General features: G+C 42.0%; 1 protein-coding gene and 1 pseudogene across 5 annotated transcripts; one reads left to right on the top strand and one right to left on the bottom strand.

The window, feature by feature from the left end:
* The first annotated feature begins 25,554 nt into the window (after positions 1-25,554).
* On the top strand, positions 25,555-29,373 carry LOC110503071 (splicing factor 3B subunit 5-like; annotated as a pseudogene). Its single transcript, XR_016491149.1, has 2 exons — positions 25,555-25,691; positions 28,944-29,373. The product of XR_016491149.1 is annotated as a splicing factor 3B subunit 5-like (transcript).
* Positions 29,374-45,595: 16,222 nt separating this feature from the next.
* Positions 45,596-119,906, bottom strand: LOC110503037 (phosphatase and actin regulator 2). Of its 4 annotated transcripts, none has more exons than XM_036960796.2 (12): positions 119,676-119,906; positions 72,271-72,438; positions 71,167-71,241; positions 70,480-70,626; positions 59,772-60,309; positions 57,934-58,118; positions 56,911-57,067; positions 55,194-55,249; positions 53,652-53,713; positions 52,133-52,270; positions 51,226-51,302; positions 45,596-51,077 (listed from the first exon to the last, which is right to left on the bottom strand). In XM_036960796.2, exons 1-12 carry the CDS (start codon positions 119,806-119,808, stop codon positions 51,062-51,064), a joined length of 1,752 nt encoding a protein of 583 aa, XP_036816691.1. In that variant the 5' UTR covers positions 119,809-119,906; the 3' UTR covers positions 45,596-51,061. The 4 variants fall into 4 exon arrangements, with proteins under 4 accessions (XP_036816691.1, XP_036816694.1, XP_036816693.1 ...); XM_036960799.2 differs by lacking the exon at positions 119,676-119,906 and adding an exon at positions 102,238-102,304; XM_036960798.2 differs by lacking the exon at positions 119,676-119,906 and adding an exon at positions 91,632-91,956.
* Positions 119,907-120,372: the final 466 nt, after the last annotated feature.

Raw genomic sequence — 120,372 nt, 5'->3', positions numbered from 1 at the left:
GTTAGAGTGAGCATAGGGTTCTTTTCTCCCCCGATTGCTAAGTTTGTCCGGGCAGCCAGCTCTAGGAAGAGTCTTGGTGGTTCCAAACTTCGTCCATTTAAAAAAAGGCGGCAGGGTCGTATCCGTGGGGAGCGTGCTTAGACGCCTCCCCTTTATTTTTTTATACATCAGTCTGTCTTTTCCTCCCTTCCCACTTATCCTTTATGAGGAGTGGTTAGAGCGTTGGACTAGTAACCGAAAGGTTGCAAGTTCGAATCCCCGAGCTGACAAGGTACAAATCTGTTGTTCTGCCCCTGAACAGGCAGTTAACCCACTGCTCCTAGGCCGACAAAAAAAATGATGGATGCCACTATGTTCTTGGGGACATTCAATGCTGCAGGATTTTTTTGGTACCCTTCCCCAGATCTGTGCCTCAACACAATCCAGTCTCGAAGCTCTATGGACAATTCCTTCGACCTCATGGCTTGGTTTTTGCTCTGACATGCACTGTCAACCTTATATAGACTGGTGTTTGCCTTTCCAAATCATTCAAAATTCAATCAATTGAATTTACCACAGGTGGACTCCAATCAAGTTGTAGAAACATCTCAAGGATGATCAATGGAAACAGGAGGCACCTGAGCTCAATTTCTAGTCTCATGTCAAAGGGTCTGAATACTTACTGTATGTAAATAAGGTATTTCTGTTTTTATTTTTTTAAACAAATTTGCTAACATTTCTAAAAACCTGTTTTCTTTTTGTCATTACGGGTTATTGTGTGTAGATTGATGAGAGAAAACATGTATTTAATCCATTTCAGAATAAATCTGTAATGTAACATAATGTGGAAAAAGTCAAGGGGTCTGAATACTTTCCAAATGCACTGTATATGCACCTATAGTTAGTTAGTAAAGTGACTAGGCAACAGGATAGATAATAAACATGTCAAAGAGTTTGTGCAAAAAGGGTCTATGCAGATAGCCCAGGTAGCTATTTCAGAGAGTATTCACACCCCTTTACTTTTTTCCCAGAAAAAATTTGTTAAAGCCTGAATGTAAAATACATCAAATTTAGATTTTTGTCACTGGCCCCATAATGTTAAAGTGGAATTATGTTTTTTTAAACTTTTACAAATGAATTAAAAATGAAAAGCTGAAATGTCTTGAGTCAATGAGTTTTCAACTCCTTTGTTATGGCATATAAGTTCAGGAGTAAAATGTGCTTAACAAGTCACATAATAAGTTGGTGCGTGGTATATCAATACACCCAGTCACTACAAAGATACTCATGTCCTTCCTAACTCAATTGTCGGAAAGGTGGAGGCCAATGGGTCAATGGTGTATTTAAAACAGTTGAAAACAAGGATGGATCAACAACATTGTAGCTACTCCAAAATATTAAACTAATCGACAGAGTGAAAATAAGGAAGCTTGTACAGAATAAATATATTCCAAAACATGCATCCTGTTTGCACCAAGGCACTAAAGTAATACTGCACAAACATGTGCAAAGCAATTCACTTTTTGTCCTGAATAGAAAGTGTTATGTTTGGGGGTAATCCAATCTAATACATTACTGAGTAGCACCCTTCATATCTTCAAGCATGGTGGTGGCTGCATCATGTTATGTATCCCGTTTCAGGTAAGACACAGATGCAGACAGTCTTGAAGCTAGAGCTACAGCTGTCATACTTTTGATTGCTGCATTGCTGACGCCATTTCTGGTCACTTGCAGACTTGTTTATGTGTTGCTGTGCGTTTTGTGCGTTTTGTTGCCAACCTTACTTTGCTACCTGACAACGTTACGGTTTTTGCTTTTTAATTACGGTTTATATTTTTGGTTTTTCCCTCACTCAACTTTTTTTCATTCAACTTTTTCACTCCGGACACTTTATCTGGACGTGGTTCGTCAGGACCTCCAACAGCCGAAGCTAAGTAGTAACATTAACATGATGCTTTATCTGGACATGGTTCGTCAGGACCTCCAACAGCCGAAGCTAAGTAGTAACATTAACATGATGCCTTCTAATTGCAGTCGCTGTACTCATAATATACAGGAGAACGATCGCCTTACGGCGAGGATAGCTGTGCTGCAAGCCCAGCTTCAGACGCATTTGTTAGGCAAGGGTAATTTCAGTGTAGGAAAGGATGAAACAGCATCTGTGCACAACAGTATCTCTACCTGTACATGACCATCTGATCATTTATCACTCCAGTGTTAATCTGCAAAATTGTAATTATTCGCCTACCTCCTCATGCCTTTTGCACACAATGTATATAGACTCTCTTTTTTCTTCTTTTTTCTACTGTGTTATTGACTTGTTAATTGTTTACTCCATGTGTAACTCTGTGTTGTCTGTTCACACTGCTATGCTTTATCTTGGCCAGGTCGCAGTTGTAAATGAGAACTTGTTCTCAACTAGCCTACCTGGTTAAATAAAGGTGAAATAACAAATAAATAAAAAAACAGCATCTGTGCCACCAGTAAGTACAGATAGTAACGTTAGTATAAATCCCCTCGCACGGTCCCCACAGCCGGGCAACTTTCTCATTGTTTCTGGAGGGATATGCTGTAGGAATGATCAACCGGTGTCACTCATTCAGCCGACAGAAACTTTAAACCGGCTTTCCACATTAAGCAGCCAGTGGCAGTCTGAGGCCGAGCCTTCTCTTGTCTCTACTCCTCCCATTACGGGGTCTGAGACGCCGAAGCTTCCCACCATTAGCTGTGACAAATTGAAAACCCTAGTCATTGGCGACTCCATTACCCGCAGTATTAGACTTAATCATCCAGCGATCATACACTGTTTACCAGGGGGCAGGGCTACCGACGTTAAGGCTAATCTGAAGATGGTGCTGGCTAAAGCTAAAACTGGCGAGTGTAGAGAGTATAGAGATATTGTTATCCACGTCGGCACCAACAATGTTAGGATGGAACAGTCAGAGGTCACCAAGTGCAACATAGCTTCAGGGTGTACATCAGCTAGAAAGATGTGTTGGCATCAAGTAATTGTCTCTGGCCCCCTCCCAGTTAGGGGGAGTGATGAGCTCTACAGCTGAGCTCTATGAGCTGGTTGAAAACTGTTTTCTGCCCCTCTCAAAAGATAGAATTTGTAGATAATTGGCCCTCTTTCTGGGATTCACCCACAAACAGGACCAAGCCCGGCCTGCTGAGGAGTGACGGACTCCATCCTAGCTGGAGGGGAGCTCTCATCTTATCTACCAACATAGACAGGGATCTAACTCCTCTAGCTCCACAATGAAATAGGGTGCAGGCCAGGCAGCAGGCTGCTAGCCAGCCTGCCAGCTTAGTGGTGTCTGCCACTAGCACAGTGTAGTCAGCTCAGCTATCCCCATTGAGACGGTGTCTGTGCCTCGACCTGGGTTGGGCAAAACTAAACATGGCGGTGTTCACCTTAGCAATCTCACTAGGATAAAGACCTCCTACATTCCTGTCATTATTGAAAGAGATCGTGATACCTCACATCTCAAAATAGGGCTACTTATTGTTAGATCCCTTACTTCAAAGGCAATTATAGTCAATGAACTAATCACTGATCATAATCTTGATGTGATTGGCCTGACTGAAACTTGGCTTAAGCCTGATGAATTTACTGTGTTAAATGAGGCCTCACCTCCTGGTTACACTAGTGATCATATCCCCCATGCATCCCACAAAGGCGGAGGTGTTGCTAACATTTACGATAGCAAATTTAAATTTACAAAAAATATATATATGTTTTCGTCTTTTGAGCTTCTAATCATGAAATCTATGCAGCCTACTCAATCACTTTTTATAGCTACTGTTTACAGGCCTCCTGGGCCATATACAGCGTTCCCTGAATTCCTATCGGACCTTGTAGTCATAGCAGATAATATTCACATTTTTGGTGACTTTAATATTCACATGGAAAAGTCCACAGACCCAGTCCAAAAGGCTTTTGGATCCATCATCGACTCAGTGGGTTTTGTCCAACATGTCTCTGGACCTACTCACTGTCACAGTCATACTCTGGACCTAGTTTTGTCCCATGGAATAAATGTTGTGGATCTTATTGTTTCTCCTCATAATCCTGGACTATCGGACCACCATTTTATTACGTTTGCAATGGTTTGTTACTAGTACAGGGGCAGGCAAAAAGACAAGTCAAGAGGAGGCAGAGGTCAGTATTCCAGATAGGGTGCAAAAGGTTCAGAACAGAAACCAGAGACAAAGGGCTGTGAGACATGGGTTTAATTCTGGAAACATGAAAAGTGGGATGTATACAGAGGGTACGGGGCAACAAAAGATGAACAGCAGAGAGGCTAATGACCTTGGAGATGGGAAAGGGCCGATAAACCGGGAGGAGAGTTTGAGTGATTCCACCCGGAGGGGCAGATACCATTTGGACAGCCATACCTTCTCCCCGAGACGATACCGGCTAGCTGGGGTCCGGTGGCGATGCGCTTGTCGTCGAAACCTGGATGTGGTCTTGAGAAGGGCCGACTGGGCTCTCTTCCAGGTACCATGACAGCAGTGGACAAACATCTGGGCTGAAGGTATGCCGACCTCTTCCTCCTGCTCAGTGAAGAGCAGGGGCTGATACCCCAGGGAATACTCAAAGGGCGATAGACCCGTGGCAGAGCAAGGAAGGGTGTTGCGGGTGTATTCAACCCACACTAGTTGCTGGTTCCAGCTGGTGGGGTTGACGGAGACCAGGCAACGCAGAGTCGTCTCCAGGTCTTGGTTGACTCGCTCCGACTGGCCGTTGGACTGGGGGTGGAACCCGGAGGACAGGCTGGCCGACAATCCATTGAGTGTGCAGGTTGCCTTCCAGAAAATTTGATTTGATTTGATTAGAACCAGGATGAGAACTGAGGACCCTGGTTGGAGACCATGTCCTCTGGCAGTCCATGGATCCGAAGACGTGCTGCACCGTGAGCTGGGTTGTCTCTTTGGCAGAGGGTAGCCTGGGGAGAGGAATCAAGTGGGCGGCTTTGGAAAACTGATCCACTATGGTCAGGGTGGTGGTGTTGCCATCAGATGGGGGAGACCCGTGACAAAGTCCAGGGATATGTGAGACCAGGGATAGTGAGGGATAGGAGATGTTGAAGGAGACCAGTGAAGCTTGCCAAAGAGTCTTGTTCTGCTCACAAATCGTGCATGCGGTGACGAACTGAAACGTCAGAAACCATGGTAGGCCACCAAAAGCATTGTCGCACAAAGGCCAGGGTCCGCCGGAAGCCCAGGTGGCAGGCAAATCTGAAGGAGTGGGCCCACTCCAGGACCGAGGAGCAGACCGCATCAGAAACGAACATCCGGTTATCTGGTGTTTGAGATTCCGGAAGGCCCGGTCAGCAGCTCGGGACCACATGAACGGAACCTTGGGAGTGGTGTGTGCAGACAGGGGGCAAGCCAGGGTGCTGTAACCCCAGATAAAGCGACGACAAAAGCTGGAGAATCCCAGGAAACATTGCAGCTGCACCCTGGACATAGGCTGGGGACTATCCACCACTGCTCTCACCTTTCCGGGATCCATCTGTATGATGTAACCCAGAAAGGGGATGGTGGAGTGATGAAATTCGCACATTTCTGCTTTTACAGAAAGCTGGTTCTCCAGGAGGAGTTGGAGAACCTTTCGGACGTGTGTGTTCTTGGACGGAGTGGGAAAAGACGAGGATGTCATCGAGGTAGACAAAGATGAACTGGTTCAATATGTCGCAGGGAATATAATTAACCAGAGCTTGGAACACAGCAGGTGCGTTGGTAAGGTCAAACGACATGGCAAGATACTCGTAGTGACTGCTGGACATGTTGAAGGCAGTTTCCCACTCGTCCCCTCTCGTATCCGCATAGGTGGTAGGAGTTCCGTAGGTCCAGCTTGGAGAACACGGTGGCCCCCTTGAGCGGCTCGAAGGCCGAGGAGATGAGGGGTAGCGGGTGGCGGTTCTTCCTGTGATGTTGTTGAGACCACGGTAGTTGATGCACGGGCGCAGGATTCTTCTTGTGGAGAAGAAGGGCAAAACCCTCAATGTAGGTCTCCATAGCCTTGGTCTCCGGACCCGACAGACTACAGTCGTCCCTGGGGCGGAGTGGTGCCTGGATCCCGCAGACATATGGTCGGTGCGGCGGAAGCGAAGTGGCCCGGGCCTTACTGAACACTTCCCGGAGGTCCTGGTACTCCGCAGGAATGGTAGAGAGGCCCGGGGCAACTTCTGAGCCCCCAGGAAGACGTCCCAGGGCAGACTACAGGCAATGTGCGTGGCAGAACGGACTCCAGCCCATGATGGCATCAGCAGATTGTGTAGCTGGAGCCAAGAGAATCCCAATACCACGGGAACCTGAGGAGACATAATGAGCAGGAATTGGTTAGTCTCGCTGTGGTTCCCTGACACAAGTAGGTTGATGGGGGTGGTATTGTGGGTGACCCGTCCTATAGAGCGCCCATCCAGTGCTCTCACATCCATGGGAATGGAGATGGGCTGAGTGGGGATGTTGAGCTCGGAAGCCAGGGTAGCGTTTCTAAAGCTCTCATCGGCCCCAGAGTCGATGAGTTCTCGCAGAGATTTCGACTGGTTCCCCCACAGCAAAATGGCATGATAACTGGTGTGAGTAAGGGGAGAGGAAAAGTTCCCCGTATGGCCCACAAGAGTACTCGCTCTTACCGGTGAGCCTGGTCTTTTAGTTGACAGGTGGAGACAATTACCAGTAGTCCCGCAATACAGGCAACTTTTAGTGTGAAGACATTCAGCTGGGGACAGCCTAGCTCTGCCTAGTTTCATAGGCTCTAGAAGAGGTGAATCAGCAGTCTTCTGAGACTCTCAGGGGAACTTAGGTAGCCTTGGGTTCTCTCGGCAATGGAGCTGTCGGGGACGTCCGGGATGCCGCGGAGGCGAGGTGGAATCCTTGGACGGGCGAGTGAAATCGAATCTCCTCTCCTTCCTTCGCTCCCGCAGTCGCCTATCAATTCGAATGTTCAAGGCGATGAGCGAGTCGAGATCCGTAGGTTGTTCCCGGGCTGCAAGCTCGTCCTTTACTTCCTCTGATACTCCGTACAGGAACATGTCGAACAGTGGTTTCGGGTTCCAGGCGCTCAGCTGCCAACGTGTAGAAACCACCGCATAGTCTGCCACACTGCAGTAGTCTTGTCAAAGCTGGAGTAACTTCCGGGCAGGCTCTCTCCTGGACAATGGAGCATCGAATACTTTCTTTACCAATGCCACGAACTCCTCCAGACTGACGCATCCGGCCGACTGTTGTTCCAGTACTGCCGTAGCCCAGGCGAGAGCCTTTCTGGACATCAGCGTGATGAGGTGTACTACCTTAGAGTGGTCCGAGGGGAAGGAGGAGTGCTGCAGCTCAATGATGAGGGAACACTGAGCGAGAAACGCCCGACAGATGCCTGACTCTCCATCGAAGTGTTCCGGGTGAGTTAAGCGGGATTCCCGGGAAACCGGGGCGACCGGGGAGGCAGTGCTGCTAACAGCCAGGTTACTGTGGGGCTGGGAGGTTACTGTCGTGGTAGGCTGTCTAACAGACAACCCGCTGAATTTCTCCAGCAATGTGTTCAATGCTTGGTCATGGCGTTCGTCCAAGGTCTGGAACCCTTCTATAAGACCAGGAAGCAACTCCTCATGCCTTCCAATGGTGGCTCCTTGGGAGGATATGGCATTGTGGAGCAGGTCCGAGTCTGCTGGTTCAGTCATGGCCAGTTCGTACTATCACGTTTGAGGTAAGACCCAGATGCAGACAGTGTCGAAGTAACAAAAGTTTATTACTAGTACAAGGGCAGGCAAAACGACAAGTCAAGGGCAGGCAGAGGTCAGCAATCCAGATAGGATGCAAAAGGTCCAGAACGGCAAGCAGTCTCAGGGTGAGAGCAGGCCAATAATCCAGTGTGGTGTTGCAAGGTACAGAACGGCAGGCAGGCTCAGGGTTAGGGTAGGCAGAATGGTCAAAACCGGGAAAAACTAGAAAACAGGAACTAGAACAGAGAGAAGCAAGGGGAAAACCGCTGGTAGGAAACAAAACGAACTGGCAACAGACAAACAGAGATCACAGGTATAAATACACTGGGGATAATGGGGAAGATTGGCGACACCTGGAGGGGGGTGGAGACAAGCACAAAGACAGGTGAAACAGATCAGTGTGTGACAGTTATGGGTATGCTTGTAATCGTTAAGGACATGAGAAGCATTGCCTTTAGGAGTGCATTTTGTTGTTTGCTTATGGCCCTATACAGCTCGTTGAGTGTGCTCTTAGTGCCAGCATCGGTTTGTGGTGGTGAATCGACAGCTATGAAAAATATAGGTGAAAAGTATCTTGGTAAAAACTATGGTCTACAGCTATTGGTCTACAGCTAACTCAGGCGAGCAAAAACTTGAGACCTCCTTAACATTAGAGATTGCGTACCGGCTGTTGTTAACCCGAAGCTGCCGACCGGTCTTGACGATGCATGGGAAAACCAGCAAAATGTGTATTATCCATGTCCTTGTTCAGCCACAACTCAGAGAAACATAGAACATAGAATATTACAGTTCTTCAGGTCCCATTGGTAAGATAGTCTCGAACAGCTTGTCCAGTTTGTTTTCTAGTGATTTTATGTTCGCCAATAGAACGGAGGGTAGAAGCGGTTTATTTGCTAGCCAGCGTAGTGTCGTCAGGATGCTGGCTCGTGTACTTTTCTTGCACTGTCGCTTCCTCTTTCGAGGTCCTAGGATTAGAGCCTGGTCCGGAGTAAGCAGAATGACTCGTTGAAGTAGAAATTGTCATCGAAATCGCGGTTAGTGATCACTGTGGTGATGTCCAGAAGCTGTTTTCGGTCATAGGAAATTATGCCAGAGACATTATGTACAAAAAAAATTAAGATCAGTGTAAAAACACTCACAAAATAGCAGAATTGGTCAGGATCCTATAAAACAGCTACTATCCACTGCAGCGCCATCTTTACACACTGCTTTGCAGCATTAGGGAAATTAAATAGGAGTCAGGTTCAATGCATTTCTTTACGGTCAGTTACCGTGCTAATTGATTCCGACTTTTAATTTCTCTTTATATCCATAAAAGTTAACTTATCAGAATAGCACATGACTATTTCACAAGTTCCCATTTCTAAATCCACCATCATGGCAGTTTACCAATACATCAGTACACAGAAAGTATGTAATGCCATCGGACTAGAAGAAGTGACTAAATTAGGCCTAAATAGATTTTCAGCTTGGGTAGAGCTTGAAGATTCAAGCCCCTTGGGTGCTGCCATAGAGTCACATTAGAAGTGTCCATCCAAGAAGGCTTAAGGTCATTGGTCACAGATAAAATTACGGCAAATTACGTTATATCTACTGTAACTTTGATTGGACTGATCATGTCAACATCATACTTTCAACATCTTAGCTAGGAAACAACCAGTCATCATCATGAATCAAGTCGATAATCTACTGGCAAATTATTTTCAATCCTTGTCATATGAAGAGAAACTATAGATAAAATGTATCGGTGCTCATCGGCCATTGGACATAAACACTACACAATAAGTTGGAAATCGCAAATTCAACAATGAGTGGTTTGGAAGGAATCGGTGGCTAACTGCAAGCATTGTAAAGTAATCACTAGCCTGCTATTCAGTGGAGTGGGTGAGTGGTCTAAATCTGTGTGATAGGGGGCAGCATTTTCATGTTCGGATGAAATGCATGACCAGTGTAAACTTCCTGCTACTCAGGCCCAGAAGCTAATATATGCATATTATTAGTAGTATTGGATAGAAAATAATCTGAAGTTTCAAAACTGTTTGAATGATGTATGCGAGTATAACAGAACTCATATGGCCGACGAAAACCTGAGAAATATACAACCAGGAAGTGGGAAATCTGAGGTTTGTAGTTTTTCAACTCATTGCCTATCGAATATACAGTGTCTATGGGGTCATATTGCACTTCCTAAGGCTTCCACTAGATGTCAACAGTCTTTAGAAAGTTGTTTGAGGCTTCTACTGTGAAGTGGGGCGAATGAGAGCTGTTTCAACCAGAGGTCTGCCAGAGTGGCATGAACTGATCACGCGCGCACCCGTGAGAGCGACCTGCGTTCCATTGCATTTCTAAAGACAAGGGCATTCTCAGGTTGGAACATTATTGAAGATTTATGTTAAAAACATCCTAAAGATTGATTCTATACATCGCTTGACATGTTTCTACGAACTGTAATATAACCTTTTGAACTTTTCGTCTGAACTTTCGCCTGGACTTGCCCGCGCCTCGTGAGTTTGGATTTGTTTACTAAACGCGCTAACAAAAGGAGGTATTTGGACATAGATGATGGACTTTATCGAACAAAACAAACATTTATTGTGGAACTGGGATTCCTGGGGGTGCATTCTGATGAAGATCATCAAAGGTAAGTGAATATTTATAACGCTATTTCTGACTTTTATTGACTCCATAACATGGCGGGTATCTGCATGGCTTGTTTTTGTGTCTGAGCGCCGTACTCAGTTTATTGCATGATTTGCTTTTTCCGTAAAGCTTTTTTGAAATCTGACACAGCTGTTGCATTAAGGAGAAGAATATCTATAATTCTGTGCATAATACTTGTATCTTTTATCAAAGTTTATTATGAGTATTTCTGTAAATTGATGTGGCTCTCTGGAAATTCGGCAGATGTTTTCGAGGCACAACATTACTGACCATAAAGCGCCAATGTAAACTGAGATTTTTGGATATAAATATGAACTTTAATGAACAGAACATACATGTATTGTGTAACAGGAAGTCCTATGAGTGTCATCTGATGAAGATCATCAAAGGTTAGTGATTAATTCTATCTCTATTTCTGCTTTTTGAGACTCCTCTCTTTGGCTGGAAAATGGCTGTATGTGTTTTTGTGACTAGGCTCTGACCTAACATAATCATATGGTGTGCTTTCGCTGTAAAACCTTTTTGAAATAGGACACGATGGGTAGATTAACAAGAAGTTAAGCTTTAATTTGGTGTATGTTGTGAATGTATGGAAGTTCAATATTTTTGAATTTCGCGCTCTGCCTTTTCAGCTGATGTTGTCCGCTAGCGGAACCCCTAGCCCTAACAAGTTTTAAGGGTATCTTTTCCAAGCTTAACCTCTCTAGGTTAACGCTAACGTCCCACCATGCCAACATCCGTTGAAACTGCAGAGAGCTAACATTCTAAATACACCATTTGTTATAGTAAACATTCTTGTAAATACATGTATCTTACATCATTTAAAAGATTAATGTCTTATTAATCCAGCCGCTGTGTCAGATTTCAAAAAGCCGTTACTACGAAAGCAAACATGCTATTTTCTAAGGACTGCACCACACACACAGTATTACTAGCATTTTCCAACCAAGCATTAGCGTCATGAAAGTCAGAAATAACAATAAAATAAATTGCTTACCATTGAAGATCCTCCTCTGGTTGCAATGCCAAGTGTCCTAACTACACAGTGAATGTTCGTTTTGTTTGATAAAATCCATTTTGTAAACCGCTTGCATCATGATTTCCGTCTCTTTCAACTTTGGACGATGCGTTCGTGGTAATTACACACACTAAACAAACGTTTATCCAGTCATGGTAGGTTTCATTGCAATCCTCTGGTTGTTACTAACACAACCATACTTGATGGTTCTTTTCCCGGGACGTATTGACCGAAACAAACCGTTTTGAAGACACCAATCAAGGACATCATTGCGCACTAATGGTAGGACCGGTCTATCGTTGATTGACTGTATTTTGGCCCAATGACCACTGATCATCTTGAAATCTAGCTTGGAAGAAGCCAATGAGCTGAGGTAAACAGCAATATGTAATGGTTATACGTTTGAAGACCAGCCTTTGTCGTAAACTCTGGCGTAAAAGAGGTTAATTCGCCATTGCAAATCCTACTTGATGGAGCCACGGGTGTTATGCATAGCAGTACGTATTCAATAGCATCTTCAAAAAGTTCATATATTTAAAATATGGCGAATAAATCAGGAAAAGCTAAAACAAAGTCTAGCTATACAGAGTTAACCCAAATTATAGAGGAAATAGATAGATAAAGCGAGACCAAGTTGCTTCAGGAATATGAATCTTTCAGCGAAGCTAGTTTTGACTCCCAGGCGGAGGACATGTTTCTGCATGGCGAGGATGCCATGCTGGATTGGTAAGTTCTAATGCTAATGTCATTGTTTGAAATTAATAATATCAAATATTATTCATTTTAGATTTTTTTTGTTGATTTTCTTATTTTATTTGCAATATATGAAAATATCATCTGTAATGAAATTACACATTGGCTATACTGTGTGTGTGTGTGTGTGCGTGTGATATATTTAAAAATGTTATTTTACATAAACATGGAATGGAACAGCCCTTCACCACTTCACCATAGTGATTATGTTCCCTGTACTCTATATATATCTGTTTATTTTACGTGTTGATACAGGGCTCATACGTGAAAGTATTGTTACTGATTTTTAAAAATCTTTCACAGTGGCAGTGATTCTGATTATGAGCCGCCAATGTCTAGGTGTCCATCTCCCTCTGAAGCTGGTTCATCCAGCCGGACCCCAGCTGTCTCCGGCTCCACACCTACCTGGCCATCTAGAGATGTGAAGTCAGTGACAAAGAAGCGGAGGTGGGGAAGAGAAAAACCTGCAGACAGAGGGCCAGAGGGTCGTTGGCACTCTGTGTTAGAAGATGACGTGGAACCAAATCCACCAGTTTTTAGACCCAAAAGGCAGCCAGGACCTCAACTAGACATGACTGCCAAGTATAGCCCCCTTCAACTTTTTCAACTGTTTTTCACCTCGTCAGTTGTTGATTCCCTGGTGTTGGATACCAATAAGTACGGGGCTAAAAAGCAGGCAGGAAAGAAAGAGGCATGGAAGACCATTTCCATGTCAGACCTTTTCTGCTACTTTTCAATTGTCATTTATATGGGGCTGGTGAAATTGAAAACTCCAAGGGACTACTGGAAAACGTCAGCTCTCTATCAACTGCCTTTCCCCATGACTGTCATGTCTTGTATAAGGTTTCTGACTATCTCACGGGCGCTTCACATCAGTGACCCAGAAGTTGATGAGGAGAATGACAAGAAGAGGCACACCAAGGTTTGATAGGCTGTGCAAAATCAAACCTCTCTACCCCAACATCGTTGAGGCCTGCAAGACCTATTTTCAGCTCGCTCAGAACCTCTCCATCGATGAGAGGATGGTAGCCTCAAAGGTCAGAATCAGCCTCAAACAATACATGAGAAACAAACTAACTAAGTGGGGTTACAAGCTGTTTGTTTCGGCTGATTCTGTGTGTGCCTACACTTGCATTTTTTTTGTTTATGAGGAGAAAAACAGTTTTGCTACCGGTAATGGACTGAGTTATGATTCCGTTATGGGAAGGGCTACAAACTGTTTGTGGACAACTTCTACACAAGCCCTACCCTGTTTACAGAGCTGAGGAAGCAGGATGTGTGGGCTTGTGGCACCATTCGGACCAACAGGGTGGGCTTTCCAAAAACAAAGGTGAACGACATGCCTAAGCGGGCTGAGCGGGGTACCTTGCGATGAATCTTTGAAGATGGCCTGCTCTGCGATGGATCTGTGAAGTGGATGGATACCAGAGAGGTGGTCTTGTGCTCCAGTATCCACAAGTCCTTCAGTGGAGATCACGTCGTCAGGTGTGTGAAGGACGGTGCCGGGGCATGGAACACAAAAAATGTCCCCATTCCAGCTGCTGTGAAGGACTACAACAAGAGCATGGGAGGTGTGGACCTGTCAGATGCTCTGATAGGATACTACAATGTTGTCCACAAGACCATGAAATGGTACAAGACATTTTTCTATCATTTCATTGACATTGCTGTGGTGAATGCCTTCATCCTCCTGAAGGAAATGGCTAAGAGCTGTGGACAGCCCCCCATCTCACAGCTAGCCTTCAGCGAGCTGCTCATCCAGGAGCTTGCTAGCTACAGCAAGTCCACTGTAACACCTTCTGTCCCCTCCACCTCTGTCCCATCTGCTCCAACCAGTGGTGTTCACCTGCCCAGATTCATCTCTGCAGGCATTATTGTGCCTCAGGGCAAAAAGGGCACAGTAGTGAGACGTCGTTGTGCCCTTTGTCACAGGAAATGCCCCATCACCTGCACCACCTGTTCAGTAAGCCTTTGTTTTACAGCAGAATGCGACTGCTATGGGGCATGGCACCAGCAGCACAATATTGTGTAGAGGACTGAGGGTCTTCACAATATTGTAAATAGAAAAAAAGGAAAAAATAGTTAGCCTTGTTAATTGTTTGTTTTATTATTATTATTATTATTATTATTATTATTATTATTATTACTATTTTTTTATATATGTATTTTTAATTAATCAAATTTTTTGGGTGTGTGTGTGTTAGAATAGCATTTATGTATTTTGTATACAGTTCTTTCCTTCAAAATGTATCACTGTACCAATTCGGCAATTTCCTGCCTGCTTTTTAGCCCCGTACTTATTGGTATCCAACACCAGGGAATCAACAACTGACGAGGTGAAAAACAGTTGAAAAAGTTGAAGGGGGCTATACTTGGCAGTCATGTCTAGTTGAGGTCCTGGCTGCCTTTTGGGTCTAAAAACTGGTGGATTTGGTTCCACGTCATCTTCTAACACAGAGTGCCAACGACCCTCTGGCCCTCTGTCTGCAGGTTTTTCTCTTCCCCACCTCCGCTTCTTTGTCACTGACTTCACATCTCTAGATGGCCAGGTAGGTGTGGAGCCGGAGACAGCTGGGGTCCGGCTGGATGAACCAGCTTCAGAGGGAGATGGACACCTAGACATTGGCGGCTCATAATTCGAGAAATAGCCAGCTCATCACCCAATCTCAGTGAGGGGAAAATTGCATTTCCCTACTGAATGAGGCTGCCTGAGGAGTATGTCAAAGGCAGTACAGTATGTCATAGTGGAGGAGACTGTAATAATCTCCCCCCTACAGGCTCCGTGCCTGCCGGCTGAAGAAAGCACCTTGTTTGAGGAACATCGCTCAACCACTGCAGCACTTTAGACACTACAGTACATCACACTCATAATTCATGGTAATTTGTTTTTATTGTTTTAACTATGAGTAACTGGAAATCACTACCATTTTTAGAAGGATCTGGACCAATACATCCAACTGAATGGTAAGATCAAGTCTCTTCTCTGTCTGATGAAGCAGGCTTGTTGGTGGTTTTGGGGCCCACCACTCAAGCAGACCGCCAAGCACAGGATCATTATCCAGTCCAGAGTGGCACACACACACACACACACACACACACACACACACACACACACACACACACACACACACACACACACACACACACACACACACACACACACACACACACACACACACACACACACACACACACACACACACACACACTTAGTCCAGCACTAAGCCATGTAGCCTGAACTCTCTGTTGACAGAGTGACTTGTGTTATGGGCAGCTTGTAAGAACCTGAAAGGAAGCCGTATGCCCACCAAACCCAGGGCCTTCTAGGCACTATATTAAGCACTCTATTCGTTGCCAAGGAATCTGTTCGCCTCTCATAAAAAGCACATGACTGTGTTTCTTTCCAATTGCCACAATTTATATCAATGAAGTATTCTTTATTTAGTTTATATTGCAAGTCTGAAGCATATTTACATAAAGCAAATCTATAAAACGGTGTAAAATGTTTGATGAATATAAAGCGCAGGCTATTGATCCAAATCTCTTTTCAAAAGTGTGTGAGCATATATGAAATATGAATGTATTACCTTTAAGAGTTCTGGCATTTCGCCAAAAAGCACTTACAGTACAATTAAACCACTTCTTTTCTCATTACAACTACAAGTCAGAGAGGCAATCAGTGTTCATTTAGAGTCAACACCTGCATCTCCTATACCTACACTCTCAGAATAAAAGGTGTTCATTTAGAGTCAACACCTGCATCTCCTGTACCTACACTCTCAGAATAAAAGGTATTCATTTAGAGTCAACACCTGCATCTCCTGTACCTACACTCTCAGAATAAAATGTGTTCATTTAGAGTCAACACCTGCATCTCCTGTACCTACACTCTCAGAATAAAAGGTGTTCATTTAGAGTCAACACCTGCATCTCCTGTACCTACACTCTCAGAATAAAAGGTGTTCATTTAGAGTCAACACCTGCATCTCCTGTACCTACACTCTCAGAATAAAAGGTGTTCATTTAGAGTCAACACCTGCATCTCCTGTACCTACACTCTCAGAATAAAAGGTGTTCATTTAGAGTCAACACCTGCATCTCCTGTACCTACACTCTCAGAATAAAAGGTGTTAATTTAGAACCTAAAAGGGTTATTCGGCTGTTAAGCCTTTGTATAACCTTTTTTGGTTCCATGTAGAAATCTTTTGGGTTTAATGTATAACCCTTTACACAGAGGGTTCTACCTGAAACCAAAAAAGGTTATCCTATGTGGACTGCCAAAGAACCCATTTGGAACCCTTTTTTCTAAAAGTGTACAGTATGTTCCCTTGGAGACAGAAGAAACTCTTATTTGGTGGTAAATACTACAGTGAGTGAAATGGGATTCTGAGAATTTGTATTTTATTTTATTGAACCTTTATTTAACTAGGCAAGTGAATTAACAACAAGTTCTTATTTGCAATGACGGCCTACCAAGAGGCAAAATGCCTCCTGTGGGAACGGGGGCTGGGATTAAAAATGTAAACGTAGGACAAAACATCCAAGAGAGACACTACAACACTATATAAAGAGAGACCTTAGACAACAACACAACATGGTAGCAACACAGTACGACAACAACACGGTAGCAACACAACATGGCAGAAGAACAACATGGTAGCAGCACAAACATGGTAAAAACATTGTAAGGCACAGAGGAAAGTTAGGTAATAGTTTTGGCATTATTCGTCTTGCTCTAAGAGCCCCGTATATTTCATTACTATGGCAACACAGTCCCCATCACAAAACTACACTCCAGTTTCAGTGACACTCCAGAAAACATGAGCACATTGAAAGAGCAACACAGGCCCCGCTCTCTCTCTCATTTTAATTGGATAGTCTATTTTCAGCAAAGTGAAAATGAAGGACTTTCATGGCCTTCAATAAATGTATGTGATGTTTATATAATTGTGATAAGGTTTTACAACCTGTGTGACAAGAGTAATTGATCATGAAACTGTGCTCTAAACAGATATATTTCTCATAGTTGAACCACAGCAGCCTTCTGTTACTGTGATTATGATTGAAGCAACAGTTCCCTCTGTCAGATGAGTTCTCCTCATAAATATCAATGTTGGCGTGTAATAAAAATGATGATAGCTTTATCCATCAATATTCTTTATATATAGGTGGTTATGGTGGCATACCTTTTTCTCATCAGGTTCACACAGTTTACAGTAGATTAGTGGCCAATACAGATCACTTCCTCTCTTGGCTTGTGATAGTTAGGCCTCAAGAGATGGACAATTAGATGGACCCAAAAATGGAGGCCTTTGCACTTGATGAAATATGAATTAGGATTAAATACAGACAAAAAAATCAACAACTACTTATACAGGATACTTCCCTGTTCATTGAAATAAGACCTTGGTTCACATTCACAAGGAAGTTTTTTTAATTGCTTTTGTCATATCTAGAATTATATGGGATTATATTACAACTGCAATGTTATTTCAATCTGTATGATTTTTATGCAATACACTCAGTTGGATTGATTGCAAACAATGTTCAATTTAACAAATTCATGCGTGCATCAAATCCGTCATGATTTTAGTACAAAAAGTAGTAATGAATTATAGGAATTATAGGTTCTCTATGTGGCTGGCTTTGTTTCCCACCCGACATCGTTCTATTTTACACATACGAGACATTCCGATATGATCCCAATTCCTCTGTGAATGACGCGCTGAACTGAAATTGTAGACGTCGTCGTACATATTTGAAAAAACGTCTTGAGTTTGAGTAAGTAGCTAGCTATGACAGAACATTATCAATGTGAATAACTAAATAGATTTTGTTATTTTCGAAAACACATGCTAGCTAACCCTTCGAGCTAAAGTTAGCTATTTAGACTAGCCAGAGTATAAACAATGCATGGGAAGTGTGTAAACTCAACTAGCTAATTAATTTGTTAGTTACCTACTTGTTACTCACAAATCAGTGTGATAAAAGTGTTTAAACAACACAACATGTGAAATCATATGGCAATAACGTGACAACAACAGTACACGTCCTATCGCAGGGTTCCTCAGCTGGCGGCCCTCTTGCCAAATTTGGCCTGCAAGAGGTTTTATTTGGCCCCCCAAGTTTTCGTAGCAATTTCTTTTCTTCTATTTTTTTGAAAGATAGCTAACGGGAATTATATAATTGATTCAACTAACGTTATCAAAAACACATTTAGGTTTAACTTTCATAATGAATCAGAAAATCAATAGCTAGCTAGATCGTTCTGGTTGTTCAGCAAAGTTAGCTGGCTAGCTAACTAATTAATATGGCTTTATAGTATACCCCTCAGGTCTGTAAACCTATTGCCAGGTTTGCTGGCTTCCTGACGTAGCTAATAGCAATAGCTAGCTTGCTGATTAGCTTGGCCTCATTGAAATGTTCATAGCTAACTTGCCTTGTATCGCCACAATGTTTAGGGTGGGGTGTTATGGGACTAAATAAAACATTGGTTCTGGTGTTATACTTTGTATTCCATGTTATAGAGAACACACAACATTTTATTTCATGGGGATAGGATTTACAATTGCTAAGATCTTATTTTCAAGTTACCAGAAAAGGTCAACAGTTGCAGACAGGTAAATGTTAATCCCTAGTCAATAATGGCACTACATTTTTGTGCAATATTTCAAGGTAGGGTGGTCATATTACTGTTCTGCAAAACGTAGTTTGAAACAATTTGAAACAATTCATGAAATTACAATACAGGTTTTCTGCATTATGTAAATTAGATATTTAATACGCACACCACACATCTCCACACACTCACACACAGCACCCCTACCAAAACACACACACAAACACACACAGCCTATCACAGACACACACTTCTCAGCATCCCAACACACTCACACAGCACCCCCACCAACACACACCACATCACACATAGACTAACAAGACACACACACAGCTTAACACAGACGCACACTAAAGCTAAATTCAAACGGCATCTACGGCATCATAGTGCATCAAGTCTATTTTTCTCGCATCTACACGGTGCAATGCTGGTAACATAAGCAAATAAATTGTGTGGGTCGTTTGTAGAAAAGTTATTATGATCTTCCCTATGCTAAGTAAACTAACGATGTAGTTTAAAATATATTGGTCTGTAAACTAAGGTTTATCAGTCAAAGAGGCTATCAGCCCAGGTACAGTGGCTCCTGTGGGACATCAAAAGTCAAAAGGAACTCACAGCAAGAACTCTCAGGGGATACGTACAGTAGCAAACAAATACAACTGTTCATTAAGGATTTTCATGACAATGATGTTGGCATATGCTACACAGTGTATGTGAATTGACGCTCGCTACTCTCGCACGCAACTATCATGCCATTGACGGGCGTCTCCATGTGATTTCATCTTAAGTCTGAAATGTAACATAGTCTAATAACATACACTGAACAAAAATATAAATGTAAGTCAATTGAAATAAATTCATTAGGCCCTAATCTATGGATTTCACATGACTGGGAATACAGATATGCATCTGTTGGTCACAGATACCTTTCAAAAAAGGTGGGCGCATGGATCAGAAAAGCTGTCAGTATCTGGTGTGACCACCACATGCTTTATGCAACGTGACACATCTCCTTCATATAGAGTTGATCAGGCTGTTGTCCCATTCCTCTTCAATGGCTGTGATGACTTGTTGGATATTGGCAGAAACTGAAACACGCTGTCGTACACGTTGATCCAGAGCATCCCAAACATGCTCAATGGGTGGCATGTTTGGTGAGTATGCAGGCCATGGAAGAACTGTGACATTTTCAGCTTCCAGGAATTGTGTACAGATGCTTGCGACATCATTATCATGCTGAAAGGTAAAGTGATGGTGGTGGATGAATGAAACGACAATGTGCCTCAGGATATTGTCATAGTCTCTGTACATTCAAATTGCCATCAATAAAATTGAATTGTGTTCGTTGTCTGTATCCTATGCCTCCAATACCATAATCCTACCCCCACCATGGGTCACTCTGTTCACAACGTTGACATCAGCAAACCACTCACCCACATGACGCCATACATGCTGTCTGCCATCTGCCTGGTACAGTTGAAACTGAGATTAATCTGTGAAGAGCACACTTCTTCAGTGTGCCAGTGGCCAACGAAGTTGAGCATTTGTCCATTGAAGTTGGTTGTGATGGCGAACTGAAGTTAGGTCATGACACTGGTGAGGACGATGAGCACGCAGATGAGCTTCCCCGAGATAGTGCAAGCATTTCTAATCACATTTATAGTAAAATAAATTATGCAGTAGCTGTTTTCATAGTTCTGACAGAACATATTTTGGTCACAAAAATGAAAAACAATATACCACTACTTCTTACTAGTAACACATTTGTTTTCTAAACTTTACAAAGCATTATAATCTGTTTCTCTGTGTTTTGTGTTGGTGTAATTTTGTCTGGTAAAAGGTCTGAGTGGCTGGTAGATTTTTTTGATCTACCTGCCATTGTGACTGGTGGACCAAAAAGTACATTTTATGCCCTGTCCCAAGCACAAGGTACACCTGTGTAACGATCATGCTGTTTAATCAGGTTCTTGATATGCCACACCTGTCAGGTGGATAGATGATCTTGGCAAATGAGAAATGCTCATGAACAGGGATGTAAACAAATTTGTGCACATTTTACTTGAGAAAAAAAAATGGTGCTTAAGGAAAATTTCTGGGATCTTGTATTTCAGCTCATGAAACAAACATCTGACCAACACTACTTGCTGCGTTTATATTTTTGTTCAGTACAGCTTACCTCCAGGTAGGCCTACATGTGAGTTTGGTTACATTGTAATGTTATCTTTGGTGTTGATGAGTTAAGCTAGTGATAAACTGCAGCAAATAATTAGCCTAGGCACAGAAGAGGCAGTGAGCTCTTAGCCAGCTGCACAAAAAGATAGATGGGAAACATTTTCAATTCACTGGTATTGTCAAATGACTGCCTCGCCTGGTTCACCAACTGCTTCTCAGATAGAGCTCAGTGTGTCAAATCGGAGGGCCTGTTGTCCGAACCTCTGGCAGTCTCTATGGGTGTGCCACAGGGTTCAATTCTCGGGCTGACTCTTTTCTCTGTATATATCAATGATGTCGCTCTTGCTGCTGGTGATTCTCTGATCAACCTTTACGCAGAGGACACCATTCTGTATACATCTGGCCCTTCTTTGGACACTGTGCTAACAAACCTCCAAACGAGCTTCAACGCCATACAACACTCCTTCCGTGGCATCCAACTGCTTTTAAATGCTAGTAAAACTAAGTGCATGCTCTTCAACCGATCGCTGCCCGCACCCTCCCGCCCGACTAGCATCACTACTCTGGATGGTTCTGACCTAGAATATGTGGACAACTACAAATACCTAGGTGTCTGGTTTTACTGTGAACTCTCCTTCCAGACTCACATTAAGCATCTCCAATCCAAAATTAAATCTAGAATCGGATTCCTTTTTCGCAACAAAGCCTCCTTCACTCACGCCGCCAAACATACCCTCGTAAAACTGACCATTCTTTTGGAGAGATTGGAAACCCAAATTGGTCTACACGGACAAGTTCTGGCCTGGTTTAGATCTTATCTGTCGGAAAGATATCAGTTTGTCTCTGTGAATGGTTTGTCCTCTGACAAATCAACTGTAAATTTCGGTGTTCCTCAAAGTTTACCTCTTGGGGATGTCATTCGAAAACATAATGTTAACTTTCACTGCTATGCGGACGACACTCACCTGTATATTTCAATGAAACATGGCGAAGCCCCAAAATTGCCCTCGCTAGAAGTCTGTGTTTCAGACATAAGGAAGTGGATGGCTGCAAACGTTTTACTTTTAAACTCGGACAAAACAGAGATGCTTGTTCTAGGTCCCAAGAAACAAAGAGATCTGCTGTTGAATCTGACAATTAATCTTAATGGTTGTACAGTCGTCTCAAATAAAACTGTGAAGGACCTCGGAGTTACTCTGGACCCTGATCTCTCTTTTGACGAACATGTCAAGACTGTTTCAAGGACAGCTTTTTTCCATCTACGTAACATTGCAAAAATCAGAAACTTTCTGTCCAAAAATGATGCCGAAAAATTAATCCATGCTTTTGTTACTTCTAGGTTAGACTTCTGCAATGCTCTACTTTCCGGCTACCCGGATAAAGCACTAAATGAACTTCAGTTAGTGCTAAATATGGCTGCTGACTAGAACCAAAACATTTGATCATATTACTCCAGTGCTAGCCTCCCTACACTGGCTTCCTGTTAAGGCAAGGGCTTATTTCAAGGTTTTACTGCTAACCTACAAAGCATTACATGGGCTTGCTCCTACCTATCTCTTTGATTTGGTCCTGCCATACATACCTACACGTACGCTACGGTCACAAGACGCAGAACTCCTAATTGTCCCTAGAATTTCTAAGCAAACAGCTGGAGGCAGGGCTTTCTCATATAGACCTCCATTTTTAAGGAATGGTCTGCCTACCCATGTGAGAGACGCAGACTCGGTCTCAACCTTTAAGTCTTTACTGAAGACTCATCTCTTCAGTGGGTCATATGATTGAGTGTAGTCTGGCCCAGTGTGAAGGTGAACGGAAAGGCTCTGGCGCAACGAACCGCCCTTGCTGTCTCTGCCTGGCCGGTTCCCCTTTTTCCACTGGGATTCTCTGCCTCTAACCCTATAACAGGGGCTGAGTCACTGGCTTACTGGTGCTCTTTCATGCTGTCCCTAGGAGGGGTGCGTCACTTGAGTGGGTTGAGTCACTGATGTGATCTTCCTGTCTGGGTTGGCGCGCCCCTTGGGTTGTGCCGTGGTGGAGATCTTTGTGGGCTATACTCGGCCTTGTCTCAGGATTTTAAGTTGGTGGTTGAAGATATCCCTCTAGTGGTGTGGGGGCTGTGCTTTGGCAAAGTGGGTGGGGTTATATCCTTCCTGTTTGTCCTTGTCAGGGGGTATCATCTGATGGGGCCACAGTGTCTCCTGACCCCTCCTGTCTCAGCCTCCAGTATTTATGCTGCAGTAGTTTATGTGTCGGGGGGCTAGGGTCAGTTTCTTATATCTGGAGTACTTCTCCTGTCTTATCCGGTGTCCTGTGTGAATTTATGTGTGCTCTCTCTAATTCTCTATTTCTTTCTCTCTCTCGGAGGACCTGAGCCCTAGGACCATGCCTCAGGACTACCTTGCATGAGGACTCCTTGCTGTCCCCAGTCCACCTGGTCGTGCTGCTGCTCCTGTTTCAACTGGTCTGCTTGCGGCTATGGAATCCTGACCTGTTCACCGGACATGCTACCTGTACCAGACATGCTGTTTTCAACTCTCCAGAGACAGCAGGAGTGGTAGAGATACTCTTAATGATCGGCTATGAAAAGCCAACTGACATTTACTCCTGAGGTGCTGACTTGCTGCACCCTCGACAACTTCTGTGATTATTATTATTTGACCATGCTGGTCATTTATGAACATTTGCTCCACTCGGCACAGCCAGAAGAGGACTGGCCACCCCTCATAGCCTGGTTCCTCTCTAGGTTTCTTCCTAGGTTTTGGCCTTTCTAGGAAGTTTTTCCTAGCCACCGTGCTTCTACACCTGCATTGCTTGCTGTTTGGGGTTTTAGGCTGGGTTTCTGTACAGCACTTTGAGATATCAGCTGATGTATGAAGGGCTATATAAATACATTTGATTTGATTTGACTATCCTACCGATCCATGACTTCGGCAATTTCATTTACAAAATAGCCCCCAACACTCTACTCAGAAAACTGGATGTAGTCTATCACAGTGCAAACTGTTTAATCACCAAATCACCAAATCCCCATATACTACCCACCACTGCGAGCTGTATGCTCTCGTTGTCTGGCCCTCACTACATATCCATCACCAAACCCACTGGCTCCAGGTCACCTGTAAGTCTTTGCTAGGTAAAGCCCCGCCTTATCTCAGCTCACTGGTCACCATAGCAACACCCACCCGTAGCACGCACTCCAGCAGGTATATTTCACTGGTCATCCTCCAAGCCAACACTTTCTTTGGCCATCTTTCCTTCCAGTTCTCTGGTGCCATTGACTGTAACCAATTGCAAATATATCTGAAGCTGCAGTCTTATATCTTTCTCTCTAACTTTAAGCATCAGCTGTCAGAGCAGCTTACCGATCACTGTACCTGTACACAGCCAATCTGTAAATAGCCCACCCAACTACCTCATCCCCATATTGTTACTTATCCTCTCGCTCTTTCGCACCCCAGTATCTCTACTTGCACATCATCATCTGCACATCTATCACTCCAGTATTAATGCTAAATTGTAATTATTTTCGTCTCTATGGCCTATTTATTGCCTTCCTCCCTACTCTCCTACATTTTCACACACTGTACATAGATCTTTCTATTTTTATTTTCTTTTGTGTTATTGACTGTACGTTTATTTATGTGTAACTTTGTTGTTGTGTTTGTCGCACTGCTTTGCTTTCTCTTGGCCAGGTCGCAGTTGTAAATGAGAACTTGTTCTTAACTGGCCTACATGGTTAAATAAAAGTCAAATAAATAAAAAATGCTATGTTTCTATCGATTGTAAGGCTGTAGCTACTGAATTCTTGTCGTTTTTGCTTGAAAGACAATTCTGAATCAATAGGTAGAGTATTTTCTTCAGATGTTCTTTTTTCATATCATCATACAGTCCTTCTCTCACCCTGGGATTTATGGTATTGCCGGTTTAGTACACAAATAATAGCGAATTTCCATGGAAGCTGCTAGCTAAATATGCTAACAAGCGCAAACGAAAATAAATGAATCGCAAAGACAGTCAATCCAGGTCATAAAGTTATACATACACAATCATTCAAAAGTTTGGGGTCATTTAGAAATGTCCTTGTTTTTGTCCATTAAAAAACATTAAATTGATCAGAAATACAGTGTAGACATTGTTAATATTGTAAATGACTATTGTAGCTGGAAACGGCTGATTTCTTGTGGAATATCTACATAGGCGTACAGAGGCCCATTATCAGCAACCATTACTCCTGTGTTCCAATGGCATGTTGTGTTAGCTAATCCAAGTTTATCATTTTAAAAGGCTAATTGATCATTAGAAAACCCTTTTGCAATTATGTTAGCACAGCTGAACTCTGTTGTCCTGATTAAAGAAGCAATAAAACTGGCCTTCTTTAGACGAGTTGAGTATCTGGAGCATAAGCATTTGTGTGTTCGATTGCAGGCTCAAAATGGCCAGAAACAAAGACCTTTCTTTTGAAACTCGTCAGTCTATTCTTGTTCTGAGAAATGAAGGCTATTCCATGGGAGAAATTGCCAAGAAACTGAAGAAAAAACTGAAGAATGTCATTTTTGGTGAGTTTGGACATTTACAAGCAAAATTGAACAAGAGACATTGTGCAAATGAAGAAAGTTTTGACACATGCAGTACTAGCTCTCTAACAACATGTCTACAGGCTGTGTCTGTGTGTAGTCTGGAGTTGCTAGGGCAACGGGCCTGACTGCTTGGAGAAGAGGGGGGAGGAGAAGACCATGGAGAACTGAGAGGAGAAAAACGCAAGGTAATCAAGATAGCAGTGGCAGCTGTACAAATAACTAATCGAAAGGGCTTTGACTTCTCAAACACGGCAGAAAGCTAACACAATATGATGCCTGTCACCGTATTAATTTAGCTACTTAAAACACATAAGTAATATCTTGCTGCATTTTGTAAACACAGATCTAAAATTCTTGTTATTGTAATTTCTGCTCGGCATCAGACTAATTTTACACTTCTAAACTCTGAGAATTCATGAACAGGCATTCTATCAGCAGACAGCACTCTGTATGATGTGTAGACTGCCTACAGGGAGGAGGTGAGGGCCCTCGGAGTGTGGTGTCAGGAAAATAACCTCACACTCAACGTCAACAAAACAAAGGAGATGATTGTGGAAACAGCAGAGGGAGCACCCCACTATCCACATCGACAGGACAATAGTGGAGAGGGCAGTAAGTTTTAAGTTCCTTGGCGTACACATCACGGACAAACTGAATTGGTCCACCCACACAGACAGCGTTGTGAAGAAGGCACAGCAGCGCCTCTCCAACCTCAGGAGGCTGAAGAAATTTGGCTTGTCACCAAAAGCACTCACAAACTTCTACAGATGCACAATTGAGAGCATCCTGTCGGGCTGTATCACCGCCTGGTATGGCAACTGCTCCGCCCACAACCGTAATGCTCTCCAGAGGGTAGTGAGGTCTGCACAACGCATCACCGGGGGCAAACTACCTGCCCTCTAGGACACCTACACCACCCAATGTCACAGGAAGGCCATAAAGATCATCAAGGACAACAACCACCCGAGCCACTGCCTGTTCACTCCACTATCATCCAGAAGGCGAGGTCAGTACAGGTGCATCAAAGCAGGGACCGAGAGACTGAAAAACAGCTTCTATCTCAAGGCCATCAGACTGTTATACAGCCACCACTAACATTGAGTGGCTGCTGCCAACATACTGACTCAACTCCAGCCACTTTAATAATGGAAATTGATGTAAAAATGTATCACTAGCCACTTTAAACAATGCCACTTTATGTTTATATACCCTACATTACTCATCTCATATGTATATACTCAACTCTATACCATCTATTGCATCTTGCCTATGCCGTTCTGTACCATCACTCATTCATTTATCTTTATGTACATATTCTTTATCCCTTTACACTTGTGTGTCTAAGGTAGTAGTTGTGGAATTGTTAGGTTAGATTACTCATTGGTTATTACTGCATTGTCGGAACTAGAAGCACAAGCATTTCGTTACACTCACATTAACATCTGCTAACCATGTGTATGTGACAAATAAAATTTGATTTGAGCTACTTTTCTCCCTGTATGTTTCTCTGTGTAGCCAGCCTTTATTTATATATATATATATTGATTGACTTTAAGCAAAACATTAGGAAATGTAACTGGCTAAATACTTTATTTGATAGGGCTAAACATTAGAAATATGATGGCCATGCATCGCTTCTGCATTGTAAGCCACATTTACTTGTGTGGCTGCCAGCCAAAATACTATTGTCATTTGATAAAAATGAAGCTATTTTGTTTCAAATATGTTGCACTAATGTATTTTCTGTGAAGGAAAACTATAGTTGCATGTCCCTGATCACTCTATTGAAGAGAAAACCCACTTAATTTTCAATATAAAACACAACCCCTGTCAATACACACCTGGGCTCACCTGCACCTGCTTTCTCCTGTTGTGCTATTAACAAACAAACACGTGACTGGCTCAACTGTTCTGGGGAACTAAGTCATCTTCACAATGTGAAATAATGTGACAGATGAAATTAAGAATGTGATCAGCATTATCTCCTAACGTATTGCACAAATTGACTGCAGGTATTCACTTAAAACAATAGACGCTAGGACGTAAGATGGACATAGATTTTGAGACATGACATGTTTTCATATTTTAGTATGCGCTTTCATATTAATTTGAATTTCCTGTTATTTTTCGAAGACTTCTCACAAAAACAAGCATCTCTGTAAAATGTCAAAGCCTTTTATATTTAATTCAGCTAGTGTCATGCTAATTTTGCAACCCACGAAAACAACTTTTAAGACGACGACCATAAAATGTAAAATCCTCAAGAGTTGTTACGAGAAACCTGCACTGCTATGTCAACAAAGCTCAGTAATTATTATTGGATGTACTGTATTAGGTTACGAAACAGGCTTGGGCGGTATACTTTATACCAGGGTATTTGGAAATAGCCAAGGGATGGTTTTTCAATACCATATATTTTTTAAGTACATTTTAATATTTGTTGCAATTTTTTTGTGTTCTGTGGATTCCAGAAGAAAGATTACGAGTTCAACGGGAGAGTGAGTCTGTCAGGTAGCCAGTAGAAAGATGACGAGTTCAATGGGAGAGTGAGTCTGTCAGGTAGCCAGTTGATTATTATTGGAGTCAGTTGTGTTAGCTGGGGGAAAAGTGTGACAACAATCAGGCCCCTGAGGACTGGAGTTGCCCATCTCTGATCTACCCATCTAACATATGCATTTTTGATTGGACACCCTATACACCCTTGGACACCCTTTCCTTGTTTTCCTTATTATGCTGTAGTTAATATCACACTTCAAAAGGCGGGTCAGTGTGTGGCTCTCAGGGTTTGTTGATCACCTGAGGCATGAGAATATAGCACATGGGGATGTGTGAAGCTCACTCCTCAGCCTGAAGTGTCTCCACTTGCGCCGCTGAATAGCTAGCTTTTCACGTGGATTGACTGGTAAGACCCCAGTAGGGTGGTCTCGTGTGCTAGCAAGGCAGAGTTCCTGGGTTCAGAGTTTGGTTTGAGCCGAATTCGGTGTGAGCTGAATCCGGTGGAAGCGATACTCGCTAAGCAAGCAGCGTGATGTCTGTTACACACTCACAATGTAAAATCTAAATACACGTGATGCATGTGCCAAGCTCATTCAGGTGTTTACATGGTTTTGCGTCTGTTGGGTGATATAAATCATAATGGCAGTAAAAGTATGTGTGATAAAACTCTCCTGTTTCTTTGGTTTAAATTTCCAACGGCATAAGGACCAAATAGGTGGACAACTGGCAAAGTTTAAAGGACAGTTTCTGGCTATACAAAGCAAATTACAAAAATGTCTAAGGTTGTTTGAAAATAAAAGACTCACTCTAGGAGCTCAGATGCAAAAATTTAATTACCAACGTTTCGACAGCCAAGCTGTCTTCATCAGGGTATTGCTAAGTTTGTAACATTGGCTAAATAACAGCTATATGCACTGAAATAATTTTCCTTCCTTGTCCAGACATCTGCCTGAAGATGACAGACAGCTACAACCTTCACAGCCAGTTGGAGCATCTTCAATCTAAATACATTGTAACAGGCTATGCGGACACCAGGAAGTGGGAGTGGTTGGTGAACCAACATCAGGACTCATACTGTTCATATATGGGTCACTTTGACCTGTTGAATTACTTCTCTGTTGCTGAGAACAAGAGCAAAGCCCGAGTGCGCTTCAATCTCATCCTGTGGCCCACCTTCGGACAAACCTGACAATTACTAGGCTAAGGACTTAAACTGAGAATATGTATAACTTTGTGTTTTTACTGTTCGGCTGTCCAAATGTATCCATTGTTGATAAGAAGCTTGAGGCTCGAGATGCATGACACGGAAGGAATGTTTATGAACAATGTATAAGTTTCCCATCAGTGTGATGTTTGCATAGAAAATAAACATTGGGGATAAAGTGGTTGTGGTCAGGTGTCCTTATTTGTCCCCCCAAAATTGTCATTTTCCCTTACCGCCATCATCTTGTGGTTACAACTGACAGTGAGGTTTGAGAATGATAATTGTAAAATGTTCTGTACATTGCACCCATATAAGAACTCATTATCAATGACTTCAACAGTTATCTAAACAGTTACTGTTTCTGAATACAGTTTCTGTCAATCTGAGAGTGTGTTCCTTTACCTGATATTGATCAAATTAGGCCTAATGCCCAGAAAACTGTCTAGAGAGTGATATGACCACAGACCTGGGTGGAATATGTCAATACTTGAGGTTCACATGATCTATCTTACCTGGCATGAGTTTGCACTTTTGGGATTATTTGATTGAGTTTATTTGCAGCAGGTATCCTAACTGCTAAAAGCATTGGGCTTATAACCAAAAAGTTTATGGTTCGAATCCCTTAGCCGGCTAAGTGAAAAATCTGTCTATGTGCCCTTGAGCAAGGTCCTTGTTAGTCGCTCTGGATAACAGCGTCTGCTAAATGACACATTTAAATGGAAAAATGTACAGACAGGACATACATTAAAAAGTAAATGACTTATTTCCATTGAAGACATCTTATAGTGCATGGTTCAATACATAATATAAATTACCTATACAGACATAAACAGACACACTACTGAGCTGCTATGAGCATTCAGTCATAAACCAGATTTGGACATTGTTTTAAAAATAATTTATTGTTATTGCTTTGAGTTGTTGTGGTTTTGTTCCACTGCACTGTGCTGGTATACAGAAAGGTGTTTGAAACAATCAATGTTAGAGTCTCTGGCATGTGCATTGAACTGATGAACATCTCTAATAAAATAATTGTCTAGGTAGTTGTGGGCTTAGTCAGTAATTATGTTGAATTTGTACAACCCTTTCCTCCAACTATAGCCAGCATAGTTGATTAAAATGCACAGAGTCATTGTTTCTATTGTGTCTGAGAAGCTTAATCAAGCAAAAATACTTAAAATGTCTGAAATACATATTTGACCCAGGTCAGCATGACTGGTTTCAGAAAAGGTTATGATTTAATTGCACAAAGGTGCAACATACGAGGTGCTTTTCAACCTATCCAGTGTTTCCCTGTCAACCAGTGAGATTATTATTGTGGGAGCGATAATAATCTACATTATTATTATTCTGGGGTGATAGCTTCATTCGCTGAAGATGTGGGACTGAAAATTCTCTCTTTTTACTTACAGTTTGAAGGGAACATGTGGAGGGCCAGAGTCATGCAGTTCTAGTTACATACAGGAAGTCAGTGGTTTAGCTTCAGTATTCCTGTTAGTTTCTTCATGTAGAAAGTTATTGCCCTGTCTATTCTTGGCCATTTCATCTATTGTCTATTAAACTGTAATGGTTATGTTGGTTCTGGTTGAAAATATTCACCTCATTATCTTGTCCACCCACACACTACATCTGACCATTCAAACGCCCACACAGAACCATTACTTTGCCATGTGTTGCCCTACTGTTGCCCTACTGAAAAAATGGCTGGTTGGTTTCATTAGCATTTCTTTGCCAAGGAAATGGGTACCTTGTTATTCAAGCTAACCTTGTCAGAGGAAAGTATGATTTAAAAAAGTAATTCAACAATCTAAGAGGTGTAAAAGTGTAATGCCTCCCCTCAGATATGTTTTTTGGGGAAAGTCGTGCAAATCAATATTTCATTTTCGCATTGGTTAATTAAAATTAGGTTGCCGTTACAGGGTTTAAGATGAGGGCCAGACTGTCAATGGGATGCTGGTCATCAAAGTCCGCTTGGTCGCTCTCATGTTTTGTCCAAACATCCCCAGGCGAGCGGAAGAGAGGACATTGATGATTCAACATTGAATGGAGAGAGAGGGAGAGATTACGTCTTGGTGCCCCCACTGCTGGGGAAGTCTCCTGTGAAGTGTATGAGTGCCAATTGGCAGGAACATCACCTAGCTGGGGTAAGTCCTCACCAGCTGTCCCCGCCAGCTGCCCCTACAGTTTGAATCATGGATGTGGCGATGCTATTTCTGCTGTGTCAGGGCTGAACACATTGGGATGCTGCAGCATTTTCTGTCCAACTGGGCTCCCTGAGGCCAGATTACGTTATTGTTAATGTTTTCTATTTTCCCAAGCTTAGAAATATGTATGCAATAAAGCCAAGTAAATAGTGGGAGCAAGATCATGAGGTTTCACTACAAAGTATTCTCCATAGTCATTATGTTGCCTGTAATATCTAGGTCTCTAAAGTACATACACTACCGTTCAAAAGTTTGGGGTCTCAGAAATGTCCTTGTTTTCCATGAAAATGAGTTGCAAAATGAATAGGAAATATAGTCAAGATGTTGACAAGGTTATAAATAATGATTTTTAATTTAAATAATAATTGTGTCCTTCAAAATGTGCTTTTGTCAAAGAATCCTCCATTTGCAGCAATTTGTAATCTGGTAATCTGAAGAGATTTCACCCCATGCTTCCTGAAGCACCTCCCACAAGTTGGATTGGCTTGATGGGCACTTCTTACATACCATACGGTCAAGCTGCTCCCACAACAGCTCAATAGGGTTGAGATCCGGTGACTGTGCTGGCCTCTCCATTATAGACAGAATACCAGCTGACTGCTTCTTCCCTAAATAGCTCTTGCAAAGTTTGGAGCTCTGCTTTGGGTCATTGTCCTGTTGTAGGAGGAAATTGGCTTCAATTAAGCACCATCCACAGGGTATGGCATGGCGTTGCAAAATGGAGTGATATCCTTCCTTCTTCAATATCCCTTTTACCCTGTACAAATCTCCAACTTTACCACCACCAAAGCACCCCCAGACCAACACATTGCCTCCACCATGCTTGCTCCTCCTGCATATTTTCATATTTTTCTGCATCTCACGAATGTTCTTCTTTGTGATCCGAACACCTTAAACTTAGATTAGTCTGTCCATAACACTTTTTTCCCAATTTTCCTCTGTCCAGTGTCTGTGTTCTTTTGCCCATCTTAATCTTTTATTTTTTTTGGCCAGTCTGAGATATGGCTTTTTCTTTGCAACTCTGCCTAGAAGGCCAGCATTCTGGAGTTGCCTCTTCACTGTTGACGTTGAGACTGGTGTTTTGTGGGTACTATTTAATGAAGCAGCCAGTTGGGGACTTGTGAGGCATCTGTTTCTCAAACTAAACACTCTAATGTACTTGTCCTCTCGCTCAGTTGTGCACCGGGGCCTTCCACTACTTTCTATTCTGGTTAGGGCCAGTTTGCGCTGTTCTGTGAAGGGAGTAGTTCACAGTGTTGTATGAGATCTTCAGATTCTTGTCAATTTCTCACATGGAATAGCTTTCATTTCTCAGAACAAGAATAGACTGACAGGTTTCAGAAGAAATGTCTTTGTTTCTGGCCATTTTCAGCCTGTAATCAAACCCACAAATATATACAGAAGCATAAGGTCTCTAAGCATAAGGGGGTTAAGGTCTCTATTAAATCTGTATAACTGAATCAAATCAAATGTATTTGTAAAGCCCTTTTTACATCAGCAGATGTCACAAAGTGCTTATACAGAAACCCAGCCTAAAACCCCAAACAGCAAGCAATGCTCACGCAGAAGCATGGTGGCTAGGAAAAACTCCCTAGAAAGGCAGGAACCTAGGAAGAAACCTAGAGAGGAACCATGCTCTGAGGGGTGGCCGGGGGGAAATTATAAGAGTAAATGGCCATTAAGGCTAGATCATTCTTCAAGATGTTTAAACGTTCATAGGTGACCAGCAGGGTCAAATAATAATCACAGTGGCTGTAGAGGGTGCAACAGGTCAGCACCTCAGGAGTAAATGTCAGTTGGCTTTTCATAGCCGAGCATTTAGAACAGGTGAGGCCGAGACAACAGATGAGGTAGAGAGAGAGAGAAGAGAGAAGAGAGGAGAGAGAGAGAGAGAGAAGGAGAGAGAGAGAGAGAGAGAGAGAGAGAGAGAGAGAGAGAGAGAGATTTGTGTTACAGCCTGATCTTAAAATTGATTAAATTGAGATTTTGTGTCACTGGCCTACACACAATACCTAAATGATCTCAAAGTGGAATTATGTTTTTAGACATTTTTACAAATTTATAAAAAATTAAAAGCTGAATTATATTGAGTCAATAAGTATTCAACCCTAAGCAAGCCTAAATAATTCAGGAGTAAAAATGTGCTTAATGAGTTGCATGGACTCACTCTGTGTGTAATAATAGTGTTTAACATGATTTTAATGACTACCTCATCTCTGTACCCCACACATACAATTACAGTATATGCAAGGTCTGTCAGTTGAGCTGTGAACTTGAAGCACAGAACTTCAAGCACAGAACTTCAAGATTTTTAAAAAGAATAATGTGCAAATAATGTACAATCCAGGTGTGTAAAGCTCAGAGATTTACCCAGGAAGACTAACAGCTATAATTCCTATATTGACTCAGGGGGTTGAATACTGATGTACTCAAGATATATTAGCTTTTTTTTTTCATAAATTCTTTACAAATGTACTTTTTTCTTCCACTTTGACATTACAGAGTATTTTGTGTAGATCGTTGACAAGTAATGACAATTAAACCCATTTTAATTAAACCTTGAAACACAACAAAACGTGGAAAAAGTCAAGGGGTGTGAATACTTTCTGAAAGCACTGTATGCAGTCTCTGTCAACACAGCAACATATCCTTTAAATTTCAATTGAGCTGTAGTGCTGAATTTCTGCGATACAGATTGAAGCCTTAGGTCGAGGTCAGAATGGAGCTGGCCAGCTTGTACGCCTAAAAAAGTACATTAATTACCTCTGGTTGAATGGGGAAAGAACAGGGTTTTGGGATAAACCCTAAAAATAAGGTCTAAGTTGAACACAGGTTTAAAAGATCTTCTAGGTTTTGTTCTATGAGATAATATCAGTCAGTTAACTTGACCTTTATGAATTATGAAGAATAAGATGAATAAGATGTTGAATAAGGTATTGACCAAACCGGCCATGTTGCGTGCGCAAGCGTTGCAAAATAAATTAGCATATCCATGTTATTCAATCATCTCATCCTAACTACTTGCGCGCGTCAATGGGCATCTGTGTAGCTGGGCGCTAAAATATGAACTTGGTTCTATTTTAGATGCTTAAAGTGCTGCATGTCCCGCCTCTCCCATCTCCTCATTGGTTTTTAGGAGCATTATACCCACGTGGGTGATTGAAAGATGAGCGAGGTCCACACTTCAGTCCAGTTGGAGGCAGTAGTGAACCATAAAGTTTGTTGCCAACCGCCATATAAAATTCACAGAAGAAGAAGAAGAAGAAGAAGAAGAAGAAGAAGAAGAAGAAGAAGAAGAAGAGAAAACTCAAAGAAAAAATCAAAGACAACTAACTAGGTTTCCCCTTTTTTATCTGTGGATGAATTGTTGGAGTAGAGAGCACACCCAATGTTAATCTTCCAGGACAAAAATTAGCAACAGCAAGCTACAGTTTCAACCTGTTGGTTCACAGTTGATTTTGGTGGGGATAGACGAAATCAACATGTGCACGATGGTGCACGCAGACGCACGTGCAGAGCCAGTTTGATCAGCATATAACTAGTTCCTTTCCACTTCCTTGCAACACAAGAAGCACAGCCCTTTCACATTGTATCTCTCTCTGTTTGTTCAACATCTTTTTGTACAGCTCAGGGTTCAACACCATAGTGCCCTCAAAGCACAACATTAAGCTTAAGACCTTGGGACTAAACACCTCCCTCTGCAACTGGATGCTGGACTTCCTGACGGGCCACCCCCAGGTGGTAAGGGTAGGTAACAACACATCCACCACACTGATCCTCATCACAGGCGCCCCTCAGGGGTGCGTGCTCAGTCCCCTCCTGTACTCCCTGTTCACTCATGACTGCACGGCCAGGCACGACTCCAACACCATCACTAAGTTTGCCGATGACACAACAGTGGTAGGCCTGATCACTGACAACGACGAGACAGCCTATAGGGAGGAGGTCAGAGACCTAGCCGTGTGGTGCCAGGAAAACAAGCTCTCCCTCAAGGTGATCAAAACAAAGGAGATGATTGTGGACTACAGGAAAAAGAGGACAGTGCACGCCCCATTCGGGGCTGCAGTGGAGCAGGTTGAAAGCTTCAAGTTGCTTGGTGTCTGCATCACTAACAAACTAACATGGTCCAAGCACACCAAGACAGTCTTGAAGAGGGCACGACAAAAACCTATTCCCCCTCGGGAGACTGAAAAGATTTGGCATGGGTCCTCACATACTCAAAAGGTTCTACAGGTTCTACAGGTGCACCATTCTACAGGTACACCATCAAGAGCGTCCTGACTGGTTGCATTGACTTCCGGCGCAGACAGAGATGGCCGCCTCGCTTCGCGTTCCTAGGAAACTATGCAGTTTTTTGTTTTTTTACGTGTTATTTCTTACATTAGTACCCCAGGTCATCTTAGGTTTCATTACATACAGTCGAGAAGAACTACTGAATATAAGATCAGCGTCAACTCACCATCAGTACGACCAAGAATATGTTTTTCGCGACGCGGATCCTGTGTTCTGCCTTACAAACAGGACAACGGAGTGGATCCTATGCAGCGACCCAAAAAAATGACTCCGAAAGAGAGGGAAACGAGGCGGTCTTCTGGTCAGACTCCGGAGACGGGCACACCGTGCACCACTCCCTAGCATTCTTCTTGCCAATGTCCAGTCTCTTGACAACAAGGTTGATGAAATCCGAGCAAGGGTAGCATTCCAGAGGGACATCAGAGACTGTAACGTCCTTTGCTTCACTGAAACATGGCTCACTGGAGAGACTCTATCCGAAGCGGTGCAGCCAACGGGTTTCTCCACGCATCGCGCTGACAGAAACAAACATCTTTCTGGTAAGAAGAGGGGCGGGGGCGTATGCCTCATGGCCAACGTGACATGGTGTGATGAAAGAAACATACAGGAACTCAAATCCTTCTGTTCACCTGATTTAGAATTCCTCACAATCAAATGTAGACCGCATTATCTACCAAGAGAATTATCTTCGATTATAATCACAGCCGTATATATCCCCCCCCAAGCAGACACATCGATGGCTCTGAACAAACTTTATTTAACCCTCTGCAAACTGGAAACGATTTATCCGGAGGCTGCATTCATTGTAGCTGGGGATTTTAACAAGGCTAATCTGAAAACAAGACTCCCTAAATTTTATCAGCATATCGATTGCGCAACCAGGGGTGGAAAGACCTTGGATCATTGTTACTCTAACTTCCGCGACGCATATAAAGCCCTGCCCCGCCCCCCTTTCGGAAAAGCTGACCACGACTCCATTTTGTTGATCCCTGCCTACAGACAGAAACTAAAACAAGAGGCTCCCACGCTGAGGTCTGTCTAACGCTGGTCCGACCAAGCTGACTCCACACTCCAAGACTGCTTCCATCACGTGGACTGGGAGATGTTTCGTATTGCGTCAGATAACAACATTGACGAATACACTGATTCGGTGTGCGAGTTCATTAGAACGTGCGTTGAAGATGTCGTTCCCATAGCAACAATTAAAACATTCCCTAACCAGAAACCGTGGATTGATGGCAGCATTCGTGTGAAACTGAAAGCGCGAACCACTGCTTTTAATCAGGGCAAGGTGTCTGGTAACATGACCGAATACAAACAGTGCAGCTATTCCCTCCGCAAGGCTATCAAACAAGCTAAGCGCCAGTACAGAGACAAAGTAGAATCTCAATTCAACGGCTCAGACACAAGAGGCATGTGGCAGGGTCTACAGTCAATCACGGACTACAGGAAGAAATCCAGCCCAGTCACGGACCAGGATGTCTTGCTCCCAGGCAGACTAAATAACTTTTTTGCCCGCTTTGAGGACAATACAGTGCCACTGACACGGCCTGCAACGAAAACATGCGGTCTCTCCTTCACTGCAGCCGAGGTGAGTAAGACATTTAAACGTGTTAACCCTCGCAAGGCTGCAGGCCCAGACGGCATCCCCAGCCGCGCCCTCAGAGCATGCGCAGACCAGCTGGCCCTGTGTGTTTACGGACATATTCAATCAATCCCTATACCAGTCTGCTGTTCCCACATGCTTCAAGAGGGCCGCCATTGTCCCTGTTCCCAAGAAAGCTAAGGTAACTGAGCTAAACGACTACCGCCCCGTAGCACTCACATCCGTCATCATGAAGTGCTTTGAGAGACTAGTCAAGGACCATATCACCTCCACCCTACCTGACACCCTAGACCCACTCCAATTTGCTTACCGCCCAAATAGGTCCACAGACGATGCAATCTCAACCACACTGCACACTGCCCTAACCCATCTGGACAAGAGGAATACCTATGTGAGAATGCTGTTCATCGACCCCGCCCTGTGCAACTGGGTACTGGACTTCCTGACGGGCCGCCCCCAGGTGGTGAGGGTAGGCAACAACATCTCCTCCCCGCTGATCCGCAACACTGGGGCCCCACAAGGGTGCGTTCTGAGCCCTCTCCTGTACTCCCTGTTCACCCACGACTGCGTGGCCACGCACGCCTCCAACTCAATCATCAAGTTTGCGGACGACACAACAGTGGTAGGCTTGATTACCAACAACGACGAGACGGCCTACAGGGAGGAGGTGAGGGCCCTCGGAGTGTGGTGTCAGGAAAATAACCTCACACTCAACGTCAACAAAACTAAGGAGATGATTGTGGACTTCAGGAAACAGCAGAGGGAACACCCCCCTATCCACATCGATGGAACAGTAGTGGAGAGGGTAGCAAGTTTTAAGTTCCTCGGCATACACATCACAGACAAACTGAATTGGTCCACTCACACAGACAGCATCGTGAAGAAGGCGCAGCAGCGCCTCTTCAACCTCAGGAGGCTGAAGAAATTCGGCTTGTCACCAAAAGCACTCACAAACTTCTACAGATGCACAATCAAGAGCATCCTGGCGGGCTGTATCACCGCCTGGTATGGCAACTGCACCGCCCTCAACCGTAAGGCTCTCCAGAGGGTAGTGAGGTCTGCACAACGCATCACCGGGGGCAAACTACCTGCCCTCCAGGACACCTACACCACCCGATGTCACAGGAAGGCCATAAAGATCATCAAGGACATCAACCACCCGAGCCACTGCCTGTTCACCCCGCTATCATCCAGAAGGCGAGGTCAGTACAGGTGCATCAAAGCTGGGACCGAGAGACTGAAAAACAGCTTCTATCTCAAGGCCATCAGACTGTTAAACAGCCACCACTAACACTGAGTGGCTGCTGCCAACACACTGACACTGACTCAACTCCAGCCACTTTAATAATGGGAATTGATGGGAAATGATGTAAATATATCACTAGCCACTTTAAACAATGCTACCTTATATAATGTTACTTACCCTACATTATTCATCTCATATGCATACGTATATACTGTACTCTATATCATCGACTGTATCCTTATGTATTACATGTATCACTAGCCACTTTAAACTATGCCACTTTGTTTACATACTCATCTCATTTGTACATACTGTACTCGATACCATCTACTGTATCTTGCCTATGCTGCTCTGTACCATCACTCATTCATATATCCTTATGTACATATTCTTTATCCCCTTACACTGTGTACAAGACAGTAGTTTTGGAATTGTTAGTTAGATTACTTGTTATTACTGCATTGTCGGAACTAGAAGCACAAGCATTTCGCTACACTCGCATTAACATCTGCTAACCATGTGTATGTGACAAATACAATTTGATTTGATTTGACCTGGTATGGCAACTGTTCAGCCTCCGACCGCAAGGCACTACAGAGGGTAGTGCGAACGACCCAGTATATCACTGGGGCCAAGCTTCCTGCCATCCAGGACCTCTATACCAGGCGGTGTCAGAGGAAGGCCCAAAAATTGTCAAAGACTCCAGCCACCCTAGTGTCGTGTCTTTGGATATGCCGGATGAAATGATATGACATGCTATTCTATAAAATAATTTCTCCGTCATTAATATTACCTGATTGAGCTAATCATGTAAATGTAATTAGCTAGAGAGTCGGGCACCACTAAATAATATACCACTAATAATACCACTAAATAATATTTATAGAGCTGTTATCTTCCGAATAAACTCTTAAAGACCTAGTAATATTTTACCTCAATAGCAGTCAATATTAATCGTCATCTTAATTCAGTCTCATCTGAAAGTTGTAAATTCTTGGTTATCTACACGAACCCTGGCAAGTTGAATCAGCAATACAAAATTGGGTTTAATTAATGATTTACTAAATACCAAACGAATCACACAGAATTACACATACACATAATTAAATCATAACTAGATTACAAATTACGTCATAAAGGAAAGCATCCCTAGCGGGCAGAACAGATATGACAGCTTGTTACACAAAAGAAAAGGGCTGGGTTTGAGTGAAAGAGCGGGAAGACTGAGGAACAAAGGGAATAAGCTGTGCTATCGTAAATACAGTATCGTATGCATTCTAAATTACCGCCCATTTGGAAAAGGCAAATGCAATAAATATTTACCCTGAGCTGGGCTTCGGTAGGTTGGCGGTAGATGGAAAGCCGTGTTGCCCAACCGAGTCCTCTGAAGAATGTCTCTGGTTGTCAATTGGATACGTTGTAGTAACGTCGTTGGGTGATAGACGGGTTACTCTGTCTGTTCCTTCCTAACCCTCGTTTGCATCTGCTGTTGCTAACTCAACGGCTAGGAGGTATCACTTCTGTAGTGAATAAGAGTTCAAAGTTCATACCATTCTCAACCAAAGCTCACGCTGATGTTGGCTTCGTTCTGTAGTTATTATCTGAAACATTCTGACATAGGACCGTCGTCCTTACGTCCTCGGAACAGGAGGTTCTATTGCCGTCAAGGGCTTATATAGGAAGGGAGAGGTGGGCATGTTTGAAAAGTTTTATAGCCCATTTCCTTTCACAGGGGCGGGTCACTGATTGAGCAGAGAATGAATCTTATGAAAACCCAAATCTCACATTTTAGAAGCTAAAATCACATTTCCTCCCATCACGAATAATTTAATATTCAAACATTTAAATTGAACAACAATTCCATGTGAATCCGATAACTCTGATGTGTAGACTTTCCACTGTAGAGTTTATGTCATCTTATCATTGATGAGAATGTCTCAGATGACAACCGAACTGACATCATATTCATTAAGTACCACCGCATATGTTAAATTGGTCAGATTACCAGAATATTGTTCATTTCCCCCCACCTTCGGATGTTCCCAGAATCTCTATGCTAACCAAGGGTTTGCAAATGTAACATCAGTAGGGTAGAGAGAGGAAAAAGGGGGGAATAGGTATTTATGACTGTCATAAACCTACCCCCCAGGTCAACGTCATGACACTAGTCATAGAATGTCCTCTCGCTACCGTACAGCAAGCGGTACCGGAGCGCCAAGTCTAAGTCCAAGAGGCTTCTAAACAGCTTCTACCCCCAAGCCATAAGACACCTGAACACCTAATCAAAGGGCTACCCGGACTATTTGCATTGACCCCCCTGCTCTCCCCCTCTTTTACACCGCTGCTACTCTCTGTTGTTATCTATGCATAGTCACTTTAACAACTCCACCTTCATGTACATATTACCTCAAATAACAGGTGGCCCCGCACATTGACTCTGTACTGGTACCCTCCTGTATATAGCCTCGCTATTGTTATTTTACTGCTGCTCTTTAATTACATGTTACATTTACTTCTTATTCTTATCCTAATTTTATTAAACTGCATTGTCAGTTATGGTCTTGTAAGTAAGCATTTCACTGTAAAGCCAACACCTGATGTATTCGCCAAATGTAACTAATACAATTTGATTTGATTTGATTCTCTAAACTCAATAGTAAGTATTGGAAACATTCGAACAGATGAATCTCAGGTTCACAAAGAGGTATACGCTTCTTGTCTTCATCCGTCTGGGTGAAAAACTAATTGAACCAAGATGGCATATTGAGGTAGGCAGAGTGCCAGAGGGAAAAAAAGTCCTACTGCCTGTGAAATCACATTTTCCAGGTGCATGACATCTACAAGACACACTGAGGTTTATAACAACAGCTCTAGGGCTGATTGAGCAAACGTAACATAATTTAGCAGGGCCTTGGCTAAAATACATTTATTCCCTCACGTTGTTCACAAAAGCACTAACATTACACACAGGCCGCCAAAGCCCTAAAGATAACTGGCAGGCTGATATGGCAGATGAGCTGTTTCTAAATGCTGTTATCAATTTATCCTTTAAAACCTCTTCAGGATTGGTGGGTCCCCTGCGGGACGGTTGAGCTAACGTAGGCTAATGCGATCAGCATGAGTTTATAAGTAACAAGAAAATTTACCAGGACATTGACATATCTGATATTGGCAAAAAGCTTAAGCTTCTTGTTAATCTAACTGCACTGTAGAATTTACAGTAGCTATTACAGTGAAATAATACCATGCTATTGTTTGAAAAGAGTGCACAGTTTTGAATGTGAAAAGTTATGAATAAACAAATTAGGAACATTTGGGCAGTCTTGATACAACACTTTGAACAGAAATACAATGGTTCATTGTATCAGTCTAAAACTTTGCACATACACTGCTGCCATCTAGTGGCCAAAATCTAAATTGCACCTGGGCTGGAATAATACATTATGGCCTTTCTCTTGCATTTCAAAGATGATGGTACCAAAAAAATGCAAATATATATTGTTTTTTTCTTTGTATTTTACCAGATCTAATGTGTTATATTCTCCTACATTCTTTTCACATTTCCACAAACTTCAAAGTGTTTCCTTTCAAATGGTACCAAGAAAATGCATATCCTACTTCAGGGCCTGAGTTACAGGCAGTTAGATTTGGGTATGTCATTTTATGCGAAAATTGAAAAAAAGTGTCTGATCCCTTTAATGTACTTTAGTAGCAGTCTGTGACCTATTAAAGTGTCATGCAGTCTGTGAGGAGCACAGAGAGGACTTGCGGTTCCTTTGGCAAGCTTTGAACATAGCATTTATCCGCTACAATACAATAACTTTCAAACTTGTATAGTGGTATTTAGTAGGGGGAAGAATTGATTTCTCTTGTAAATTCATTTGCAACCTGTTCAGGGCAGTATATCACCATACCATAGATTTAGCTAATCTAGTCGGAAATTACTACCAAGACCAACTATTTATATTCAGGCTGGATTTGTTCCGACTTTGAAATTAGCCTTTCATTTTTGTATTTGATTAATTTCTGCATTGGAACTGTCAAATCGGTGTGCAGCTGCTCTTTTGATCATTGTCATGAAGCCACATCAGTCTCACTCGCGTTAGAAGTTCAGAAAGAGAAAGTGTAGGCTATATAGAAATAATGACTCACATTGAAAACCATTAAACAAAATACTGAGTATTTTTATCAGCCTAATCGAGGTGTAGATCACATCTCACATTCCAGTGTTTGTACTTGTAAACAAGGCTGCATGGGATTTCTCTTAATGCGACTCCGTGTAGCCAATGGCAATGCCCAGGTATAATGCCAGGAGCCGCTTGTGGATTTTACAGCTCTAATGCAAGTTCCACCTCTTACATCATCCAAACATCATCTATGCGGATGTCGGCTAAAGCGTATCTAAAGTGGTTCCCTGCGTTGTTGGACATTAGACTGTCAAAACGCCAGCAAATCACATCGAAGTGATTTTAATTAGGGTATTCTGTTTCAAACTATTCCCACGCACAATAGGCACGTGATCATATACAAATGTAATCATGGTTTTAAATTATGATGTATTAATATTACATCTGGTTGGGTTTCTTGCGGTCAATTTGCAGTCTACAAATTATTTATAATTATGTTCTGCCCTCCTGAATATCCGCTCAAGAAAAAATCAGCCTGCACTGAATTTAGTTGATGATCCCTGGACTTGTGCGTCACGGCTCTCTTTAGCTGTGTACCATGTGAGTCGCGTCAGCCAGGCTAGTAAACAACAGGCAGATAGATGTTTTCTTAATATCCATGAAATATTATATTACAGGCCTGGCGCCTCTGACGATAGAAGGGTACGCTGTTTTGATCAAAACAGATTTGATAGGGGAGTTAGTAGAAAGAGTTACACTATTTCAAGGGAAGGTTGTACAATATGGACATCTTCTCTTTGGCTTCTCCACTGGTTACAGCTTACTCATCAGTATGACATCCTCCCACATGGGAGGGCATTCTGCTGCTTATAGAGTTCAATAACCATCTGCCAAGTCTGCTACTATTGGCTCTTCCCATTGTTGACATGGAGGGCACAGTTTTTTATTTTTACCTTTATTTAACTAGGCAAGTCAGTTTAGAACAAATTCTTATTTTCAACTAGGAACCATGGGTTAACTGCCTGTTCAGGGGCAGAACGACAGATTTGTACCTTGTCAGCTCCGGGATATGAACTTGCAATCTTTCGGTTACTAGTCCAACACTCTAACCACTAGGTTACCCTGCCGCCCCGTTTTGAAATAGGGCCGTTCCACAAAAATAGTGCCTTTTCTGCCCCTTTGATATTCTAAGTAGAAATTCTGCACTAATGAGGCTGGTATGTTAAATTAAGTTAAACTTAATATAGACCACATGGACAATTCAATCAAATTGATTTTGCTATATGAATAAAGACTTGCTAAAGTGCCAAATTTCAGCATTTGACATGTCCCTCTCTGCACCCTCTGACTTTCAGGAAGATTTTAACCCACTTAACCACTCTGAATTCAATTGCCACCCCTTGTTGCACACAACACGCTTCCATTCCCCCTTTCACAAGGGGATTTATGGCTGGTTTAAGATCATTATCAAGCCTGTTACATTCAAGCCTGTTGCGTTCAAGCCTGTTAAGGTCAACCCTGTTAGGGTCAACCCATTTATGGTCAACACTGTTACTTTATTTGGCATTAATAGGAACTTACAGTATATATTTTTATTTAACCCTTTGAGATGGGAAAACTCATTTTTTATTAAGTTGAACATATGCTCTTTATGACAGGATGTTAATTAGGTCAAATCATTATTTTTTTACCAAGTTACGCTCTTCAAAACGGCACTGAATTGGTGGAACGACCCGGGCAATAGAGGCAGTTTTGAAATGGGCGAGCTTGTTTTGCATAGCATAATGTAACAGGTGTAAAATAAATGCCTGAAGCTAGATCCCTTAGAGCAGAGTTTCCCAAACCCAGTCCTGGGGACCCCAAGGGGTGCACCTTTAGTTTTTTGCCCTAGCACTATACAGTTGATTCAAATGATTAAAGCTTGACAATTAGTTATTTGAATCAGCTGTGTAGTGCTAGGGCAAAAACCAAAATGTGCACCTCTTGGGGTCCCCAGGACCATGTTTGGGAAACCATGCCCTATATTCTGGTCTTGATGAGAAGAAAAAAAAAGTTGCGTCACAGGCTCTCTCTCCATTATTTCCATTCCTCCTGAAAACCGGAACATCTGGTTGTTGGGGACTGCGGGGGGTGGGGGATTAAAGCCTTGTTTATATCTGGTGCTAAAATGCATCCTTTGTCCTGATATTGTCCTCATTCTGATTGTGCCCACATTGTATCTGTTGCACAAATGTGTCTCATTTCCCCCATTGTGCCTGCATTGTAATCAGATATCAGGTCCCCCCGTAAGCAAATTATGTATTATTTATTATTTAATTATTCATTATTTATTATTTCTTCTAAAATAATATTTAATTATTCATTTGAAGACATATATTGATGCCATAAGTCAATGGCGTCACAGGGCAAAGATTTTAGAAGACGGGATAATGATGATTTAAATGGTTTCATTGTCTAAAACCGTCTACACTTGTAAGATATCCAGACACATTAGATCCCTGACTACCTTAAGTTGTGATCAAAATGAGACTTAATCATCTACACCTGTCTAAAAATGTGTGCACAATCAGAATGTTGACAAGATCAGAACAAAGGATGTTAGAACCAGGTATAAACAGGGCTTTAGGGGCCCGGCGGTGTACACTGACCATCGATGACAAGGCCAGCTATCAGGGGTGGTGGATACAAACCAACTTCTAATCATTGACGCCCCGGCTGTGCAAAATTAGCTCACCCACTCTGTTGTTGTTCATGCCTGTAAACAGGAAGTCGCCTGGCTGTGTACCGTATGATGAGGTTATATTGCTGAGCTTGGCAACCAGTGGAAAATGTGACATATGTACACTAATGTAAGTGCAAGCAATGTCTGTTTGACTGCTTCTCCCACAGTAACCTGAAACCAATAAACCCCAACCCCATCAGAGTTTTATTGCTGTAACCCAATGGAAAGTGATACAAATTGACATACTCCATCTAACTTAGGATTCTTCTAGAAAAATGAGACATTTAAGTGAGCTTTAAACCATCTGTTTCCATAAAATGTGGGTTTAGCAGTTGGCACAAAAGGCTGGCCAGTAACCCACTCCAATAGATGTTAACATACAGTATTTTCCACAAACATGTTAGCTACTCATATTTCCCTCACAGAGATATGCTGCTTCAAAATATTACGCAATTAATATTACTTGAGACGTGTGGTCTTTGTTCAAGGGTCCTGCCTGTCACTTTGACCCTTCTAAGAGACTGAACGTATTGCTTTTGGCATTTGCTGCTGCCTATATCCACAGAGGTGCTTTCAACTGTGATCAATGGACAAGAACCAGAGACAAAGACATGCCATTGGAACTGAGTGCCTTTCAGTGACTTCACAGTTGACTGCAAGGTGGATTAAGGCCAGGCAGACAAATTACTTTCCACCGCACAGATGATTTTCAACACAAACACACTTCTACAACATTCGGATCCTGACCACATTAAATCGATTATGCACAATGGGACAGAAACAGTCCGACAAAAGGTAAATAATAATATAAACTTGTGTTTTCATGGCTTGGTCTGTCAATACACAAAACTATACACAATGATGGTGAAACACAGTATATATATATATATATATATATATATATATATATATACTGCTCAAAAAAATAAAGGGAACACTAAAATAACACATCCTAGATCTGAATGAATGAAATATTCTTATTAAATACTTTTTTCTTTACATAGTTGAATGTGCTGACAACAAAATCACACAAAAATTATCAATGGAAATTAAATTTATCAACCCATGGAGGTCTGGATTTGGAGTCACACTCAAAATTAAAGTGGAAAACCACACTACAGGCTGATCCAACTTTGATGTAATGACCTTAAAACAAGTCAAAATAAGGCTGAGTGGTGTGTGTGGCCTCCACGTGTCTGTATGACCTCCCTACAACGCCTGGGCATGCTCCTGATGAGGTGGCGGATGATCTCCTGAGGGATCTCCTCCCAGACCTGGACTAAAGCATCCGCCAACTCCTGGACAGTCTGTGGTGCAACGTGGTGTTGGTGGATGGAGCGAGACATGATGTCCCAGATGTGCTCAATTAGATTCAGGTCTGGGGGAACGGGCAGGCCAGTCCATAGCATCAATGCCTTCCTCTTGCAGGAACTGCTGACACTCCAGCCACATGAGGTCTAGCATTGTCTTGCATTAGGAGGAACCCAGGGCCAACCGTACCAGCATATGGTCTCACAAGGGGTCTGAGGATCTCATCTCGGTACCTAATGGCAGTCAGGCTACCTCTGGCGAGCACATGGGGGGCTGTGCGGCCCCCCAAAGAAATGCCACCCCACACCATGACTGACCCACCGCCAAACCGGTCATGCTGGAGGATGTTGCAGGCAGCAGAACGTTCTCCACGGCGTCTCCAGACTCTTGTCACATGTGCTCAGTGTGAACCTGCTATCATCTGTGAAGAGCACAGGGCGCCAGTGGCGAATTTGCCAATCTTGGTGTTCTCTGGCAAATGCCAAAGGTCCTGCACGGTGTTGGGCTGTAAGCACAACCCCCACCTGTGGATGTCGGGCCCTCATACCACCCTCATGGAGTCTGTTTCTGACCGTTTGAGCAGACACATGCACATTTGTGGCCTGCTGGAGGTCCTTGTGCAGGGCTCTGGCAGTGCTACTCCTGCTCCTCCTTGCACAAAGGCGGAGGTAGCGGTCCTGCTCTGGGTTATTGCCCTCCTACGGCCTCCTCCACGTCTCCTGATGTACTGGCCTGTCTCCTGGTAGCGCCTCCATGCTCTGGACACTACGCTGACAGACACAGCAAACCTTCTTGCCACAGCTCGCATTGATGTGCCATCCTGGATGAGCTGCACTACCTGAGCCACTTGTGTGGGTTGTATACTCCGTCTCATGCTACCGCTAGAGTGAAAGCACCGCCAGCATTCAAAAGTGACCAAAACATCAGCCAGGAAGCATAGGAACTGAGAAGTGGTCTGTGGTCACCACCTGCAGAACCACTCCTTTATTGGGGTGTCTTGCTAATTGCCTATAATTTCCACCTGTTGTCTATTCCATTTGCACAACAGCATGTGAAATTTATTGTCAATCAGTGTTGCTTCCTAAGTGGACAGTTTGATTTCACAGAAGTGTGATTGACTTGGAGTTACATTGTGTTGTTTAAGTGTTCCCTTTATTTTTTTGAGCAGTGTATATATATATATATACACACACACACACACACACACACACATACACATATATATACATACATATTTTTATATATAAATATATACAGTGCATTCCGAAAGTATTCAAACACCTTGACTTTTTCAACATTTGTTACGTTTTAGCCTTATTCTAAAATTGATTAAATTAATTTTTTACCTCATCAATCTACACACATTACCCCAGAATGACAAAGCAAAAACAGGTTATTAGAAGCTTTCGCAGGTAGCCTAGTAGTTAGAGCGCTGGGCCAATAACCAAAAGGTCACTGGTTCGAATACCCGAGTCAACAAGGTCTATCGATATGCCCTTGAGCAAGGCACTTAACCCTAATTTGCTCCATGGGGACTGTACTACTATGACTGACCCTGTAAAACAACACATTTCACTGCACCTATTCAGTGTGTGAATCTTGACATTTTTAAGCGGATCTGATTGAATAGAGCCTTAAGTCAACATATTACACCATTTAAGTGGCCATGGGGTCACTTTTAGTCTATGTAGCTAATACTGAAGGGTTATGGCATCTTCTTCCTGAGCATACACCGTTGATGGTTCACATAAATGGTATCTATGTATGTGATCAACAACGGAACAATAAAGCAATTTAGAGGCATATATAGACCTCGTATATGCATGATGGATATGGGAGTGGCAATAAATGTACAGTACCAGTCAAAGGTTTGGACACACCTACTCATTCCAGGGTTTTTCTTTATTTTGACTATTTTCCACATTGCAGAATAATAATGAAGACATCAAAACTATGAAATAACACATATGGAATCATGTAGTAACCAAAAAAAGTGTTAAACAAATCTAAATATTTGTTCTATTTTAGATTCTTCAAAGTAGCCACCCTTTGCCTTGATGACAGTTTGCACGCTTGGCATTCTCTCAACCAGCTTCATTAGGTAGTCACCTGGAATGCATTTCAATTAACAGGTGTGTCTTGTTAAAAGTTAATTTGTGGAATTTCTTTCCTTCTTAATGCATTTTAGCCAATCAGTTGTGTTGTGACAAGGTAGGGGTGGTACACAGAAGATAGCCCTATTTGGTAAAAGACCAAGTCCATATTATGTAAAGAACAGCTCAAATAAGCAAAGAGAAATGACAGTCCATCATTACTTTAAGACATGAAGGTCAGTCAATACGGAAAATTTCAATACCGTTGAACGTTTCTTTAAGTGCATTCGCAAAAACCATCAAGCGCTATGATGAAACTGGCTCTCATGAGGACTGCCACAGGAAAGGAAGACGCAGAGTTACCTCTGCTGCAGAGGATAAGTTCATTAGAGTTACCAGCCTCAGAAATTGCAGCCCAAATAAATGCTTCAGAGTTAAAGTAACAGACATCTCAACATCAACTGTTCAGAGGAGACTGCGTGAATCAGACCTTCATTGTTGAATTGCTGCATAGAAACCAGTACTAAAGGACACCAATAAGAAGAAGAGACTTGCATGGGCCAAGAAACATGAGCAATGGACATTAGACCGGTGGAAATCTGTCCTTTGTTCTACATTTTAGATTTTTGGTTCCTTCAAGACTGTTGGAAAAGCATTCCTCATGAAGCTGGTTGAGAGAATGCCAAGAATGTGCAAAGCTATCATCAAGGCAAAGGGTGGCTACTTTCAAGAATATAAAATCCAAAATATATTTTGAATCGTTTAACACTTTTTTGGTTACTACATGATTCCATGTGTTATTTCATAGTTTTGATGTCTTCACTATTATTCTACTATGTAGAAAATAGTAAAAATAAAGAAAAACCCTTTAATGAGCATGTGTCCAATCTTTTGACTGGTACTGTATATACATTAATATTATGTACTGACATAATTCAAAGATACAGTACTCATATATGAACAGCACATAGCGCCATCAATACAAAACTCATCCTGTACATCACATCAATGTAAAAATCTATAGGGTAATTGGCAGTAAACTTGTGATCATGCAACTGATATACATTATGTACAAAAAATCCATAGAATGAGAAAAACATTAGCATGAATACTATGGTTCTCTTCCTATATTCTACAGCTGCCCTTAGCAGTCTGAAATGAATGTAAATTGATTGGTGCACCTCATCACAGAAATATCAAAGAAATGCTTCACATTTTATGACCAGGAAAAAAGCTCAATGGATTCATCTGGGACTGTAAAATACTAACATTTATCATATACTTTCAAACTACACAGACCATCCATTATTAATAGCTCAACCAATCTGAAGGGCAGACCAATTTGTTCTGAACTTGCCCTAAATTTGGAAAGAGGGAGTGGAAGAATAGCCTACATAGATCAATAGGGTCCACTCTGCTCTGTCCCTGTAAAATATATGCTCAATAATGGTAAGTGTTCTAGAAAACATGACAAATACAGTAATGATACATATTCCTTATTATCTAGGCAAAATTCATGTAGTCCCAGCCACTTTGAGATCAGCATCAACAATCACCCCTTAAAACAAGACCCAAACACCTTAATTTCCACCATCAAGACCACATGGCAGTAAAACTAACCATTAATTCTTAACACCTTGCCATGCACTTCCAAGATTACGTTAAGTTAAGGACTATGTGTCTGATTTGGTTATATTTGTCATTGCACTGTTGAGGAAGCTTGCAAGTAAGCATTGCATTGCACGGTTTACATTGTATCCTGTGTATATCACAAATAAACATGGATTTGATTACTGTTACCTTTGGCTGGACTTGCCTAACCTACAACATTGTCATAGTTGCAAAACCATTTCCCTTCCAGTCCCATGGGGACTTGGTCAAGGCCTGTTAAGGTGCTTTAGGGAAGCCAAAAAGAATGTGGGTAATTAAATCAGTGCTGTGTTACAACGTGCAACAGTTTTGTCCTTCATGGATACTGGCCTCTCTCTCTCGGTCTGTCTCTTTTCACACAGCACTAAAGCCCAGTCTGGTCTGGTCTGTGTAAGCAGGTGTGGCCCAATGTTATCAACCTCTATTGATCTGTAGAGCTGGAGCCAGGTTGGCCCTGGGAGACGGTGTCCATGTGTCCGTGCCTAAGGGCATCCAGGCCCGAGGCTCCGGGGAAAAGCCCGATGGTGAAGCCCGCAGCGGGGAGAGAGAGCCTTTAGGCAGTGCCGGCAGCCGACCAGCACCCCCACTGGAGAGAGAAATGCCTCAGGGCCGATGGAATCTGCCAAGGCACAGGGAAACAGACACTGTTGGATCAGAACTGAAGTCTGCACTGTTACTAGGCCTAAATCAAACAGCAGTTTATTATCTTGTATCACTCATAATGAAGTGTAATGGCTGGGGATCAATAAGGTTCAAGTTGTCATTACCTGGTAAATTGTTTGCTCTCTTCATGAACTTCCATCTCTTTGCTTTTGAACTCATTCAGTTCTTTACGGATAGCAGCCTGAGGGAATATAAACATTCAGTTCTTTACGGATAACCGCCTGGGGGAATATAAACATTCAGTTCTTTACGGATAACCGCCTGGGGGAATATAAACATTCAGTTCTTTACGGATAGCAGCCTGAGGGAATATAAACATTCAGTTCTTTACGGATAGCAGCCTGGGGGAATATAAACATTCAGTTCTTTATGGATAGCAGCCTGGGGGAATATAAACATTCAGTTCTTTATGGATAGCAGCCTGGGGGAATATAAACATTCAGTTCTTTATGGATAGCAGCCTGAGGGAATATAAACATTCAGTTTTTACGGATAGCAGCCTGAGGGAATCTAAACATTCAGTTCTTTACGGATAGCAGCCTGAGGGAATATAAACATTCAGTTCTTTACGGATAGCAGCCTGAGGGAATATAAACATTCAGTTCTTTACGGATAGCAGCCTGAGGAAATATAAACATTCAGTTCTTTATGGATAGCAGCCTGAGGGAATATAAACATTCAGTTCTTTACGGATAGCAGCCTGAGGGATTCATAGATTAATTGTCAAATATATGAATTAATTGTCAAACTATCAGACCGTGAATAGCTTCAGACAGGCAACACATTTAATATAACTGAAGATGAAATGGTAGATAACTCATTATATGTGAATAATGTATTTACAGCATTGTTCAGGTAGCTGGAATACATGAGGAAGAAAATGCTAACAATTTTTTTTTTAATTATGCCTTTTTATAACCTCTCTTATTCCAAGTATTTAATGGCATTATGAATGTCATGTGTTTTAGTCGCTTTAGCAATAACATTATACGGTAGGAGTCTGGAACCCACTTTGTCAGCTGGAGTGAGCCTGGTCCAGGGTTTGTCTGCGCGGCGGTCATAGTCCTTAGCATCTGTGCACTCCACGTACTCATTGAAGCGCAGAATCCGCCGAGCCACCAGCTCTGCTACTGTCGGCCTCACACTCAGCTATACAAACACACACGAAATATACAGAGTGGACAAAACATTAGGAACAACTGCTCTTTCCATGACATAGACTAACCAGGTGAATCCAGGTGAAAGATATGATCCCTTATTGAGGTCACTTGTTAAATCCACTTCAGTGAGTGTGGCTGAAGGGGAGGAGACAGGTTAAGGAAGGACTAAGCCTTGAGACAATTGAGACATGGATTGTGTGTGTGTGCCATTAAGAGGGTGAAAGACCAAGACAAAAGATTTAAGTGCCTTTGAATGGGATATGGTAGTAGGTGCCATGTGCATCAGTATGTGTCAAGAACTGCAAAGTTGCTTGGTGTGTATCAAGAATGGTCCACCACCCAAAGGACATACAGCCAACTTGACATACAGCCAACTTAACACAACTGTGGGAAGCATTGGAGTCAACATGGGCCAGCATCCCTGGGGAACGCTTTCGACACCTTGTAGAGTCCATGCCCTGACGAGTTGAGGCTGTTTTGAGGGGATGTTCCTAATGTTTGGTATACTCAGTGTAAGTAGCCAGTGATTGACAACTGTAAAGTGTGACTTCTAGACAAGACAGCTGCGGCACGGGAGATGGATGGAGAGTTGTCGGAAGAGTTTAAAGTCCTTCCACAATGCCATACAGGGGCATTGTGTTGAAACTACACTCCAGTTCTCTTTATTATATCTAAGGTCAAGCAGTGTTGGCCTAACCCTGGAAAATTCCCTCTTCCCCCAGCCACCACAGGGGCAAGCAATCTGAGGAATTTCAAGCAGCCTGATACTACACTGAGGCATGCTTCCCACACAGAGCTGGAATGCCCTACAGTATGCACTGTGGCATGCTTCTCACACAGAGCTGGAATGCCCTACAGTATGCACTGTGGCATGCTTCTCACACAGAGCTGGTATGCCCTACAGTATGCACTGTGGCAACTGAGTCATACAGTTGCTGCATTTTGGCTTGTCCAAAAACTCTAAAATGATGAGTTTGTTATTTTCTATTATACTTTTTTAAAACAATGGAATAAACACAATCATCTTCCTCCACTTTCAATGTGGGTTCTGAATGTGACAATGTGTGCACCCCCTCACATTGTATAACCCTAAATGAGTTTGACATTTGTTTGGTAATTCATAAATTCATAAACTGTTTGGTAATTCAGTCAATGAGATTGAATTTTTATTGGTAATTCAGAACCTAAGACATTATCTGGTAATTCAGTGAATATGAGTTTGAATGCGTTTGGTTCCAGTTAATTCAGTTCCGGCTATGTCCACCAGATGGATCTGTGTACCACAAATATCAACACAAGTCATCAGCCATAAACTCAATGAGATGCAGACGTTCAGCAGGCTTACCTAAACATAGTATAAATGACAGTACCTTTCGGGAGAGTCTCCTTTTAATCTCTTGTATGGCTTCATGTTGATCAGCTTCATTTGTCTCTGCAGTGAAATTAAAAAGAAGTAAGTAGGCTGGGGTGGTACTTCACTGCCCAATATAGCGATTATTAATTAAGCAATGTGGTCTACAAATGGATGGAAAAGATAGATCTGGAAATTGTACGGTGCTTATCTTTCCAATTGATGTTGGAGTGTGCCTTATGGCTACATCTACAAAACTGATGTCCTGGAATATGGAATTATCTCAACAGAAGTCTGCTTTTGAGGTCTGAAAACATCTGACAAACTTTGATTTTAGAGTTGTATTTTGTTAACCATACATAGTCAACCCTTTAAACCCGAGCCCAGCATAGACCATTGTTCTATTCTTCAACAGGTAGTTGTTGAGATTCTAACAGATGTGCATAGCGTCCCTGCGAGGATGTGCATAGCGTCCCTGAGAGGCTGTGCATAGCGTCCCTGAGAGGCTGTGCATAGCGTCCCTGAGAGGCTGTGCATAGCGTCCCTGAGAGGCTATGCATAGCGTCCCTGGGAGGCTGTGCATAGCGTCCCTGAGAGGCTGTGCATAGCGTCCCTGAGAGGCTGTGCATAGCGTCCCTGAGAGGCTGTGCATAGCGTCCCTGAGAGGCTGTGCATAGCGTCCCTGAGAGGCTGTGCATAGCGTCCCTGAGAGGCTGTGCATAGCGTCCCTGAGAGGCTGTGCATAGCGTCCCTGAGATGCTGTGCATAGCGTCCCTGAGAGGCTGTGCATAGCGTCCCTGAGAGGCTGTGCATAGCGTCCCTGAGAGGCTGTGCATAGCGTCCCTGAGAGGCTGTGCATAGCGTCCCTGGGAGGCTGTGCATAGCGTCCCTGAGAGGCTGTGCATAGCGTCCCTGAGAGGCTGTGCATAGCGTCCCTGAGAGGCTGTGCATAGCGTCCCTGAGAGGCTGTGCATAGCGTCCCTGAGAGGCTGTGCATAGCGTCCCTGAGAGGCTGTGCATAGCGTCTCTGAGAGCCTTGATGACAGCTTTGCACACTCTTGGCATTCTCTCAACCAGCTTGGGGCCAGTGTGGTCCTGTCTATCTGTGGTATGACTGGGGCCAGTGTGGTCCTGTCTGTCCGTGGTCTGACTGGGGTCAGTGTGGTCCTGTCTGTCCGTGGTCTGACTGGGGCCAGTGTGGTCCTGTCTGTCTGTGGTCTGACTGGGGCCAGTGTGGTCCTGTCTGTCTGTGGTCTGACTGGGGCCAGTGTGGTCCCGTCTGTCTGTGGTCTGACTGGGGCCAGTGTGGTCCTGTCTGTCTGTGGTCTGACTGGGGCCAGTGTGGTCCTGTCTGTCTGTGGTCTGACTGGGGCCAGCGTGGTCCTGTCTGTCTGTAGTCTGACTGGGGCCAGTGTGGTCCTGTCTGTCTGTGGTCTGACTGGGGCCAGTGTGGTCCTGTCTGTCTGTGGTCTGACTGGGGCCAGTGTGGTCCTGTCTGTCTGTGGTCTGACTGGGGCCAGTGTGGTGCAGTCTGTGGTGCTGTCTGTCTGTGATCACTCACGTTTCAGAATGTTCCTCTGCTCCAGTTCCTCAGTACTGGGCCTCTGACTAAGTTGTCTGTGAGGGACAGAGAGGGAGAAGGAAGTGAGACAACACCACTGTGATTTGTTCCCCAAAAGCTTTGTAGCACTAGGATCATTTTAAGTCCCTTGGATGAAAGATGATTTTAGTGCTACCAAATCTTCAGGAATCTCACACCAGAACGAACAGTTATTTCATATTAGATATAATCTTGATGACAAACAAATACTGTAGGTTTTGGAGACTTGGCTCCAACACATCTCATTATTCTATCCAGAACTTTAATAGCACAGGGTAATGTTATCAACCCCCCACTGATGAGTGGAAACTTAGAAGAAGCCTCGGGTTATACCCACAGCAAGTCATGCCGGGTCTTCTGGAGTGGTGGATCCCAAAGCTAGAGACACCTACTGCTGCTTCAGACAGTGGTGTGTGTCAGTGTTTCCTCTGGAAACATGTGTAGCAGTGGGGAAAAGGAGTGAGGGGAAAAGGTTGCGGAGGGGGGTTGAAGAGGGTGGGTCCCTCCTATAATTTGTATGTTGAAGGACTGAGGAGCTCAGTTCTGGTGACTTTTTAAAAGGATGAATTTAAAAAATTATGCTGACACCATCTAAAATAGAATTTCCACCTCCAGAAATTAGCCCAATAATACATTAGTAAAATTATTTTAATATATTGGGCCATGTACAGTATATATCCTATGCATGGTCCATATTATCAGCTATGCTATTAGCAATAAACATTATCACCTTATTCCCAACTGAAGCTGCCAAACGCAAATAAATAGGCTGAAGCATGGGTTTGCCTATCTGCATTTACCCTATTGGGCTAATCATTAGCCAGATCTCAAATGTGATCTTTTAACTAGTTATTATCATATTGATTCATTTTATGTCCCAAAAAACGTGCATAAACTCTGAATATGATTTAGGTCTACCTGTTAGGGTAATCTAGGGTAACTTGCCACCTGGAGTAAAAAGCCTGTACTTCTCACAGAAACCACTTCATGTCACAATTCTTCCCCCAACACTTTCCCTGTTTCCACTACTCTTGCTCAACAAAAAATATTATCTCTCATCACAATTTTTTTATGTCATTCCAAATAAATTATTTTGAGGTAGAGAGGCCTACAACTAACCAGTGTTACATTCAGCCCCACTCTCCCCTATGCACACTGCGAATTGTGGAGTGGTAATGTGTAACCATGCGTCTGTTAAAAACCCCAGGTTTAAAATGGCGTATTTCACGCATATTTATGAGTTGAGAAATAAATAAAGTAGGAATGAAAAGCTGAGATTCCCAAACAAAAGCCATTAAAACTGTTGTTTTCACGATTGCAAGAATTGTTGTGCATTGACTACTTGTCAGAATGCATGTTTCCATCCCTGTGGCACTTATAACATGAATGAGCCATGAGAGGAATATTTATTTATCCGACTTGTTAAAAAGATTTATCTAGCCGACTAGTTAAATAGATCAACTATTCTACTATGGGGTTGTTAGATTTTTCTATTAATTGTTTGTTTTGTTTTCACAGGAATTCATGTTCCATTGTTGCGTGGCGGCAATGATTTTGCCGTTGCGCAGCACCACAGGAAAATGAGTGCAGCGGAAACCCCGGTGTGTGTGTGTCTGTGTGTGTCTGTGTGTGTCTGTGTGTGTATATGTGTGCATGACTCCAGGGGTGTACTCTGTACCTCACTAGCTTGGAGTGAATCTGCTGGCGGAGTTCCTGCCTCTCGGTCTCAGAGGTACGAGGCAGGATGTTCTTCTCCTCCAGCTCTCTCTTGCTGGGCCGGTTGCCAAGTCTGATGGCCAGGGTGTCCCTGCGGCGGATCTTACTGGCTAGAGAGCCTACAAAACCAATAATAGTCATGTAAATCCAGCTAGCCCCCCAGTTTTATACTGTAGGAAAGTGTTCTGTGCAGTACATATACTAGTACATATAAAACCTCCCAGAAAGAAACACAAGAAGTGACATTGTTTTCAACTGTGTTTTGGTTGTTCCTTGTCCTTGTTTCTAGTCTTGTGTCTAGTCCTTGTTTCTAGTCTTGTTTCTAGTCTTGTTTCTAGTCCTTGTGTCTAGTCCTTGTTTCTAGTCCTTGTTTCTAGTCTTGTTTCTAGTCTTGTTTCTAGTCCTTGTGTCTAGTCCTTGTGTCTAGTCTTGTTTCTAGTCTTGTGTCTAGTCCTTGTTTCTAGTCTTGTTTCTAGTCTTGTTTCTAGTCTTGTTTCTAGTCTTGTTTCATGGGTGTTTTCCGTATTTCTATCACGGTAAAAGTGAAATCTAAGCAAGCCTAAATATCTTATAGAGGGATAATTCACTTAAAATATGTTTTTTTTTTTTTTTTTACCAAGCAAAATTATCTCACATCATTGGCAGATAATTTTTTGTTGTTAATTAGAAATAAGCTAAATTAAGATATGTTTCAAGATATTTTACCTTAAGACAATTAAAATATCTTGGTTAATAAAATCAAATCAGCAAAAAGATCTGCCGTAAGATCATTTAGCTTGGTAAGAAAAGAACAACACTTATTTTAAGTGAATTATCCATCAATATAAGATATTTAGGCTTGCTTAGATTTCACTTTTTGCAGTGAGTGCACTAGTGGCTATGGATGAATTTGTTGCAAAGGCTGGACAGCATACATGAAGACTGACTGACTAAAGGCTAGAACACAATTAGCTGTAAGCTTCTATATCTGTGACGGATTCCTTACTTGTGGTATACTCGTCCTCCTCATCCTCGTCCTCTTCTTCGTCTCGGTAGAGGATGGGCCCATCTGAGTCAGAGTCGCTGACTATGGAGTGGTAGTCAGACTCCGTAGTACTGTCTGGGATGACTGTAACCTCTGGGCTCTCCAGGTTAACACTGTGGAGCTTCTCACCAATCCCATTGGTAGGCCTGGAATCATATCATCAAAACTGATAAAGCGTTTTTACTTGATTGATTCTTGTCTATTGATTGATTTATCATGTCCATTGTTGTCCTCGTTGCATAATGGAAAATGGCGATTAAAAAATGTAGATTAAGGGTGTATAGACCAAAACGCTGGTGAAAACAGGCCTTTTCTTTCCCAAAAGGTTTTTCCTCATGAACCTGGCATCATGCAAGGTAAACTATCCTATATCCAATGGTTGAAGGCATACTTCACAGACAGGGTTCTGTGACTTACAACAGGGGTTCCCAAACTTTTCACTCAAGCCCCCCTTCCAGCATTGGGGAACATCCCACGCATGACCAAGTGCAATACCCCTGGCAAATGATCCAGCTTCTCTGGGAGAATAAGTGTATATCAGTAAATTATACAGTACAATATTCCACACAGAATAGTTTTTTACACTGCTGTGCTGTCTTCTGAATCTGCAGTACTGTCTCGACTCCCAATGCTGCTGACCATTTACACGTGCAGTAAGACTTACATCATCCCTTCGATGGAGTTTTGTACAGCATACTGTATTATTATGTAATCGTGATTGCAGTAAAGAGCTTTCCTACCAATACCACCTGATTTCATTCCAAAGTTTCGTAAGAGCAAACATGATGTAAGACACCCTTATATTTTCTTCAGTTACTACCAGCCTGGGTCAAATATATAACTCAACTACTTTCAAATACTTGAAATGCACTTGATTTAATTGGCCTGGTTTGATAGAACAAATGGAATGATCCCAAAAGTGCAGAATTCAAGCTACATAAAATGTACCTCAAATATCTCAAATACTTTGAAATATGTCTGTGTTTGACCCAGGTCTGCTTCACTTTATGAACTCAGACCTGCTATATGGACGCAAAGTGCACAACTCAAAACCCTTGTAGCAGGAGACAGCTAGAACTAGTTTCCCTTCCATTCCTGCATGTACAATATGACGGAGTGTGTTTCCCGCATAAGACCTTAATTTGAGCCAGTTTGCTACAGCAGGAAAAAAATCTTGCAGCAACAGGAAATGTGAAATGTTATGTGGATTATAATTAATGGACATTTTTTGTAGGGGTTGATACATTTTTCGTAAGGGAAAATCAAGTCTGATTTCTAAGTGGAAATTACAAACTTCAGAATACTTTTTAAACCTCAAGTACACTATAAGTTTAAAATGTCCTGCATTGCAGGAAAGTTCTCAAGTACCAGGGTGATCAAATTAAGACCCTACATCTGTAGCAGGATGCTCATGATAAACAAGGCCATGCTTAATCAGATGCGTCTCAAAACGCGCAACCCTTTCTGATGAATGTCGTTCTCTGAGATGATGAAAGAACATTGCCATGCTTCAATATAGATTTTCAGCAAGCATCTGTTCAGCTGCTCCAGTAGGTGTCTGGAGTACAGTAGCTAGCAGAATACCACAGTACAGCCTGGGAACATACTTCAAATATATTGAGACTTCAGCTATATGGTTCTGTCTGCAAAAATGTTCATACAATATAAATGTTCTTATAATTCTGTTGTTCATACCCTTATGAAGTGGCTTTGTGGCATTAATGAACAATAACATGTTCTGTGCTGTTTTTTCTCTGTACGAAACCCCATAAAATGGCTTTTCTGCACTAGAGACATACCTCCGATTTTTCTCTAAGTCATGGTCTTCGTCCCCCGACTGTTGCTCATGGTCACCTCCTCCATCTTTCCCAGTCCCCAGGGCTTCCTCCGTGGAGCTCTCACTTTGAGACTCAGTGAAGGAAGTGTCCTCAGTGGTGCTGTTGACAAGGGGTGCTTTCTCTCCAGGGTCCTGAGGGCCAGCACCTGAGGCATCGTCTTTATCCACCCCAGGCAGAGAGGAGTTATCCTGAGCAGCAGGCCTGCCCTCTGGGCCAGAAGAGGGATCCTCCTTACCCCCCTGGTTCCCATCCCCAGGACCCGTGAGCCGTCTTTCACCTGGTAGGCTGTCTGTGTCTGGGGAGGCCTTGGGGGCTCCAGAGAAGCGGGAAGGGTCAGTTGCTAGTTGGAGCTCGCGCTTGTTGGTCTTCTCTGTCCCGGTTGGATTGGCAGGCCTGTCCTTCGAGATCTTTGTGTTACACTGTGTGGACGATGAGGAGGATGAGGACTGGGCCGTGGTCTTGGATGTGCCTCCAGTTTTCTTAGGATGAGAGGATTTGGCTAAGAGGAGAAGAAACTTCATTAGGTTTATTTGAAACAACAGCAAAAACTGGCTGATGTCCTGTTGTATTTTATGCGCTTTTGTTTTTGCTGTCATTTTAAATGACGAGCCCAGGGACTTCAGACGAACATGAGCCTTTTGTTTAAATCTGGAACATTAACAGTCAATGATATAACAAATATATATATATGTTCTATAGAATGTTGTGCTCATGTGATAGAAATAGAAGAGTAAAATAATAATAATAATTTGAGTGTATTATAAGCACGCGTTTTTTGCATATCCCAACTCTCCCTGACACACCCTCGGAGAGTGGGGTCACGGCCAGGGTCAGGGTAAGCCATGGTCAGCACAACGAAGAGCTGCTGGCAAAACGCACAAAAGTGCTGTTTGAATGAATGTTTACGCGCCTGCTTCTGCCTACCACCACTCAGTCAGATACTTAGATACTTGTATGCTTGAATGCTCAGTCAGATTATATGCAACGCAGGACATGCTAGATAATATCTAGTAATATCATTAACCATGTGTAGTTAACTAGTGGTTATGATTGATTGTTTTTTATAAGATAAGTTGAATGCTAGCTAGCAACTTACCTTGGCTTACTGCATTTGCGTAACAGGCAGTCTCCTTGTGGAGTGCAACAAGAGAGAGGCAGGTCGTTATTGCGTTGGACTAGTTTACTGTAAGATTGCAAGATTGGATCCCCCGAGCTGACAAGGTGAAAATCTGTCCTTCTGCCCCTGAACAAGTTAACCCACCGTTCCTAGGCCGTCATTGAAAATAAGAATGTGTTCTTAACTGACTTGCCTAGTTAAATAAATCGGCGCCCAAAAATACAGATTTCCGATTGTTACGAAAACCTGAAATCGGCCCTAATTAATCGGCCATTCCGATTAATCGGTCGACCACTAGAAGCCACTGCTCCAAAACCGCCATAAAAAAGCCAGACTGTGGTTTGCAACTGCACATGGAGACAAAGATTGTACTTTTTGCAGAAATGTCCTCTGATCTGATTAAACAAAAATAGAACTGTTTGGCCATAATGACCATCGTTATGTTTGGAGGAAAAAGGGGGATGCTTGCAAGCCGAAGAACACCATCCCAACCGTGAAGCACGTGGGTGGCAGCATCATGTTCTGGGGGTGCTTTGCTGCAGGAGGGACTGGTGCACTTCACAAGAGAAAATAAAATTATGTGGATATATTGAAGCAGCATCTCAAGACATCAGTCAGGAAGTTAAAGCTTGGTCGCAAATGGGTCTTCCAAATGGACAATGACCCAAAGCATACTTCCAAATTTGTGGCAAAATGGCTTAAGGGACAAGAAAGTCAAGGTATTGGAGTGGCCATCACAAAGCCCTGACCTCAATCCCATAGAAAATCTGTGGGCAGAACTGAAAAAGCGTGTGTGAGCAAGGAGGCCTACAAACCTGACTCAGTTACACCATCTCTGTCAGGAGGAATGGGCCAAAATTCACCCAACATATTGTGGGAAGCTTGTGGAAGGCTACCTGAAACGTTTGACCCAAGTTAAACAATTTAAAGGCAATGCTACCAAATACTAATTGAGTGTATGTAAACTTATGACTCACTAGGAATGTAATGACTGAAATAAAAGCTGAAATAAATCACTCTCCACTATTTTTATTATTATTAATTCTTATTATTATTTCACATTCTTAAAACAAAGTGATGATCCCAACTGACCTACGACAGGACATTTTTACTAGGATTAAATGTCAGGAATTGTGAAAAACTGAGTTTAAATGTGCAGTTGAAGTCAGAAGTTTACATACACCTTAGCCTAAGACATTTAAACTCAGTTTTTCTCAATTTCTGACACGTAATCCTAGTACAGATGTCCTACCTGGATTATATTGGAGAGGCTTCCATTAAAGAACACCCTCTGTGTTCTGTTAGACAAGTAACTCTTTATCCACAATATAGCAGGGGGTGTAAAGCCATAACACATACGTTTTTCCAGCAGCAGACTATGATCGTTAATGTCAAAAGCCACACTGAAGTCTAACAAAACAGCCCCCACAATCTTTTTATCATCAATTTCTCTCAGCCAATCATCAGTCATTGTTGTAAGTGCTGTGGTTGTTGAATGCCCTTCCCTATTAGTGTGCTGAAAGTCTGTTGTCAATTTGTTTACTGTAAAATAGCATTGCATCTGGTCAAACACAATTTTTTCAAAAAGTTTACTATGGTTTGGTAATATGCCAATTGGTCGGCTATTTAAGACAGTTAAAGGGGCATTATTGTTCTTAGGTGGGAGAAAAACTTTTGCTTCCCTCCAGGCCTGAGGTCACACACTTTCTAGTAGGCTTCAATTGAAGATATGGCAAATGGGAGTGGCAATATCGTCCACTATTATCCTCAGTCATTTTCTATCCCAGTTGTCAGACCACCAGTGGGTTGCCATTTTTGATAGACAACTATTTTTTCACCTCTTCCACACTCACTTTACAGAGTTAAATATTATTTGTCTTTCATAATTTGGTCAGATATACTTGAATGTGTAGTGCCAGCGTTTGTTGCTGGCATGTCATGCCTAAATTTGCTAATCTGAATGAGCAATCTGATTCAGTGAATGATGGAAGTGGGAATTTGCCCTTTTGCCTCAAATTTCATTTAAGGTGCTCCAAAGGTCATATTGTGGATAGAGGTGGTATTGTGGATACAGGCCGTATTGTGGATAGAGGTCGTACTGTGGATACAGGCCGTATTGTGGATACAGGCCGCATTGTGGATACAGGCCGCATTGTGGATACAGGCCGCATTGTGGATACAGGTCGTATTTTGGATACAGGCCGCATTGTGGATACAGGCCGCATTGTGGATACAGGCCGCATTGTGGATACAGGTCGTATTTTGGATACAGGCCGTATTGTGGATACAGGCCGCATTGTGGATACAGGCCGCATTGTGGATACAGGCCGCATTGTGGATACAGGCCGTATTTTGGAAACAGGCCCTATTGTGGATACAGGCCGAATTGTGGATAGAGGTTGTGTTTTGGATACAGGCCGAATTGTGGATAGAGGTTGTATTGTGGATACAGGCAGTATTATGGATATAGGTTGTATTGTGGAAACGCCATTTGGTAGATATACCGAAGCTATTCAAAACCAAATGAACTACTGTCACTCAACAGGAGAGCAATGTGAACTCAATAAACTGTCACTCAACAAGAGAACAATGTGAACTCAATGAACTGCTGTCACTCAACAAGAGAACAATGTGATCTCAATAAACTACTGTCACTCAACAAGAGAACAATGTGATCTCAATAAACTACTGTCACTCAACAAGAGAACAATGTGAACTCAATGAACTGTCACTCAACAAGAGAACAATGTGAACTCAATAAACTGTCACTCAACAAGATAACAATGTGAACTCAATAAACTGTCACTCAACAAGAGAACAATGTGAACTCAATGAACTGTCACTCAACAAGAGAACAATGTGAACTCAATAAACTGTCACTCAACAAGAGAACAATGTGAACTCAATGAACTGTCATCCAACAAGAGAACAATGTGAACTCAATAAACTGTCACTCAACAAGATAACAATGTGAACTCAATAAACTGTCACTCAACAAGAGAACAATGTGAACTCAATGAACTGTCACTCAACAAGAGAACAATGTGATCTCAATAAACTGTCACTCAACAAGATAACAATGTGAACTCAATAAACTGTCACTCAACAAGAGAACAATGTGAACTCAATAAACTGTCACTCAACAAGAGAACAATGTGATCTCAATAAACTACTGTCACTCAACAAGAGAACAATGTGAACTCAATAAACTGTCACTCAACAAGAGAACAATGTGATCTCAATAAACTGTCACTCAACAAGAGAACAATGTGAACTCAATAAACTGTCACTCAACAAGAGAACAATGTGATCTCAATAAACTACTGTCACTAAACAAGAGAACAATGTGAACTCAATAAACTGTCACTCAACAAGAGAACAATGTGATCTCAATAAACTACTGTCACTCAACAAGAGAACAATGTGATCTCAATAAACTGTCACTCAACAAGAGAACAATGTGAACTCAATAAACTGTCATCCAACAAGAGAACAATGTGAACTCAATAAACTGTCACTCAACAAGAGAACAATGTGAACTCAATAAACTGTCATCCAACAAGAGAACAATGTGAACTCAATAAACTACTGTCACTCAACAAGAGAACAATGTGAACTCAATAAACTGTCATCCAACAACAGAACAATGTGAACTCAATAAACTGTCACTCAACAAGAGAACAATGTGAACTCAATAAACTACTGCCACTCAACAAGAGAACAATGTGATCTCAATAAACTGTCACTCAACAAGAGAACAATGTGAACTCAATAAACTACTGCCACTCAACAAGAGAACAATGTGAACTCAATAAACTGTCACTCAACAAGAGAACAATGTGAACTCAATAAACTGTCACTCAACAAGAGAACAATGTGAACTCAATAAACTGTCACTCAACAAGAGAACAATGTGAACTCAATAAACTACTGCCACTCAACAAGAGAACAATGTGATCTCAATAAACTGTCACTCAACAAGAGAACAATGTGAACTCAATAAACTACTGCCACTGAACAAGAGAACAATGTGATCTCAATAAACTACTGTCACTCAACAAGAGAACAATGTGATCTCAATAAACTGTCACTCAACAAGAGAACAATGTGATCTCAATAAACTCTCACTCAACAAGAGAACAATGTGATCTCAATAAACTGTCACTCAACAAGAGAACAATGTGATCTCAATAAACTGTCACTCAACAAGAGAACAATGTGATCTCAATAAACTGTCACTCAACAAGAGAACAATGTGAACTCAATAAACTACTGCCACTCAACAAGAGAACAATGTGATCTCAATAAACTACTGTCACTCAACAAGAGAACAATGTGAACTCAATAAACTGTCACTCAACAAGAGAACAATGTGAACTCAATAAACTGTCATCCAACAAGAGAACAATGTGAACTCAATAAACTGTCACTCAACAAGAGAACAATGTGATCTCAATAAACTACTGTCACTCAACAAGAGAACAATGTGATCTCAATAAACTGTCACTCAACAAGAGAACAATGTGAACTCAATAAACTACTGTCACTCAACAAGAGAACAATGTGAACTCAATAAACTGTCATCCAACAAGAGAACAATGTGAACTCAATAAACTGTCATCAACAAGAGAACAATGTGAACTCAATAAACTGTCACTCAACAAGAGAACAATGTGAACTCAATAAACTACTGTCACTCAACAAGAGAACAATGTGAACTCAATAAACTGTCACTCAACAAGAGAACAATGTGAACTCAATAAACTGTCACTCAACAAGAGAACAATGTGAACTCAATAAACTACTGTCAGTCAACAAGAGAACAATGTGAACTCAATAAACTACTGTCACTCAACAAGAGAACAATGTGAACTCAATAAACTGTCACTCAACAAGAGAACAATGTGAACTCAATAAACTGTCACTCAACAAGAGAACAATGTGATCTCAATAAACTGTCACTCAACAAGATAACAATGCAAACTCAAAGATTACTATAGCCAGAGGATAACAATGGACATAAAACAGAAATATGGAGAGCCCAAAATATGGCATTTCTTTACAGAAACTCATAAAATACATAGTTTGGCAGGCATGCCCATCACATGCAACACTATTGGCCCTGAGCATAGTTAGCATAGTTTATTCTAATGGGGTCAAATGAGACATGTGCACAGACGCTGGCACACAGACAGACAGACAGACAGACAGACAGACAGACAGACAGACAGAGACAGACAGACAGGACAGACACACACAAACACGACATGGCCACACAGGACCTGGGGAACCAAACGATCCATGAACCAGATCCTCATGCACCAAAGACAAAAAGAAACCACATGAGCAAGGGTTCTCAGAGGCAGACAGCAGGCAGGCAGGCAGACAGCAGGCAGGCAGGCAGACAGCAGGTAGGCAGCAGGAAGGCAGCAGGCAGACAGCAAGTAGACAGCAGGCAAACAACAGACAGACGCAGGCAGGCAGAAGGAAGGCAGCAGGAAGGCAGCAGGCAGGCAGCAGGCAGACAGCAAGCAGGGGAACACAAATGGGACACATTGTCTCATTGTAGTGCTCTGCTGTGTAAAAGTCTTTGCAGGCAACACTCTGTACACACTCTTCTCACTTCCCTTTTTGCTACAAAAAAAACAAAACTTTCAACTACTGTAAATCCTCAGCCTATTCTAGTATGGACACTACCATTCATTCCTGAGGGGGGACAAGGATGGATGGACTGATGGACGGAGGGAGGCTTTCCACATGCGAAGACGGGTTTTGCATGCAAACAGGCTTCTCTCTCTCTCTCTCCCAACCAACCAGCACCACTGATACTCACCGCTCCCACGGTAATTGTTTTGAGGGTTTTGTTTGTGGGAGCAGTAGCTTGCTTGCCTGTGCTTTTGGCCAGCTTTTTACCGCCCATGGTTCCGTCCCTGCGCCCTGCTGTAACCCCACCAGCTGATTTGGGAGTTGCAGTGGTAGGGCTTTTTTGGGGGGCCTCCCGCGTTCTGGCCTGGTTCGTTCTGGCCTGGTTCCCATTTGGAGTAGCTTTGTTTTCATTTGTCACTACGAGGGTAGAGGAGGGGGAGCAGAGCAACCTCTCCTGTCATTTATCAACACCCAGATGGAGGGAGTCGGACAGACACAGTCTCACTAATAATCGTAAAAGTGGGGAACATATAGTCGGTGCATTATGTGCATATCGGAGGAATGAAGAAAGGTCTAACAAACCCTTAAGCTGTGACCTGACCTCCAACCTAACGTGTGTTTACAGTGCCATGCAAAAGCATTCACCCCTGTTGGCATTTTTCCTATTTTGTTGCATTACAACCTGTAATTTAAATAGATTTTTATTTGGATGTCATGCTATGGACAGACACAAAATAGTCCAAATTGGTGAAGTGAAAAGAAACATTTAAAAAATTTAAAACTGAAAAGTGGTGCGTGCATATGTATTCACCCCCTTTGCTATGAAGCCCCTAAATAAGATCTGGTGCAACAAATTACATTCAGAAGTTACATAATTAGTTAAATAAAGTCCACCTGTGTGCAATCTAAGTGTCACATGATCTCAGTAGATATACACCTTTTCTGAAAGGCCCCAGAGTCTGCAACACCACGAAGCAAGGTGCACCGCCAAGCAAGCGGCACCATGAAGACCAAGGAGCTCTCCAAACAGGTCAGGGACAAAGTTGTGGAGAAGTACAGATCAGGGTTGGGTTATAAAAGAATATCTGGAACTTTGAACATCCCACGGAGCACCATTAAATCCATTATTAAAACATTTAAAGAATATGACACCACAACAAACCTGCCAAGAGAGGGCCGCCCACCAAAACTCACCGACCAGGCAAGAAGGGCATTAATCAGAGAGGCAACAAAGAGACCAAAGATAACCCTAAAGGAGCTGCAAAGCGCCACAGCTGAGATTAGAGTATCTGTCCATAGGACCACTTTAAGCCGTACACTCCACAGAGTTGGGCTTTACGGAAGAGTGGCAAGAAAAAAGCCATTGCTTAAGAAAAAAATAAGCAAACACGTTTGGTGTTCGCCAAAAGGCATGTTGGAGACAATGTAGGAATGCTGTTCATCGACTACAGCTCAGCATTTAGCACCATAGTACCCTGGGTCTCGACCTCGCCCCGTGCAACTGGGTCCTGGACTATCTGACGGGCCACCCCCAGGTTGTGAGGGTAGGTAACAACATCTCCACCCTGCTGATCCTCAACACTGGGGCCCCACAAGGGTGCGTTCTCAGCCCTCTCCTGTACTCCCTGTTCACCCATGACTGTGTGGCCATACACGCCTCCAACTCAATCATCAAGTTTGCAGATGACACTACAGTGGTAGGCTTGATTACCAACAACGACGAGACGGCCTACAGGGAGGAGGTGAGGGCCCTCGGAGTGTGGTGTCAGGAAAATAACCTCACACTCAATGTCAACTAAACAAAGGAGATGACTTCAGGAAACAGCAGAGGGAGCAGCCCTCTATCCACATCGACGGGACAGTAGTGGAGAAGGTGGGAAGTTTTAAGTTCCTTGGCGTACACATCACGGAAAAACTGAAATGGTCCACCCACACAGACAGCGTGGTCTCTTCAACCTCAGAAGGCAGACGAAATGTATCACCGCCTGGACCGGCAACTGCTCCGCCCTCAACTGCAAGGCTCTCCAGAGGGTAGTGAGGTCTGCACAACGCATCACCGGGAGCAATCTACCTGCCCTCCAGGACACCTACACCACCCGATGTCACAGGAAGGCCAAAAAGATCATCAAGGACAACAACCACCCGAGCCACTGCCTGTTCACCCCGCTATCATCCAGAAGGCGAGGTCAGTACAGGTGCATCAAAGCTGGGACTGAGAGACTGATAAACAGCTTCTATCTCAAGGCCATCAGACTGTTAACCAGCCATCACTAACATTAAGGGGCTGCTGCCAACATACTGACTTAACTCTAGCCACTTTAATAATAAAAAATTGGATGTAATAAATGTATCACTAGCCACATTAAACAATGCCACTTTATATAATGTTTACATACCCTACATTACTCATCTCATATGTATATACTGTACTCTATACCATCTAATGCATCTTGCCTAAGCTGTTCGGCCATCACTCATTCATATATTTTTATGTACATATTCTTATTAATTCCTTTACACTTGTGTGTATAAGGTAGTTGTTGTGAAATTGTTAGGTTAGATTATTTGTTAGCTATTACTGCATGGTCGGAACTAGATGCACAAGCATTTCGCTACACTCGCATTAACATCTGCTAACCATGTGTATGTGACAAATTAAATTTGATATGATTTGAGAAGATGGTTACTCTGGTTAGATAAGACCACCATCATCATCATGCTGGGATGTTTTTCATCGGCAGGGACTGGCAAACTGGTCAGAATTGAAGGAATGATGGATGGTTCTAAATACAGGGAAATTACTGAGGGAAACCTGTTTTAGTCTTCCAGAGATTTTAGACTGGGATGGAGGTTCACCTTCCAGCATAACAATTTAAGTCCATGTTGTAAGGCAACAAAGGAAAAATGCCAAGGGGGGTGAATCATTTCACAAGCCACTGTATATCGGAGGTATGAAGAAAGGTCTAACAAACCTTTATGATGTGACTTGACCTCTAACCTAACGTGTGTGTTTATATCGGAGGGGACAAAAGTAAAGACAAATGTCCATCTAGTATGGACTTATAAAGTATATCTTGTGGGGTCAACATAGGAGAATTTCTCTCCACATTCTTACTCATCTGAGCTGTCACGACCATTCTCCCGATGCATTCATTAAAGCAGCACATTATTATTGCCAGGCAGTGCCCTCAGTGCTCGGGCACTGTAGATGAGGCATAGTCTGATCTCTGTAATGAACTGAGAACTCAATTGAATCAGTTTTCCTGACCTGCATTGACCAGCTGAACCACTCTGAATGTGTCGTTGGAGAGAGATCTAGCCCGTCATTCCAGTTTGTCTTTGGTCTTAAGTGGGGAGCAGTGGAGTGGCTTACTATTGATCTGAAGAGGCCAGAGCTCTGGCTCCAGTGGTATGATCAGTAAGAGTACTGAAGGCATTTGATCATTGCAGAAGTGACAGACTCCATTGACCTGCAGGTCTTAAGAATAGGGGATTTCTACTCTTTAATTTCTCTATCCAAGCATCAAGGGGATTTAACATTGAAGGTGTATCTGGATACATTCTGCTGGAGTGTGCAGCAATGTGCCGATCAGCCATCTGCTAAAAGATGAACAGCGATGGAGACATCTTAATGGATATGGGGTGGAAAAACCAATACAAATTGAATTGAGAAACCCCCACAACACATTAAAAGCTTCAGATGGCAATACTCCTGCAGGTCTAACAGGGTAATATTGGCCATCAGTGGATGGGTTATTGCTCTGTTCAGACTCATGCTTGGAGGTCAAAGCCAAAATAGGAAGCGCTAGTGGACACATTATTCAATCAAACACTGAATGGACTTAGACCATGCCATTTCATTTAGCTTTGGCCTGCTTGCAGACAAACATGTTAAACGCATTCCACCTGCTTTGTCTTCAGAATTCTCTGACTCTTCGGTCTTCTCCTCTGAAGGCGTTTCAGGAGACTCTATGTCAACTTTGACCTCCTCTGACCCCAGACTAAGCGTGGCGTGGCCATTTAGAGTTTCAGGGTTCACTGGGTCCTCTGGTCCTAAGGAAACATTTAACAGTAAGCAGGGGGTGATATGAAGCTATTTTACATCCACTCAGTATACAGTACACACGAGGAATACAAGGAGGCTTCTGGCTTGAGACATTTACGTTTACCATAAGATTAACTCCCTTAAGAACAAAATGTCATTTTTCATCCTTGAAGATTTGAAGTAATGTTAAATTAGAATGTAACAATGTAGGGGGAAGGGGGAAGGGGATGTTACTGAGGGCAGCAACAGAGTCCTCTCCTGGGCCTCATTACTCTTGCTCTTCAGTGACTACCAGGAGGACAAACAACTTAGATGGTACTGCAGTTTGGGTTTCTTCCCCATCGTAGCAACAGCTAACATCAGGGAGTTTTCCATTGGTTATAAAAACACAAACTTGTTGATTCAGGTAAATTGTTAGCAGAGGACAGCAGCTCTTGTGAGAGTGGTTTTTGGCATGACAATGCCACAGAGGGAAACAGGGGGTTGGGCGAGGGCCTTAAACAAATGCACACTGTTAATTACATTCATTTTCCCACCGTAACTCTCACCTTGATCAGGAATGAGGACTCCTCGTCTTATCAGCTCCTCTCGACTTTGCCTCGTGGAGATTTTCCTCTCCAGAACTATGGAGATGAGCAAGGCAGAGTTAATCATTGGCCAGATGTAGTCATTCATTTTGTGATCTTTGCAATGACTGGGTAGGATATTACCCAGTGTGTACGCACGCACGCACGCACGCAACGCACGCACGCAACGCACGCACGCACGCACGCACGCAACGCACGCACGCACGCACGCACGCACACTATATGTACGGCAGGGATGAAATAAAAGTCCAGGAAACATTACACAGAAGATTACAACTAGAACAGACCATGTGACAGATGGACAGCTTAGGGTCATGGAGCCATGATGCAGTAGGGAAAGTAGACCATTAAATATGTAAATTCTGTACAAAAAAATTATGATAACAGCATTTGTGTTCAAAAGTCGATTATCACACCAAGAGATAAACTTGAGAAGGCCTTCCTACTACTAGCCAGACAGGTATGGCACAGACGACAGAATTGGGTTCCAGTAGTATTGTTTTTCTTTAAATAGCTGTCCGACCCAGCTGGCATTCAGACAGGCTCAATCAAATGGTCAAACAAACTATTTGAAGCCAGGTCTAGTATGACATGAATAGCTCAACATGATTGCATATGATGATCAGATATCACTTCATTTAGTTCTGTGTTACATAGTACAGAAACAGTGGAGGATGCTTGAGAAATTAAACCCATGATTACACTCACTTCTGTCAAACCTGCCCCTAGCCTGCTGATATTCTTATAATCAAGCTTCAAATTTTTACAGAAATGTCAAATCCACAAGATATACTTTAGTTAGGGTATACACTATGTAGTTTGCCCGGCATGGCAGAGTCACGCAAGATGCAAACCAATAGATTGAAACTTTGCGGGGATGTTGATCGTGTGAGGGGATAGCGAATGGCACAAGTTTCACGTCATGTTTGGCATGAAAACATGTGGAATGACAACGATGAAAGAGTTGGCTACAGCATAATACATGAAAACATGTGGAATGACAACGATGAAAGAGTTGGCTACAGCATAATGAAGCAGTATGTGATGAGGCTACTTCAGACATACATATGGATAGGTCCTGAAACTTGTCACTGGTTTTCTTCTTGCGCCATTTCCAGGGTTTGAAGATCTTCCCTATAGTGGAGAGCTTCCCCTTCTGCTTCAGTGGAGGAGTCTGGGTGCTGCCCACCACAACATCACAGCTGGCCAGAGAACATTTTTCCAGTCCGTCAACTGTGGGAAATCACACAAGAACACCTGATCAGAAAAAATGAACATATTTACTGTTCATTACTATGTGGAACATAAGGCTTCAAGAATCACTGAACACAAAATTAGAAATTGTGGATATTGAACAATGGTATATTCAAGTCAGTACATATCAGTAATAAACTGTACTTTCACTTGACTTTAATTGGACTTTCTAGGCCAAAAATTCTGTCAACGATTATCCCAACTTTGGTGCATTTAGTAATTTCTCCTCTTTGCAAAACAAATTATAATCTCCATAGCAGAGCAAAATAACAGATGAAGTCTTCTGATACAGCGCAGCACTAGGGTAGAAAATGAAGTATTTTGATACAGCTCTGTACTAGGGTAGAAAATGAAGTATTTTGATACAGCTCTGTACTAGGGTAGAAAATGAAGTATTTTGATACAGCTCTGTACTAGGGTAGCAGATGAAGTCTTCTCATACAGCTCTGTACTAGGGTAGAAAATGAAGTATTTTGATACAGCTCTGTACTAGGGTAGCAGATGAAGTCTTCTGATACAGCTCTGTACTAGGGTAGAAAATGAAGTCTTCTCATACAGCTCTGTACTAGGGTAGAAAATGAAGTCTTTTGATACAGCTCTGTACTAGGGTAGAAAATGAAGTATTTTGATACAGCTCTGTACTAGGGTAGAAAATGAAGTATTCTCATACAGCTCTGTACTAGGGTAGAAAATGAAGTCTTCTCATACAGCTCTGTACTAGGGTAGAAAATGAAGTCTTTTGATACAGCTCTGTACTAGGGTAGAAAATGAAGTATTTTGATACAGCTCTGTACTAGGGTAGCAGATGAAGTCTTCTCATACAGCTCTGTACTAGGGTAGAAAATGAAGTCTTTTGATACAGCTCTGTACTAGGGTAGAAAATGAAGTCTTTTGATACAGCTCTGTACTAGGGTAGAAAATGAAGTATTTTGATACAGCTCTGTACTAGGGTAGCAGATGAAGTCTTCTGATACAGCTCTGTACTAGGGTAGCAGATGAAGTCTTCTCATACAGCTCTGTACTAGGGTAGAAAATGAAGTCTTCTCATACAGCTCTGTACTAGGGTAGCAGATGAAGTCTTTTGATACAGCTCTGTACTAGGGTAGAAAATGAAGTCTTCTCATACAGCTCTGTACTAGGGTAGAAAATGAAGTCTTCTCATACAGCTCTGTACTAGGGTAGAAAATGAAGTCTTCTCATACAGCTCTGTACTAGGGTAGAAAATGAAGTCTTCTCATACAGCTCTGTACTAGGGTAGAAAATGAAGTATTTTGATACAGCTCTGTACTAGGGTAGAAAATGAAGTCTTCTCATACAGCTCTGTACTAGGGTAGAAAATGAAGTATTTTGATACAGCTCTGTACTAGGGTAGAACATGAAGTATTCTCATACAGCTCTGTACTAGGGTAGAAAATGAAGTCTTCTCATACAGCTCTGTACTAGGGTAGAAAATGAAGTCTTCTCATACAGTGCTGCACCAGGGTTTTCACAGTGATTCACTTGCTTAGGGAGCAGATTCTTGTCCTTCCCTAATCCTTCCCTTTCCTGTTTCAAAGTAAGAAGCCCGGGGAATGGAAACAGACCGGAAACACTGAGGCTGGAGGGGAAAGATAAGGTGTGGCATTTACTCATGCCTCACTTTTCAAGAATAGGGAGGTTCTATGGCCCATGGCTGTTGAATGTTTTATCTGCACCATTAATTCACACTCTACATACAACACTGATACCACTGAGGACTGCCACAGAGGACTACTACAGAGGACTACCACATAGGACTACTACAGAGGACTACTCCAGAGGACTGCCACAGACACTACCACAGAGGACTGACACAGCGGACTACCATAGAGGACTGCCACAGAGGACGACCACAGAGGACTACGGAAGATTCTCCACCTACTTCTTCAAAAAGATTAACACCACAAGAAGTGCAATCATCGCCTGTGTAAACTCAGACTATGAGAATTTCCAATCCGGTTTCAGGCCTAACCAATGTAGAGAAACACCTAGGACCGGGACGATACCTGTATCGCGATACATTTTAGTATCTTGGCAAAGGAACAAAACACAAAGCAGATTTAACTTCTCTAGGAAAACAGCCCTAATGTTGGAAACAAACATCATTATCATCCAGAGTCACATTTATTTATTTTCCAAGCTATATCACACACTATTTTACATAGAGCAGGTTTTTAAGGATCAAAAAGTTTGGTCTGCTTCGCGTTTTCAGTTTTGCCATGGAAAAAATATTGCAGTACTGGTATCGTCCAGGCCATAGAAATGGCCCTCGTCTGCGTGGTAAACAACCTCCTCGTGTCAGCTGACAGTGGACTTCTGAACATCCTCGTGTTCCTTGACCTCAGTGCCGCCTTCAACACGGTTGACCACAGCATCCTCCTGGATCGATTGAAGGAACAGATAGGTCTCGACAGTATCGTGCTACACTGGTTCACCTCCTACCTTTTCAAATGCACACAATATGTTGTCATAGGAAATGACAAGTCAGAACCAACCACGATCACCTGTGGTGTCTCTCAAGGCTTCACCTGTGGTGTCTCTCAAGGCTTCATCTTAGGACCGTATTCAAAAATGGATTAAATAAAAAAAGATTTTTTTGCAAATGTATTAAAAAAAACATTTTAAAAATAGCTTATTTACATAAGTATTCAGACCCTTTGATATGAGAGTCGGAGACTCATATCACCTTCATTAGCTTTAAGCACCAGCTGACACAGCAGCTCACAGATCACTGCACCTGTACATAGCCCATCTGTAAACAGCCAATCTATCTACCTACCTCATCCCCATACTGTATTTATTTATCTTGCTCCTTTGCACCCCAGTATCTCTACTTGCACATTCATCTTCTGCACATCTACCATTCCAGTGTTTATTTGCTATATTGTAATTACTTCACCACTATGGCCTATTTATTGCCTTACCTCCTTTATCCTACCTCATTTACACATACTGTATACAGACTTATTTTTATTCTACTGTATTATTGGCTATGTTTTGTTTATTCCATGTGTAACTCTGTGTTGTTGTATGTGTCGAATTGCTACGCTTTATCTTGGCCATGTTGCAGTTGCAAATGAGAACTTGTTCTCAACTAGCCTACCTATAAAGGTCAAATTTAAATTTTAAATTTTAAAAAGCATGGTGGTGAAAGCATCATGCTGTGGGGATGTTTTTCAGCTGCAGGGACTAGGAGACTAGTCGGGATCAAGGGAAAGATGAACGGAGCAAAGTACAGAGAGATCCTTGATGAAAAGCTGCTCAAGACCTCAGACTGGGGTGAACGTTCACCTTCCAACAGGACAACAACCCTATGCACACAGTCAAGACAACGCAGGAGTCTCTGAATGTCCTTGAGTGACCCAGCCATAGCCCGGACATGAACCCGATCAAACATCTCTGGAGAGACCTGAAAATAGCTGTGCAGCGACGCACCCCATCCAACCTGACAGAGCTTGAGAGGATCTGCAGAGAAGAATGGGAGAAACTCCCCAAATACAGGTGGGCCAAGCTTGTAGAATCATACCCAAGAACTCAAGACTGTAAAGGGTCTGAATACTTACATAAATGTGATATTTCTGGGGGTTTTTAAATAAATGTGCAACATTTTCTAAAAACCTGTTTTTGCTCTGTCATTATGGGGTATTGTATGTGGATTGATGAGGGGGGGAAAAAAACAATTTAATCAATTTTAGAATACGGTTGTAACGTAACCAAATGTGGAAAAAGTCAAGGGGTCTGAATTCTTTCAGAATGCACTGTATCTACATAAAACAACCCCGGACTCCCTCTCCTTCAGAAACACCCTGAAGGAGAGGGAGAAATGGCACCCTAAAGTTTTTTTATTTAAATGGTTGAAAGAATAAAGGGGTGTTTGAACACATCATGGGATAGAATCCCAGACCATCTCAAGAACAATGCAAGCTCAGTTCAATTTAATGTCCAAGTATCTGTAAATAAGCAGAACTAATGTATATAAAACCGGGGGTCTCTGTCTGATGGAGGGGAAGTGGATGAAGGCCTGTCCAAATAAAGGAAACACATGGGAGTTTCCCATTGACACAGAAAAATATGGGAGTTTCCCATTGACACAGCAAAACATGGGAGGTTCCCATTGACACAGCAAAACATGGAAGGTTCCCAATGACACAGCAAAACATGGAAGGTTCCCATTGACAGAAAAACATGGGAGGTTCCCATTGACACAGAAAAACATGGGAGGTTCCCATTGACACAGCAAAACATGGGAGGTTCCCAATGACACAGCAAAACATGGAAGGTTCCCAATGACACAGCAAAACATGGAAGGTTCCCATTGACACAGAAAAACATGGGAGGTTCCCATTGACACAGAAAAACATGGGAGGTTCCCATTGACACAGCAAAACATGGGAGGTTCCCATTAACACAAAATAAACATCAACAAGACAGTGTAAAATAATGTGCTTGAGAAACAGGAAGTGTCAAAAATTCAAGCCATGGTACTTACAGCACACCAGCGTCTCTCTTATACTTTACACTTATTGTTTGATTTGCTGTTCAGTCCTGTTCACTGTTGTTCAGTGCAAAATTATGATGCCTGTAAGTAAAATGTTCTCAAGTATTCAAAAGCAGAAGGTAGGTTCAAAGGTCGATTTCTGGAGGCGACAATTTGAGCATCAAAAAAGGCCATATAGGTTAACATTATTACCTCAGGAGGTTTGGCTCTTCAAAGATCATGAGACCAGAGGGGAATATAACAAACCAGGATCAATGAGTTAGCCAGCTTACTTGCAAAAATATTCAGAAATAACTTTTATTTTTTTAGAATGATAAGCTTGCAATGGACATGATCTAATTGACTCAACAACCAAAAACACATCTCTATGATTAGCATTCTAAATGAATCAGAATATAAGTGGTTCTTTCTGGTTGTTTATCAGAGTTAGCTGGCTAACTCATTGATTCTGCTTTGTTGTATAGCCCTCAAGGGTATCTTATCCCTAACAACGTAATTACCAGGAACCTTGTGACAGCCACCTTATGATAGATTTCATTAGTGGTTCTATGCTGTGTGAAGGGTCAGACAAGGAGACTAAACAGCACTCCTCCACACCAGTCTGAGAGGAACACACCCACATTCCCTCCCAAGGACACTCCCCCAAGATCTAGTGAGCAGTCGATTCACCTGCCTGTAAACAACCATAGAGATAGTTAGAGGACGCAACATTGTATCCGTCCCATTATGGTGTCTGTGAGAGCATGGGCAGCACCAATGAGGCCATCTTCATTTTGAAGTAATCCATTTTCTTATTCTACTACTTCTATGAGTTGGTAAACAAACTGAAAGGGTGCATACTGCCACCTGGAGTGTGTTTGAACAGGTATAATGCCAAGATTGGTGATTTACTGCCCATTGCAGTTTTGGAATGTTTGCTCATGATTATAATTCATTGTCTGACTCCTGGTGACCTGGATGGAATTATGTGATCCTTCCTTAACCCATAGGAAGTCCCATCCAGTTGACTACTATAAAATGGTGACAGGCCTCAATGGCCCTGCTCATGCTAAATCTGGCATTTGGGCACTAGAGTCCTCTATATATCTCTATGTAAACAACCCACTGATGATCTAGGTCGCTTTCAGATTCCTAGGCTGTAAAATGTGACCTTATTTATTTCAATATGACTTTACCTTGAACTAAAACATAATTTAGTTCAAGGTAAGGAGGTGAGGAACAGTCACAAGGAAAAGACAAGCAGAAAGATAATGGTATTTCAATTGATCAGATCATCCTTGTTCACTCCGTTCATTCAAAGTCACACACAACCTTAGAGTACACATCTATAGAGTAGAACCTAGTAGTATACATCTATAGAGTACAACTTAGTAGAATATATATTCTTTCTTTATTTTTTATTTCACCTTTATTTAACCAGGTAGGCCAGTAGAGAACAAGTTCTCATTTACAACTGCGACCTGGCCAAGATAAAGCAAAGCAGTGCGACAACAACAACAACACAGACGCATATGTATACAGCCCCTTTGCTATAAAGCCCCTAAATGTGATCTGGTGCAACCAATTACCTTCAGAAGTCACATAATTAGTTAAATAAAGTCCACTTGTGTGCAATCTAAGTGTCACATGATCTGTCACATGATCTCAGTATTAGTATTAAACTGTGAAAACGATTTCTTCCTAACAAAGACAGCCAACTTCGCAAAACGGGGGATGATTTAACAAAAGCGCATATACGACAAATACATAATCATTGCACGAATGTACCTAACCATAAACATCAATGACTTTCTTAAAATCAATACACAGAAGTATATATTTTTAAACCTGCATATTTAGTTTAAAGAAATTAATGTTAGCAGGCAATATTAAACTAGGGAAATTGTGTTACTTCTCTTGCATTCATTGCGCGCAGAGTCAGGGTATATGCAACAGTTTGGGCCGCCTGGCTCGTTGCGAACTAATTTGCCAGAATTTTACGTCATTATGACATAACATTGAAGGTTGTACAATGTAACAGGAATATTTAGACTGATGGATGCCACCCGTTAGATAAAATACGTAACGGTTCCGTATTTCACTGAAAGAATAAACGTTTTATTTTCAAAATTATAGTTTCGGAATTTGACCATATTAATGTGTATTTCTGTGTGTTATTATGTTATAATTAAGTCTATAATTTGATATTTGATGGAGCATTCTGACTGAGCGGTGGAAGGCAGCAGCAGGCTCGTAATCATTCATTCAAACAGCACTTTCGTGCATTTTGCCAGCAGCTCTTCGCAATGCTTCAAGCATTGCGCTGTTTATGACTTCAAGCCTATCAACTCCCGAGATTAGGCTGGTGTAACCGATGTGAAATGGCTAGCTAGTTAGCGGGGTGCACGCTAATAGCGTTTCAAATGTCACTTGCTCTGAGACTTGGTATAGTTGTTCCCCTTGCTCTGCAAGGGCCGCGGCTTTTGTGGAGCGATGGGTAACGATACTTCGAGGATGGCTGTTGTCGATGTGTTCCTGGTTCGAGCCCAGCTAGGGGCGAGGAGAGGGACAGAAGCTATACTGTTACACTGGCAATACTGAAGTGCCTATAAGAACATCCAATAGTCAAAGGTATATGAAATACAAATGGTATAGAGAGAAATAGTCCTATAATTCCTATAATAACCTCAACCTAAAACTTCTTACCTGGGAATATTGAAGACTCATGTTAAAAGGAACCACCAGCTTTCATATGTTCTCATGTTCTGAGCAAGGGACTTAAAAGTTAGATTTTTTACATGGCACATATTGCACTTTTACTTTTTTCTCCAACACTTTGTTTGTGCATTAATTAAACCAAATTGAACATGTTTCATTATTTATTTGAGGCTAAATTGATTTGATTTATTTATTATATTAGTTAAAATAAAAGTGTTCATTCAGTATTGTTGTAATTGTCATTATTACAAATAAATAAATAAATGAATACATTTAAAAATCGTCTGATTAATCGGTATCGGCTTTTTTTGGTCCTCCAATAATCGGTAGCGGTGTTGAAAAATCATAATCGTTCGACCTCTACTCAGTATATATACACCTGTTCTGAAAGGCCACAGAGTCTGCAACACCACTAAGCAAGGGGCACCCCCAAGCAAGCGGCACCATGAAGACCAAGGAGCTCTACAAACAGTTCAGGGACAAAGTTGTGGAGAAGTACAGATCAGGTTTGGGTAATAAAAAAATATCCAAAACTGTGAACATCCCACAGAGCACCATTAAATCCATTATTCAAAAATGTAAAGAATATGGAACCACAACAAACATGCCAAGAGAGAGCTGCCGACCAAAACTCACAGACCAGGCAAGGAGGGCATTAATCAGAGAGGGAAGAAAGAGACCAAAGATAACCCTGAAGGAGCTACAAAGCTCCACAGCGGAGATTGGAGTATCTGTACATAGGACCACTTTAGCCGTACACTCCACAGAGCTGGGCTTCATGGAAAATTTGCTGGAAAAAAATACATTGCTTAAAGAAAAAAATAAGCATACATGTTTGGGGTTCGCCAAAAGGCATGTGGGAGACTCCCCAAACATATGGAGGAAGGAACTCTGGTCAGATGAGACTAAAATTGAGCTTTTTGGCCATTAAGGAAAACGCTATGTCTGGCGCAAACCTAACACCTCTCATCACCCCGAGAACACCATCCCACAGTGAAGCATGGTTGTGGCAACATCATGCTGTGGGGATGTTTTTCATCGGCAGGGACTGGCAAACGGGTCAGAATTGAAGGAATGATGGATGGCGCTAAATACAGGGAAATTCTTGAGGGAAACCTGTTTCAGTCTTCCAGAGATTTGAGACTGGGAAGGAGGTTCACCTTCCAGCAGGACAATGACCCTAAGCATACTGTTAAAGCAACACTCGAGTGGTTTAAGGGGAATAATGTAAATGCCTTGGAATGGCCTAGTCAAAGCCCAGACCTCAATCCAATTGAGAACCCATCCAACTTGAAGGAGCTGGAGCAGTTTCGCCTGAAGAACGGGCAAAAATTCCAGTGGCTAGACGTGCCAAGCTTATGGAGACGTACCCCAAGAGACTTGCAGTTGTAATTGCTGCAAAAGGTGGCTCTACAAAGTTTTGACTTTGGGGGGGTGAATAGTTACGCACGCTCAAGTTTTTTGCTTTTTTGTCTTCTTTCTTGTTTGTTTCACAATAAAAAATATTTTGCATCTTCAAATGGCCGATTACGGCCGATTACATTGCAGTCCACAAGGAAACTGCATGGCAGGCTGACCACCTGTTATGCGAGTGCAGCACGGAGCCAAGGTAAGTTGCTAGCTAGCATTAAACTTATCTTATAGAAAACAATCAATCTTAACATAACCACTAGTTAACACATGGTTGATGATATTACTAGGTTAACTAGCTTGTCCTGCGTTGCATATAGTCAATGCGGTGCCTGTTAATTTATCATCGAATTACAGCCTACTTCAACTTCGCCAAACGGGTGATGATTTAACAAAAGAGCATTGCCAAAAAAAGCACAATCTTTGCAGAAATGTACCTAACCATAAACATCAATGCCTTTCTTAAAATCAATTCACAGAAGTATATATTTTTAAACCTGCATATTTAGTTTAAAGAAATTAATGTTAGCAGGCAATATTAACTAAGGAAATTGTGTCACTTTTCTTGCGTTCAGTGCAACCAGAATCAGGGTATATGCAACAGTTTGGGCCGCCTGGCTCGTTGCGAACTGTGAACTAATTTGCCAGAGAGTTTTACATAATAATGACATAACATTGAAGATTGTGCAATGTAACAGCAATATTTAGACTTAGGGTTGCCACCTGTTCGATAAAATATGGAACGGTTCCGTATTTCGCTGAAAGAATAAACTTTTGTTTTCTAAATGATAGTTTCAGGATTTTACCATATTAATGACCAAAGGCTCGTATTTCTGTTTATTATATTAAGTCTATGATTTTATATTTGATAGAGCAGTCTGACTGAGCGGTGGTAGACTGCAGCGGGCTCGTAAGCATTCAATCAAACTTTACTTAGTTTGCCAGCAGCTCTTAGCAATGCTAGAAGCACAGCGCTGTTTATGACTTCAAGCCTATCAACTCCCGAGATTAGGCTGGCAATACTAAAGTGCCTATTAGATCATATAGTCAAAGGTATATGAAATATAAATGGTATAGAGAGAAATAGTCGACGCGTCATAATTTCTATAATAACTACAACCTAAAACTTCTTAACTGGGAATATGTTTCATATGTTCTGAGCAAGGAACTTAAAAGTTAACTTTTTTACATGGCACATATTGCACTTTTACTTTCTTCTCCAACACTGTGTTTTTGCATTATTTAAACCAAATTGAGCATGTTTGATTATTTATTTGAGACTAAATAGATTTTATTTATATTATGTTTTATTTATTATATTAAGTTAAAATAAAAGTGTTCATTGTTCATTCAGTATTGTAGTAATTAGTAAACAAAAAATTCTATATATATATATATATATATATATATATATATATATATATTTAAAAACAATGGTCGATTTAATCAGTCTCTGCTTTTTTTGGTCCTCCAATATTCGGTATCGGCGTTGAAAATAGTTGGTCGACCTCTACCTAGTAGTATACATCCATAGAGTAGAACCTAGAAGAATAGATCTATAGTGTAGAACCTACTGGAATACATCTATAGAGTAGAACCTAGTAGTATAGATATATAGAGTAGAACCTAGTAGAATAGATCTATAGAGTAGAACCGAATATAATAGATCTATAGAGTAGAACGTGGTAGAATACATCTATAGAGTAGAACCTAGTAGTATAGATCTATAGAGTACAACTGACTGGAATACATCTATAGAGTAGAACCTAGTGGAATACATCTATAGAGTAAAACCTAGTAGAATACATCTATAGAGTAGAACCTAGTAGAATACATCTATAGAGTAGAACCTACTGGAATACATCTATAGAGTAGAACCTAGTAGAATAGATCTATAGAGTAGAACCTAGTAGAATAGATCTATAGAGTACAACCTAGTGGAATACATCTATAGAGTAGAACCTACTGGAATACATATATAGAGTAGAACCTAGTAGAATAGATCTATAGAGTACAACCTAGTGGAATACATCTATAGAGTAGAACCTACTGGAATACATATATAGAGTAGAACCTAGTAGTATAGACCTATAGAGTAGAACCTAGTAGTATAGACCTATAGAGTAGAACATAGTAGTATAGATCTATAGAGTAGAACCTAATAGTATAGATCTATAGAGTAGAACCTAGTAGAATAGATCTATAGAGTAGAACCTAGTAGAATAGATCTATAGAGTAGAACCTAGTAGAATAGATCTATAGAGTACAACCTAGTGGAATACATCTATAGAGTAGAACCTAGTAGTATAGATCTATAGAGTAGAACCTAGTAGTATAGATCTATAGAGTAGAACCTAATAGTATAGATCTATAGAGTAGAACCTAGTAGTATAGATCTATAGAGTAGAACCTAGTAGTATAGATCTATAGAGTAGAACCTAGTAGAATAGATCTATAGAGTAGAACCTAATAGTATAGATCTATAGAGTAGAACCTAGTAGTATAGATCTATAGAGTAGAACCTAGTGGAATACATCTATAGAGTAGAACCTAGTAGAATAGATCTATAGAGTAGAACCTAGTGGAATACATCTATAGAGTAGAACCTAGTGGAACACATCTATAGAGTACAACCTAGTGGAATACATCTATAGAGTAGAACCTAGTAGAATAGATCTATAGAGTAGAACCTAGTAGTATATATCTATAGAGTAGAACCTACTGGAATACATCTATAGAGTAGAATATGTCTATAGAGCAGAACCTAGTAGAATACATCTATAGAGTAGAACCTACTGGAATACATCTATAGAGTAGAACCTACTGGAATACATCTATAGAGTACAACCTAGTAGAATACATCTATAGAGTAGAATATATCTATAGAGCAGAACACATCTATAGAACCTAGTAGAATACATCTGGCAGGTAGCCTAGTGGTTAAGAGTGTTGGGTCAATACCTGAAAGGTTGGTGGTTTGAATCACCCAGCTGATAAATCTGTTGATGTGCCCTTGAGCAAGGCACTTAACCCTAGTTGCTCTGGATAAGAGCATCTGATAAATTACAAAAAAAGAATATTTACATAGAGTAGAATCGAAGACAGATGTATTTGATAGGTCTGAATGGTATCATGTCTGCATGACATTTTGAGTGAACAAATGACCGGTAACAAGCTAAATAAATAATCATTATGTCTCAGCCAGTGGTTATATATGGCAAGTGTTTCAATGTGAAGAGAAGTACAGCATGAGGCAAGTGTGATTTCCAACAGCTTGAGCTAACACCTCCATTTCAGCTGAGCTTGTTTTAGTCTAACTAGCTTTTGTGACACTGTTCGAGCGCAGGGTTTTGATTTGAGCACGACATAATTGCCCATCATTCTAAGGCTAATAATACCTTGTTATGTCATTGCAATGAAAACAACATTTAAAGCCATCAGACAGCTTTACAGCCCAAATTGTGTTTACACAGGCGACATATCTTTTCCAATTTCTAATCATCTTTCCAACAGAGCTCCGGTTACAAGTTTAAACATCCTACTCATATAAAAACTGATAAGCTATATACAAACAGAAAACTATACAACTATATATATATATATATATATATATATATATATATATATATATCATTGCAGATGGCAGTTACCAAACATTGATACGATAAAAAACAACAACACACAACCATGATAACTAATGATTATTAGTCATGAATGACCAGACCAGCAGGGATAACAACTTCTTGCCTGAGGCCTGACATTCAATATTAAAAAGGCCTGAGGTGATGAGCATTGAATAGTGCAGGAACATATCATACACCACTACAGTAGATCAGTCAATATCTTCCTATGAGACTTTGCTCCTCAACTCTGACAAGGAATTTTAAGTGAATGTTAATTTCTGATGCAAATCAAAGTTTTACTAGAAATATATTTTTCTCTAGCATAAGGGAGGGACAAAACAGTGGACAATGAAGTAGTTGTTAATCAGGTCCTACTAATTTCCCAGAATGACACTCAATACTCCAAACAGCTACTAAAAACAACCCCAAACTGTTTGGGGAATTTTGGGTTAAGCCTATAGAAGGACTCATAATGTCCTTCTGCAGTTATCACATGTAGCCTCAATTAATCAAGCTAACAAACAAATAGGAAAGAGGTGTGGCCCATGAGGGGCCAGCTGCACTCCAAACTTCCGATCCCATGGTTTCATTTCCAGATTGATATAAACTAAGAACAATGGGAACGTTACAGCAGGTTCTTTGTGTGGTTAATGGCAGGAAAATCTGTAATGCTCACAATTATCACCATTAGACTCTTCAATAAAAAGACTAGAACTGCCTGGGAGAAAATGGACAGTGGCTCCACTTGTTGCTACTTAGTGGAGAGTGTTAGAGAGGTTGACTATTAGGAAGAACTGATTTAGGACAGAGCTTTATATCCACATGACATCAAGTCATTAATAATGTTGTTCTCCTAGCACATGGGCATTTTGCTGTCACTACTGTCATGTCACCTTTCTTCCATTCTTAGACAAGCTAACTTAATTGACAGAGGAAACAGTATCCCTTCTCAATTTTTGTTTGGATTTTCTTGTGAATTAATTGATGGTGCTAAACCAACCAAACAATTGATTGAGACTGCACTGACAGCACAAACATCTAGGCCATATACAGATAAATGCCCATCTGCTAGGAGAACAACATAATACATTATGTTATATTATTACATTATACATCATGTGAATCTGCTAGCACATTCAGTATACAAATCCTAAAATGTGTGCAGCACTAATCTCTGTTATAGTCCAGGCAGCAGCTTTCATGTTGAGGTGGAGGTATAACTCACACACAGTATCAAACAACGTACTGCAGGACAACAATAATTCAAACAGCTGCTGGACAGGGGAGAAAATGGTTTAGGGACACAGATGCAGAAAAGAAGTGAATAGTCTTCGGCTCTTACATTGCCCAAGGAGAATGGCTTGGAGCCATAATGAAATGAAAGTCACAGAAAATGGCACCTCAGAATAGCCCCAGCCATACATCAAATCAATCAAATGTTCTTTGTCACATGCGCCGAATACAACAGGTGTAGGCCTTGTCATGAAATGCTTACTTACGACACCTTAACCAACAATGTAGTTCAAGAAAAATAGTTAAGAAAATATTTACAAAATAAACTAAAGTAAAAAATAAAATAAAAAGTAACACAATAAAATAACAATAACGAGGCTATATACAGGGGGTACCGGTACCGAGTCAATGTGCAGGAGTACAGGTTAGTCAATGCTATTTGGGGGGGTAGAAAATACCTGTATATAGGTAGTATATACCTGCATATACGAGGTATATTCTACCTAGTATATACAGTACCTTGCAAAAGTATTCACCCCCTTGGTGTTTTTCCTATTTTGTTGCATTACAACCTGTAATTTGAATAGATTTTTATTTGGATTTCATATAATGGACATACACAAAATAGTCCAAATTGGTGAAGTGAAAGGAAATTGAAAAAATGGAAAAGAAATTAAAAAAATTCTAAAAAATAAAAACTGAAAAGTGGTGCGTGCATATGTATTCACCCCCTATGCTATGAAGCCCCTAAATAAGATCTGGTGCAACCAATTACCTTCAAAGTGGCATAATTAGTTAGATTGCACACAGGTGGACTTTAAGTGTCACATGATCTGTCACATGATCTCAGTATACATACACCTGTTCTGAAAGCCCCAGAGTCTGCCACACCACTAAGCAAGGGACACTGAAGACCAAGGAGCTCTCCAAACAGGTCAGGGACAAAGTTGTGGAGAAGTACAGATCAGGGTTGGTTATAAAAAAATACCTGAAACTTTGAACATCCCACAGAGCACCATTAAATCCATTATTAAAAAATGGAAAGAATATGACACCACAACAAACCTGCCAAGAGAGAGCTGCCCACCAAAACTCACAGGCAAGGAGGGCATTAATCAGAGAGGCAACAAAGAGACCAAAGATAACCCTGAAGAAGCTGCAAAGCTCCACAGCAGAGATTGGAGTATCTGTCCATAGGGCCACTTTAAGCCGTACACTCCACAGAGCTGGGCTTCACGGAAGAGTGGCCAGAAAAAAACAAGCAAACATGTTTGGTGTTCGCCAAAAGGCATGTGGGAGACTCCCCAAACATATGGAAGAAGGAACTCTGGTCAGTTGAGACTAAAATTGGGCTTTTTGGCCAACAAGGAAAATGCAATGTCTGGCGCAAAACCCAACACCTCTCATCACCCCGAGAACATCGTCACCACAGTGAAGCATGGTGGTGGCAGCATCATGCTGTGGGGATGTTTTTCATCGGCAGGAACTGGCAAACTGGTCAGGATTGAAGGAATGATGGATGGCACTAAATACAGGGAAATTACTGAGGGAAACCTGTTTTAGTCTTCCAGAGATTTGAGACTGGGATGGAGGTTCACCTTCCAGCAGGACAATGACCCTAAGCATACTGCTAAAGCGACACTTGAGTGGTTTAAGAGGAAACATTTAAATGTCTTGGAATGGCCTAGTCAAAGCCCAGACCTCAATCCAATTGAGAATCTGTGGTATGACTTAAAGATTTCTGTACAGAAGCAGAACCCATCCAACTTGAAGGAGCTGGGGCAGCTTCGCCTTGAAGAATGGCAAAAATTTCCAGTGGCTAGATGTGCCAAGCTTATAGAGACATACCCCAAGAGACTTGCAGCTGTAATTGCTGCAAAAGGTTGCTCTACAAAGTATTGACTTTAGGAGGGTGAATAGTTATCCACACTTTCTGTTTTTATGCCTTATTTCTTGTTTGTTTCACAATAAAAAATATTTTGCATCTTCAAAGTGGTAGGCATGTTGTGTAAATCAAATGATACAACCTGGAATTAAAATGGAATTTGGGGCGGTTGTAAGGCAACATAATAGGAAAAATGGGGTGAATACTTTCACTATAGGTCGAGGATGGCAGGAAGCTTGGCCCCAGTGATGTACAGGGCCGTACGCACTACCCTCAGTAGTGCCTTACGGTCTGATGCCAAGCAATTGCCATACCAGGCAGTGATGCAACCTGTCAGGATGCGATAGAATAGATGGTGCAGCTGTAGAACCTTTTGAGAATCTGGCGACCCATGCCAAATCTTTTCAGTCTCCTGAGGGGGAAAATATGTTGTCATGCCCTCTTCATGACTGTTTGGTGTGTTTTGATCATGATAGTTTGTTGGTGATGTGGACGCCAAGGAACTTGAAACTCTCGACCCGCTCCACTACATTTGTCTATGGCTGCGTTTACACAGGGAGCCAATTCCGATCTTTTCCGATCTAATTGGTCAAAAGACCAATTAGTGAAAAAAAAGATTGGAATTGGGCTGTCTGTGTAAATTTCAGCCATAGACAAATTAATGACTGGGACTATACAGAATCCATCTACGATTTGAGATGACTTAAATGTCATCAGTAGTTCTATATCAGCTTCAGCTGTAATGAGACAACAATCAAGACATTTCATTTCAAGAGATAACAAGAGGCCTATAAGACTTTCAATAAAGGACCAGCATGCCTCAGTCAGGCTGATAATTAATGTTTATGAGGTATCAGGAGAATCAGCCAAAATAAACATCACAGATGGAGTACACCGAAATCATGAATAGTATGAAATTGATACTTCCACAATGCTACGTTAGGAGGGTCAAAACACATGTCCGGTCCTATGTGTTTACTGATGCACTTGCCATACAATTTAGTCAACCCTTTTTGTAAACTCCAGGCTGTGACTCATACTGACGTGATTCTAGTTCTGTGATGACGTCATTGGAAAGGAGTTTCATAACCAAAAACACTAATACTGTATGGGCCCTCGAAAACAGAATTTTGAGTAGCCAAATAACATATGATGAAACTACACACCAAATCAAAAAGCATTCATTCACATCCATCTGTTTGCGTTAAATTCGATCAGCCATGCTGTTTGCTCACCAGATGTTTTTCCCATTGTCTTTCTTTATGTGCCACGGGCAACAAGAAAAACATTTGGTCAAGGGGAAATAGGGAGAGGTTTCCTCAGTTGAAGCCACTGGGGAGGGTTTATCCAGTCACTGTAGAGGGCTTACACACTTAAACGCCAAGGTTTTTAAGATCACATGCTATTTGACATATAAGAATTTTCTCACATTTTGTGTAATTGACCAAACATGTGAAAAGCTGACATTGTTATTACGAATAGTGAAAATTATGGACTATGATTTCTTATAGGAGGGAAGAGAACAGGAAGAGAACAGGGAGAGAACAATTTTGTTTAAGAGAATACATGCCTTGCAAGGTCAACTCATAACTATAACACCTTAGGTTATGTTTTATTTAACTTTTATTTAACTAGGGAGGTCAGTTTAGAACAAATTCTTATTTACAATGACGGCCTACCCCGGCCAAACCCTAACCCAGACGACGTTGGGCCAATTGTGCGTCGCCCTATGGGACTCCCAATCACGGCCAGTTGTGATACAGGCTGGAATAGAACCAAGGTCTGTAGTGACGCCTCTAGCACTGAGATGCAGTGCCTTAGACCGCTGCGCCACTCGGGAGCCCCAATGTGGCTGCACTATAAGCTTATTTAGGCCCTGGAGAATTGAAACGTCAGGCCTGTATGAACTTGTTAGTAATGTTATTGTTAAAGGTTCAATGCAGCCCTTATTATTTCAATATCAAATAATTTCTGGGTAACAATTAAGTACCTTACTGAGATTCAATACCATAGTACCCTCCAAGCTCATCATCAAGCTAGAGGACCTGGGTCTCAACCTCGCCCTGTGCAATTGGGTCCTGGACTTTCTGACGGGCTGCCCCGCAGGTGGTGAAGGTAGGAAACAACATCTCCACTTCGCTGACCCTCAACACTGGGGCCCCACAAGGGTGCGTGCTCAGCCCCCTCCTGTACTCCCTGTTCACCCACAACTGTGTGGCCATGCACGACTCCAACTCAATCATCAAGTATGCAGATGCAGACGACACAAGAGTAGTGGGGTTGGTTACCAACAACGACGAGACAGCCTACACGGAGGAGGTGAGGGCACTTGGAGTGTGGTGTCAGGAAAACAACCTCACACTCAACGTCATCAAAATAGAGATGATCGTGGACTTCAGGAAGCAGAAGACGGAGCTACCCCCTATCCACATCGAAGGGACAGCAGTGGATAAGGTGGAAAGTTGTAAGTTCCTTGGCGTACACATCACAGATAAACTGAAATGGTCCACCCACACAGACAGTGTGGTGAAGAAGGCACGACAGCGCCTCTTCAACCTCAGGAGGCATACATATAAAAACACAGGGAAATCACGTCTGACTGCACTGGGCCTTTAAGTAAGCTTTGTGGTTGGTATGGTACTGAAGTTGCATCCTGATCCACCCTGTTGAACATCTCCCACTGCATTAACTGTGCCATTATGGACCATTATTCAACACCACTCACATACTAACTTTGACATCAATACAGCAATGTCTGTTCGCTTGGGCATGTGTGACCAACTAGGTATTGAACCCAGGTTGTCTGCAAGACTACTGTGTTAGCCCACTGAGCTAAAGCCGTAAGGCATAAGCTCTTAGGGCTCAGTCAAGGTTAGGTTACTTATGGTGTAGGCTAGCTTGTTCACCACACCTATATGTCCCTACTCTCTTTTGAAAAGAAAACAGATGTGCTGATCAGTATCTCTTCCATTGAAGATGTAGTTGATAGCGCTATAGCCCAGGGGTGGACAAACTTTTTGGCTCAAGGGCCACATCGGGATTGTGAAATTCAACAGAAAGAAACATTTTTTGGGGTGACCAATTATTTGTTAAAATCAGTTTGCAGGGGCCTCCCGAGTGGCGCAGCGGTCTAAGGCATTGCAACGCAGTGCTTGAGGTGTCACTACAGACCCGGGTTCGATTATATATATATATATTTATTTTTTGATGTCTCGCGGGCCAGATTGAAGTACAAAACATTGATTGTTTGTTCAATAGTGAACTGTTATTGCGCCGTCAAAAAAAAATCGAGTACAACACGTACGTCGCCTGATCCAGAGCTGTGTTGTACTCGATTTTTTACGGGTTAGGGTTAGTTCACTATTGAACAAACAATCAATATTTTGCATGTCTTCCAGTTTGCATTGTCATTTAGTTGTGTCTATATTAAACAGGGTTCAAATATGAGTAATTGTTGAGTCCATCACTGATGGCCATAACGTAACCGTTAGTGATACAAAGTATTCGATTCTTGTCAAAGTAAATGTTACTTTCGTTTCGCCTGATGGAAGACAATTACTTCCAGCAGCTTGTTACATGTACATGCATTCAGAATCAGCTGCAATGATGTAGCTGCATATGCACGAGCACATTGGAGTGATGGGAAATAAGACATGTTTTTTTCCGGCAAACCAACTCAAACTTGTTGAAAAGCTACATTTCAATAGGGTAAAGTTAGAAAAAATAATATAAGAGTGAAAATTGTCAGACATCGACTTCCTAAACAATTAGATAGCGGTACGCGCTTGAACGAGGAAAGTAGACTCACCACCGCTCGCATTTTGAGACAAGGTAGAGACAGACGTCTGGCCCATTCTGTCTTCAATTGACCGAAAAAGCAACAATCACGCGCTCCCCGGGGAACTGTTTTTTTCACCACAAAATCGTAGCCATCGCCTAATCCTAAAGTTCATTTCACCTACTTCAGGCAGTGGACAATTGTTGGGATAAAACTCTTGAAAAAACCGCTGGGTCTCAAAACCACTGATTCAGCTCAACAATGCCTGTCATTCCTTTATGCAGATTAGTCTACTACCCGTCAGAGGTCGAGGGGAGGCAGTCTCTGTAGCCTACCTCCCCAACAGCCTACAACTGAGATGTAGATACCAGGATTTCATCCCTACAGTATAGAGACATTTTTCGAACACACAGTTACTGACACCACAATATCATTCCAGTGTTCAAAATCTTGAAATTCATGGCAGTTTGATGTTTGCAAACATCAATTTCTAAAATCCAAAATATCATGGCATAGTTTTAGTAACTTAGTAATACATATAAAATCAACACAAATCTTCAAACAGGTCTTTGAAAACTGAATAGAAAGTTAGTTTAATACTATATTTGGGCAATGGAAATCTTAAATCTACATATTATGGCTACCTGCAAAACTTGCTTACACTGTTACAGTCATCTGAATTGTTCCTCTTAGGCTACGGTTTCCTGAGAAGAAGAACAAAGCCCTGAGTGAGCTATATGGTCAGTGGGTGGGAACCTCTCAGGAAGGCTCTCCAATTCCCGCCCAGAGCTGACGGAAACCAGCCCTCTCCTGCCTCCAGACCCTCCCTGAGCATTGTGTCACAGGCAGCTACACTGTGAACGCCTCACCATAACCCATCTCCTCGTCCTCCCACCTCCTAAACCGTGTACAATATCTCTGTTATTACAGCACACAAAGGCAGCACTGTACAATGAGCATATGCTGTTACTTTGGCCCTAAATGCTAATACTAAACTAAAAGATCACCACCCCTGAGCTTGTTCACACCACTTAAAAATACACCATAGATGGCTGGCTCTATTTCCTTTCAAGGCATGAGGCTCAACCCCTGAGTGGACCCCTGTTGCAGTGAGCTCCAGCTTTTGACATGGGCGATACCATTCTGATGTCATAGTACTCGCAGGGGCCCTATGGCAGGGCCTCAGCTGACACTCTAGCTGTGTGATGTGTGTTATCAAGAGATAAAATACTTTCACATACCAAAACATGGATATACTAAACCATCCAGCACTGTCGCACACACTGATTACAGCCTACACGTTGAGTAAGAGCATTGCCATTGTACATATAGGGAAACTGTGAGTGTAGATACATTGTAATGGGCAAACTACTATATATAGAAGCTCAATTAAATAACTATTGTAATGTTGACAAGAGGGATCATTATAATCATGATTAATGACATGAATGTATGTACACAGTAGGGTCTATAGTGAGTTGATAGATACAGAGTATCTGAGAGAGGTTGTAAAAATCCATTGACCTTTGCAGACTGTTTGGTTTAGGTGCAAGGGTGACATCTACTGTCCAATGAACATTCTGTCAACAAGGATATTCTAGAAACCATACCATCAATCAACTTAACGGCAAAAAGGTATGGACAAATCTTTAAGTAAAAGGCAAAATCTTTAAGAAAAGTCTTAACAAAATGTCCCAAAGTACATACAGAAACATAACATTAACCTTATATTATCAAACACGAATCAAGGCTCATACACGCTTCTAACAAGAAAAGCATTGCCAGTCAGCTTTAAGTAAAGTGGCACATTGCTCGTGAGATGAAAGCCTGCCGTGGCATAGGGAGGAAATCACTAACGACTATAACCAAAGTGCAGTCTAAGTGCATATGGCAGACTAGATCCTCTACCACTCAACCTCTCCACAAGAACCCAAATACAGCCCTATGAATCTATCAATGCTAATACACTGATCCCCCAGACAGCCTCACTACTTATCCTCTGTGCCTTCCGTCAGTTCCTTAATGTATTGATAGGAGATGTTGGCAACACATAGCCTACTTTTACAAATTACTAGGTAAATACTTTAAATACTAGGTTATAATCCGTACAAAAGGTATATTGTTTCAATACGTGAAAGGTAGTTCTGTATGGCCTAATCACTATTCTATGCTAGTATCAATTACTACTCAGTATAATCCTAGTTAATCATTATGAAGAAGGCCCAGTAGTAGGAAGGGAAATGGATAATGGATATGCAGTACCAGTCAAAAGTTTGGACACACCTACTCATTCCAGGGTTTTTCTTTAGTTTTACTATTTTCTAAATTGCAGAATAATAGTGAAGACATTAAAACCATGAAATAACGCTTACGGAATCATGTACTAACCGAAAAAGTGTTAAACAAATCAAAATATATTTTAGATTTGAGATTCTTCAAAGTAGCCACTCTTCGCCTTGATGACAGCTTTGCACACTCTTTGGATTCTCTCAAACAACTTCATGAGGTAGTCACCTGGAATGCGTTTGAGCCAATCAGTTGTGTTGTGGCAAGGTAGGGGTGGTATCCAGAAGATAGCTCTATTTGGTAAAAGAACAAGTCCATTTATGTCAAGAACAACTCAAATAAGCAAAGAGAAATGAAGGCCATCATTGCTTTAAGACATGAAGGTCAGTCAATACAGAACATTTCAAAAACTTTGTAGAAAGTGCCATCGCAAAAACCATCAAGCGCTATGATGAAACTGGCTCTCATGAGGACCGCCACAGGAAAGGAAGACCCAGAGTTACATCTGCTGCAGAGGATACATTCATTAGAGTTACCATTCTCAGAAATTGCAGCCCAAATAAATGCTTCACAGAGTTCAAGTAACAGACATATTTCAACATCAACTGTTCAGCGGAGGCTGCGTGAATCAGGCCTTCATGGTCGAATTGCTGAAAAGAAACCACTACTAAAGGAGACCAGTAAGAAGAAGATACTTGTTTGGGCCAAGAAACACAAGCAGTGGACATTAGACCGGTGGAAATCTGTCCTTTGGTCTGATGAATCCAAATTTGAGATTTTTCCAACCGCTGTGTCTTTGTGAGATGCAGAGTAGGTGAACAGATGATCTCCGCATGTGTGGTTCCAACCGTGAAGCATGGAGGAGGAGTTATGATGTTGTGGGGGTGCTTTGCTGGTGACACTGTCTGTGATTTATTTAGAATTCAAGGCACACTTAACCAGCATGTCTACCACAGCATTCTGCAGCAATACACCATCCCATCTGGTTTGCGCTTAGTGGGACTATCATTTATTTCTCAACAGGACAATGACCCAAAACACACCTCCAGGGTGTGTAAGAGATATTTGACCAAGAAGGAGAGTGATGAAGTGCTGCATCAGATGACCTGGCCTCCACAATCAACCGACCTCAACCCAATTGAAATGGTTTGGGATGAGTTGAAGCTGGTTGAGAGAATGCCAAAAGCTGTCATCAAGGCAAAGGGTGGCTACTTTGAAGTATCTCAAATCTGAAATATATTTGTTTAACACTTTTTTGGTTACAACATGATTCCATATGTGTTATTTCATAGTGTTGATATCTTCAATATTATTCTACAATGAAGAAAATAGTAAAAATAAAAAAAAACTCTGGAATGAGTAGGCGTGTCCACACTTTTGACTGGTTCTGTATGTCTTTACAATGTTACAATATACCTCACTCATTGACTAAAGGATATATGTATTTATGTTGTTACAGTATACCCCACTCATTGACTAATGGATATATGTATTTATGTTGTTACAGTATACCTCACTCATTGACTAATGGATATATGTATTTATGTTGTTACAGTATACCTCACTCATTGACTAATGGATATATGTATTTATGTTGTTACAGTATACCCCACTCATTGACTAATGGATATATGTATTTATGTTGTTACAGTATACCCCACTCATTGACTAATGGATATATGTATTTATGTTGTTACAGTATACCTCACTCATTGACTAAAGGATATATGTATTTATGTTGTTACAGTATACCCCACTCATTGACTAATGGATATATGTATTTATGTTGTTACAGTATACCTCACTCCTTGACTAATGGATATATGTATTTATGTTGTTACAGTATACCTCACTCATTGACTAATGGATATATGTATTTATGTTGTTACAGTATACCCCACTCATTGACTAATGGATATATGTATTTATGTTGTTACAGTATACCCCACTCATTGACTAATGGATATATGTATTTATGTTGTTACAGTATACCCCACTCATTGACTAATGGATATATGTATTTATGTTGTTACAGTATACCTCACTCATTGACTAATGGATATATGTATTTATGTTGTTACAGTATACCTCACTCATTGACTAATGGATATATGTATTTATGTTGTTACAGTATACCTCACTCATTGACTAATGGATATATGTATTTATGTTGTTACAGTATACCTCACTCATTGACTAATGGATATATGTATTTATGTTGTTACAGTATACCTCACTCATTGACTAATGGATATATGTATTTATGTTGTTACAGTATACCTCACTCATTGACTAATGGATATATGTATTTATGTTGTTACAGTATACCTCACTCATTGACTAATGGATATATGTATTTATGTTATTACAGTATACCTCACTCATTGACTAATGGATATATGTATTTATGTTGTTACAGTATACCCCACTCATTGACTAATGGATATATGTATTTATGTTGTTACAGTATACCTCACTCATTGACTAATGGATATATGTATTTATGTTGTTACAGTATACCCCACTCATTGACTAAAGGATATATGTATTTATGTTGTTACAGTATACCTCACTCATTGACTAATGGATATATGTATTTATGTTGTTACAGTATACCTCACTCATTGACTAAAGGATATATGTATTTATGTTGTTACAGTATACCTCACTCCTTGACTAATGGATATATGTATTTATGTTATTACAGTATACCTCACTCATTGACTAATGGATATATGTATTTATGTTGTTACAGTATACCCCACTCATTGACTAATGGATATATGTATTTATGTTGTTACAGTATACCCCACTCATTGACTAATGGATATATGTATTTATGTTATTACAGTATACCCCACTCATTGATCAAAAAGGTAACAGGATGTCCAAGTGGAGGAAAAAAGGAACGAGTCATAAATGATTAACCAGCAATCTCAGCCAAGGTAATTATTGTTTATGTGGTGCTTCTTAGTTCTTCCTCTTTTTAGATGATTTCTTTATTAACCTCAGACTTCGAGGTGAGTTCCTATGTGTTGGTAAACTTTGTTTTATATTACCTACTGTATCTGTCTAAAATGACAGTAAAACCATAGTTCTAATCTGTATTGTAGAGTAGAGAGTATCATACTTTGTCTATGATGTAGTCTACATTAAGGTGAATATTTTCAGAACAACATTTGATACATTCAGATTGGTCTCATACTATAGGATCTGTTTTGCATATAGAGTAAGTGGAGCAGACAGGGCCATTTGTCCATACAGGTAATTGCTATTAGATCCGAAGAGCAAAGAGACGTCTAGCTTCTCTATCAAGCACTGTGCAATGATGGGATGGTCAACTAGAGTGTGTCTAGTTGCTAGTCACTGAGTGCATTCAGATTACCGGCTGCAGTACAGTACACATTGATGTGAATGTTATGTGATGGACCAAGCTAATATTATCTGTTATGGAGGTTTTTAATAAATGATACATACCACTACTGCATGCCATTCCATAGCTAGCCACAGGTAAAAAGGCAAAAATGACTATCATAATATGAGACAGAGAGGTGCAAGCATGTCCTCATCCCAGTGGTAGAGACTTGATGGTAGTTGTGCATGAAACACACTTTTTTTTTTAAAGTCATAAAATTGAAACAACTGTATGTTTTGGATGTGTAATTTGCACCATATTTTGAATTGTCTCACCATTGTGGGACAATTAAAAGTATGCTGCAACCTCAACGTTTCATATAATTTTACATACCCACATCAAAAGTGATTACATAAATACTGTATGTATGGTACAAGTATGTTGAGAAAACCTTAACATTGACATATCAGAATGGGCTACTTTATACACAGATTAGATTTGACCTTCTCCACAAACAAACCATTATTGAAACTGATATCAGTTACTTTGTTACTTTGTTTGGATAGCAGGTATCTCTCATTACTGGACCACTTCACTTCCTACACTGAAATGTTGTATGTACTGTATACAAATCAATGTGTTATCCTGTCTGTAAGTAGTTTATTTTCCCTGGTCTGGATGGCTCTTATTTTGAAATCTAGGCTGTTTAAAAATAGCTCATTGCAGAGCAAATCGAGAGCATTATATTTCACAGTGCAGAGACAGAGGGGCTTATGATCACATAAAGGTTCAATATGAGAGAGAGGAGAGCAGCAGCAGACAGCCAGAGACATCGGGGCTTATGATCACATAAAGGTTCACTATGAGAGAGAGGAGAGCAGCAGCAGACAGCCAGAGACATCGGGGCTTATGATCACATAAAGGTTCAATATGAGAGAGAGGAGAGCAGCAGCAGACAGCCAGAGACATCGGGGCTTATGATCACATAAAGGTTCACTATGAGAGAGAGGAGAGCAGCAGTAGACAGCCAGAGACATCGGGGCTTATGATCACATAAAGGTTCACTATGAGAGAGAGGAGAGCAGCAGTAGACAGCCAGAGACATCGGGGCTTATGATCACATAAAGGTTCACTATGAGAGAGAGGAGAGCAGCAGCAGACAGCCAGAGACATCGGGGCTTATGATCACATAAAGGTTCACTATGAGAGAGAGGAGAGCAGCAGTAGACAGCCAGAGACATCGGGGCTTATGATCACATAAAGGTTCAATATGAGAGAGAGGAGAGCAGCAGCAGACAGCCAGAGACATCGGGGCTTATGATCACATAAATGTTCACTATGAGAGAGAGGAGAGCAGCAGCAGACAGCCAGAGACATCGGGGCTTATGATCACATAAAGGTTCAATATGAGAGAGAGGAGAGCAGCAGTAGACAGCCAGAGACATCGGGGCTTATGATCACATAAAGGTTCACTATGAGAGAGAGGAGAGCAGCAGCAGACAGCCAGAGACATCGGGGCTTATGATCACATAAAGGTTCACTATGAGAGAGAGGAGAGCAGCAGTAGACAGCCAGAGACATCGGGGCTTATGATCACATAAAGGTTCACTATGAGAGAGAGGAGAGCAGCAGCAGACAGCCAGAGACATCGGGGCTTATGATCACATAAAGGTTCACTATGAGAGAGAGGAGAGCAGCAGTAGACAGCCAGAGACATCGGGGCTTATGATCACATAAAGGTTCACTATGAGAGAGAGGAGAGCAGCAGTAGACAGCCAGAGACATCGGGGCTTATGATCACATAAAGGTTCACTATGAGAGAGAGGAGAGCAGCAGCAGACAGCCAGAGACATCGGGGCTTATGATCACATAAAGGTTCACTATGAGAGAGAGGAGAGCAGCAGTAGACAGCCAGAGACATCTGGGCTTATGATCACATAAAGGTTCACTATGAGAGAGAGGAGAGCAGCAGCAGACAGCCAGAGACATCGGGGCTTATGATCACATAAAGGTTCACTATGAGAGAGAGGAGAGCAGCAGTAGACAGCCAGAGACAGAGGTCTACCCACCCATTGCTCATCCACGTCAAAATAGACCATGACGATGTCGGACTGTTTGTCTTCATTGAAAAATCACTACCACTATCTGTAGCAAATGACAGATCTGATTTTCCTCAATTGGAATCCAATTGTTTTTGTTCAGACATGCTGCTAAGCTTATTGATGTGTTGTACATTAAAGATGTGGATTGGCTCAAAACCGTTGGCTTAGTGTCATTGATTTTCACAATTCTTACAGTTACTTTGGTCCATTACACTGTTTGGACTGAGACTGATCTGTTACTTCATATGCTGTCACACTGTACTAAAGCTGTTTCAATTACAAGTTCAATTGAAAGGACAACATAAGACTAGACAAAATAACATTTGTAAGACTGCATTGGTTAATTCCCCAATGGAAGTAGTGCCACATTTCCCGCCATTGAGTACATCTATTCTGGGATAGGATTGGTTGTGACAGAATAAAGTAATGCCACAGGGTAGCCTTTAGCCTTGTTGAGCATCAGGATTTTCTACAACACTACGACACTGCTGAATCACTGTGGTCTGAGGCTATGCAAATGTGGACAACCTGACTCATATGATACCATATACAAATTCTGTTTTGCATTGTAAAACACAGATTGAAGAACACAATCTAAGAACACATCTAGTCAAATGGCTACCCAGACTATTTGCATTGCCCCCCCCCCCCCTCCTCACCATTGCCACTCTCTGTTGTCATCTATGCATAGTCACTTTAATTAACTCTACCTACATGTACATACTACCTCAACTAACCAGTGCCCCCACACACTGACTCTGTACCGGCACCCCCTGTATATATTGTTATTTTTACTGCTGCTCTTTAATTACTTGTTACTTTTATCTCTTATTCTTATCCATATTTTTTGAAACTGCACTGTTGCTTAGAGGCTCGTAAGTAAGCATTTCACTGTAAGGTCTGTTGTATTCGGCGCATGTGACTAATAAAATTTGATATGATTTGATTTGACAATCTACTGTTAAGAATCCACCTGGACCATATGAAATCATGTGTAAAGAAATATACATACTGTACCTATAACAGACTCACAAAGTCATGACATATGGCTTCGTATCTTATCTTTCTATGCATCACATCATAGATCAATACTGCAGTATTATCACAGGTGAACTTGACTTATATTTCTGTCTGTGAGATCTATGTACCTAGCCCTCCGTGTGAGTCTAATTTCTCCACTAGAGAAAGTTAGGAGTTAAGCTGGAAGTTATGACATGAGTTAACAAACAGTGAAATGTTATGACATTCACAGTGTGGCAAACTTAATTAAACTTATCAAATGGCATTGCCTAAATATAGACTGACTGTAATCCACTACAAGACACAGAGTCATCATACCCTGTCATTAGCTGTGACTACCCTGTCACTAGCTGTGACTACCCTGTCATTAGCTGTGACTAACCTGTCACAGGCTATGACTAGCCTATCATTAGCTGTGACTAGCCTGTCACTAGCTGTGACTAACCTGTCAGTAGCTGTGACTAACCTGTCACAGGCTGTGACTAACCTGTCACAGGCTGTGACTACCCTGTCACTAGCTGTGACTACCCTGTCACTAGCTGTGACTACCCTGTCATTAGCTGTGACTAACCTGTCACAGGCTATGACTAACCTATCATTAGCTGTGACTAGCCTGTCACTAGCTGTGACTAACCTGTCACTAGCTGTGACTAACCTGTCACTAGCTGTGACTAACCTGTCACAGGCTGTGACTAACCTGTCACTAGCTGTGACTAACCTGTCACTAGCTGTGACTACCCTGTCACTAGCTGTGACTACCCTGTCACTAGCTGTGACTACCCTGTCACTAGCTTTGACAACCCTGTCACTAGCTGTGACTACCCTGTCACTAGCTGTGACTACCCTGTCACTAGCTTTGGCTACCCTGTCACTAGCTGTGACTACCCTGTCACTAGCTTTGACTACCCTGTCACTAGCTGTGACAACCCTGTCACTAGCTTTGACTACCCTGTCACTAGCTGTGACAACCCTGTCACTAGCTTTGACTACCCTGTCACTAGCTGTGACTACCCTGTCACTAGCTTTGACAACCCTGTCACTAGCTGTGACTACCCTGTCACTAGCTGTGACTACCCTGTCACTAGCTGTGACTACCCTGTCACTAGCTTTGACTACCCTGTCACTAGCTGTGACTACCCTGTCACTAGCTTTGACTACCCTGTCACTAGCTGTGACAACCCTGTCACTAGCTTTGACTACCCTGTCACTAGCTGTGACTACCCTGTCACTAGCTTTGACAACCCTGTCACTAGCTGTGACTACCCTGTCACTAGCTGTGACTACCCTGTCACTAGCTGTGACTACCCTGTCACTAGCTTTGACTACTCTGTCACTAGATGTAACTATATAATATGTTATGAGATGATGAATATAATATTCTTAGAGGTAATCTCTCTAAGTGATAAGGCTTTATGTGTATCTTTAAATAATCAAATAAGTACAATACAAAACAGGTTTTTAAACAATTTAGGCACAAGCTAAGTTATTTAAACAACTCTAATCCAACAAAATAACATTACAGGAATGGGTTTTTGCCTGGCAGTGTTCCCTAAACAGCTGATCTGAATACACAGAGGGAAAGTCAAAAGGTTCCTCCTCAATAAGTAGGGTAGATAGCAATCCCAACTGTCTCTCGGCAACCCTCTTCATGCATAGTCCAGGGGCAATGTATCCAACAGAGAACTCCTACTACCAACTACTGTAACAGCACACACACAACAATCACAAGGACAATAAATTCTCTCACACACACAAATACACACAGACACACAGGAACATAGACACACACAGAAACACAGACACACACAGAAACATAGACGCACACAGAAACATAGACACACAGACACAGACACACAGACTAAAGGGGACTCACGAGCATGCTCCATGACTGGAAGAAAATGATCACCCTTGTGAGCTGATCCTTTCTTTTCCTCATAACTCTCTTTCCCTCCCTCCCTCTCTCTCTCTCCCTCCCCTCTCTCTCTCTCTCTCTTTATCTCTCTCCCTCTCTCCCTCTAACCCTTCCTTTGCAGGGAGCTGGCTCTCTAATGTTCATCAGTGTTCCTTGCTGCATGCCTCTCTGCAGTGGACATGACCATGAAGCCAGTGGAGGCTGCTGAGGGGAGGACAGCTCATAATAATGGCTGGAATGGAGCAAATGGAATGGCATCAAACACATGGAAACCATGTTTGATGTATTTGATACCATTCCACTGATTCCGCCATTACAACGAGCCCGTTCTCCCCAATTAAGGTGCCACCAACCTCCTGTACATGAAGCAGCCCAGTGAGCACACAACAACCATTACCTCCATTAGCAAGGCTTGATTGAGCCAGTCTGGAACCATCAAATGGAGCCTCCCTGTCCACTGAGGCTTTTAGCTGCAACCTGAGGCCACAGGGAGGAAGATAGAGAGGGGGGGGGGCTCTGCAACTATCATTAAAGCCAGGCTGATTTCATTACTGCTATTCACCTAAAAAAAATATTCTCTCTGCACCCCAGACTCCATGTGCCAATACCCATCACGACGTTCAGAGGCAGAATGGAAAGTTATGTGAGGTTGAAGTCGGTGAACCAGTGGGTTCGAGGGCTGTGTGGAAAGTCTCTGAAAAAAAAACAGTTTAGTCTATTTTGAAGCGCAGTGTTGAAATTAGCCAACGTTCTAAAAGGAATGAGTCATAGTAGCTGATATTTTCTTCTCTGGCAGCAGACACTTCAGAGTGGGCTTTCAGAGAACAAACACTTGAGGGTATTTAGATCTCTGGCTCAGCCAGGAGTCTATAAGAAGGCTGTAAATGGCATTGCAATATAGAACAGAGCAAGCATACAGTATGAAGCCTGGGCAGGTAAGGGTATATTTCATTGTTAGGATAATCTCTCATGGACAGATGCAAGTAACCTAATCAAGAATCTTACGCAATAATGCAAGATTTTAGTATCTGGTGTCCTAGATTATTGTTAGGCTATTGACAAGATAACGACTGAAAGTGCTGCCACTTAAGAATTTCACTCACAACCTGTCTAGTCTCCCAGGAACCAGCACCTGATAAGTAGCTAAAGAGCCATGGGGGTTGAGATGAGAAGAGGCCTCCAAGGCCTCCTAACAAGTCCTTAGCCCTTTATGGTCCTAACAAGTCCTTAGCCCTTTATGGTCCTAACAAGTCCTTAGCCCTTTATGGTCCTAACAAGTCCTTAAGGACTTGTTAGGGGCCATACAGGGTTAAGGACTTGTTAGGGACCATAAAGGGCTAAGGACTTGTTAGGACCATAAAGGGCTAAGGACTTGTTAGGACCATAAAGGGCTAAGGACTTGTTAGGACCATAAAGGGCTAAGGACCTGTTAGGACCATACAGGGTTAAGGACTTGTTAGGACCATAAAGGGCTAAGGACTTGATAGGACCATAAAGGGTTAACCCTTTATGGCCCCTAACAGGTCCTTAACCCTTTATGGCCCCTAACAAGCTTGATGACTAATTTAGAACGGCAAGTAAATTATAGCAATCTGAACAAGGTGCAAACTTGTGCCCTGCTAACTCTCCCTGATGGGGCTAAAACTGAACTGCATTATTAAAGTAGCTGCATATACTCAATACTCACACAGGTCATATTTGAGAGTCAAAGTCCATGTTAAATTTCTGCCAGTGTTTCAACACATGATGTAATTGAATGTATTTAATCACTATTGTGTGAACAGCATTATTACAAGTTATGTTGACAATATCCTCCATGTCCTTTTGGTCTTGCGGATATTAATGACCAACAGTGTGACATTAACTGAGCTGGGTTACTGTTTGACAACTGGGTCAGCTCGACTGGGATGGAAATTGCATTTACATAGTTTTGAAAGTGACAGCGGAAACAAGTTTGTATTTTTAGACTCTTTAAGGAATGATAAACACAGTGAGCCACTGACCTGGCACAGTCAGGTTGTTGTGTAACTTAAAGTCACACCGTACCGTATTAAAGGTTGAGTTTTACTATGTTGGAACTTGTAACCCATATGGTCATTGGACAAAGTATGTGGCTGCAGAATAGATGCAGACCCATGATGACGAGTCATAACTATATATATATATAGCTAAGGACTTGTTAGGACCATAAAGGGCTAAGGACTTGTTAGGACCATAAAGGGTTAAGGACTTGTTAGGACCATAAAGGGCTAAGGACTTGTTAGGACCATAAAGGGTTAAGGACTTGTTAGGGGCCATAAAGGGCTAAGGACTTGTTAGGACCATAAAGGGCTAAGGACTTGTTAGGACCATAAAGGGCTAAGGACTTGTTAGGACTTGTTATATATATATATATATATATATATATATATATATATATATATATATATATATATATATATATATATAAAGACATCAAAGCAAAATAAACCACTGAAAAACAAACACATGGGAAAATATCCTATCGGCTTTCAAAGATAACCAGGGCAGCATGGAAATCAGTGATGAAAGACCCCTCTCACAAAGATAACCAGGGCAGCATGGAAATCAGTGATGAAAGACCCCTCTCACAAAGATAACCAGGGCAGCATGGAAATCAGTGATGAAAGACCCCTCTCACAAAGATAACCAGGGCAGCATGGAAATCAGTGATGAAAGACCCCTCTCACAAAGATAACCAGGGCAGCATGGAAATCAGTGATGAAAGACCCCTCTCACAAAGATAACCAGGGCAGCATGGAAATCAGTGACGAAAAACCCCTCTCACAAAGATAACCAGGGCAGATTGGAAATCAGTGATGAAAGACCCCTCTCACAAAGATAACCAGAGCAGATTGGAAATCAGTGATGAAAGACCCCTCTCACAAAGATAACCAGGGCAGCATGGAAATCAGTGATGAAAGACCCCTCTCACAAAGATAACCAGGGCAGATTGGAAATCAGTGATGAAAGACCCCTCTCACAAAGATAACCAGAGCAGATTGGAAATCAGTGATGAAAGACCCCTCTCACAAAGATAACCAGAGCAGATTGGAAATCAGTGATGAAAGAATCTGTGCCGTACTAAACCCAGACTGGTCTGTTACTTCATATGCTGTCACACTGTACTAAACCCAGACTGCTACCCTGGTTACAAAGATAACCAGGGCAGCATGGAAATGAGTGATGAAAGACCCCTCTTACAAAGCAACCCTTTGTGTGTTTGATGCTGAGTCTTTTGGCATCGCCGTCTCACAGGGCCACGATTTTGCATTCAAGGGAGCAGAGAGCTTTAGGCTTGGAAAGATGATCAAGGAAGATGTTCGAGGTGTTTTCCCTGCCTCCCCCACAGGTCAGTGGGGGTAAACCCAGGAATACATGTCTTCTCATGTCGCTGCCTGAGGTACAGACTCAAAAATACTTATTTACTGTAACGTTATGCAGGGAGACAGAATACTTCATAATGGCAGGCCCTTCAAAACAGAGGAGATATTGAAGTTTGAACTTCAATGTCTTTATTCCAGAAGCTTCCCTCTGTATGTGTTGATCATCACAACTCAAGATGAGGATATGACTCCAAAATATTGACAATAAAACAGGAATAGAATGGATCTGGAATGAATATCAGCCAAGTCCTCAAATCGATGAGCGGATATGATCGACATCTGAGGGAAGATCATTTCAGGGGAAGGGAATTATGTGATGTTGTTCAGCGGCATTGAAATAGTCCCAGCCAGCCAGAGACAAATTAATATTGCGTTTCAGTCGGAATCACTGAACTGATCTTAGTTAGAAGCAGACATCTGCACCCACACAGCTGCCTGCCTAGAGATACTGTAACACGTTCTAATTATATTTTTATGGCCAACTGCTTAGATTACCCCTCTTTCACTTTCAGTTCCTTCCCAGTCTAGAGATTGATTAGTGTCAGAGGAAGATCACTTCCCTTGGTTCCACTCTACCAACACTGCAGTGACTACAGGTCCTTGTGAGGGGTTGTACTTTCCCAGAAAATGGGGTTACCTTAACTAATCCAGTTGTAACCATAGTAATTAACACACAAACATAGCATGTTTTGATGTTCATTGATACTACCTTACCAGACCAGTTAGCCTTGTTGAGAAACCAACAAGACTGCTACAGTACAAACTCTCTTAGAATGTAGTCTGAGAATCATTTACATGATATGCAGTACGAGTCAAAAGTTTGGACGCACCTACTCATTCAAGGGTTTTTCTTTATTTTTTACTATTTTCTACATTGTAGAATAATAGTGAAGACATCAACATTATGAAATAGCACATATGGAATCATCTAGTCACCAAAAAAGCGTTAAACAAATCAAAATTTATTTTAGATTTTAGATTCTTCAAAGTAGCCACCCTTTGCCTTGATGACAACTTTTCATACTTTGGCATTCTCTCAACCAGCTTCACCTGGAATGCTTTTCCAACAGTCTTGAAGGAGTTCCCACATATCCTGAGCACTTGTTGACTGCTTTTCCTTCACTCTGTGGTCAACTCATCCCAACTCATCCCAAACCATCTCAACTGGGTTGAGGTCAGGTGATTGTGGAGGCCAGGTCATCTGATGCAGCACTCCATCACTCTCTTTCTTGGTCAAATAGCCCTTACACAGCATGGAGGTGTGTTTTGGTTTATTGTCCTGTTGAAAAACAAATGATAGTCCCACTAAGAGCAAACCAGATGGGATGACATATGACTGCAGAATGCTGTGGTAGCCAGGCTGGTTAAGTGCGCCTTGAATTCTAAATGAATCACAGACAGTTTCACCAGCAATGCACCGACACACCATCACACCTCCTCCCTCATGCTTCACAGGGGGAACCACACATGTAGAGATCATCATTTCCACCGGTCTAATGTCCATTGCATGTGTTTCTTGGCCCAAGCAAGTTTCTTCTTATTATTGGTGTCCTTAAGTAGAGGTTCCTTTGCAGCAACTCGACCACGAAGGCTTGATTGACGCTGTCTTCTCTGAACAGTTGATGTTGAGATGTGTCTGTTACTCTGTGAAGCATTTATTTGGGCTGCAATTTCTGAGGCTGGTAACTCTAATGAATGTATCCTCTGCAGCAGATGTAACTCTGGGTCTTCCTATCCTGTGGCGGTCCTCATGAGAGCCAGTTTCATCATAGCGCTTGATGGTTTTTGCGACTGCACTTGAAGAAACGTTCAAAGTTCTTGAAATGTTCCCTATTGACCGATCTTCATGTCTTAAAGTAATGATGGACTGTCGTTTATCTTTGCTTATTTGAGCTGTTCTTGCCATAATATGGACTTGGCATTTTACCAAACAGGGTTATCTTCTGGATACCACTCCTACTTTGTCATAACACAACTGATTGGCTCAAATGCATTAAGAAGGAAAGAAATTCCACAAATGCACAAATTAAAAAGGCACACCTGTTATTTAAAATGCATTCCAGGTGACTACCTCATAAAGCTGGTTGAGAGAATGCCAAGAGTGCCCAAAGCTGTCATCAAGGCAAAGAGTGGCTACTTTAAAGAATCTCAAACATAAAATATATGTTGATTTGTTTAACACTCTTTTGGTTACTACATGATTCCATATGTGTTATTTCATAGTTCTAACGTCTTCACTATTATTCTGCAATGTAGAAAATAGTAAAACTAAAGAAAAACCCTGGAATGAGTAGGTGTTCTAAAACTTTTGACTGGTACTGTACATTGTTATAATGACCTAGCTAAGATTGAATGCAATGCTGGATATGTTGGAAACACAATTATGACCAGCTGCATTGTGTTAAACACAGGCAGTAGCAAAGGGCACAGAAAGTGTGATACTTAGTAATTTGGAGTGTCAAATTCAAACTGAATGTCTATTTTGGGAGTATTGTCCAGAAAGGGTACAATGTGCACAGCGTGCTACACTGCCTAGCTCCCTTACAGTGTAATTACATGACTAATTGAGTGTAGGGAGGAACAGTATTCCTCCCTACACTTGATTCTGAAGGGGCAAAAACCTATAATGATCACAACAAATCATTACTTCCCAGAGCTTCTCTAAGAGTCTGAAACCCCTTCCATTATTATTTGAGAGAGCGCAACAACTCTGAGTTGGAAAGGTCAGAGGTACTCAAATGAGAGACAAATAGTACACTTTCAAGACAAGTTCTTATTAAGCAAAACAATATATAAATGGTATATTAACTAGATCATTTCCATGTAGGCCTTTATTGTGGTGATGTGTGGCCCTGTACTGTTATATTTATTAGAAGACCACATACTGTATATATATTTATAAACTGGGTGGTTCCAGCCTGAATGCTTACTGGCTAAAAGCTGTGGTACATGAGACCGTATACCACGGATATGACAAATCATTTATTTTTACTGTTCTAATGACATTGGTAACCAGTTTATAATAGCAATAATAGCAATAAGACACCTCAGGGGTTTGTGGTGTATGGCCAACTAACCAAAACACCAGTCTCAACGCCAACAGTGAAGAGGCAACTCCGGGATGCTGGCCTTCTATGCAGAGTTGCAAAGAATAAGCCATATATCAGACTGGCCAATAAAAATAAAAGATGAAGATGGGCAAAAGAACACACACACTGGACAGAGGAACTCTGCCTAGAAGGCCAGCATCCCGGAGTCACCTCTTCACTGTTGATGTTGAGACTGGTGTTTTGTGGGTACTATTTAATGAAGCTGCCAGTTGAGGACTCGTGAGGCATCTGTTTCTCAAACTAGACACTCTAATGTACTTGTCCTCTTGCTCAGTTGTGCACTGGGGCCTCCTACTCCTCTTTCTATTCTGGTTAGAGACCGTTTGTGCTGTTCTGTGAAGGGAATAGTACACAGTCTTGTACCAGATCTACAGTTTCTTGGCAATTTCTTGCATGGAATAGCCTTCATTTCTCAGAACAAGAATAGACTGATGAGTTTCAGAAGAAAGTTCTTCATTTCTGGCCATTTTGAGCCTGTAAACGAAGCCACAAATGCTAACGCTACAGATACTCAACTATTCTAAAGAAGGCCAGTTGTGTTGCTTCTTTAAATCAGCACAACAGATTTTGGCTGTGCTAACATAATTTGCAAAAGGGTTTTCTAATGATCAATTAGCCTTTTGAAATGATAAACTTGGATTAGCTAACACAATGTGCCATTGGAAGAAAGGAGTGATGGTTGCTGATAATGGACCTCTGTACGCCTATGTAGATATTCCATTAAAAACAGCCGTTTCCAGCTACAATAGTCATTTACAACATTAACCATGTCTACACTGTATCTCTGATCAATTTGATGTAATTTTAATGGACAAAAAATAGCTTTTCTTTCAAAAACAAGGAAATGTCTAAATGACCCCAAACTTTTGAACGGTAGTGTATATATACCCTTTTCAAAACAAGTTGGCCTGAGTTACAACTGAGATACAACAGACACAGGAAATGAGCTCCAACAAAAGGAGCTTTCCCCCCCTCTTGTGGATATTTGAGAAACTACCAGACAATAGCCAGCATTTCCTGCTATTACTCTACATGTGTTATCACACTTCCTGCTGCAATAAAGTGCAAAGAATGAATGATGGCAATACATAACCCGACTTTTGTCTGCAAAATATTTCTGGTTTAGGTAATGTGATCTAGATCATTTAGTTTCAGGTTATTTTTATTAACAAGGCAAGGCAACACACAGACACCAATCGGCAGACTTTGGCTAGATACAGACGATGATAATATACAGATGTAGAATCTTAATTTAAACACCCTGCTGCAGGAGGAGTTTCCTGCAATGCAGGACATTTAAAACATATTGTGTATTTGAGGTTTAAAACGACTTCTGAAGTTTGTAATTTCCGTTTAGACATTTGAAAAATATATCAACCCCTACAAATGTATAATCCACATAATCATTCACATTTCCTGTTGCTGCAGGATTCTTTTCCTGCTGTAGCAAACTGGCTCAAATGAAGATCCTACAGCTGTACTGTAGCATGCATGAATTCAAGATCCACTTAACTAGACTACTCTGAAAGGGCAGAAGGACAGAAGTGGAAAACAAAGTTGACTGATGACAGGAAGTGGACTGTCAGTAGACATAATGTACTGATGTGACATTTGATAGAGGAGGCATGGTAAAGCTGGGGACTAATGTCAGTAAATTGTCTGCGAAAGCCTTGCCATTGTACATACTGTATGAGAACCTTATGACCACATCAGTGTGAAATATGTGAACATTTAACCCACACAGCTGTGACAATGAAGAAGTAATACAGATATGGTGTTCATAATGCACTTCTGAACGATATGGAATATCTCACAAACAAAGTCCTTCTTCTATAGGAAATAATCTATGTGGAATAAAGAACAAGGCCTTTACTGTGACGATTAACAGCCCATTCTCACCAGAGCCTATTAAACCTCAGAGGAACACAGCTCCATAGGACATCAAGACTAGAGGCATTATAGCTCTTTGAAGGTCTGTGCACTTTGCAGAAATGACAACAGGAAACCACTGCAGCATTGGGCACCTTAGTTCTATATAAAGGTCATTCTAGAGAAGGGGACTCAGCAACTTCTCTCTTGGAAACGTGATCTCATTATGCTATCTTTGTCATTGTCAGTTCATGATATCAAGTACATCCATTAATTGAAAAACATGAGGGCAGTGGTGGAAAAAGTACCCAACTGTCATACTTGAGTAAAAGTAAAGATACCTTAATAGAAAATGACTCAAGTAAAAGTAAAAGTCACCCAGTAAAATTCTACTTGAGTAAAAGTATAAAAGTATTTGGTTTAAAATATACTTAAGTATCAAAAGAAAAGTATAAATCATTTCAAATTCCTTATACTACGCAAACCAGATGGGACTATTTTATTTTATGGAAAGCCACAGGCACACTCCAACACTCAGACATAATTGGCAAACAAAGCATGTCGGTTTAGTGAGTCCACCAGATCAGAGGAAGTAGGGATGACCAGTGATGTTCGGTTGATAAGTGCATGAATTTCATTACTTTGCTGTCCTGCTAAGCATTAATAATGTAACAAGTACTTTTGGGTGTCAAGGAAAACGTGTGGAGTAAAAAGTAACATATTTTCTTTAGGAATGCAGTGAAGTAAAAGTAGACGAAAATATAAATAGTCCAGTATGGATAAGATGCCCCAAAAAATGACTTAAGTAGTATTTTTGTTCACTTTACCCCACTGCATAAGGGAAATCATAATTCATGATTGATTGTTAATCAACAACAACACATTATACATTGTTGGAGTTTTTATGTTGAGGCCTGCCTATATTAGATAGAAAGCATGAACGTACGTGTTTTAAAGTTGAAGTTTGTGACCGGAATCACAATGAGGAGCACCAGATGCCTTGCATGTTTAAAACAAATATATATATATATATATTTACAGTTGAAGTCAGAAGTTTACATACACCTTAGCCAAATACATTTAAACTCAGTTTTTCACAATTCCTGACCTTTAATCCTAGTAAAAAGTCCCTTTCTTAGGTTGGTTAGGATCACCACTTTATTTTACGAATGTGAAATGTCAGAATAATAGTAAAGAGAATGATTTTTTTCAGCTTTTATTTCTTTCATCACATTCCCAGTGGGTCAGAAGTTTACATATACTCAATTAGTATTTGGTAGCATTGCCTTTAAATTGTTTAACTTGGGTCAAACGTTTCGGGTAGCCTTCCACAAGCTTCCCACAATAAGTTGGGTGGATTTTGGCCCATTCCTCCTGACAGAGCTGGTGTAATTGAGTCAGGTTTGTAGGCCTCCTTGCTCGCACACACTTTTTCAGTTCTGCCCACACATTTTCTATAGGGTTGAGGTCAGGGCTTTGTGATGGCAAAATGGCTTAAGGACAACAGTCAAGGTATTGGAGTGGCCACAACTTTGGAAGTATGCTTGGGGTCACTGTCCATTTGGAAGACCCATTTGCAACCAAGCTTTAACTTCCTGACTGGTGTCTTGAGATGTTGCTTTAATATATCCACATAATTTTCCACCTCATGATGCCATCTATTTTGTGAAGTGCACCAGTTCCCCCTGCAGCAAAGCACCCCCACAACATGATGCTGCCACCCCCGTGCTTCACGGTTGGGATGGTGTTCTTCGGCTTACAAGCCTCCCCTGTCACGCCCTGGTCGAAGTATTTTGTGTTTATTTTCATTTATTTGGTCAGGCCAGGGTGTGGCATGGGGTTTTGTATGTGGTGTGTTGGGTTTGTAGCTTAGTGGGGTGTTCTAGTGAAGTCTATGGCTGTCTGAAGTGGTTCTCAATCAGAGGTAGGTGTTTATTGTTGTCTCTGATTGGGAACCATATTTAGGCAGCCATATTCTTTGGGTGTTTCGTGGGTGATTGTCCTTGTAACTCTTGTGTTAGTTTGCACCAGTTTAGGCTGTTTTCAAGTTACGTTTATTGTTTTGGTATTGATTCCTCCTCGTCCGAGGAGGAGATAGAAGAAAGCCGTGACAGAATCACCCACCACAAATCAAATCAAATCAAATCAAATCAAATCAACTTTTATTTGTCACATACACATGGTTAGCAGATGTTAGTGCGAGTGTAGCGAAATGCTTGTGCTTCTAGTTCCGACAATGCAGTAATAACAAGTAATCTAACTAACAATTCCAAAACTACTGTCTTGTACACAGTGTAAGGGGATAAAGAATATGTACATAAGGATATATGAATGAGTGATGGTACAGAGCAGCATAGGCAAGATACAGTAGATGGTATCGAGTACAGTATGTACAAATGAGATGAGTATGTAAACAAAGTGGCATAGTATTGTATAAAGTGGCTAGTGATACATGTATTACATAAGGATACCGTCGATGATATAGAGTACAGTATATACGTATGCATATGAGATGAATAATGTAGGGTAAGTAACATTTATATAAGGTAGCATTGTTTAAAGTGGCTAGTGATATATTTACGTCATTTCCCATCAATTCCCATTATTAAAGTGGCTGGAGTTGAGTCAGTGTCAGTGTTAGTGGTGGCTGTTTAACAGTCTGATGGCCTTGAGATAGAAGCTGTTTTTCAGTCTCTCGGTCCCAGCTTTGATGCACCTGTACTGACCTCGCCTTCTGGATGATAGCGGGGTGAACAGGCAGTGGCTCGGGTGGTTGATGTCCTTGATGATCTTTATGGCCTTCCTGTGACATCGGGTGGTGTAGGTGTCCTGGAGGGCAGGTAGTTTGCCCCCGGTGATGCGTTGTGCAGACCTCACTACCCTCTGGAGAGCCTTACGGTTGAGGGCGGTGCAGTTGCCATACCAGGCGGTGATACAGCCCGCCAGGATGCTCTCGATTGTGCATCTGTAGAAGTTTGTGAGTGCTTTTGGTGACAAGCCGAATTTCTTCAGCCTCCTGAGGTTGAAGAGGCGCTGCTGCGCCTTCTTCACGATGCTGTCTGTGTGAGTGGACCAATTCAGTTTGTCTGTGATGTGTATGCCGGGGAACTTAAAACTTGCTACCCTCTCCACTACTGTTCCATCGATGTGGATAGGGGGGTGTTCCCTCTGCTGTTTCCTGAAGTCCACAATCATCTCCTTAGTTTTGTTGACGTTGAGTGTGAGGTTATTTTCCTGACACCACACTCCGAGGGCCCTCACCTCCTCCCTGTAGGCCGTCTCATCGTTGTTGGTAATCAAGCCTACCACTGTTGTGTCGTCCGCAAACTTGATGATTGAGTTGGAGGCGTGCGTGGCCACGCAGTCGTGGGTGAACAGGGAGTACAGGAGAGGGCTCAGAACGCACCCTTGTGGGGCCCCAGTGTTGAGGATCAGCGGGGAGGAGATGTTGTTGCCTACCCTCAACACCTGGGGGCGGCCCGTCAGGAAGTCCAGTACCCAGTTGCACAGGGCGGGGTCGAGACCCAGGGTCTCGAGCTTGATGACGAGCTTGGAGGGTACTATGGTGTTGAATGCCGAGCTGTAGTCGATGAACAGCATTCTCACATAGGTATTCCTCTTGTCCAGATGGGTTAGGGCAGTGTGCAGTGTGGTTGAGATTGCATCGTCTGTGGACCTATTTGGGCGGTAAGCAAATTGGAGTGGGTCTAGGGTGTCAGGTAGGGTGGAGGTGATATGGTCCTTGACTAGTCTCTCAAAGCACTTCATGATGACGGATGTGAGTGCTACGGGGCGGTAGTCGTTTAGCTCAGTTACCTTAGCTTTCTTGGGAACAGGAACAATGGTGGCCCTCTTGAAGCATGTGGGAACAGCAGACTGGTATAGGGATTGATTGAATATGTCCGTAAACACACCGGCCAGCTGGTCTGCGCAACAGGACCAAGCGACGTGGTGACAGGCAGGAGCAGCAGCAGCAGTGGGAGAGGCTGCACTACTTGGAGAAATGGACTTGGGAGGACGAATTAGAAGGAAGAGGACCCTGGGTTCAGCCAGGAGAATATCGCCGCCCCAAAGAGGAGCTGGAGGCGGCAAAAGCGGAGAGGCGGCATTATGAGGCGCTAGCACGGCAGAGCGGATGGAAGCCCGAGAGTCAGCCCCAAATATTTATTGGGGGGGGGGGGGGCTAACAGGGAGTATGGCTACGCCAGGTAGGAGACCTGCGCAAACTCCCTGTGCTTACCTGGGGGCTAGAGAGACCGGGCAGGCACCGTGTTATGCTGTGGTGCGCACGGTGTCTCCAGTGCGGGTGCATAGCCCGGTGCGGTACATTCCAGCTCCGCGTATCGGCCGGGCTAGAGTGAGCGTCAAGCCAAGTGCCATGAAGCCGGCTCTACGCATCTGGTCCCCAGTGCGTCTCCTTGGGCCGGCTTACATGGCACCAGCCTTGCGCACGGTGTCTCCGGTTCGCCTGCATAGCCCAGTGCGGGCTATTCCACCTCGCCGCACTGGCAGGGCGACCGGGACCATTCAACCGGGTAAGGTTGGACAGGCTCGGTGCTCAAGAGCTCCAGTGCGCCTGCATGGTCCGGTCTACCCAGTACCACCTCCACACCCCAGCCCCCCGGTAGCAGCTCCCCGCACCAGGCTTCCTGTGCGTGTCCTTGGCCCAGTACCACCAGTGCCAGCACCACGCATCAGTCCTACAGTGCGCCTCGCCTGTCCAGCTGTCCGGAGTCTCCCGCCTATCTAGCGCTGTCAGAGCCTTCCTCCTCTACAGCGCTGCCGGAGTCTCCCGCCTGTTCAGCGCAGTTGGAGCCTTCCTCCTCTTCAGCGCTGCCGGAGTCTCCCGCCTGTTTAGCGCTGCCAGAGCCTTCCGCCTCTACAGCGCTGCCGGAGTCTCCAGCCTGTTCAGAACTGCCAGTCTGCATAGAGCTGCCAGTCTGCAGGATGCCGCCAGAGCTGCCAGTCTGCAAGGAGCCGCCAGAGCTGCCAGTCTGCATGGAGTCGCCAGAGCTGCCAGTCTGCATGGAGCAGCCAGAGCCTCCAGTCAGCATGGAGCAGCAAGGGCCGCCAGTCAGCATGGAGCAGCCAGAGTCACCAGTCAGCATGGAGCAGCCAGTCAGCATGGAGCAGCCAGAGCAGCCAGTCAGCATGGAGCAGCCAGAGCTGCCAGTCAGCATGGAGCAGCCAGTCAGCATGGAGCAGCCAGAGCAGCCAGTCAGCCAGACTCTTCCAGATCTGCCAGTCAGCCAGACTCTTCCAGATCTGCCAGTCAGCCAGACTCTTCCAGATCTGCCAGTCAGCCAGACTCTTCCAGATCTGCCAGTCAACCAGACTCTTCCAGATCCGCCAGTCAACCAGACTCTTCCAGATCCGCCAGTCAGACAGGATCTGCCAGAACCACCAGCTAGCCAGGATCTGCCGGATCCAACTACCTGCCTGAGCTTCCTCTCAGTGCTGAGCTTCTTCTCAGTGCTGAGCTTCCTCTCAGTGCCGAGCTACCCCTCAGAGGTATTGGAGTGGCCACAACTTTGGAAGTATGCTTGGGGTCACTGTCCATTTGGAAGACCCATTTGCAACCAAGCTTTAACTTCCTGACTGGTGTCTTGAGATGTTGCTTTAATATATCCACATAATTTTCCACCTCATGATGCCATCTATTTTGTGAAGTGCACCAGTTCCCCCTGCAGCAAAGCACCCCCACAACATGATGCTGCCACCCCCGTGCTTCACGGTTGGGATGGTGTTCTTCGGCTTACAAGCCTCCCCTGTCACGCCCTGGTCGAAGTATTTTGTGTTTATTTTCATTTATTTGGTCAGGCCAGGGTGTGGCATGGGGTTTTGTATGTGGTGTGTTGGGTTTGTAGCTTAGTGGGGTGTTCTATTGAAGTCTATGGCTGTCTGAAGTGGTTCTCAATCAGAGGCAGGTGTTTATCGTTGTCTCTGATTGGGAACCATATTTAGGCAGCCATATTCTTTGGGTGTTTCGTGGGTGATTGTCCTTGTAACTCTTGTGTTAGTTTGCACCAGTTTAGGCTGTTTTCGGTTTTCAAGTTACATTTATTGTTTTGGTATTGATTCGTGTTTACGTTATTTTATTAAACATGAATCTCAATTGCCTCGCCGCATTTTGGTCCGATCCTTGCTACACCTCCTCGTCCGAGGAGGAGATAGAAGAAAGCCGTGACATCCCCATTTTTCCTCCAAACATAACGATGATCATTATCGCCAAACAATTATATTTTTGTTTCAACAGACCAGAGGACATTTCTCCAAAAAGTACAATCTTTGTCCCCATGTGCAATTGCAAACCGTAGTCCGGCTTTTTTATGGTGATTTTGGAGCAGTGGCTTCTTCCTTGCTGATCGACCTTTCAGGTTATGCCAATATAGGACTCCTTTTACTGTGGATATAGATACTTTTGTACCTGTTTCCTCCAGCATCTTCACAAGGTCCTTTGCTGTTGTTCTGGGATTGATTTGCACTTTTCGCAGCAAAGTATGTTCATCTCGAGGAGACAGAACGCATCTCATTCTAGAGCGGTATGAAGGCTGCGTGGTCCCATGGTGTTTATACTTGCGTACTATTGTTTGTACAGATGAACGTGGTACCTTCAGGCATTTGGAAATTGCTCCCAAGGATGAACCAGAATTGTGGAGGTCTACAAAATGTTTTCTGAGGTCTTGGTTGATTTCTTTTGATTTTCTCATGATGTCAAGCAAAGAGGCACTGAGTTTGAAGGTAGGCCTTGAAATACATCCACAGGTACACCTCTAATTGACTCAAATTATGTCAATTAGCCTATCAGAAGCCTCTAAAGCCATGACATAATTTTTGGAATTTTCCAAGCTGTTTAAAGGCACAGTCAACTTAGTGCATGTAAACTTCTGACCCAATGGAATTGTGAAACAGTGAATTATAAGTTAAATAATCTGTCTGTAAACAATTGTTGGAAAAATTACTTGTGTCATGCACAAAGTAGATGTCCTAACCGACTTGCCAAAACTATAGTTTGTTCACAAGAAATGTGTGGACTGGTTGGTAAACATACACCTAACTGTATGTAAACTTCCAACTTCAACTGTATATACAGTGCCTTGCGAAAGTATTCGGCCCCCTTGAACTTTGCGACCTTTTGCCACATTTCAGGCTTCAGGCTTTTTGTGAATAATCAACAACAAGTGGGACACAATCATGAAGTGGAACGACATTTATTGGATATTTCAAACTTTTTTAACAAATCAAAAACTGAAATATTGGGCGTGCAAAATTATTCAGCCCCTTTACTTTCAGTGCAGCAAACTCTCTCCAGAAGTTCAGTGAGGATATCTGAATGATCCAATGTTGACCTAAATGACTAATGATGATAAATACAATCCACCTGTGTGTAATCAAGTCTCCGTATAAATGCACCTGCACTGTGATAGTCTCAGAGGTCCGTCAAAAGCGCAGAGAGCATCATGAAGAACAAGGAACACACCAGGCAGGTCCGAGATACTGTTGTGAAGAAGTTTAAAGCCGGATTTGGATACAAAAAGATTTCCCAAGCTTTAACATCCCAAGGAGCACTGTGCAAGCGATAATATTGAAATGGAAGGAGTATCAGACCACTGCAAATCTACCAAGACCTGGCCGTCCCTCTAAACTTTCAGCTCATACAAGGAGAAGACTGATCAGAGATGCAGCCAAGAGGCCCATGATCACTCTGGATGAACTGCAGAGATCTACAGCTGAGGTGGGAGACTCTGTCCATAGGACAACAATCAGTCGTATATTGCACAAATCTGGCCTTTATGGAAGAGTGGCAAGAAGAAAGCCATTTCTTAAAGATATCCATAAAAAGTGTCATTTAAAGTTTGCCACAAGCCACCTGGGAGACACACCAAACATGTGGAAGAAGGTGCTCTGGTCAGATGAAACCAAAATTGAACTTTTTGGCAACAATGCAAAACGTTATGTTTGGCGTAAAAGCAACACCCTGAGCACACCATCCCCACTGTCAAACATGGTGGTGGCAGCATCATGGTTTGGGCCTGCTTTTCTTCAGCAGGGACAGGGAAGATGGTTAAAATTGATGGGAAGATGGATGGAGCCAAATACAGGACCATTCTGGAAGAAAACCTGATGGAGTCTGCAAAAGACCTGAGACTGGGACAGAGATTTGTCTTCCAACAAGACAATGATCCAAAACATAAAGCAAAATCTACAATGGAATGGTTCAAAAATAAACATATCCAGGTGTTAGAATGGCCAAGTCAAAGTCCAGACCTGAATCCAATCGAGAATCTGTGGAAAGAACTGAAAACTGCTGTTCACAAATGCTCTCCATCCAACCTCACTGAGCTCGAGCTGTTTTGCAAGGAGGAATGGGAAAAAAATTCAGTCTCTCGATGTGCAAAACTGATAGACGTACCCCAAGCGACTTACAGCTGTAATCGCAGCAAAAGGTGGCACTACAAAGTATTAACTTAAGGGGGCTGAATAATTTTGCACGCCCAATTTTTCAGTTTTTGATTTGTTAAAAAAGTTTGAAATATCCAATAAATGTCGTTCCATTTCATGATTGTGTCCCACTTGTTGTTGATTCTTCACAAAAAAATACAGTTTTATATCTGTATGTTTGAAGCCTGAAATGTGGCAAAAGGTCGCAAAGTTCAAGGGGGCCGAATACTTTCGCAAGGCACTGTATATATATATATATATATATATATATAATAAACCCACAATCAAAATGACTGCATATCCTCATTTGATCACAGAGAGGTGTAGCATAATGCATTAAAAAACTTTAATTATGAATTATATGCATGTCAAGCCCTGCCATTCAATTTCTTCCAAATATACTTTTAACTAACTCTGCTTTCATCTGTGGTACAACCATTTTCAGTGTTTTTCATTAAGTTATACATTTTTCATTTTGACTGCAATAATTGACTATTATTTAAACAAAACTAAATTTGCAAAATATGGACGAGGTTATACATATTTGGCGCGTGTAGGCTATTGAAATACTCACCTGAATGTGCGCCTCGCAGTCTCAACAGTATTCTAGACCTGAAACCAGACGTGTCACTGTGAGAACGAACTCTGCAAATCGGAGAGAACGTCTTCAAATCGGGGAAACTGTCTTCATTGGCCATCTGATCCATGGAACACCGAGTGATATATACAGTATTGTCGGATGTGCTGACAATGACAGGGGACAGCGACAGCTTTTAAGAAGATCAGTAACCCCTCCCCTCGACTTGTTGTTCCGCTCTAGAAGATCGCTGTACAATTCACTCAATTCACTTTCAATGTACTTGTACAAAAATACAGTATTTGGGTTAATAGTGTGTCATAAAGTTGGGAATTAAGAAGATATGAGAGAGGAAATATGATCTGTCTAAATATATATATATAGTCATAATATTTAGATTAGTGATAAAGACAAAATAACATAATCCACCCTAAACGATTAACATAATCCACCATAACCCAATTTTATATTAGATATATTTTTATCAATAAGGGATTTAGGCCTGCCATTTTAATTGTGGTATAATTTGCCACAAGTGAAGTTACCAAAACAATTCATTTGGTGGCAGTATTGTTTCAGCAAAAATAGTCTGATTTTTGACAGTTATTATTATAACAATTTTGACACTTATTGACACTTATTGGGGCCCTTCTGGGGCTATTTTACAAATTATTTAAGTAATGCATAACATGTA

This window comes from Oncorhynchus mykiss, chromosome 23 (assembly GCF_057628025.1).
Source record: "Oncorhynchus mykiss isolate SJ-2025 chromosome 23, ASM5762802v1, whole genome shotgun sequence".
In the NCBI taxonomy this organism is placed as follows: Eukaryota; Metazoa; Chordata; class Actinopteri; order Salmoniformes; family Salmonidae; genus Oncorhynchus; species Oncorhynchus mykiss.
The sequence above is the reverse complement of the archived record's forward strand: the minus strand, read 5'-3'. Positions and strand labels throughout refer to the sequence as shown.

Bases quoted from the DNA above. Each gene is read 5' to 3' on its own strand.
- LOC110503037 (XM_036960796.2), bottom strand. From the start codon at position 119,808: ATGGATCAGATGGCCAATGAAGACAGTTTCCCCGATTTGAAGACGTTC. The intron at 72,439-119,675 runs GTGAGTATTTCA...GATTTCCCACAG, and splicing joins ACTGCGAGGCGCACATTCAG to TTGACGGACTGGAAAAATGT. The intron at 58,119-59,771 runs GTATGTCTCTAG...ATATGATTCCAG, and splicing joins GACTTAGAGAAAAATCGGAG to GCCTACCAATGGGATTGGTG.